Here is a 124,576-nt window from a genome sequence, read left to right as displayed (position 1 = left end):
ACGAGAACAATGAACAATAATTGGCATCGATCTCTAGGACTCAAACTAAAACCAAATTCTTGGAAAGTCTTACCAAGCTCCAATATGTCATCAATAATAGTGATGCCAATATGAGAAAAGAGGTTTTGAATGTTCTTTTGAAGCATTGCTGACTGTTACAGCTAGCTTGAGGATCACTTTCAATGTGCACCTTTTGCAAGTGTTTTCAATGTGTTTGTTTGATAATTAAAAAAAATTGAGTTAATTTTGGTTAAGAATGATTCTAATTTTTATATTTTATTGTTATTTTTAATGAAATAATAATAAAAATAATATTTTTGTAATTTTTAATTAACAGAAGTTACAAGAAAAACATTTTAAATGCTTTAGAGAAAAATTGAAAAAAAAAACCTTGAAAAAAAAATTGGAAGAATTGGATAGTCCGCTTAGTGTGTATCCTTGCTAAGCAGGAAAGCTTAGGCTTAACGCAAAGAAGACCCACGAGGAAACTCAAAGGTGCGCTCAATGCGAAAATCAGCGCTCAGTCCATGAAGTCAGCGTGAAAAGTAAGCTATCTTAGGTCTATAAAAGGAGTAAGAAACAAATGAAAAAGACACCACTCCGAATACTCAGAGCTCTCTGATGAATACATCCTAAGTCTGAGTATCTATAATAGGGGAAACTCTCTTTCTATGTTCATTATTTCTTTTTCCTCCTTTATTCATCCATCTTCTTCTATCCACATCAACCCCTAAAATATAAAATCTCTCATGACAATAAAAGGTTAAATCTCATTAGTTAAGGTCTAACAAACCAAAAAAGCCAAAAGATGTATTGTATGTTTCATCTCTATCAATGCAAACAAGTGTTTTCATTCCTATCATCCTTTCTTATTTTAACTTCATGTATCATTCATCCTTGCATCATCTTTAGGGGCTAATTGCTCGACAGAGGGTAATCCTTAGTAGAAATACAAGGAAGGTCTTATATGCATCAGTTTTAGGGATTAGTCGCTCGAGAGAGGGTAATTTCTAATAGAACTCAAAGGAAGGGGTATCTTAATAAAATTATTGTTAGACATAGAGTGATTGCATCATGCTCATGCATCAAAGCAAACATCTAGAATTAGAATTTCATGCATTTTATCTATTGAATCTTTGCAAAAACATTTGGAAAATAGATAGGTAGGATATGTTTGTCATCGTGAGATATTAGAAACAAGTACTTTAATAAATGCGGGTAGAAAAAATTAACCTAATTGATAGAAAAAATCTAAAATGATACATCTTAGACAAATAAGACATGCTAGATCCCAACATTATCACATTCTGAATTTATCTTTTTATCATCGTCTTTATCTTTTATTTTTCTTATCTTTTACAATAAAATTTATCATCTATTTTATTTTTTACTTTTTTATCTTTATCATTTTTTAATTTAAATCTTTATCTTTTATTTTAAATTCCTTATTTATTGCTTGTAGATTGGATTTGTATCAATCTAAGTACAAATAAAGTCCATGTGAATTGGACACTTGAACTTCCAAATACTTTACTAGTCGAAATAATTTGGTGTACTTGCCAATAAGTTAACACTGTTATAATACTTCCAAAAACATTATTAATTATTTCCCCCAAGTTACAAGAAATTAAAGACACCCAATTCCTACTTTGCCATTCGATGATAAAGCTGTGTCCACTGTCCACACATTCAACTTTACTAAAAATTATTAAGTGTTTTGGGTCTTTCAAGACTATCATCCATACTAATCTCTATATAATATATAAGTAATAGTTATTAGTTCTTTCATGTTAATTGAAAAATATATGAAAAATGGTTGAGACTATAGAAAAATGGTGTTCTAAAGAGACTATTAGATGATAGTAGTTAATAATTCTATTCTTTCATCTTTTAAAACAGATTTAACTGTGAAAACTTTTTGTTTCAAAATTTACGAGCTAAATCCACTTTAAATTTTATTATACTTGTCTAAGTCCAATATCGAAGAGATTTTCATTAATAATAAGTCACAAATATATCACACAAATGAGTATGACATTATATTTTAATCCAAAATTTTAAAGCATTAAATTTATAGATCTTCTTTACTTATATGTTATTCAAGTTATTTATTTTTATTTAATGTGAGATTTTTCACTCTGAAATTCAACCGTTTATATACCCAAAAAATAAAGCAAATATAACAGTGAAAGCTCCCTTTGCTTCAAATCTCCAACCCCAGCAATCTTTTACCTTTCCAAAGGAGCAAGGTAATTAATTAAACTGCAAATGATGGAGTGAAGGCTTTTTACGATATGTATTTTCAAGATTCTGACCCCACCAAAATTTGGACATAAGTTGATTCATCCCATATCCGAAAGATTTGGAAAGTCTAAAACACCCCATCATGTAAGTTGGAGTAGCAAGGGACACTGCATTTAATTAACAAGAATTCCTCCCCTTCCTTGGATAATAATTTTCTCTCCATCCTTGCAGCTTTTTCCATATATATACTCTCTTTTGATTTAGATGTTGGAATGGATTATTTTTGTTTCTACCCACCGTTTGTTGGTAGACCCAAATGCTCCTTGTATTAATTGTATGGCCTAATTTCTCTCTGCTTCTTGTAACATCACACTCAATCCCTAATTTCTCTCTGCTTCTTGTATACTCAAACTTTGTAATAAGAAAATTAAAGATCAAACTTTTTAATTTTTAATCAAGATTTGTTTCCTTATCTCTCAAATAAAAAAGATAACTTCACGGTCAAATAACTCTTGCAAGAAAAAAAAAACAGGTGTACGTTTTTTCAGCTTCAGTTTTCAATTTTTATTTATTTATTTAATCAGCAGATACAAGGAAATTATATTAATTTATAGGCATGCAGACCCATAAAATACCAGTACTGCTTCAACTTATAGCTGTAACACTAAATGCATATTCCTAGAAAGAAAATTGATGAACCTGCTAGCTGGGAACCACGACGTGCATGATAACAAGTTGTACACTTCCAGTCTATGGAGAGCCAACTTTGTCAAAGTTATCTACAAAGAAAGAGGAATTTAATGGAAATTTATGTAACCTGGCATTGACTTGAAGATATTCATAAAGCTTGCACATCTTATTCACATGGAAAGAGAAATATGGTTTAATTTATTAATTATGTGAGGTAATGACAATACATTTGGCCATTCTCTGCCATCGTTGAACATACTTGGTTTTTCTATACGATTATTTACTACTCCACGAGGAGAAGAAAGTCCAAAGAAAGCCACACAGAAATTCATATCAAATCAAGTGGCACATCCAGATTCCAGAACCATTAAGTCATTGACCAAAATTAAACTGAGACTATTTTATATTTTAATGTATAAATGTGATCCTCGTCGAGCAGCAGGCATACGGTGGTTTTTGCCTCTATTTACAAGATCTGCATCTATTAAACAAAACATCTGTCATATTGAACGGAAAAAAAAAACATTAAAGATTTTGACGTGTCATTATATAATTTGAGAAGTTGATGACAATAATATGAAATACTTTATATAAATTTCATGTAAATTTTATTTAGCTTATCATAAAAGGAAAATCATACTATCCTAATTTTAGATGAGTGAGTTTTACACTGCCTTCTTCTTTTATGTTAAAATATACACTCATCTTTCTTGACAAATTTGAGTTACAAGTTTTCATTTGTTTAATCGATCGATCATCATCAAAATATTCTTACATCTATTATCATTGTTCCTTCAGATGATGTAAGTATTGCATTCTTCTTTTTCTTATGTTAAAAATGTTTATTTCCTTTCCTCGATAGATCGATGCAAGTATATTATATTTATTCTATTTTAAAATTTTCCATTTAAAAAATTATAATTAAAATATCCTTTACACTCTTTTATATTAAAATATACAGTTTTCTCCTTTAATAAATGAAAATACAGTATTGCAAAAGTGAAACTCTAAATGTAATTAAAAAAAAATACTTTAAAACTACAAGTAAAAATGCGTCCTTTAAATTGAGAAAGGAATACAAGACTGTCCTAAAAAAACGAGGAAGGAATGCAAGGTTGGGTCTTCAATAAACCTCGATTGAGATGGACGGTTGATCCCAATGACGTCGTCGTTGCTTTCAAAGTCAGTGGGATTAGGTTTTCCAATCCTGTGGGCCCCACTCATTCCAACTACCGTCCAATAGTGAGAGCCGTGCCGTCAACTGGGTTGACCTTATGGGACTACCCCACGTGGATGGATTGCCCGACCGATCCCTAACCCCGTTATTCTTAACGCCGTTCCCAAATCCCCATAAAAATCTATGTTAACTTTTCAGCGTTTTCTTTCCTATTTTTCGTCCGTTCTTAATTATAATATATTTTTTAAATTAATTCATATTCATTAAAAACAATTAATTTATTAAATATTTTTCCTTTCCATTTGGTAATAATAACAGGATCGATTTTTGACTGATAAAAGTAAAATAGTTTTAACAATATTGTTTTCAACTACCGTGTTCAGTTATAAATAGCTAATAGTAATTGTTAGTAGTATAGCAAATACTCTATATTAATATATAAAAAAAACTCTCTATTCATTAAATATAATTTAATTTTATCAATTTTTTCGTGCTTCAAGTTAATAATTGGCATCTCTTAAAAAATTGACCCCTTAATATAACCCAAAAAAAATCTCCTTCAATCAATTTTTTTATATTATATATTTTTTTAAGTCAATTTCCTAACGAACTGAACATAAAATTAATTCAACTTTTAGCAAATCACATAAACACAGTATGCTTTTACATAACTACTTTTGAACATGTTTTTACTCTGTTTATATATGCAAGGCTTAATGGTGACGTCAATTATGGCGAAAAAACGGCTGGTCCCACCTGAGTTAATCTGAATCCCAGCTCGCTCTCAGCATAAGAAGGTTAGTTTTTGTCCATTTAAAATTTATTGTGGGACCCCTAGCTCAAGGTCCAAGGAGGGAGAGGGGTGCAAATGCAATAGCACATTTAAACCCATTGCGTTGAATGCCAACGCTAACTATACCAATTTATTTCTTCTTCCTCTTCTCTCTCTGCATCTCCATCTCACCAAATACATACATGGACAACCGACACCACCACCGTGAATTCACCTTCTTAAGCTCCGCCCACTTCCTCGATCACATAGATCCTCCTTCTATCAAAGAAATGGATTTCTTCTCAACTTCATCGCCTCGTGATCATAAAAATAACACTAGTAGCCGTGATACCAATGATGATCATTATCAGAATCGTGATGATCAACATGACACTCATGATCGCCATGGATCACCAACACGCGTCATTGATCACCGTGTAAACGTGAGGTTTCAGATATGGATTTGCCAAATTCTGCATCACTGTGTACTTAATGCAACTGATTTTTTTTTTTAAAAAATATTTTGATGTTTGTAGACTGGACTCAATTTAACTTGTGCAAGCGCTGGAGTGACAAAAGCTGAAAATGGTGAAAATCCTGAAACTGAGGTTTGTATGATACCGTAGGAGTTGTTAGGACTGGATACCCGTAAATCAAGGTCTGTAATTATATGTATGCTATTTATTTATTTATTCATTTTTAATTTTTGTTTTGTTCTCAGTTGAGTTCTCTTGAAAGTGAATTGCTGAGACTACAAGAAGAGAATAACAAGTTAAGAAATGTGCTGGACCATATTACCAAAAGCTATACCCAACTACAGGCTCAGTTGTTCATCGCCTTGCAAAACCTTCCTCAGGTGACTTTGTATAAATTAATTTCCAACTTTTAGTTATATGCCTTGAAATGATCAATCTTTTCATCCTCACGATAAGAACCTATGTTAAGCATATTTTCAATGTGTTGATTAAAAATTCGTTTTTGTTTTTCAAGTATTATGAAATGATTTGTTTGTTGTGTGTGCTATTTTCTTTTCTTTTTTTTATATGTATTCTAGTTCGGTGAAGAATCAAGGGTAGCGTGCTTCACTTAAATTAGTAAGCGTGCAATTTCGTTTTTTCAAAACTTATTCTACTTGTCATGTATAAAAAATATATATTCTTTCAAATAAATTATGATATAAGTTGTGTTTTTTTCCAAACAGTACAAAGTGCCGTGTCTAATATATTTAATTAAATATTCTAAAATATATTAAATATTTAACTTTTTTTATTTCTAATATTTTCTACTTTTTTAGTGTATTTAATTAATGTCATGAAAATAACCCTTAACAAATCTCATTATTTTTTTTCTTCTTTAAAAGCACCTTAATTGTTCAGACCCCATCAAATACCCACTTCAACTAAGCGACAATTAATAGTAACAAGTACTTGCAGATAAAATGATGCTATACCTCAATTCGATTAATTCTTAGCAAATTAATAATATTTTTAATTTGAGAGTCCTTCTAGTTATATACGAAATTCTTGATTAATAATAAGATAAAAAAAAACTATTAAATTTAGTTGGAGGAGTTCATAGATTTAGGAAATTAATTACTATACTAGTCATAAATTGTAAAAAAATCAAAATATAAATAATATAATATAAATATAAAAAAACAAACATAAATTTTATGATTATTCACGGTATTTAAAATAAAAAATGAAAATAGACAAATCAAAAAGGAAAGGAAATGTTTGAATAAAAATAATTTTCCTTCAAATTTTTATTTTTTTTAGAGAACAAGATAATATGAATATTTTATTATGTTCTATGATACATTAAAAAGATTCTATGATATATGTGGTGTGAAAGTAAGTTAACATTTCTATCGGCTTGGCCCTGGCATGTGGAAAAAAAGAAAAATTCTTACACTCCGGACGGATATAACTGCAAAAAACTCATTTTGCAAAATTCATGTGCACACACACTTACTTGTACCGACAGTTAAAATCCAAAGTACTTTAACTGTCAAAATTCATGCACACACGTACTTGTAGCAACAGTTAAAATCTATTTCCATAGTACTGAACTGATACTTGTGGAACAGAATATGGAAACAAAAATTGTGGACCCAGGAACAAGCAGAAAGTTAGACGTGGTCAATGATGCATCGGTTTCGGATGAAAAGACTGATCAAGATGTATCGGTTTCTCGTTCAAACAACGCGGAGGTAATGTCAAAGACACATGATCATGATGACCCTCAATTGACTAAACTATTGAATCTTGGAAAGCAGGCTTGTCCTGATGCTGCAGAAGATGTTCTTGACCGGTCCTCTTCACAGAGCTGGGGCTCATCCAAGTTAGAAGAACAACCCAAAACTACTGCAGAACAACTTCCTGCAGATCAGATTCCTCTCAGAAAAGCCAGGGTTTCCGTACGTGCTAGATCAGAAGCTCCCATGGTAATTAGTATTCATCTCATTTTATATACACTGTACCACTTAATTTTGCATACTCAATTTGAGCTAGTTAATTAATTAACAAAGATCCAGCAATTCTAAATTCTAATTACATTTTACTTTGAGAGTGCAAACAATTAATAAACATATATTGGTTAAGCGAATTATTATAAAAAAATTTATATTTTTTTTATTCCCACAAATTAAAAGCATGCACACTCTTACCAACCGATCAGCACAAATTATCATTAATATAACATTGTTGGGATTAAATAACAACTTTTACAATTTCAATATATATATTATTTATTTCGATATTGAACTTTTATTTATTAAAAAACTGTAAATATCTTTTATTAATTTTAAGATATTAAATATTTTTTATTAACAAATATTAATCGTTAATCATTAATTTTTTTAATGAGGGAAGATTTGAAAAATTTATAATCATTCATTTTTTTATCATCAAATCAATCTTATAAACATATATATATTTATTTAATTTTTTTTTAAAACAATCCAAAATAACTATTATTTTGGAAGGGGTGAATACAATAGTTTAAAAAAACATTATAATAGTATTAATATGTCTCAAAATGAAAGTATAACATGCAGTTTTCTTAATTCAACTAGTTTAATGCCCGGGTAGCAAATGGATGCATACATGTAGAAATTAATTGAATGAACAATTAACGTTTTGTGCTGTGGCCCTTTCAGATTAGCGATGGATGTCAGTGGAGGAAATATGGACAAAAAATGGCCAAGGGTAACCCTTGCCCTCGTGCTTACTATCGCTGCACTATGGCTGTAGGATGCCCAGTCCGCAAACAGGTAAGTAACTGAACTTTATTCTAACCATAAAAAACTATATATACTTTATTCTAATTACATGCCTTTAATATATCATTATTCAAACCAAATGTAAAATAAAAATATTTCTCAAATCCAATATCATAATTTTTAAGAAATCAAAAGAAGCCACATGTTATATTCCTTTGTGTGTACATTGGTAAAAATATATAGTCCTATGCATGTATTCAACACAGGTTCAAAGAAGTGCAGATGACAAAACAGTGTTGATAACAAGCTACGAAGGCAATCACAACCACCCTCTGCCGCCAGCCGCCACCGCCATGGCAAATACTACATCAGCAGCTGCAGCCATGCTGCTATCAGGTTCAGCAGCAAGCAAGGAATCGCTAACAAACTCTGCAGGATATTACTCTTCTACAATTCCCTATGCTTCAATGGCAACCCTATCAGCTTCAGCTCCATTCCCAACCATCACTCTCGACTTGACCCAAAACCCCAACAACGCCGCCATGCAGCTGCACCGAGTACCACCAGGCCATGGCGGCGCCACGTTCCCTCTGCCACTGCATGCGGCAGCATCTGGTGGTCCCCACCTTCTAGGGCACCCCTTGTTCTTCCAACAGAAGCTGCTTCCACCGCAAGCATTAATGCCCCTTCTTCAACGACAACCTTCGTCGATGGTCGAAACGGTGAGTGCAGCCATTGCTTCTGATCCGAACTTCACTGCAGCTTTGGCAGCAGCAATCTCATCAATCATTGGAGTACCAAGAGGAGGCAATGACGGTAACAACAACAACAGTGGAAGTGGTGCTATTCCAGGTTCACCGCAGCTTCCTCAATCATGCACTACTTTCTCCACCAACTAGCTGAATTTTGAGAAACTATATACTTAATTTCTCTATGTATATACACAAATTAAAAGAGAAGATTAGGCATGCTCGCGCTTAATTTACTGTTTTTTTATTTTCTTATATGTAAAACAGATTAAGAGTCACCTCTGATTCTGAATGCATGACTCTATAAACAAATCGTTTGAACCTTACCTTCGACCTGCAGGAGCATGCATGTAAGTAAGTTGATCCTTTTGGTACAAACTTTTGAAAGTTTGTAGAAATAATAGTCTGAATATAACTTATGTTATATACGTCACAGATTTGTAATTTAATTCCCACCATGTGATTTTTTTAAATTTATTATTTATAGATAGATAAAAAATTTAAAAAGTTATTATTTGGTTCTCAATTTCTTAAAAATTATTTCTTTAAATTAATTTATTTCTTAACACGCACATATAATTAACACCGTCTGTCGACAGTATTATATGATATAGTAAAGTGTAAGGATTACTAATATTATATTTACTTTTTGTATCTGTGACAGATAAATATTTTTAATTCAATCTATCAACTCTTATAATTAATAGTATCATGGAATTCTCCTAGTTTAGCATCGCCAACGAAAGAGAAAGAGGATCTTCAAAACCATTGCACGCATAACATTAAACTAATTAATATTTTAATATAAATATTAATTAATTTGAGGATAAGAATGCACTTTAATTTATGAAAATATAATTTTATTTTCTAATTTAAAGTCAGCAAATATGACATTTGACTAATTTAACTGAAGCGAAATATAATTATTGGAAACCATAACATTCTCTCTCTAAATTTTTCAATGTATTATTCCTAAATAATACTCATCGACCTTTAAATGAATACTGTGAATTTTTTTTATATTTTTTAAACAACAATACATTTTTATGGCAAATGCTAACCAATAGTTAAGAAATTTAAAATAATCTTTTATTGGAAAATATAAAATTACACTGCACAGAATTTTTTTGTATTTTTTTATAATTTACATAATAAATATTTTATATTTAATTTTTTTTTAAAATATCGTAAGGTTAAAACACTAATTAGTCGGACCCTTTAATTTTTATTCTATGCCTTTGAAAACCATAGGAAACATGCACTTTCATTCAGTCAAAGATTTGTGCAAATTTTGAAGATCCCGAAAGCATATCCTGCATTCATGCGTGGGTCTGATAACATGATAAAACTGTGACAATAGTGAATCAGGAAGCCGAATGGAAACAACTAACAGTACTAGAAGTACATTATTAAAATTAGGAGTAGAAATCCGAGATATTGGATCTGGAGACCGCAATTAGACCCTAGCCCTTTCCCACAGTATTCCTGTATGCATTATTATTTCATTGTGACTATTGACTAAGCAAAATAAATAAGCGGTGGAGGTTAGCAATATCCTACTGTACTAGTAAACTAGTATTTCCATATAATTTTTATTTTATAATTATTATTTTAAAAACTATATTTAAGGTATGATTTATAATCATGTGATTATGTAAAAAAAAAAAATACACTGTCAAAATTAAACTCAATATATTAACTCGTCAATCTGAATATAGATTAATCAAGTTGCTGGATGTTGGGCTTGTATTTTGTTCTCAGGGTACCTCTGGTAATATATATAATTTGCCTTTGCTGATTTTAAAAAAAAAAAAATCTGAATAACTTGCAAGTTGTGGTGGGATCTCGGTTGGACTGATTCTTTAATTAACTTCAAATCTCCCAATAAAAATCTCAATATAAACTTGCAAGTTGTGGTCCTACTGCTATTTTGTTGATTTTCAATGACGGTGAACTTTGAGATTCATAGGTGCATATATCTCGGAATAGTTGTCCGAAGCCGATATTAATTTGAAGTAATTAAACAATGTCAGCTTTACAAGTGCAAAATGAATATTTATGAAACGATAACTCTGAATTTCGAATCTAAAGGTGGAGGAGGATGTAGCGGCAACACAGAGGTGCGAGAGAAGGGATTAGTGACAACGGCGAGAAGGTGCGATGAGGTGGAGAGGAAGATGGGGAGAGGAAGAGAGTGAGAGAGGGGAGAAGACTAAGACGGGGATAGTAAAAGTTTTCGAAGTGCACCAAGCAAAAACGATGTGCATAAAGCAATTACCCACATGAATATTTCAAGGTGAGTGTTGGAAAGGGTCCAGGCCCGTAGAGATTATTGTGCTATTTTTATAAGCAATAAAAAGGGTAAAGAAGTAGAATAATCAATAAGCAGTGAAGGAGTGAAGGACCTGCAGCTGCATTCACTTTGTTGAAGGATTCAGCCAGCCTGAACCAAAAAGATCATTAAAAGAAGGATTAGGTCAGCATTAGACCATTTTTTTTTAGCCGGAATGTACCCCACGAGTAGCACATAAAATAATTGAGAGATTATGTTATTAAAAAATTATTCAAAGATATCAATTAGATGTGTTGGGTTTAAAAAAATCAAATAATTTGACAACAGAGGAATAATGTATTAATACTGTCTTGTTTTATTAAAAATTAATATATTTAAAAAATACGATGAGAGAATATATTAATTTGTTGGTAAGTTAATCGATTTTTCATAAGTAGTAAAATTAAAATAACCTTAAATCAAGATATGATGTTGTGGTTAAGGTTAATATTAATGTCAACAGTTAATAAATAGAAAAAGTTATATCACCAAAAACAAACTTGTCGGTTAACCATAGTACATGACATATTTTTAAAGCATTTTTGTTTTCTCTTTCATTACCTGATTTTCTGTCCTTAACAAACCAGTATTTGGAATGTAAACTATCAATTAATTGGTGGAATAATTGTGTTGGGAAAAAGAACTATCCAACATACATGTTCTTTCTTGTAATCATTTTCGTCCTGTTTTTGCTCACCAATCACCAGTAGTAAAGTCTCTTAAGACTAACTGAGAAAAAATTGTGTTCCAACTACCTAACAGTCATTACTTGAATTTGAATCTTTTCCAAAGGACAACTCATCATCGAAAGAGGGAATGCAAATGCTATACTATTTACATGGTCTGAGGTTTTAAAAAACGGTCTATGACTGAGATTTTTGGCTACAACATCAAGGCTTTTGGAGTGTCTACTATCACAATTGTAGCCACGATTTATTTGTAATTTTTCACAATATCATGAAATTTAACGAAACTGCAACCATGTCTGCAACTACAAGGTGCCATGTAAATTAAAAAGGATCAGAAAAGGTGCAATGTAAAAAAAAAAGGAATAGAAACAGAGCTTGAGAGAGGGAGCTTCATGACGAGTTTGCAGTCTGTATTAGATTAGACTGCATCAATATTGGAGTATTATTATTATTTTGGGTAAAAGGAATTCTTCAGCCCGGGATCACTGTTTTTGAAGGATTTCAAGCCCAAAAAGGACACTTTTTCTTAATGAACCAAGTGGTATTCCTTATATGGCAATAAATTTATAAAAACAAAATTCTATTTCTATGTATACTGTTAATCCTAATCGGTGTATTTAAACATCTATTTCTAATATGATCGGAAAGATCACTCCCTTTAATAATATCTTGCAAAATTAGTAGTCTTTTAACTCTCAATCAAAAATAGTTCAACACAAAAGCAAAACAAAAACAAAAACTTGAGTCTAACCATGTCAATTTTTTTACTATTCTTATTAAGGCAATCATGATATTAATTTCCTTAGCATTTCAATCACTGGCTATAACTTGTGAGTTTTGAGCTTTGTGCCCCTACCATAGGCTGATAGCCGATAGGCATAGGTTTCATCTAATTATTATCATGTTTTTTCTTCATTTTCGAGAGGAAACATTTCTCTTTCTCGATTACATCTGCACCTTGATGTTCTATTATTCTTTTCAGGTATAATCCTGAGATTATTAGCCCTCTACTAGTATGTACCAGCCTAAAAGAGAAATGAAAACAACCCAGCAAAATAGTAACTCTATTCATGTAGTGAGCGTAAAAGAAGAGGCATGTATGTAATTGAGTGAATTCCACCTATCTAGGAAGTTTATTTATTGGATTCCTTATTCAATGAAAAGGGGTGTAAAGCCAACAAGCACCTGCCTCGTACTACTGCAAAATCTCCTGTGTCCGATAACATTTTTGGCAAGAGGGAATTATGTCAGTGTAGCCATATCTCACCTCTATCAACAGCCAAACTCACTCTTTCCCTTAGAATCAACAGAAACACAACTTTGCAATTTTCCTTTCCAAAGCCATATTTAGCTAGAAAAAGCAAGACATGAAATCATCCAACTTCCTATTTCTGATAAATCACTCAATTATTTTGTTACTGCACACAAGTTACAAAAAGCAATCATTTCTCGGTCTCTTTCTGCAGATGGGGCAACTCCACTCAACCTCTTATGTCACCTGAAGTTTGTCCTGCTGAAAAAATGCACCAATCAAATTTCAACTATAAAGTGAGCTTTGGTAGCATAATAATGCTATTTAAACTCCACAATTTACCAAGACATAAACCAAGCACCTCTATTTTGACTATTGGAACTCTGAATTTGATTTGTCAAATAGTAACAATCTGAACAATGACCAGGGAATATTCTCTCCTTGAGAGGCTCACAAGCTTCTGGTTGGACCAAGTCAGAATATCCTTTAACGTAGGAGCAGTTCCATGGATAGTTTGAGGTCACATTAAGGATGATGTTTGATAGGCAAATGTTGACAAAATTGTCACCTTCTATACCCTCTATAAGACCTGCAGTTTTGATATTTTCTCCTACCACATCCTTGATTGTAATCTTTTCTATTACAGGTAGAGCATTTGGGTTATAAGCATCATCTGGATGCTCCCCATATAAACCAGTGAACGTAATAGCAATATCTACATTAGCCAAGGTCACGTTAGAGACATAGATGTTTCTAACGTAACCACCCCTGCCAGGAGAAGTCTTTATTCTGATTGCATTATATGAATCATAGAATTGAATATCTTCTGCATGAACTTCAGATACACCACCAGACATCTCACTTCCAATAGCAATCCCACTTGTTTGAGTTCTACCAACTAGCCTGTGGATGATAATGTTTGTGCTTGGGCGACCATATGCAATGCCATACTCATCCCACCCGCTCTTGATGGCAATCAGATCATCACCAGTGCTTATATAACAATCTTCAATGCATACATTGTCAGAAGAATCTGGACACATTGTAAAAGAATTTGTGAGAGACTCTAATAAATCTTAATTATGAGGATGTTAACACTGTTTAAGAGGTACATTGCTCTAAAGCTAGGAAATTACCTTTGCCATGATGCACGATTGTATAAATTTAGATATTCTGTCTTCATTTAGCCCAAATGATTTTTTTTCTTTAAAACACTTTATGAAAAAAAGGCTTGATACCGCACCAAAAGTCCAAAACAACACAAAACAGTGTTTTTTATTTTTATTTTGTGTTAAAGTAAAATATTTGGTAATTGTCAATTACACAATACTAGTATGGTATGACATTATGACATAAAGGGAGAAAGTTCACCTGGATCAATCCCATCTGTGTTTGGCGAATCATGAGGAGCAAGGATCCTGACATTCTGAACTGTAACTTGGCTGTTCATCCATAAAAACAGTCTCAAATCTCCCCCTACTCATGAAAGCTCCTCTATTGCACAGTTTTAAAAAGGCAATGGAAGTACTTGAACTACGGAAAACAAGGAATAATATATAAACTCAATCTTTCAGTGGGGGACAAACCTGCAATATACAGGATGGATTGTCCAAAATGGAGAATTCAAGAAGGTTAAATTTGAAATGAGAACCCCTGTTGAATTCATCAATTCTACCAAATGGGGACGTGTATAATCCAGACTTCTGTTCCAAAACCTGTTCCACCAGATACTCCCTTGACCATCGATAGTTCCATTATTACCTTCATTGAAACATTAATAGCTTCAATATACCAATATGTATTGAGAAAATGATAATTTTGTTGAATGTTACTGACCTGTTATGATAACATCAGTCAAATTATGTCCATAAATGAGGCTCTTATGCCTTCCACCTGGCAACTCTCTTCCTCTCCCATACGACGGTAGAGGATCAACAACTGGCCAATCTTCAGGGTTCTGTAACAAGTAGTATATGCATATCATAATTGAAACTGCAATGTCTGAGCTCATTAGACTATCAAAAAAATTGTAGGACTTAATCCCAGTGCATAAAATTCAAACCCAAGTTAACCAAATTTAGAAGTTAAAATACAATCCTTGCATTTTATGGCAATTGATTAACTAAAATAGACCACTGCCTAGTAAGAATAAGAAAACTGTGCTAAGAGTAATCTTCTACTTTGGAAAAACTGCAGAAAAGCCAGCTAACAACTATATTAAACTTCCACTCTTGTCCTACAATATTTACAAAGAGTGGCATACCGTTGATCCCAGAATTACTGCATCCTTGTCCAACGACAAAGTTAGATGGCTGATGAGATCAAAACTACCAGTTAACCACCGGCCTGCCGGAACAAAAAGCTTTGCTCCACCTTTGTCTGCAAAGGAATTCAGGTAGAAGATGGCATTCTGAAATGCTTTTGTGTTGAGAGTGACCCCATCGCCAACTGCACCAAATTCGGTGATGCTGACACTGTGAGGTCGAACTTCCTCGTTCGTCTGTTGGCAAAGAGTGGTGCTGCTCCACACTGTCCATGGGCTACAACAGAACAATGCAAGTACCAGAAGCACTTCCACGAGCTGCAAGAGAAAATTTCAGCATCAGTTACCATGTGCTGCCAGCGAGAATGTGATCAATTTTTTCCCAAATTATCAATTTTATCAAGCCATGAACAACAGCAGTTCACATGCTTCTTCAAAGAAGAGCAAAAAAATAGCGAAATTCAGGTAGGATCTAGAAAGAGCAGCACACGATTCAACATTGAGGAATTGAAAATCTCCGCAGATCATCCATCAGCTACATTTTCTCCACACAGTTAACAGTGCAAGAAGAGGCTTAAATGAAACACAAAAAGAACAAGCAAAAGTGAAAAACCAATCACCACACCTAGTGTCACTTGTTTAAGAGTTAGTGACCCAAATTACAAAACAAGGTGAACAGTGTATGATCCAACAAGTGCTATTCTTCATCTAATTTTGCTTGTAGATCTTACTGCATCATCCACTACTAAGCTTGAGAATGGGAGTACTCCAAGGGAGAATGCAGAAAATGAGAGAGAAAGCAGTAATGATTCATGAAAGAGAACTCACAGTTGAAGGTATCCTCATATGACTGAGATCCAAGTTTCCCTTTTTGAGGCAATTCGAATTCCAAGTTCAAGTTTTGCTAGTGATGAAAAAGACCCTGAGAGAAAAGAAAGGGTAAAGAAGAAGAAGAAGAGGAGGAGGAGGAGGAGGAGGAGGAGGTATGGTTCATTGATTAAAATCCCCACCCCAGCAGCAGCAGCAGCAGCAGCAATAAGCAAGTGTGATATTGATTGGGTGGGTCATTCTCATTCACCGCCCAACCCAAGTAAAAATCATTGACAGGGACTGTTACTGCCCTCCAAACAATAAGCAGTGTAGGCCCCCCCCTCCCTCCCATATGCTTCTTTCTTCAAAATCAAAACAGAAAGAAAGAGAAACTCAAATGATTTTGAAGATGGGACTGGTGATGAACTCGTTAAGGCTTAAGCACAGGACTGGTTTCTATTGCTAAAGCGGAGACAGTGACTTGCAATACACAGACAACTTCAGACAACGCCAACTGCTAAGGTAACGGTAGCTTTCCTCATAATTTAGTTTAGCTTTGCATGTAGCTTCTAGCTAGCTAGCTACCTACACTTTACTGTTTAATTTCACTCACTGACAAGTCACAATTCTTACTACTTACTACTTAGTTTACTTGGATCCCAACCCCCTAATTTCGTAAACTCCATCAAGTCAAGAAGATTCTTAATCAATCAATCATACTATGTTGTTTTAACTTTTAACTTTAGCCGCTTCATACTACTAATCATTGTTCCATTCTATGTTAATGTTTTTCTTATACCACCAGTCAACATAATAGTAATAATAATAATAAGTTTTAAAAGTCGTTAATTTTTTCCTATGTCTGAGATTATGGATATCTCATGATTTCGTGAATTTGAGATTTATTTCTGCTCTTTATGTGTGATTATTATTGATCAAAAAAATTAAATATGCAAGAAAAATCAAACACATAAATTCACTAGTTAAATAAATCTTTCTTCCTCCACGTTAAACACAGTCATAACCAAAGAATTAAAAACAAAAGAAGTCGTTAATTTAATTGTATGTGTGTGATTATGTGACAAAGAACAGAATAGAAATGAATGGTGATTGAGAGGGGACAAAAATTAGCCATGAAAAGCAAAACGGGTGAGTATGGGGAAGTGATGGTCTTGTCAATGTGAGGGAACCACAAGCTTGTAACATAATAATACAAATTAGTCTCACCAAACTAATAACAATAATGGTAATAAGTTCACATTCGCAAGGCTGGCTGATTTGCTGAATCCTCGTCGTACAGCTGGGATTTCCTAGGTATCTCCACTCATTCAAGAGTGACTGTAGTAATTTTAATTTAGGATAACCACCATGCTTCTGTTTCTCTGTCACTTTCTAATTCATCATTTTATAATGCCTATAATCAATAAAAAAAATCTTATTTTTTTACTGCAATAAAAATTTGTATTTATTTTTACGTTGTATAATATGTTTAGAGTTTTTTTAACACAAAATATTTCTCAATTAAAAATCAGAAACTAATCTCTTGAAGCCAATAGGAGATCCAGAAATTGTAAGTTGTGGAGACAATATTTATTTACTATTTTATAAATTAGTATTTTAATTTTGCATTGAAAATAATATTTTATGTAATTAAAATTTAAATATAAATAAATAATTTTTAATTGTAAATTAATTACAATTTAAATTTATAATAAATAAATAAACTTAAATGTAAAAATAAAATTTGGAAGTATGATGAACAATTTAATTTGCAATGTGAAATTGTTTTTAGTTATTTATCGTTTCTTTTGAAAATTATTGAAATTTAATTTATAAATAAAGATATAAGGGAGTAAATTTGAGGATAGACAATTAAGAAGTTCAAGTATATAGATATGAAAAAAAAAAGTAGTTTGCAATAGTTGGGAGAATTTTTTTTTGCTTAATTGTTGAGATAATGTGTAAAATGCACATTAAACAAATATTAAAAATGTTTAATATTGATGATAAAAGTGAACCTAAGAGTAGATTTGTGGGGACAATATCAATGTTATAAATTATCTTCTATTATATTTAAAATTAAGAGAACATTTTTTTCACCCTTCAATCAATAGTTAAAGACTGTTTTTTTCTCAAATTTTAAAGGTTAGCCAAGTGAATTTTGTTACTTTTCTTGATAGATGTTCTTTGATATTGTATTAAATGTAAATTAAAAATTATTATAAAATTTAAAAAACTTATCATATATAATAATATTGGATTGAATGACTTAAACCATTGATATACTATAATTAAATTCATATTTTTATCTCTCTTTCCTTTTAGTTTTTATTTTCTATTACATAACATTATTTATGGCATTTTAGTTTTTTCTCTTCTTTTTTGATCATTCACTCATTATACACAAGCATATAAATATGTATTTTTTTTAATTTATGTTAACATAGTAAAAAAAGTATAAAAAAAAATATTTTTGAATAAAAAAAATTAGTAATAAAATTCGGCTTTGTGGCGTGATTGGACCGAAATGAAGCTCGTCGTTTATTGGCCAACAGGAAAAAGAAAAAATCAAATAAAATGAGTTTCGTCATTTTTCCATCCCGAACAAACAAATCCAAACCCATGCATCGCATCTAGTCCTTTAAAAAAAAAAAAAAAATTGTGTTACAGTTTTGAGCTTCACACAAGGAAACAACTAACCCCGCCCCTCTTCAACCACCAAATAAACTATCTTAATAGGAAAAAAATACATATTTTACAGTGAACTATTTCTTCAACGAATGATAGATTTTGATCAATTTATTAAAAAATATATGTGTCTAGAAAAAGGGGGACAGGGTCCTAGAACAGACAATATCAGAGACACAAAGGTCTAAGTTTCACCCTCTGGCATGTGAAAAGTTAAGGTTTCCAAAGTCAGGTATCCTATGCCCGATAACCCAAACCGTAACTAAATTGATATGATTTTATTCCACACAGCAAAGCATTATGCATAAATATGGATGAAATTGAAAGAATAGACAAATATATAATATTCCATGTAAAAGTATAAAACTGAAAATATAGTTTTCACTAACTAGAGCTCGAGTCCTGAAAGGAACACCTCGAACTCCAGGGCAATAAAGTATTGTTTTAGTCTTTTGGATCTTATTTTCAGTGAATTAAATACACTTCTCATTATATATATATATATATACTACTTTAAAAGTATTTTCTTCGTAGTTGACTAAAATAGTTTCTTATTCACGTTAGAGGGCAATAATTCCAGAGCAATTATTATAATGCCAACTTGTGCATTAGGTTTTTGTTGTTGTTGATTCTAGCTTTATAATTGGTAGTTATGCTTAAACAATATAATTAATAAAACGTAGATAGCATTTCAAAGCTAGAGTCTCATTAATTTATAAAATGTATGCATATTTGACAAAACCAAAAATAATATCTATTCCAATTCTATTGGAGGATAACGCACCAAATCCCGATCCCCTCCCTTCATGTGGAAAAGAATCTTTTAAGTAATTGTTTGTAATAATTAACTTCTTTAAATAATGTAAATTACGGATACATTGTGTGATTTGTTTATGGTATATATAAATTACTAGTATGATGGATTTAGGAATATTTGGAGAGTGAATTCTCTAATTTGCTGGCTAAAGTTTGAACTCAGTCAATGAATGTAAAGTTAAAAGCAGCCCCTTAACCACAACATCATATCTTGATTTAAGGTTATTTTTTACTCGTTTAATTATGTAAAAGTTACGCTATTAATCTGATAGCAAGACATAATTAATAAAAGGAGCTATAAAGCACGGTCACATAATTTGGTATATTTTATATCCTTTACATGAACCTTTCCGTACAAAGCTTGCTGTGGTTATATATGTATTATGCAAAGAAAAGTAATACTGAACATGCTTTATGCAGCACCATTAACCTTAGTATAGTGTTTATGCTTTGTGTAATTTGTGACTTAAGATTTTAATGAGGTACACATTTCATGTGTTGTTTGCCTAATTAATGACAGAATAAACCAGCACCCGACACATTCCGAACATGCCTGAAATTAAATGCGTGGGTTTTCGCGCAACATAGATGATTAGATATCTTGAAATCATTAGAGAACGTGAATTAGCCTTAGGATTATAATAATTAAGGGTGATGATAAATCATCGACCTCTCTTCAAATTTGAGTTCTTAAATAGAAAGACAGCAGAAATATTTATATAATTATATAGTATCTCACAAATTGTTTGATACTGTACAAATTAAAACTTCAGTAACCTATCACGTCCTATAGAAAAGCAAATGAATGATGACAACCTGAGAGTTTTGTTTTTCTAAGAAACACACACATTTGGCTTCAAAACATGAGAGTTGGCTTCAACATGAATGCTCCCATGTGGTCCCTTAGAACTCCACCACAAGCTGAGGTTTGGTGATAAGTATGAAGTGAACCATTTGAGTTTAATTTTATCCATTTAGGGGGGGTTAACCATTGATTAGCATGCCTGTTGACGAATTAATTATGTATACTGATGTAAATTTTGAGGTTGGTGAGCACAAATTTCGACGATTCGGCTTTCTTAAGCATGAATTCAAAACTAGTAAGCTTCATAGATCGTGGGACCCTTTTGCTCAAACACGCTTGTTTCTTTGGTTCCATATATAATCTAGCATGGCTCCAAAAAAAAGTGCTCCAGGACTGGATTCTGTTAATATTGGCATAAAGCCAATGATATTTCATCCATTGGAAAAAGAGAGAGGGTTCAGTAAACTGAAGTGCATGCATACAAACCCAACCTTGTTTTGCTAAGCTGCTATCTCTGATTCTCTCTAGGCACATGTATGCTACTCTCCACTAGAATATGGCACAAAGTGTGTAAGTGTTGTCTTGGGTTGTATGTCTTTTGGCTTTAAACAAATTAGGAAGAATATCTTTGGCTATTGAAGTCTTTAGGCAGGCACTAGGGACCTTGTCATTTTCAAATGGCATGAAAAAAAGAGAGCTATTTGATAAGGAATGTGTCTCAAAATGGCCATCATTAGAATGAGTCCAAGCTAGCTAGAAAACCATCACCGATCCAATGAGTTTGATGGAGGGAGAATTGCTCTTATCCTATTTGTTTAGCATGTCAAGTTGCTCTTTGGGAATAATTTCAGTCGCTATGTTTAGCAGGGGCCTAGCAGGGGCCATATACTGAGAATTCAAGTGTCCTTCCAGAACTTTATGTTATTTCCTTTCCCAACCTGCAGCCAAATAAGGTTGTCCAAATGATTCTAAACTTTACATGTCAATCCAAAAGTTTGAGGCATTTTTCCTTTGCTTGATAATTCTTATTATTTGAGTCACATTTGTACTTGGACCTAACCATGGAGACTCATAAATCAGAGAGGGCCTAATTGTCAACTTCCAAGCATCCTTCATAAGCATGGCAACAAGCATGCCATCCATATTTTTAATCTAAAAAAATTGAGCATGGCACTAGATTTAGTAGTAGAATTTGTTTTTATTTTTTTACTGTTAGTAGTTGAATTATTAACTGCGAGGATGGAAATTAGAAAATGGTTAAATGTTGAGATACAATGATTTGGCAAAAATGGAAGCCTACTTCTGTTGGACCCATACCTTTAATTTCAGCATGTTTTACTGACACACCTATCGGGTGAGGATGAGCTCAATGCAAATTCAGGTGCGAAAATAAATATCCACACTCACAAAAAAAAGATAAATATACTCAACCATATCATGAAGCACGACAGAACATTGAAATTACAGTCCTTGTTTTTCTTTAATGTAAAGACCAAAAGACAATAACAACCAACAGATAAAATTCAGACATAAATACGTAGTGAAGCAAGTATGCCCTTCTCTCCCCTTACTAAAAAAACCAACTATGTATACTTTTTAATATTCCTAACTAAGGCAATGATCTCAATGCCCAACAAACACGATGGAAACCTAGCAAATTTTCTGAACCTATATTTGCTCTTATATCTTCTAAGTGTAACAAATAATGTGTTGGAGAATCTCTTAGAGTAAAAGTGTGAGGTAAAGTCTCGCATAGGATCGAAATGGAAAAATTGAAAGCATCATATAAGTGATAATAAAATTCATAAACTTGAATCTTAAGGTTTTTGGTTAAAGTGTGGCATCAGATTCACTAATATAATTTGTTCGACAATTCATTGATGTAAACCTTCTCAATGTTTACCTCCTCCAATTCACAACAATTGGTATCAGAGTCCATAGTTCAGTCCATTAGTATAAGTCTCCTTAGGGTTTATCCCCTCGGATTCACAACAATATCCGATGGTTTGACTTTGTGACTTGCTCGGACAAATAAGATTGATTGACAGTTGATCCAAAAACCTGAAGATCTCTCATTTTGAAAGTCTTCCTAATTGTGAGTGAAACGGCGGTGTAAATATCTAGAACATATGAACTATAATGATAACAGTAAAATACTAATAAAAATTACTTCCGCTTAAGAAAAAAACTAATGTGAAAGATACTCACACTAAAGACGGGATTATTGAAATAAAAGTACGAGGTCCCACATTAAATAAAAAAGTTAAGTAAAATGATAATAAGATTCATAAATCTATGACTTAAAATTATAGATTAAAATATGATATTATCACTTATGTGATTTACGCGTGATCCATAAATACAAGTATAAGATGAAATTCTACATCAAATAAAAATAAAAAAAGTTAAACAAAATGAGAATAAGATTCATAAACTTATGACTTAAAATTATAAATTAAAATATGATATTATCACTTATGTGTTTTAGTAGTTTTAGTAGTGATCTATTCATATAAATATCGCTCATATTTACCCTCGGATGCACAACATAATGCAATCAATGCCTCTTCATGATAATGCCCTATCGTGCATCAGCATATATGAATGCTCTCTCGCGCATAAGACTTGACAATTTGATGGACCACCTATACAATTCCTCACATTCTTCCAGCTTATGTAAAAGAAATCTTGTACTAATGTATACATATTTTATTCAGAAAACATTATATTAAACCATTAAAAAATTTAAGGAACAACTGTACATTTTGCTGCACCCGTGGAATTAACCACCATTCAAAATTGAAAAGGAGAAACACCACAACACATGCTGCAATTTCTTTTTGTTTTTGTTGAATACTGCAAATACCAGTACTTATAATTTTTATGGCAGCCTAGCTTATAACTTATTTCTTTCTTACATTGGTTAAATTACATTAATTTTTCCTCAGTGACCAAGGACCTGGTTAGGAACACATCAAAATGAGCGCATTTATTTCGCATATAATGCAACCAACTATGTACCGCTCTGATAACAGAAGTAATAAATGCTTTCTTCTGGTATTTTATTCAGTCCTGAAGAGACACTAGCTATATCCTACGTTATGCAGGCTGTACTTGCAGCTTCTGACTGTAACCCCAGATGGCTGACAAAACATCTGCTAAGTTTGGATTTATAAATGATAAGTATTAATTGGTATTTTAAAACATTAGTTAAAAAATTAAAAATATATTTTTTTATTAGAATATATAGAATTATACTGCTCATGAATTTTTTAATTTTTTATGTTTATTTTTATAATTTCTATAATAAATAATTTATTTTTTTAATTTCTTAATCCATCAATCTTCTAAAAATACTATTAGCAGCACCCTTTATAAATTGATAAACGATAGAAATAATAAAGAGGGTTCATCGAAATTAGATGAACTTGTTCTTCTTGCGTTGAAATTACTAGATTCATTAGTTTTGTTCAGTAGAGTAAGGTATATAGGTTGGGATTTGTGCTGTTTAATCTGCATTCTGTGCAAACATGAACACAGTAAGAATTAGCTCATATAAATGTGGGTCCATAAGGCTTAACCTATTTATTCACCCGAATTTAACTGGTTTCATTTGCAGGATTGTCAACCCACTCGTTTAACCCGTTTATGTTTTTTCAAAAATAAACTTATTAAATGTTGAGAAAAGGAGTTATATACTGATAATATAAAAAGTTTTATATAATTGTGCAATTATAATTTATCATATATGATAAATTTATTAACTTTTAAAATATTTATCTTAAGATAGTTTAAACCATAATTTATAATTGAAATCAATTCATAGACATTAAATTGTTTATATGCACCAAAAATATTTTCTACCAGAATCTAATTCCTTTCAAGACATAAACATATCGAAATACACTTTGTATCTGTTAATAAAATCTTTTTCATTCGCATAACTAAAAATAGAACCCCTAATAACATACATCCTTAAAGAACTTATGTTGCGAAATCAAATTGTAATCTCATGGCATGGGCCTGTTACCCTTTGTGAAATCAAATCACGGGTCTTACTTTAAACAAACTTCTATAGATACAACTATAATACAGTACTATGTCGGAGCTTCTTTTGTCTTGATGGGAGTCTTCTTCACGCATCAAAGTAGAGGAAGACATACCTACAAAGACTGTAACGCTTAAAAGTCGGAAGTTGGTTGAGTAAAAATATTAATGTATGAATGTGTCTGGCAAGGGTTGTCATGGAGTATATATAGGTGACACGGATATAATGTTAAGTGGTTCCTTCATCATAGAGAAGGGCAGGTACCCTTCATACTTATGACTTATAGAATTTGTGTGATTGATGGTGATAGCTAAGTAAATGACATTGATTTATGGTCAAGTAATCATTATTCTTTAAGATTAGTTGAACACATATGAGCAAATTGGCCTTACTAAATTTTTAGAACAGGTCCCTATATTTATTTCTTTCAAATAATATTTGGTTCATCAAAGTGGTGTTTGATGTTAGACTTTTCACAAGTATCCTACTTTTCTTTGTAATTTGTTTCATTCTCCCTGCCATTGGGTCAGCTACGCGATCAGCAGGTAGTCTTTTTGCATCTGATTGATACCATTGGCAACGAAGATGTGAGATAAGGTAAGACTCCGTGTAGGCAAGTATATCCGAAACATTCACACACAACCGCTACTTTAGAATTAGTTAATTTTAATGGACCAAAAAAATTAGTTAAATTTAATGTTGGCAAAGCAGGTTTGACTTGCATCATCATCACCCACCCAAAAAAAAACCAATAGGGATGATAGGCTCGTTTTTTTCAAAATTGGGTTAAAAAGACATGCCTAGTCTATTTTGTGACTGATAGGCTGGTCAACCTCCTAAATAATGTTGAGTTGTTGACAAAGAAAATATAAACTGAAATAAGATAAAAGATTCGTTTGTTAAAAAATATTTTTTTAAATAAATATTTTTTTACTTTTTTGTTTAAAGAAACAAACCCCATCTACTAGAAAAAAAAAACACTTTATTGAAAAACATTTTTTAGAAACATTTTTTTTAATTTTAAACAAACGAGATGTAATAAAAAAAAAGTAAATATTGAAAAATAATATAAAGCAATAAAAAATGAGTTAAGGTTGGAAACTTGAGATTGAAAATTTGGAAGAAAAAATCCAATGGAGAAAATTTCTATTCTCATGAGGGGGTGAATATCAAATTCCTTTGAAAATGAAAGTTATTGTGATATATTCCTACCATATTCTACATTTCTTTTTTAACTTTTACTTTTGAATTTTAATTAATTTTTATTTTTTCTAAAATTACTAAATACCACATATCTATAGAAATAATATTTTTAGATATAATATTCTCGAAAATTTGATTACCAAGAATGTAAAATTATAACACTAAACAAACTTCCCCTGTGGCTCAATTCATTCTATCCTCATACAGGTTGGTAAGATAATAATATAACCCACAACATATAAATAAAATAAATCGAGTTTAAATGACTCGGATCAAATCCATTATGTTAACTCTTCAACCAATTATTAAGAATAAAACGTGCTTAGACCAACAATGAACTGACATTCGTTGGAAGTTTGTACATTTTCTATGGAAGTTTGCTGTCATTGATACTACTTGACTACAATATTAAATGGAAAAAAATAGTGGAGCATATCCACATTGTGATGAATCCAACCCAAAACCTAGCAATCTCACACGGTACAAAATCAAACGCACGAAAATATACGAACCTAAAATATAAATCTGCATTTGGTAACTTTTTAAAAGCATTCATTTTAAGAATTGAGCATAAAAAAACAAATTTCCAGCTCAGCACTTTATAAAACCTAATAATCCAATTAGATGAATCACAACAAAGTTCTAATCATTCTGTAAGGCATTCTAGGAAGATATAATAATGATTCTTAAGACACTACTGGATAGTAAGGAATTAATACACATTCACATGCATGTATTGTAAATATTGTTTTTTAGTATAGAAGTGTTGATAAAATTCATTTAAAAGCTCAACATTCGCTAGACTTTCTTCCTGCTTAAGTCCGTATTATATTATATTGATTGTACAATCAATTTTCCCTTCCATTTCGTAATCCCCGATCCATCTAAGCCTGCAGTAAATGATGTCGTGTTCAATTGAGTGTAATTTTATGCTAAATATTTGGATCACAACCAAGAGTCCAATACGCTCCCAACAATAATTGGACAACAAATGTATGATACTCATCTTTTAATTTAATCCAAAATAAATATTGCACCATATAAAAATCAAAGTAAAACTATCAGTTGAAAAAGATTCCCAAGAAAAGAAAACTAATGTTTGTGTGATCCACAAATTCGTACAAGGCATCATTAAATACCAAATTAAATCCAGAAAATACCACAATCAACAGCCAGTAGTCTAGTAACTTCTGCCCCAGTATGTCCACTTTGTTGCGGGCTTTCCTGATGCAAAGCACTTGGTGCCTGTAAACCAACCACAACCAATAAGCAACACCAATATTAATTATGTTATTCGTTAAAGGGGGAAAACATTAGTAGATAGCAAGAAGCAAAGGCTGCATATAGATTTTAAAGCTCTGTTGCATAATAAAATAATATCACCTAAATATGCAAAAGGATTATACCTTCTGGGAGTTCTGGCTGATCAAAGGGGCTGCAAAGAGTCTTAGCTGCTCCCATCTCACCCTTTGTCCTGGCTTTGACATCAGCCTCCACCTCCTAAAGCATTATAGACCAAAAACTATTACACGTAATACAGCTATGTAATGTCCCATGATAAAAAAATATACATTACACGATGGAGTTTCTAAAATATCAAATCAACACCTTGTTTTCAAGAGGAAATAATTGATAACAAAACCAATTCAGTTCTATTTGGATTTTATGGCATTTCTTAATGAAGTGCAAGCTAGAAGGAAATTATAAAATGTAGACACATTAAGGCTTGGCCCAGTCAAATGCATTGTATTTTATTAACCTGGCAATGACAAATTACAAAAGACCTTCTATACAAGGAGCCAACAGACTGAAGTTTTGAAATAGAAAGTATTAGAGTACCAACATATAACAAATAGTTTTGATATATTCTTACGTACAGCTATGTGACATAAAAAATGCATCCAGCTAAATAAATAACAATTGATCTCATTCAAAGAGTGACAATAGTATAATACTCAAACAAGTGCCTTAAAAATCAAAACATATCAAGACATCAGGAACATTATATTTGAACAAAAATACCTCCTCGTCACACCAAGGAGCAAAGATCATTTTTCTTTGGTTCAAAGCTTGCACAAATTCATCCCAAGTGTGTATGATCTGAATGCATTCATCTCGTTTTTGTTTTGCAACATCAAACAGGTTCTGTTGAATAGTATCAAGCAACTTTTTTATTTCCACAACCAAATCAGCACTAGCAATGTCTATCTTTGCTCCATTATCACGTCGAACAGCACGAACCTATGCAAAATCCAAAGAGATTTATTTGATGTTCACTGAAAAACTAACAGTGTGGAAGCAAAATGACAAATACGAGAATTGATGCAACACTAGGACAAAGTTAATGACCTGCTTATTTGCTAAATCCTTTGGCCCAATTTCAATTCTTAGAGGAACACCTTTCATTTCCCAATTAGAATACTTCCATCCAGGAGAATAATTATCTCTAGAATCTGACTCAGCGCGAATACCTGCTTCATTCAATGTATTCACAGTTGCAGAACAGGCATCAAAGATTCCTTGAGTATCGGCATCTTTGTAAGGCACAGGAATCACAATGACTTGTACTGATGCTACTTTAGGAGGTAGTACCAATCCCTTGTCATCACCATGAACCATCACCATGACACCGATCTGTTAAAAAAAACAGAAATATAAATGCAATATGATGTAGAGGAATCCTCCAATGAATGTATATTCAAGAAATCAAAGCTTACAGTTCGAGTACTATAGGCCCATGAATTCTGCCAGACCATTGCTCTCTCTCCCTTTTCATTTTCAAAGTTTATCTCAAACATTTTAGCAAAATTTTGGCCCAAACAATGAGAAGTTGCACCTTGTATACCACGACCAGTGTTTGGAATAAATGCCTAGCAAAATTGAACATCAAAATTTTATAAGCAGCTTACACCATTAAAATAGCATAACAGTGTTTATGCAATAATTTCAAACATATACCTCAACACTAGTAGTGTAGAGTCCACCAGCAAACTTCTCAAGCTCACTTTTCTTACCCTTTATGACAGGAACTGCCAAATACTCTTCGTATATACGCCTATATAATTCCAGAATCTCAAGAACCTGAAGCAGTAATAGTTTAGAATATTTTTAAAACAAATTTCCAAAAGATGGGACATCAGTCTGCTTGGGTGGAAGGAAAATACAAAGTAACATGCAGATAGTGTGTGCTTGAAGCGAAAGGGAAGATCATAACTAACTTAAGTACTACAGAACCCCAAGAAGAAAGGGAAGACAGTAACACATTTTATATTTTTCCTTTAAAAATAAGAATTGTTCATAAAGCACAAAATGAGAGAAGGGCCTTAACAATTCTTTATTAAGCATGCAAAGACAGAAGATGATGAAATCAAGGAAGCTTATACAACTGAACTGAGACAAAAAGACAAATTCCTAAAATAACTATTTGATGTAATACCTCTGCATCTGCTTCCTCCTTTGAAGCAAAAGCAGTGTGCCCTTCTTGCCAAAGAAACTCACGACTCCTGCAATCAAACTTCTATAAGCACCACACAATGGACTAGGACAAAGTTCCAGAATATAAACTATTTTACATGAAAGCAACAGTATCCAAAACCATATTAATAATTAGATATTTAAGGGAAACCTAGTGCATAAGGCTCCCACCTGGTATAGTCACAGGGGGCAGGGGTAGATATAGATAGCCTTACCCCTGCAAGCAGAGAGGCTGTTACTGAGACATGATGAATGCATGACCTCTCCGTCACAAGGCCAAGGCTCACCCTCTTTATATTAACAATAAGATGTTTAAAATGTAACAATTATTATTTCTTGAAAATTTAAGGTTAAAAAAAAAATACAAGCCAGCTTCTCTATGACCTATTGCCAAAATCATCACTGGAGGAACATCCAATCATAAATAAAACATACAGAATTTTAAGGCATAATGCAAGAGATATACATACAAAGGCTGAATATTCCATAATTCGAAGCCTCTTATGTAAGTTTGAAATTGTTCATTGTATAAACACTAGCCAACTAATCATTATATAACATGGCCAAAGGAAAACATGGTGAAAAAAAAAACTACTCACTACCTGATGAATGGAGTGGGGTTGCTGAACTCCCATCTGACAACATTGCACCACTGATTAAGTTTCAAAGGCAAGTCACGATGTCCCCTTATCCACTTAGAGTAGTAGGGATACATGACAGTTTCACTAGTAGGACGAATAGCAATAGGAATTTCTAATTCAGATTCCCCAGACTTTGTCACCCAAGCAACCTGATGGAAAAGTAGGACAATCAGACAAGTACTAATGTTAAAATATCCTTCTGGAAAGAAACTGCAAATCATAAAAAATAACCATTCCATCACATAAAACTGCCATTGGCTAAATGAAACAAACGTTGCTAAACTATTTTTTTCGTACATTACAATCCAGCATAGCATGTCCCTGATCAAGAAAGCCCTAGACCATTGAATAAATAATTGATTTGAGCATGCAATAATCTCCAAATCTTTACAACCATACCAGTCTATACATGATATTCCGGGAGAATATTCCTAAGTTAAAAAAAAAAAAAAACTTAAACTAACTTATTGAACAGTCAACATTACATGGCCTGACAGATTCACAAACTCTCACCTCAGGAGCAAAACCCTCAACGTGGTCCTTCTCCTTTTGCAGAACTCCAGGAGACACAAACAATGGGAAGTAGCAGTTCTTGATTTTCATTTTCTTTATTTCTGGATCGAAAAACTCCTGCACGTTGTTTTTGAAATTAAAGCAACTCTGACCTATGAAATTATTTAAAAGAAATAAATCTGCAATTCTGTATTAATGTTCTTGCAATCTAACACCCATACATTGAGTAAAACTTGAGTGTAAAACAAGTACACTATACACAAACGCATCCACTCATTCATTTATCTAAAGCAAAACACAAATTAAGAAACTCACTTGCATGATCTCCCATATTGCCATTGACCAAGGCCTCAGAATATAGCAACCGGAAATATCATAGTATTCAATCATTTCGGCATTAACAACAACCTGCCAGATTAATCCAAACCCAAAGTCAACCAAAACACACACCGTACTCAAAATTGTCACACAGTGAAACAAGATCAGATCAGGACGAACGAGCAACTTTGACCGAACACAGATCAGGTAAAAAAGGCAAGCATAAACCACTAAACGGCTCATAATACCTCGGAATACCACTCTCCGAAGTTCTCCGCCTTCCGATGCGTGAGACCTAAGCCAGTCTCCTTCTTCACCTCCTTCTTCTTCCCACCTGCAAGGCTTCGTTCGGTCGCCGTTAGAAGAACGAACATGCACAAACACGAAACGCAAACGAACATGCACGAAAACGAGTAATGCGAATTACCGGATTGCTTAGCGGCAGGTTTTTTGGATTCAGTTTTTTTTGCTTCAGTTCCCGCCATCGTGAAGGACGAGCACCTGATCCTGCCATGGCCAAAAGTGAATTTTTACCGATTAGGAATTGAGGCAGAGAAGCATGTAGGTAGGGATTGAAATGCAAGGGGTGTGTGTGTGTGTGTGTGTGTGTTACCCGTTGCAAAGAAGTCGAAGGCGATTGAAACGCGCAAGAGCGATTGTGGCGTCACGGTTGACCCTAGGGTTTTCGCTTTCAGATAAAGTGCGCCGTTCGCCCTTTCTAATTTCTTACACAGTTTTTTTTTACTCCACTGTGCAGCTTCCTTCGTTTTCTTTTTTGAGAAGAGCTTCCTTGGGTTACTCACTCAAATGTAAGTGTAACTTACTCTATTACTTTTTATTGAACGAGTGAGGTGGAGTAAATTTTTGCCTTCTATAATTTCTTCATTTTATTTTATTTTATTTTTGTTATTAAATAATTATATTACTTATTTCTCATTAAAAAAATCTCAACATCACACTGTTGAAATATATATATATATAGCAGAATGAGGGGGGAAATCAATGCCAAAAATGATTTTAAACTTAATAGTTGAATGTTTCATATCTTAAAAATTATGTTTGGATTAACTTAGAATAACCCCCAAAAAAAAAAAATTGCTGGCTGTTTGATATAAAATAATAACAAAGCCACTTTCCAATTGCATAATATATGAAATCAATGCAAGAAATTATTCAAAGTATCTATGGTAACAACTATGAATGTATAAATGCAGAAAATTATCCGATATTATTTCAATTTTATATTCTTAGAATTTAGATTTAATCATAGAAAAAATACCTATCAGTGGGATCTGATTGTATTTTACCTTACCTTTGATAATATTTTGCGTTATAATAATAATAATAATAATAATAATAATAATAATAATAATAATAATAATAGTAATGAAAAAAAAATCTCTAAAGATAATGTTTTTATGACTAGTTTCTTGTCATTCTTGAACACATTGGTCATTGGTGGCAGTTTTGTAAGGATGGTTTTTTGAAACCCGTTTTGTAAGGAATTAATAATTAGGCTCATTTTTTAGGGGAATAATAAGGCTCATTAAATAAGAATGAAACTTACATAATTTTGTAATTTTAAATAATTTTTGGTTAATAATAAAAATGTGTGAATATGTCAAAATTGTGTTGTTGGCATTTCTTTTAAACTAATACATGGGATTTCAGCGAGTCAATTCCTAGAAAATGTGTAATTAAACCATTTGTATTTACTTCTTTCAGGTCTTCAACAAAAGAAGAAAAGGCATCTTCAATAGATTTTTATTTTATCTTGATCCTAAGACTAAAAAAATATGAACCAATTGAACCATTGTATAAAAATTTCCTGATTTGATTTTCCGATTCTAAAGGAATATAATTAATTATAGCTTTTAAGTTTCAAACTCTGACCCAGAGCCATGTCTATAATTTTTTAGGCTTAAGCAAATTTTGTATTTAAAAAAATATTCATTAAAATTTAATAATTAAACAATTTATTTAAAAAATTATTCATTAAAATTTAATAATTAAACAATTTAAACATCTCGTTCAATAAGAATTCATTTAACCAATATCTTTGCAATATAATTTATCTCAAGTTAATTTTAAAAAAATTATTTTCTTTCAAAAATGACAACAATTACTAATATTATGTAAACATTACATAAGTGTAAAATAAATTAATTTTTAAAATATTTAATATTTCTAATAAAACATTAACTGATTTCTTTTGTTAATATTTCTTTGATTATACTTGTTTGACGAAAAAAATTTAAGACCACTAATATCAAATTAATGTTTATTAAAACTTTCAAGATTGATACAATATTTATTTTAATTTTTTTAAAAATTCTTAATCAATTATTATAAACTAAGAGCTTGGAGGAAGTAATAAGGCAATTCCCTCGCTCCAACCGCAAAATTTGATCCTCTTGCCTAAAGGTTCTTGTGAAAGTCATGGAACCGATTTAATGAGAAAAATGTCAGGACAAGGACCAATTATGTCGGACTCATGAAGATTTTAAAAAATCTATGAGGTCAAAGTAGTAAGTAGGTAGCACTCAAAGGAATTCGTTGTTTGTAGTGTTGAGGCACTCATTATATGGACACAAAGGCTAATACAGAACCAATCAATGGAGAGCAACTTTAAAAGGGTTGAAGGGGCAACAGAAATCTAAGAAGAGAAAAAATAGTACTCGAAGTGAATTGGCAAAGACAGCAGACTTGCGAAAAGGTAAAGGAAGATTAGAAAGAAAGAAAATTAAAACGTCGCTTTTAGTTTTGAAAAACAAGTTTCCAAAATATCAATACAGGACAATATATTGCTTTTGTTTTGAAAATAAAAATATATGTTTTTATAATAATTTTCAAATTAAAACCATCTATAAGCAATATTCTTAAAACACTCATTAGCAAAACTCTTCTTAATTAATGAGAGGAAGACATGAAAAAACATTTAAAGAAACTGATAAGAAGGATGTTATAGTTAATAATAATTGATCTTCAATTGAATCACTGAATCACAGGTGTCCATGGTCCATCCTTGATGTCACCTAATGAAATAAAACTTTTGTTTTTTATTGTATCACCTGCCTATCATTACACAACAAACAACCTCATACTTATTTTATAAATTTTCAATCAAAAAGTTATTTATAAACCAAATCAATTTTCTGAACAACATCTAAGGGACTAATTACATGTTTGATTTCATGATTCGGATGTAATTTTCCATATCCGATGTGATTTTCATAAACTAATGATTATGTAGGTGTTTGGATTGGATACCAGAAAATTAATTTTCCAGGAGAATGTTATTTAGATACTTTGAATTAAAATTGATTTTAAGTATGTAATTACTAAAATAGGTTTCACTTATTTGTATATTTCTTGTGTATTCTTATTTATTATTATATTGATATCTTAATTATTAATTTTAAATAAATACGTAGGTTTATAACAAGTTTTTATAATAAAATTAATAATTAAAATAGTAGCTTGTAGAATAAAATACATCTCTTAAAGATTATTATTGATATTGATATATAGATTATTATTATTATTTAAAAACTAGATTTTTAAAAATTACAATGAAATTAATAATGTTGGATTGTGAAAACTACTTTCCATAAGATTAGATTATGAAAATGAATTTGTGATATATTAAAATAAACTAAAACTAATTCCTATAAAAGTATTTTTACTACAAAAAAAAGTAAGATGATATAGACCAAAACAGTAGTTTAGGTGAACATTTATCCTTACGAGTTTTCCTCCCACAACTTTTTGAGTTTTATTCTAAGATCAAGTTCTTCGCAAGACTCCTCAAGTCCTCCGCAATGGGTCGTTCATACTCTTTCTATTATATGTATGAGTGCATTTTTACTCTACTCTTCCTTTGCATGAGACGCACGCAGTTTTGAATGGATAGGTAAAACAGGAAAAAAAAAATTGAAAACCAGTAAAGAAATTCCCTTAAAATTGATTTTGTCGGATCCATAAGCTATTTGGATTAACACCAAAAAATATACTCATATCTTAAGCAAAATCACGTAAATTGAATTACCTAAATATCTCGTTCAACAACATAACCCATATTTGACTGAGATGAACACATGTTCAATGGATAAAAATGGAAAACCAAACATGCACTATAACTTTCACGTCCCAAACGTCATTCTTTCATTTACAATGAATTTCCCAACATGCTACAAGTACCCATCTTATCAGTTTCCAAAATCAGTTCTCCACAAGCAGACTCACATTTCAATATAAAACTTGTAATTAAAACTAATTCTAACACGCATCTCAATCATGTTCAATAGTTAAAAGGCATCTCACTCATGTTCGATAGTTAAAATTAAAATCAAGTGCACAAAATGGAAAACAATCAGGCACTAGGAATGAGACTATGAGAGACTAAAGAAAGAGATTGAATAAAAACACTTGGCAACCAACAAGTGGTATAAATATAAATAACGAGAAATCCTTTTATTGCTCTACGGTAACATCTTAACCGTAAATTGTGAAAATTTTCTTTGTCACAGTCATTCCTTACCCCCCGCCGCCCCCCAAAAAAAATATAAAAAAAAAAACTCTTTTTTGCACCTAAAAATCTTTTGGAAGTGAACAAAATGAATGGGAGGAGGCTATGAGGCAAAAGTCTATCTCATTGTGTTCCCCAAATCATGCAAGCAAACTTGACTTCACCAACTTAACAAAGAATAACGAACGAGTTGGAACATGCAGCGCCTAAGACCCTTTAGATGGTCTCCATCATCAACTTGGTTGTGGTGGCACCACTTTCAAACTTCGCATCCATTCACAGAAACTAGGATCATCGAAGTGAACAAAACTGGCTTTCAGCTTTGTTCGTTGTTCTGATGTCAACGACCTCAGTTGTGGAAATCTTGCCTCCTGCAAAAATTGCATCATTCAAATGAGACTATCCCTTCTGAGGTGAAGAAATCATTACCAAAGTAGAGATATAGCCTGTCCAAACAACATGTGAGTCTCACAATTAAGAATAAAGTGCTACTAGGGCTGTTTACCTGCTCATAAGGAGGATCCTTGTGAGCTGGAATGAGACGAGAGACAAAGTATCGAGCCTGGGAGCTACCCTCCTGTTTCAAATGTAAACTGTCTGTTATATTTTATCTTATAAGCAGAAGATGAAACTTGATGTGACGTTAATAGTAAAGAAAATTAACCTTAAATGCAAGGATTCGAGGTGCTGGAAATCGGTACTCAGTCAGCTCTTCAGCCAATGTCCTACATGCAGCTAGAGCAGCAGCACTTCTTCCTTCATCAGCTGCAAGTTCAGCACCCTAGGTTCCACCCATCAATATTAGAAAAGCTCAGAAACACATCTCAGGAGAATGCAAAATAACAAGAAAATGACATTCTAAACAGGGAAAGAATCCGGAGACATGACAAAAAAAAAGGGTCTGCTCTAGTGCTGCTTTATTTATAGTCCTCAAATGCAAGTGAGCAAGTTCAGTACCCTAGGATCCACCCATCTCTAATTCTCCATGTCAGTAAAGACAGCAAAAAAGGGTCTCTCATCATCAAATTTGACACCACATAAGCAAAAATGTTTTGCCATGCCAACAAATGTATATCAACAAAATTTGTAGAAGGCTTAATTACAAATATATGAAAACTATGTGGTTGGCATTTGTTACCATTGAAATTGGGGAGACCAAAATTAAATTTTGGTAAAACTAAAGACCAAATGTGTAATTTAGACAAAATTTTAAATAAACATTTGTAAACAGACCTTAAATATAAAAGGTGTTTTCAACAACAACCCATCCTGGAATCCAATAATGAAAAATTACAGACCCCAGCCCTCAATTACCTCCATGGCTACAAGAAAGCTCCCCCACTATTTCAGTACAAATAACTCAAACCTTAAATATGAGGGAGCAATGCCCCTGAGCACAAAAAACTGTTATGCCCCATCTAAGTCAAGAGACTAAAAATAAAAAACACAGTTTATTTTTCCTTAGTATGGGTTTGCTAATTGTCACACCCCTTGGCTAGCCATCTGACCACCAGCCACAGCTGCTTTTAGCACCGGCAGCAGCCACTGGCCTGGTAGCAGAAAAGGCTGGAGACAAACAAGACAGAAAAGGAGAAAGGAAGACAAAAAAATTAGGAAAAACAAGGGACAAAACATCGATGTGCTACTGCCCAGGGCTCATAGCAATTACACCACCCACTATTGCACATCATTAACAACTATGACCAGACTCAATTTGGTTTCTAAATTTCACAACACAATCCATTATCAAGAAATTTATCCTTTTGTTTTCATTGATTATACAAAGCAGGAAACTAATTGAAAACAACATGAACAAACTTTTGGCAGGAGAGCAAGTGCAGTAAAAATAAATTAATTGAGGTAAGTACCATCCCACCCCCACTACAAACATAAAAAAGATAGATTAGAGATTATAAGTAAATGGTCCACATCTCCAACTAAGCATATGTCATGCTAGAACAGGTAATAGGAGACATACCAACCAAATGAAGACATCAGTGCCATGGTCGAGTACAACAGCAGCATCAGACTGCATAGCAAGATCATACGCCGGTAGCTCCTCAAAAGTTCCCCCCTCCCTGTGCATTAGACAACGAGGAGCTACCATTCTGAGTGATAGATCAAAGGATGCATTCAGAAACAAGTTCCTCAGCACAGACCTCTCATCTTCATGGCCAATAATACTTCCCAATAGTGGTCCTCTCCTGAGATGGAAAAGGAGCTCTGGTAGGAGAGAAAGCTCCTTTGGGAAGCTATGAAGTTTTGATTTAGGTAATTGGGAGCCAAATTTTAGAGCAATGTCCTTGATTCTTTCGTCTACTGTTGCTCGCATATCAATTGCATCAGAATGGTTTTTTGCTCGTAACAGGGTTCTTTTAGCAATGAGTACAGCGGCCACTTCATCCTGAACACTCTCAAGATACGCAGAAATACTATCTACCGTTGCCAGTCTAACAGTAATGACCCTCGACACATCAGCTTGATACACATTTGAATACTGAATTGCAAATTGGAAAAAGACAAAATCACTTTTGATATCTCCTTCGGTTTCCATGGAGAGAGAGAAACTTTGTGTTTCCTCAACACTTAGCATTTGAATATAAAGAGCAGTGTCATTTTTAAATGTTTCATGGGTATCTACACGTGAACCTTCCCCAGGACCAACAACTTGAGTAATGAGAATATCATCTGACGTGCGCAATTCTAACAAACCATGAGAGCCTGCTGACCTGGCAGATGCCCTTTGCAAATTAACACCAAAGGCTTCCCCAAAATCATCATGCAGAACCAAAACTCCACCTGATGTTTTTGCAAGAGGATGTAAGATAGGAACTCTTACAGGGCATGTTCCAGCACATAAAATATCAATTATAGTATTGTGTCGATGAGCCTCATGACCAAGATTCTCCATCCATTTAATTCCTGTCTTTTCCATGTAAGGATAATTAGGGTGACTAAAAGAATGAGGAACAGATCCAGGCCCATAAGTGTTCGGTCCGCCAGCACAGACAATAATTCTACTATTTCCCCCTGACCTTTTGACCAACCCCCGGGACAGATCAGCAGATGGGCCCTGAATTATAGCAAGAGCAACCTCAACAGCAGTTCCTAGGCACCGATCACGAGAAGCTTCTGGTACATTCAACTTATATGCCCTCAATGATGAAAATATGGAATGTGCAACAGCCAGCGAAGCATGCATTGGTGACAAGTATATACCAGTACCATAAATCAATGCTTTCAAAGATTCTTGACTTGGTGATTTGTCCCCAGGAAGCACGTCAGCAGATGCCATAGCCTCTTCAGAAAGATCATACACTGATACAGTACGACCATATAGTATAATTCCTAATCTCGTTGTCGGCGGGAGAGAATCAACAAAAGCATGCAAAGAACTCTGTAGATGGTGTAGGTGTGGTTCATCTAAACATTCATCTATAACAAGAACAATTGGGGCAGACATTCTAGAATCAGAAACTGGAACAAAACCAGGTCTCTTGTTCCCAGTTTGAACATAGTCAAACATAGGTGAAGATAATTCCGGAAATCTGTGAAGATCTTCCTTGCTATGCGCAATGTACTCCCCCTCACTTCCATTCAGTTTCCGACATATAACACACTGCCACTGGCCTGATCCAAGCAATATGTTGCAATATATATTTGCATAAGCACCACAGCTTTGGCAGCGATGAGGATCACGCTGTATTACCTGAGGGCCCACTGAAACCTCCCTCCCAGGAGAGACCAATGCCCCAAAACCCAAACTGGGTACATTAGCTTGTTTCTTCTGTTTCAATACCTACTTAGCAAATAGAAGGGAAAAGTCAATATATTTTTTTAAAAAAATTAAGCATAATGAATGGTAATTCAATGTAAAATTCCATGCCTTGATTATGAATGAAAGAAACCAGAATATACATATTATACCTTATGAGCTGAAAAAAGAACAAAGGATGACTCTCCCAAGGGAACATGGTCCTCTATACTATCAGAAACTTGGTGCTGTGACTCAAATGTTCCATTTGAAAATTGCAGCGGCGATGATGATGTTGGCAAAGAAGAGCCTGGAGAAAATGCAAGTGGCTGAGGCAATGCAGGTGATGTGCGAAAAGGAACAGCAGCTGGACGGACCGGCGAAGTAAAAACAGGTGGTCCAGGAGGGGTGCTCAAGTGAGGAACAGGACTGCCAGTGGTAACCCCATTGGCTGGTGATAAAACGTTTGGGGTTTTAACGGAACGGGAAGAGGCTTGATCTTGCTGTAAATGCAATTTTGGTGGAGGAAAACCGGGTGATGAGGCTACAAAACTTGGAGGGGGCGGAATTGGACTCTTCTCAGGGTTTGAAATCTCTCTCTCAGGGGTGAACCCAACATTAGGTTGTGTTGGGTTAGCCATTGAAAAACAAGGAGGCCACTAACAAGAAAACACTTAAGTCACAAACCCAATATCAAGAAGCAAACTTCACAAAATGTAATGTACTAAAGCCACAATTCAAGTGAAAAAAAATCAAGACTTCCAAGAAAACAAACAGACCCTAATCAAGATTCTTATTCCACTCACAGCAAAATTATAATTCCCCAACTAAATTCTTCCTAACCTGCTCGGATACTCAATCAAAGGGTATCACGAATGAACAAATTCAGGTGAATACCCAGCCACCATCCATCATCAGTTGGTCATAGATCCCCTCTGAAGAGAGACAATTAGATCCCAAATTCAAGAAACGAGTTAGGGTTTGGAATGGAGATCAAGATTTGGTATGAAGAAAGAAAGTGTGGAGATTTTGCGTACCTGATAGAGAGACGAGAAAAGGTTGGGGGAATGAATGAAGAAGAAGTAATGATGATGAACGGGGCAAGAATCGAAATTGTTGACTTTTGGGCACTCTAGTTGTTAATTCCGAGTCCCGCGAGTGGGATTAGGGAAAAATGCTGTTCTTGTTGTGTTATAGTGTCATGTCCCCTTCTTCGTAATTGGATTTTGGATTGGAGAGGTGGGGTTTGAGATTTTCACACGCGAGAAACAAGAAGAAAAAGAAAAAAAAAAAAAAAAAACAACGGCGCGCCACGCAGTGAAAGTGAAACCTCGGTTTTTCATCTTACGTGTTCTTTTCCTTGCTGGCACGTTGCTACTCGCTACCTGCGACACAATGACTTACTCACGTGGCCTCCAATGTCCGCACACTTTAACTAAGTTGCTACCTCACCGCTACGAATCACGGAAACACGTGCGAAAAGAATTAAGGGTATGTTTGATTTAGAAAATATATCTAGAAGATTTTTTTAATTAAAATATAATATAAAAGATGTAAATTTAAAAAAATATATAAAATATCTCATCAATATTATTTTTTCTTTTCTCTGCCAAATACATCATAAAAATTACTATCACAATAAAATTAAGATATATTACTACTAATTAACAAGATATAAGAAAATCTTTAACTTATACTCACTTTTTTCTATTATCTCTTTTTTATCTCATTCTTTTCCCATCTCTTTCTTTCATTTAAAATATTTTACGTCAAACACAATTTAAAATCTCATGTTTTAATGACATAAAATAGAATATAAGAATATCTATTAATAAAAAAATATGATCATGTTATGATATTCGTCCTAACTAGGTTAATATTTATCTCAAATACATGAATAAACAATTTGTTTGTTTGAGTGCATCCTATTAAAGGATGAGTCCATGAAGACTGATACCTTATTAATAATTAATAATAAGCTTAAGGATGAGTCCATGAAAATTAAGAATGCTTAAAGTTTACCTAAGAATATTCAAATGTTCTATCCTTCTACAAGGAAGATAAAAATAGAAGATTGTACCAGCAATATTCAAATGTTTTATATATCCTTTTAAATGATGTTGAAGTGTCTACATGTAATTATTCATAACTATTTTATTTATCCAATTTATTTCTTTTTTCATATTACTTTTATACTCAATATAGTTTATATTTTTTATTTATAAATATATATATATATATATATATATATATATATATATATATATATATATAAATATAAAATTTACTACCTTTGATTATTTTCATAAGAAACAAATGATAGTGTAAAATGCCCCATGCATCAATGAAAGAAGATTAAAGGCATAAGCTAGACCATCCAATCAAGCATACAAAGTCTTTGTGCTTAATCAAAATTTAGTACCAAACAACAAAGGTGGAAAGGAAGGTGATGATGCTTTGGAGAAAGTCCTTGAGTCATTTCAAGAATGTAGCATAAGGACAAATAAGGCCCAAAGAAAGGCTCAAATACGAAGAACATTAAGCCAAAGCCTAAAGGTTTAATCAAAGCACAGTAATAATGTGTGCTTAAGTTATGCTCCTTGGGGACCTTTCTTCTAGTTTGAGTCTTAGTGACCTCAACATCGGGGGAGTATCAAATAAAATAAGGAATTAATAACATTAGTTAATAGTTTAGTAATTGATGTATATGTGTCATTCTCTCATAACTTGGTCTACTAATAGTAGCACCACCTAAGATTAAAGGGTGGAAAACTTTGTACCAGAAACTCATTCAAAAAGCCTACACATATGTCCTCTTAGATAACCAAGCATCTAGAGGAGAAAACGTATAAAGTTCCAACAAGAAAAAAAAAAGTTTGTTGATTTTCTTTCTTTCTTTGTTTTCCATTACTTTGACTTTTATTGTTTTTTTTTTTTTTTGCTTTGCTTCTCATGTATCTACTGCATTATTATACTTGTTATCCATAGCCTTTCTTCAAATTATCATCTAACAATCTGTTGAGTTTTCTTGACCTTATAAACCTATCAAGTAAAGCAGCCCGCCCAAGGAATTGATTTGAGTCCAATATTATTTATTGAATCAAAGTAGGGCTATGATCGTTAACACAAGGCTCTCAACCTTTCATCGATAAAAAAAAGTTATAATGTTTCACATTAGGAGATTGAAATTACACATTTCTTCTTTCAACATGATTTTTTTGTACATTTCTTACAATTTGATTAATGACATTAATGAAAATTGCCAAAATTAGCATTAAGTAAATAGAAAAATAAACATGATTACAACAACGACAACAAACTCATACTTTGGTTCACAATTTTTAGGCTAAATGCATTCTTATGGCATATGCTTTTGGCTATTCTCCATAGGATGTCAAATTTTCATTTTTTGAGAAAAGATACCATCAATCATAAACCTTAGTTCCTTAGCTAAGACTCAACAATGAGATTGGTTTTTCTTTGCCCTGCCTTGAGAAACAATCGATTCATCTTTCTTAGAAACCTCATCAGGTGGAAGAGCCCATTGTGGAGCACAATCTAGATCATACCAATAATCATAGAAAATCTCTTCACCTGCTTCAATGTTTTCCTTGGAAAATATGCCAACTCGATGTTCTCCTCCAACAAGCATCACCTATACAATCGATGCAATAGTCTAATAATTTTGACAAATCCATGATGAAATTCAGCACATCAAAGGGTAAGATTTGGACTGACCTTTGCATAGCAGTTGGGTTTTGATGAATGGTTTGCAAATTTTAACTTGTCTCCCAAGCGACAAGAATCAATAACCCACTATGAAAAAACCATATAGTAGGGTGATGAGAGATGTGCGTGAAAAGAACTTAAAATCCTTAATTTCAACTAATAATATAACATACTTGCCAAGAAAAAAAAATATAAGGGGAAATGTAAATTGATTTAGGCTAACAAAAATATAACAAAATAATTAATAATTTTGCAAATTGAGAGATGGCAAAATTAGAAACTAGTTGAATTGACATATATTCCATATATCTCAGAGGGTATTTTTACATAGTACACATGCTTATTCTAGGAAAGTCAACTTTACAATCAAACAAACAATTGATACTTTGATTCCAATTCAATAATTCCTAACAAAATCATAAAACATAAATAAACCAAATTAGGAACAGTAGCATCTACAAGTTGTGCGCATTAACTCTCCCCTTCAAGGTGGTGCACATACATCAAACATGCCCAACTTGGGCAATACTTAATAAAATGGACCACTAGGGATAACATGATCATCTCATTTTAATATCTTTATTTATTTATTAGAGTTTAGTCTAAATAAACACTCACGCCATGATTTATCTTAATGGGAACATCCATAAGTTAACAAGTATAGTTGTATGTTTCAATCGAGAAATCTAATGTATACTTTAGTAAAGAAATGATAAGTTTGTGCTTTAATTATGGTACTTCAACACTAAGGAGTACGTTAGTCATCATCAATAAAATAATAAGAAGGGTAATATTAGTATCAATCCTTATATAAAACATGGTGTGACCTACCATGACTTGCTTAAACTCACACTTCTTCATAGAATGGGTAAATCTCCCAAATCATTCTCTCAGCGACTAATTCAATCCATATAAAGTTGTATTCAATTTACATACTTTACCTCTTTTTGGTGCAAATCTTAGAGGATGATCTATATACACATCTCCCAACAAATCACAATGCATGAAGACATTTTTCACACCAACCCAAACTCACTATAAGAGATAATATGACTTTAATAGTATTCATTTTGGTCACAAGAATAAAGGCATCTCAGTAATCAATTCCATTCATTTAAGTATATCTCTTATCAAACAATATAGTCCTGTACCTTTTAATTGTTCAATCTAACTTGTACTTAATTGAAAAAAAAACCATTTATATCCTATTTTATCGTTAGGTATCTTGACAATAGCATATTTCCACTTAGAATCCTCAAAGGCTTCCTAAAAATGACTAGGAATAGGCACAAATGATAACTGAGGACAAACAGACTCAACTCAAATAAAATTTTTGCTAATCTTACTAATGGAAATAGGGTTATTAGAAGTTAGATGCTTAAGTCCATGTGAGAAGCATTAAAATAAGGGTTAAAAAAAGATGTAATTGATTTGAGACACTTACCCGATCATTAAGGTTGAAAAGGAATGAAGTGTTTATGCGATCATATAATTTTCCACGTTTTTCTGCTTCTTTAGGAGTGATCAGTTCACCCGTGTATTCTCCTAGGCACACATTCTTGTTAATCGGGTTCTGAAATGTATTATCATTTCGTTAGGAGAATACACAATCACATTATCTAAAATAAATAGTTACAAGCATATCAACCTTTGCGAAAGTTCCCCATCCTATAACATCTGACTTTGCCAAAAGAATCTGACAAGTATAAGGAAAACAACGTAAGATACTCATTTGTTCACGAATGAAATACACATAATTTAAAGAGCAAAATAATAAGGGTGTGTTTGATTTCTATTTTCAAAAATTATTTTTACTTTTTAAAATAATGAAACTAAACAAGATTAATCAAACAATTGGTGGGAGGTGGTGCAATTAAAATAATTATTTTGAAATCATTTTTCAGAATTTAATAGATTTTAGGTGAGAAATTTATGTTGAATGATGTGGAATTGTTTTAGAAAAAAATATAAATGAAAAATGAAAAAAAAGAATCAAATGAGTTTTTACTGACCCTCTCTTTTAGCCCTAGAAGAAGATTCATATTTCCACATTTTCCATCTCCACATCGAGGTGGCTCCCCTAATGAACCATCGCCACAACTGTATACAAAAAGTCATATTTAAAATATTGAAAAATATTTGTTAGTTTCATTCACGTAAAGCTGCAATGGTTAATATAAATATAGTGTTTTTAGCATATACTTCCTCGTCTTATATATTGGTCACTTCCAACCAAATCATCAAGATCAAGGAAGGAAAGTTAAGCCATTAAATATGTCTGAAAATAAAACAAGTTCCAATTATACCCTAACATAATTACACATCCAACTAATTTCATAATAACTAATTAAATGTTTAGTCTAAATTATCATCTCACATTCTCTCTCTTCCATGCCATTATTAATATTCACTCATTACTCTACTATCTCCATCAATGGATATGGACTAATAGTAACCTTCAATCTCAATATTTCTCTTCCCTAATAATAAAGTGTTGAGAATAGTATAAAGGACAGAATTCAAAAATCATTATTAATAAGTTAGTTGGTGACTTATAAATAAGACCAAGTATTCTTTCTAGAATGTGACCAATATATAGGACCGGACGGAGTATTATTTAAACAAGTGAATATCTTCTTAAACCAATACATTGATCTAAATTGACAATTATAAAGGGTAAGATATACAAATATGGATGAGCATATGCTACTAAATTATTAGGACCAAAACATTTACCTCAAGTATAACTTTTTTTACACAGTGAAGTAAAATTTAGAAAATGTATTATAAGAAAAAAAATAGGCTACATAAAATCAATTTCAACTATACAAAAAAATAAATACAGATAATGACATTACCTAACCCAACAATTTCGACAAACATCTGGGTCACATTCGCGGTTGGCTGCAAAACATGGGCATTGTCGGCTTCTGCATTGACTCTTAGCACAACGACATCCTCTAAATCGGTTGTTGCAAAGCTTTGAACACCTGGAGTTACAAATAAAAATAAAAAAACTAATTTGTCACAGTTTATGTTGATAATACATTTTTTTGTCTCCCAACATGGATTTGGCAATATTTAGGAAAACTATAATTGACAATATATCCATATCACCCTCATTATACTTGAATCTTTAAGTTAGATACCCCACAAAAATTGTTAACAAAGTAATACAAATAGATAAACAAATGGCCATAAGAAATATAAAATATCCCATAAATTATTGTCTATCTCATTATAATAAAGACTTAGAGGCACATAATTAAATGAGAATTCACATACCCACAATATTTTTCACAGCAAGTTCCATGAAGAAGACAAGGACATTCCTTTCCACACATTCCCTGACACCCACAAGGAGTATATTGCTTATTATATTGATTTTGCCCATAAGCAATTTTTCTCCATCTAGGTGGAAGGCCAGCAGATTTTCGAGAATAATTAAACTTTCTTGGTTTGCCCTTTTTTCGTTGCGACCGTGATCTTGAAGCCATTTCTTGGTCCTATAGCAAAATATTGTCTCACTTTCAAAATCAACGTAGTTTGAAGCTTTCTAAATAGCAAACAATCAGAAAGCTATATTCAAGTGCCAAAAATTGAATGTTCAAAAATTATATTTTTCCTTTAATTGATTTAAAAGTTCATTAAGATAATTACTATACATGAATCCTTAACTAATAAAAGTCCAATTATGCATAGATCATACACATGCACATTAGCTCAAAAGTGAAACACAATGCATGTTTGACAAAAAACAAAAAAAAAAACTTCCATACTGGGAAACTCAAAATGTAAAATTTAAAAAGGCTCTAATCAATAATAATAAGAATTTAAATTTTATCAACTATTGAAATTGATATTTATCCTACTATTGAGCAAAAAAAATTATAAAATATTAATATTCTCTATTTAAATTTATTTTTTCAGTAAATTGCATCATAATTTATGTTGTATAGTATGTGTGGAAGAAAACTTTTCATCATTATCAAACCACTCCTCTTACCTTTCTAAACAAAATGATCAAGACAATGAAAGAAAACATAAACAAGATAAGAAAATAAATGTTTGTAATTCTCACTGTGAACTCTGCATTGATCTTTTCCTTTTTGTCCACGGTTGAACTTGGTATGGATCCATGGGTTATTGTCTCGTCACAAGCAGACATGTATTTAGTTACTTCTATGCAAGTCTTCAAACCATGAAGTAAGTTAAAGGCTATAAGGCAACTGCAAAGCGTGAGTAACACCACATGAGATTTTTTTTTTTTTTTAAAAATCACAATTGAAAGTTTAGCAAGTTTCAATTACAAGAATTTTAAAAGTTTAACAAGAATATATTTGATTTTTTAACCTCTATATCTTACATCCTTTCTTTCTATTTTTTAATTACAATTTAATGGTTTTAAAGAAAATATTAGTGATTAAAAACAGCATTGTATCAAAATATAATTTATTTATCATAAATAAAAATTTAATTTAGTAAGTTTGAAATCTTCAATTCTCATTATTTACTTCTCTCTTTATAATCACTATTTTTTTTTATCAAAACACTAAAATGTTTGTAATATAAATAATAACAACCTAATTACTTAACATAATCCAAGTGTTTTTAAGTGGTAGAAGCTCCTTACCTATTTTTTCCAAACATTTCTACCCCCTTCAAATACAAATCTCTCTCTAGAGGTCTCCAATTTGACTCATTTGTCATCTCATAAGCTTGCACTTCCCTTGAAATGGACAATTGGTTAAATTCTATCTCATTTGTGAGATCTTTTTCTCCATCCATAACTCCTTTGCCTTGCTCATCGTGGCTATAGTTATAAAAAACTGTTGATTTCCCTGAAGAATGTTCGTTAAGACTTTTCAAAGATGCACCATATGTTGTGTGGTTTTCTTCATCATTAGCATCCAAATTGAGTTCCATGTAACGAAGGTCAATTTCAGTGATTATATCATTTGGGGTTCTCAACCTTTTAGAAGAATCTTGAGGCTCGTCATGAGGTAATGTAGGGTCCTCTTCCATTGGTGTAATTATTTTATCTCGAAAATACCTTTGAGATGTATTTTTTGACAAAATATTAACATCTTTTAACTGCAAGAAAATGAAATGGAGACCAATTCAACAATATAATAAACATAGATGAAGTGTAGCTTTTGTATATGTGTCCAATAATATAGTCATCTTAAATAAGATGAAAAACATTTATTATTGAATAATTTATGGCAACACAAGTTAACAAAACATTAATGACGAAGGTACTATCATTTTTCATAACATACTAAACCCTATAGGACAATACAAATGTTTCAAATAAAATACCAATAGAAAAAAAATGAGAACAAGTAAAAATTCTATTTCTTCCCTGGCTTAACATGAAAATACATAAAATGCTTAAAATTTTAGATAAATTTAAGAAAAGAAGAATACCATAATGTAACACTGCTTGCTGCATGGTTTCTTGTCACCTTCAAGTTCAGACCAAATTGATTGTTTTTCACTCTGTGAAGTAAATCATCAATTTGACTTATTGAGGAGTTGAGAACATAGCTTAAATTGAAAAGAACACAGATAACTATTACTTACATGATATATTAAAGGTTGATAAATGCCATGCACAGAACAATCAAAGATCTGTTTGAGGAAAATATAAAAACATAAATAGACATAAAATATTAAATATGATATTCAACATCAAGGCAATAGCAAGAATGCTAAAAGGATAATGTTTTAGTATGTACCAAACATCGGCGACAAAAAAAATTATCAAAAGGTTCTAAAATAACATTCAAGTTTTCTTCCAAACATATCCCAAGATGATTTTGACATCCTCTACAATGACAATCTTCAAAATTCTGACTTGGACTCCTCATATTTTTTTTGTTGAGTATTTCATACCTCTCCTGCATATTTTGATGGAAAAACATATCTCATACATAAAAATAGTTGTTCAAGAATATAATAATTTCCATAAATTATTTTAAATTACCTGAATTTGTGAATCAGTTGTCTTAACAATCTCTTTAACAATACTAAATATCTCCTCAGTAGATCCATATTCCGCAAGTGTGGTCCTAGTATTTTTGAGAGTTAAGATAATAATTTTAGAATAAATAAGCTTCAAACATTTGAATAATATAGAAAAATTATACCCAATTTGTTTAAAATTGATATTAAATTTAAATATCATTTGCGATGATGATAAATATCTTATTTCCTATTTCCTAAGAAGGGAAAACCATAAAAAGATCATTAAGACTTCTATCTTGCAAAACTTGCAAATAGGATCTCTAGCTTTTATTGTAATTTCATTTTTCTTCCTAAACAAATAAACATACTACATGCAAGTATAACATATCCATTTTAATTTACCATAGAATTTGGTCTTCAGCCTCGGTGAAGTCGTGTTTAACATCCTTGGGATTTACCATCTCTTCTTCACTATCACTACATATCATCATTTCACCTCTATTTTTATCATAATACATTTGGTATTTTCCAAGAACTGTTTGATCTTTGGCCATTCTTTCATTTCTGTTCAAAGTGAAAAAAATTGAAAAAATCATAAAACATGTAAACACAATATGCACATGGATTTACCAATAGTATTTAACATGAGAGTTTCTATTTAAAAAGAAAATACAATTCAAGAAACAAGTAATTTTCCTTAATGACAAAAAAAACATTACATATATGAGACATTTATCTGGACAAAAAAATAGTTTTTGAAACTTGAAAATAAGCATACCTGACCACATATACCCAAGATGTATATGGTGGTATTTTTTCCTTTTTTGGAATCCTAATGGTTTTTGTCAATGATAAGTCCGCATTGTTGATGCGGTCCTTCTCTATCATATCTTTAGGAAAACCATTAAACTTAGATAAAGGCTTGCCAATTCTTGAAGAAAGCATATTGACTTTTTCCTTAGTCTGCAAAGACTCCCTCCTTGATATTTCTAACTCGACCATTGAAAACAAAGACTTGAGATTATTCCAATGTCTTTCAACTTTTTCCTGTGAAAACACTATTGAAATTAATTGCAAGCTAACTAACAATGTGTACAAAAAAAAGTCTTTCACAATAAAGAATGAATTTTGTTTCCTCCCCCCTCAGGCTTTATATGTGAATGTATGTGGTCAATACAATATGTGTGCTTATAACTGGTTGATCTAATTAACTTGGACAATGATATTTTTTTTTACTGAATCAAATAGATTGAGTGACTTGTATTCCATATTAGTCGTTTTATGTGTTTCTTATATGCTATTAACAAGGGTTAGTGAGAATTAATAATGGCATTTTTTACAATAAATGTAACTTTCATGCACTAAACATATTATATATGTCATGGTGGGTGTCATTATTATATAATTTGAGGACTTTTAATTATCATTATCATTATAATATAATTTTAGTTTTATATGTAAAAAAGTAAATATTTTTTTAAAAATCATTATTTATTAAAATTTAGATATTTAAATATTATAAATGGGATAAAATTACCCCACTTTGATATGGTTTTAGATTTGTCAATTTTCTCAACCTCACATTGGGCTGTAAGCAAAATGCAACATGTTTTATTTTTCACTATTTGTTTTCAATTTTGGGCATTGACTAATTTCCCATAGAAAAATTAAGAAGAACCAATGCCATAATTTCACAAAATCAATTTAACAATGCAAATGATAAAAAAAACAAAGAATCAGTTTCAAGAATTAAGCCACCAAATTGTAAACGGAAGACATGTTTATTCTCTTTTTACTTTTTTAAAATTGTTTTGTGAAACAAATTCACACTCCTCAATAACCAAATTAAGTCTTTTAAATTTAAAAATATTTTTTTAAAATAAGTGTTTTAAAAATGAAAAACATTTGAGAAGTGTTTTTATCATATTTTTCGTATTTGTTGAGAGTGTATTATTTAGGTGTTCCAAAGACAAACTTTTAGAAAATATAAATGTTCTCGAGAGATAAATACTTTTAAGTATGCTCACAAATAAATTTTTAAAAAATATATTTTTGAAAATATCAAAGAAACAAGGCCTTACTTTAACCGATTTTCCTCTCTTGACATTGACTTGATCTGTCAACTGTTTAATCTTGATCTTCAAGGTTCTTCCAACAGTATCTTTTTCTGCTTCTCCATGTTGTTTCTGTCAATATTATATCATACAATAAAACCTTATGCATATTGTTCCAAAAATCCATATATTTTTACATAAAAATAAAATAAGATAACATCTTTCTCTGTGATATCATGTCTGGTTGCGCTAAAAATAGGTAACAAATGCAAAGTTTAATCCTTGCTTGAAGCAGAGTAACTATGTATTGTTTATTATGAAATTATCAACAACCAAACACAACAAAATTTCTGAACTCAAATGTCATTTGTATTATTAGCGCACACACATATGAACAAAGTTGTTTAGTTTTAGAATTTAGTATCCAATTAAATACAAGATGATACAATATCATTTAAGTTTAATTTTGAACTATCATCGTGATACGGTTCCAAAGAAATGAAACGAGAAAATTTTAAAAAAAAGAAGCATAGAACAAAATAAAACATCTAAAAGAAAGAAAATGAAGATAGCAAGAGACTAAAGGAGTAAATAAAAAGATACAAACTTGGTGTTTGGAGGTAGAGTTACTAGTTTTGTTCACCATGGATGTACCCAACGATTGTTCAAAGGAGAACAAGACGAGAAGATTAAATGGTAGAAATGATAAAGAAAAAGAACACGACTAAGAAAACAAGAATACTGTTCTTTAGAACTAAGTTGTCATATGACCAACAATGCGTAATATTTAGTGTCGTTTGATGCATGATTAAGTATTATTTTTTGTTCCACGCATTGTGTGGGGACCATCACAATCAACTCCAATGTTTTTTTTTTCTTCAAAATAATATTTAAAATTAGTGTTTATGTATGGTAAGTGTAAAAATAATACATTATTAGTCAACGAAATTGTTAATTTTGGATCTGTAATGCATCTTTTTCAAACATGTTGATTTTATTTTATTTTTAATTGACACTTTAATAGGAATTTTGTTGAATAAAAATTAATAAATTTAATATATTAAAATATAAAAGGTATTCATTATTTTCCTTATTAAAATTTTTATTTGAAGGGATTTTTTTCACAATTGAATAAGTATTAAAAGAAAGAATATTACTTTTTTTCCCTATGTTTAGCATCTACATTTTGAATTACCCTCAAAAGAGATTCAAAATTTAATACTCACATCATAATTTTTAATTTGAAATTAGTGTTTATGCATGGTAAGTATACAAATTTCACATTATCAGTCAAACAAAAAATATTGTTAAAATATTTTTTAAGACAATTATTATAATATGAACAATAGTATTTAAATGTAAGTATTTTTCAAATATATAATAAATTTGGAGTATTTTAAGATATGTTTTTATGAAAATAAAAGTATTTTTTTAAATATGTATTATTGTATATAGGTACTAAATTATTTAATAAACACTTTTCGTACAATAATATATTATATTACTACACGTATTAAATTTAATAAATTCATTATATTTCATAAATATAATGTTTAATATTATTAATAAATTTAACTATATACTATTTGAAATGAATATATTAAATTATGTATTAAATACCTTTCAATTAATAATATATTATATTTATTACATGCTTTAAGTTTAATAAACATATTATATTTCACATATATAATATTTAATAGTATTATTATATTTAAATATATATTATGTGCAATGAATATATTAAATTATGTAATAAATGCTTTTCATTTAATAATATATTATACTTATTACATGTATAAAATTTATTGAATATATTATATGTCATAAATATAATATTTAATTATATTACAAAAATTAATTATATAGTATGTGCAATGAATACATTAAATTATGTAATAAATTCCTTTCATTTAATAATGTATTATACTTATTACATGCATTAAATTTAATAAATACTCCCTTCCTTCCATTTTATATGATATTAGTATTTTAAAAGAAAGAAAATTTTCAAATTATTCGTCGTTTTATAAAATCAATAAAACATATTTTTTTTTATCATGGAGTATCCTAGAGAGTGTTTTTTTTTCATAATTTTTTTTATATTCCCAATAATTCTATTTCAAGAATATAAAATAAGAATACCATTTTTGGATATTTTAAAAGAATTATGTTTGATTATATTTTAATACTTTTAGAAATAATTTAAATGAATATAAACAAAAAAGGAAGTTTCATGTTTATCATACAATACATTTCAGATTCGATGAAAATATCATTTTTTCACCTCTCTTCGTGTAAATAGAAATGTTGACAAATATATATTTTTTTTCTTTCAAAACTTATAACAAACGTTTCCTTAGTGGAATAGTTTTTATTCTTTCGTATTATTATAATTATCGTATTATTTTATATAAATAAAAAAATAATAAATAGATGAAATAAATAATAATTTTATAAAAATAATATTATGATTATTAATTTATTTTTAGTTTTTATAACTTATAGTTAAAAAAAGCTTCTTCACCATCCTTGTTCTGCTACTTTCTCTTTTCGGAATTGAAGTTTCGCAAAACTTGAAGCCATGGATGAAGATTCGGATCGTCCTATCAGGATTATGAACTTCGTCTCCGAAGACCAAGTAAACTAACTAACTCTCTCAGTCTCAAACTCGCACTTCATTCTCGAATCCACCCAATTGTGCATAATAAATTAGGGTTTCGTTACCATTTCATTGTTTTTTTTTTCTTTGCGTGATTGTTTTATTTATTGTTGGAGTAGTTGGTAGAAGCTAAAAAAACAAGAGGTGAACGTGTTGAAGACGGCACTGCCCAGAGGGATAGACCTCTCTACGAGGTTTGTTTTCTCATTTTCTTGTATCGCAAAATTTGCATTGTAATCCTCACGAATTGATTTTAAGGGAATTACTTACTGAAGAAGCTTTCGAGTGCAGATTCTAAAGGAGAATAAGGACAAAAAAGATGCGGAATTTAATGAAAGATTCAAGCACAGTGAGTATTCAACCATCATTTTGCCTTCACCTTAGTACTTAGGAGTACAGTGAAACTTCTTGTTTTTTAGTTTTTTTGTTTTACAGTAATTGAATGTGATAGTGTTTGGCAATGGCAACTGCCAAGGCAGCTTGTAAGGTTTAACCTGTTAATTCTTTCATGTTTACTTGGTGTTTGCCCTTTTGAGATAGGCATAGTTTGTGCTAGTTGTTTGACTGACGTTCAGACAGCTATTTTCCTCACACTTTTCTACATGGTTGTCTTTTGTTGTTATTCTGCATTGAATTTTGACCCCTCTAATTATCACATTCACAGGACCACCTAAAGCTTTAGATGAAGATGAGACCGAGTTTCTTGATAATTATGAAACAGTGAGTTCTGGTTCTCTTTTGACAACATCTTGTTTCATGAAATTTTCATAGATGGATCCTGAAAGTGTAAAGCATAGGATTTTAGATGTGTCCTTTGCTTCAATGGTTGTACGGACTACTGGCAAGACAGCTATTTTAGATCATTTGGAAACAATTAGTTGACATTTAACATTATAGAGAACAAAATAAATGCTTGAACAAATTGTTGATGCGAAGTTTATTCAAGTGCTTGCTCTTCTTTCTAGTATTATTTTTATCCACCTTTCAGACAAGAAGGGAATATGAACGACAAGTGGCAGATGAGGAAGCCCTACAAATCCAAAGCTTTCAAGTTAAGTCATAACAGTTACTGTATGAGAAAATTGTTTTATTTAAATAAAAAATGCAAGTTCCTTGTACTTTTTAATTGATTTTCACTTGGAGTATGTTGGACTCGCCACTGCTGAAGTGTATTTATCATTATGTGTCCATTATTTGGTCAACGAATTTTCTAACTATATTGATCTTGTATGTTGATTTCAGGCAGCGGTGGAAGCACAGTCCAATGTCGTGCATGAAGTTAAGGAAAACCCCCCTTTACCTGTCGTCCAGGTTGGTTGGTGACTTTTATGTGTTGCTACCATTTTTTCAAGGGTTTGACTTAATAATGTTTACATTTCCACACAATAATGTTGCAGCTGATTTCTTGATTCCTACAATAAGATCTTTACATGATAGGCCAATGGGTCTATTTATGATGAATCAGATCTTTGAATGGTAGGCTACTCAGAAGGGGATGGCCTCTGTCATCTATTTGACATTCATACCAACATGTGTCTATATTTATTGTCCTTCCTGTAGTTCTGTTTTCTGAAATTTAAAGTTTATATGAGCTATTATTTTTGGTGGTTTTCAAATCTCATGCCTGGAGGCTGTTTTTTGATATTAACAGTGTAACTAGATTAGAACCTCTTATCCTCCCTAGACTGCTCAATGATATTATTTATTTGTTTAATTTCACTTGTGGTCCCTCTAATTTAGACTTTGTACAATTTAGGTTTCTTAAGTTTTTATTTGTGTGAGCAAATCAAGCCCCTCTATTTTTAAAATTAAATAAATTTAATTCTCCTCAACTTTCTTATAATGGATAATATGAAATAATCTTAATAGTTAGAAATTTATTGGAAATTTGATAAAATTAAAAAAAAAATTAGTAAAATGTGTGATTGGGGTTTGAAGAGGAGGTAAGTTTAGGATCTTTTATTTTTCCAACTGAATTTTGGTTGATGAGTTTTGAGCGAAAGTTTAATTTAATTAATTCAACTTCTGAAACATTTGTGTAAAAAAACTAATGAGTGTTTTAAAAAGAAAGAAAATGATATTGATGGAGGGACTTAATTGTAACAATTAAAAAAATATGATCGGTTGTATTTGCTCAAAAAGTTGTCAGTGGACTAAAACTACACAATTATAGTAGGACTTTGTTTATTTTTTGAGTAAATTATACTCGCATTTCCCGTGTTTTTTTCAAATTGCATTCGACATCCTTCTTTTTTTACCCTACAGAAAATCCCTTAATTCTTTAGTTCACATTATATCCACATCCCCTCTTTCCTAAACATCATTTAATAATTTAACAAAAATAAGTACATGCTAGTCACATGATTTTTAATGAAAATTTATATCTAAAATAATTCATCTTCTTCCTCTTAACTTTATAAAGGCATGACATCATTTTCAACTTGAAAATATTTTAACATTCTTCGTTATTTTTCTTTTTTCTTTAATTGGATGTTAACCCAACTTTTTGTTGGACGTGAATCCACCTTATTGGTACGCATGTATTAATACCCTTCCTGTTTTTTTTTTAGTTCAACTTTTTGTTGGACGTGAATCCAACGTTTGTTTGTTGTGTTTTTGTTGAACATGTTCCCAACAATGCTTATTGATTGAATATGCTCATTTGCTTCAAATTTTAGTGTTTTGCTTCTGCATTTGTGTTTTTAAGTGCTTTCTTTGAAATATTTATTTTTGATGACTATGTGTTTGATATAATGTCTCAATGACTCAATCAAAAATTGCATCTTCTTACGTTTTAACAAAAATGAAGTATGAGTCAAATATCAAAGTAAAAACTGTTATTGTCTTTCTTAATTTGTTATTGAGTGTTTAACAAAGATGTTAGGATAATTTTCTCTGCTCGCATATTTCAATTGACGTTAAAAGAATGGGGTAAAAGTAATGTAAAAAAAAGAAGAGTGTCGAATACAAGTTGAGAAAAACAGGTATAACTATAATTTACTCTTATTTTTTTACTTTTACTGTTTTTGATCATCTGAAATCTTCAGAAGCCATAATATGTAATCCTTCATTTGGCAATCTTTGAAGGGGTGTTAACAATGCATGTAGTTTTAAATAAGACATCATGGGTGTTGCAGCTATTGCTAATTCATGCTTTTTTCACCACCCTGTTTTTCTCGTGCAGGAACAAAAGTCTGCTGGAAAGAAGAATCCAGCCTCTCGCCCATTAGGCTTGATTATAAAAGTCAAGCCTCAAGCTAAAAAAACCAAGGTGAATCAAGGAAATGCTGAGGAAATTTCAAAAGCAGGAAACACTCCTGTGAATGATAGGAGTAAGTCTTTGGAGCCAGTACAGGCATTGAATGGCGAAGCTGATAAGTCCCAAGTTGCCCTAACTGGCCTTGTTTCGTACAGTGACGAAAGTGACGATGACTTGTAATTTTATATATATATATATATATATATATATATATATATATATATATATATATATATATATATATATATAAGAGGTTTCGTGATTTTTTTTAATTTTTTGCATGTGGCCTTTATTTTCCTTTTTATATCCCTCATGCATATATTCAGGACGGCGGTAACCACCACGTCTAGGTAGCACCAAAAGCCATAAGGTATTGTAATCACCTCTGAATTACTTATCTGCTGCGTTCCTTTTTTCGTGGCATGGAAAATTGAACAATCATTAGAATATAGTATAAATTATATCTTTTGAAATAAAAAATTATAGCCTTATACATTCATAAAAGCTTAAAACCCGTGGACTTTTCTTAGAAAATTAAACATTCTAATAGAATGAATCTCCACACATGTGAGATTCGTCTAAAGAGTTTGCAAATGAGAGAAGAGAAGAAATAATGGTTTATCCTGATTCATAATGAGTTAAATTTAGGAAAAAACTTAGGATGATTGTGTCTCTTGTCTATTGCAGTATTGTCTAACATTCAATATTAGTAACTTATAAGAGTGTGTTTGATATACACATTAAGCCATTAAGGTATAATACAAGTGAAATGCGAAAGTTACCATACAATAGATAATACAAATAAAACAATTTGAAATTTATTATAATAGTATTTTTAATATTAATTATCTTAAATAAAAAATGAAATGAATTTTTTTTATCGAGTATTTTAATAATAAAGAAGAAAAGAGGGGGGGGGGGGGGGGGGGTAGGATGTTTCTAAACCTATGGAATAAAATAGAAAGTGCCTTCATATCTTAGCGAAGCAAAGGCATTCATCTGGGTAGCAAATATGTCGAAAGAAACAATTTCAAAAGGATTTTATTTGTGATTGCAGAAAGGACGCGGTAAAATGTAGATAGATCCAAAACTTAATGAAACGATGATATTTAACTGCAGCAGATATACGAAATTGTTTTTTTTTAGGGTAATATACAAAATTATAGTTGAAGGCAAAGAACAAAAGAAAAACAACGTTATGCCTTACCGTAAAAAATAAAAATAAATTATGCCTAATGTAGAAGTAGAACCTAACAAGTTCTTATATAAAGAAGATTAAATTAGTCATTTAGTTCCTATAATTTCATGATTTTTATCTTTTAGTTCCTATAGTTTGAAAGTGCTCTTTTTAGTCTCTATAATTTACATTTTTTTTTAATCCATATAGTTTAAAAGTGTTTTTTAGTCCCTATAATTAAAATATAAACTATAAGATTAAAAAGATCACTTTCAAACTATAAGACTAAAAAAATAAAAGTCATGAAATTATAGAAATCAAATAAATAATTTAACCTAAGTAAAAATATACTCGAAACTATTTTTAGTCATGAAATTCAAGAGATCAGACTTCTCCGTCCGGATTGACATATCTAAAATCTCCCATCCTAGGATTGGGAATGCCCCATAAGGTTGCCGATGGTAAACCCCATTATAGGCTAACTCACTCACGGGTCAAATAGTTTTGAGTTAAGCTAAATTAAGATACGAACATAACTGCCCGAATTTATTTAACTGTCATGTAGGCTATAAACTAACCAAGTAACCAAAGTAGGTTATAAATTATAAACATGTGAAATAAGCTTGTTTGCCACACAAGCTTATATAATAAATTTCACCTGTCAAGCATACTCGTGATACGTACTTAAAAATGATTCATACAGTCCAAACTTGATTTTGGAAGAAGCTTCAGAATCTAAAACGAAGAAAGCTTTTAAAAACCAGTTACTTGTCATTAGGCTAATCTTGTTATTTTCAGTTTCTATTCTCTCTCTCTTTAATTTTTTTCCTGGTGAAACAGTTTCTATTCCAGGACTGTGTCTAGAATTTTTCAGACCTTAGACAAATTTTGTATTTGAAAAATAGTTAATTAAAATTTAATAATCAAGCAATTTAAACACATTTGGTAGGCCAGTTACCACATTGATAATACACTTCTTTTTCATACATTACCTCCCACAAGATGTTATGTTTATGTACAATTTTGTCGTTTTCACTCCTTGGTCATCTATTGATTCTTGCTCATTTACACAACTAAGAAAGAAAGAGGAATGATTTTCTTCTATGAAAATGGGAGCAAGGATGAAGTATTTCCCTTTTATTGAACTTCACAAGAGTAGAGTGGAAAACTTTTCCTGGAAAAAAAAGAAAAGAAATACACTGAGATACTATAATGCTGTTGTATTTTTTTTTTTCTTTTTGAGAATTATCATGCTGTTGTAGCACTTGTATGAAGTTGGACCAATGAAGCATAAAATCCATCCTTGATGTTAATGAGTGTCTCATGCCTCCCTTTCTCGACTATTACTCCATTTTTTACCACTGCAATCACATCTGCATTTTTTATTGTAGATAAACGATGAGCCACAACCACAGTGGTCCTGCTCACCATCACTTTGTCTAAGGCATCTTGAACAACTCTCTCTGACTCAGCATCTAGTGCACTTGTGGCCTCATCCAGTAGCAATATCTTTGGACTTTTAATTATTGCACGTGCAATGGCCACCCTTTGTTTCTGCCCACCAGATAGTTGGATTCCCCTTTCTCCCACTACTGTATCATAACCCTATAATAGGAAAAAGACAAAACTTGTTAAATGTTATTCACATGTGTCTATGTGAACAGTTCACTGAAGAAGACAGTACTTGAAATGAAACTATCGCAAATACATAATGCGGCTGAAAAAATGCATAGCAGTGGTTGACTGGTATTAGTTTTTACCTGTTGTAAACCACTAATAAACCCATGTGCATTGGCTAGTTTTGCTGCAGTTATGATTTCTGCTTCAGTTTCATTACCTTTCTTTCCATATGCAATATTGGCACGAATGGTGGCATTGAACAAGACTGGCTCTTGGCTTACAAGTCCCATCTGCTGCCTCAACCACTTGAGTTTTAAATTCTGAATTTCTATCCCATCAAGTGTAATTTGACCAGAATCAGGATCATAAAATCTCTGTAACAAGGCAATCACTGTGGATTTCCCACTCCCACTTTCACCAACAAGGGCCACCGTCTGGAACATCAAAATATGATTGGAAGTTGGAACCATTAACTGCAGTATGCATCTTCAAATGCTTGGTGAGGCAAAATTGAGTTTAAAATGACAACAAATAAATAAAACCTTTTAGCTTTACCTTGCCTGAATGGATAGTCAAGCTTAAGTCTCGAAAAATTTGTATATCTGGTCTAGATGGATACTTAAAACTTACATGTCGAATCTGTATTTCTCCTTTTACACTATCCACCGTGTCACCAAACTCATCACTTGGATCTATCTTCGATTTCCCATCAATTATACTGAATATGGAAGCAGTGGCTATCTTGGCTTTGTTAGAATCAGGAGCAAGGGAGCTTGATTGGGAAATTCCAATAGATGCCATAGTTAAAGCAAAGAAAACCTGCAAAACATTTTAGAAGAAAATGTAATGCTTCCTCACTTTAAACACAAGTTGAGAACTAATGTTGGACTAGTATGAAAGAGTTATTAGTACCCTAAAAACATCTGTGAATGATGCCTTGCCAGCTTCCACAAATCTGGCTCCAGCATAGAAATTGGTTGCATAGACACTGAAGAGCAAGAAAAATGAAACTCCAAATCCTGTTCCACTTATCAAGCCTTGTCGTATCCCCGCTTGCATGGGACCTTCGCATTTCTTCCTGTATAGTTCCATAACTTTCTCCTCAGCACAGAAAGAAGCTACTGTTCTTATGCTTCCAACTGCATCATTAGCAACTTGGCTTGCTTCCTCATACATCATCTGCATCAATTTATATCACAATACTCAGAATCTGTTGCAAAATCTAAATAATGCAGTTACCTAAGTAGCATTGTATAGCTATGAAGAAAAAGCTCACCTTTGCATCTGCATTGGATCCCTTCATGAATTTCATTTGAATGTAACCATTTATTCCAATGAGGGGAACCAAGACAAGAAGAATAAATGCCAATTGCCAGCTCGCAACGAAAGCAATAATCAAACCTGCCAATGCTGTTGCTATGTTTTGAACCAATAGACCTAAAGCATCACCAACAAGGGCACGCACGGATGCAGCATCTGCTGAGAGCCTTGCACCAATTGCACCACTCGAGTGTTCAGGCTCATCGAACCAACCAACCTCCATGTTGATCACCTTCTCAAAACAAATGAGCCTGATACGTCGGATTAACTTACTGCCAGCCATAGCGAAAAAGTAACTTCGGGCTGGAATTGCCAGTAAAGATCCAAATCCAAGGGTCACAAACATGAGTGCCCAAAACTTGGAATCCTTTTTCATCTCAGGAAATGGTTTAAAAAATGTTTTGATAACACTGGAGAGCAGCACGCCAAATATTGGAAATATGGTACCATTTGCTATGGCAGCTACACATCCAATCAGAAGCACTGGAATCTCTGGCTTGTTGAGGGAAGCAAGGCGCCGGAGTGGAACTTCTGGTGATTTTTCTTGAGGCTGTGAGTATTCAAGTTCAGGATCAGGGATGTTAACTCCTATAGGTAAACCAAATGAAACTGAAAAAGAGTGGCGGCTACTGTTCCCCATAGATGATCCTGATCTTCGAAGTGACCGCCTTTGACTCAACTTTGTAAAGGATTCTGAGGAAAGTTCCCTCTTGTTTTGATTGTCTCTTGTTTCTTCTGATTCCTTGTTTCCCTCTTGCAGATGTATAAGTTGAGAGTAAGCACCCTCAGGATCCTTGGTTAATTCTACGTGTGTTCCTGATTAATAAACACAAGTTATAGTGAGATATATAGAAACAAAAAGTGTGATAACTTTGAATTCCAGTCTCTATCTGCAGCCTGGTTATGTTCTAGGATCCGTCTTGATAACAAAGGATGCCTTATTTTTCTTATATAATTATAGTTAAGCTTCCCTCAAGTAGTTACTAAATTGTTTCATGGTGATAATAAAATATATTAAAAAATAGAGTTTCAGAAAGACAGAAAGTTGGGGTCAATGATTTTAGCATGAGAAAGTGTAAAATACACATATTATGATCAACGGTTGACATCTCAATGAAAGAACCCAAGACTTGGCTATACGTGTTTCGTACCTTTCTCAACCATTTTCCCTCTATGAATTACCGCGATCATATCGGCATTTCTCACTGTGCTCAGACGATGTGCAACAATAACAGTAGTTCTGTTGACCATGATCCTGTCTAGAGCTTCTTGTACTATTCTTTCTGACTCTGCATCAAGTGCACTTGTTGCTTCATCTAGAAGTAGAATTCTTGGATCTTTCAGGATTGCTCTTGCAATGGCAATGCGCTGCTTCTGTCCACCTGATAGTTGAGTTCCATGCTCACCAACCATTGTGTCCAATCCCTGAATGCAGAAGGTTAAAAGGTTGAGGTTACTTATCAAGTTGCAAGATCACAGATAAAAAATAACTTTGAAATAGTAGAAAATGACTAGACACCAGAACCTGTGGCAGTTTGTCAATGAATTTAGCAGCATTTGCAAGTTCTGCTGCAGCTCTTATCTCTTCAACCATCGCTCCCTCTTTTCCATAAGCAATATTATCCTTAATGCTAGATGCAAACAACACTGGCTCCTGGCTGACAAGGCCAATTTTTCCTCTGATCCATCTTAGCTGAAACTCTTTTACATTAGTTCCATCAATAAGAACTTCACCTGCCTGTGGATCATAGAATCTTTCAATTAAACTGATAACTGTTGACTTCCCACTTCCACTTTGTCCTACTAAAGCTGCAGTAGTGCCACTAGGTATATGAAGAGAGAATCCATTGAATATCAACTCCTCAGGTCTGGCTGGATAACTGAAATAAACATCCCTTAAATGAATTTCACCGTGAATATCCTCTAATATTTTTCCGTTTGGGTCATAAGCATCTATCTCTGGCTTTCTCTCAATTGTCTGAAACATTTTATAAGCTGCTGCTTGACCTGCAGCAAAAGCACTAATGGAAGGAGATGCCTGGCCAAGAGACCTAATACAGATATAGCCGTATGAGTTGAAGTATTATTCATTTATTATATCTCTTTCTGTGTGTGGTTGTGTTTTGTTTTTAATCTATTTCATTAGCTGATATAATATATAAACTTGAATCTACTTACATGGAAGCATTTAACACAGCAACAAACACATTGACCACTGCACCCGCACTATATCCTTTTTCCATTATCATCTTTGCACCAAACCATACAGACAAAGCATATCCACAGAACATAACTAACATAACTACGCCAAGACCCATTCCACCAACGAAACCTTCATGAACTCCTGATTGATAAGCATCTGCAAGAAATTTCTTGTAACTAGACACTGCTTGCTTTTCTCCCGTAAAGGATGCAACCTGGAAAAATACACAATGAAAGAAAATATCATAGCACTGCCAGGGAGAAGCATCATGACATACATACTGACAAGTTACAGAATTTCATAGAAAAACTTGAGACTTAACTACGTACAGTTCTTATTGAACCTATTGTCTCTTCAACTACATGTGAAGCTTTTGCATATGCGCTTTGACCTCGAGTTGCCATCATTCCTATGATAAAGGCCATAGTAGCCCCTGCAGCAGCAACAAGTGGAACAACGGATAACATGACAACAGTTAGAAGCCATCCTTTGATAAATGCTATCACAAAGCCCCCAAAGAATGTTGCTACTAGCTGCAGAAATCTCCCAACCTATTTAAGCAAGAAAGAGTTGAGTAAATGGACACTGTAACAACAAAATTTGTAATAAAATATTTAGTGCAATTGTGGCCACATATAGTAGTAGTACTAGTACCTTCTCACCCATGGCATCTTGTATGAGAAGAGTGTCACCTGACATCCTCCCTATCACTTCTCCGGTGTTAGTTTCCTTATCAAAGAAAGCAATATCCTGTCTTAGTATAGTTTTCAAATACAAGCCCCTTATTCTTGCAGCCTGTCTTTCTCCTGTGACCGTCCAGCAAGTCACTTCTGAAAAGTGAAAATTGTTTTTCCAGATCAATGTCTATTTCGTGTGTCAAAAAAATTCTTGCAAGATATTTATGTAACGAAAAGCTGAAATTATCTTAATTGCAGAATATACTTACGGAGGAAAGCAGCTAAACCGGTGCCTATTCCTAAGTATACAAATTTCAGACAGACCTGCAATTTTGACAAGTAACCACCAAGTCATGACATCTGAACAATAAAGTTATTTCATATGTATGTCTTTAAATTGCAATAATTGATGTTATTTCGGGACTCTTTTACTTCTCATAAATTTCATGAAACAAAGCCAAGTTTATTTACCTTTACTAAGCTCATTTAAAATAGTAAGAAGTGTTGTACAATGTACATCACACTACTTAATTCTCTGATTATTATTATTATACCTTGGAAACTTGTTTGACAACGTCGGAGCCAAATTGGTTATTGCCAAAGCTATCAATCAGTTCCCCGAACAGCAATGTCATGAGAGGCATCCCAAGACCATTTCCAATGGCCCCAATGGTGCCAACAACCACCAAAATGATGTCAGTGGAGTCAGCAAATAAGAACAGCTTATGATAAGGAACTGTTTCAACCTTTTCTTTTTGTTGTCTCTTTTCTCTCTTTTCCACCTTTGTGCTGCTCTCTTGTTCTGTCCTCTCATCATGTTTAAGCTCTTCATCTTGCAGGCCATTCTCATGCCTCATCATATCAGACATCATCAGTGTCTTCTATACTCTTCACCTATGGAACAAAGTTGTGATACACTTACACGAGATTAACAACAATTCAGAAAGTTTAGCCACCCCAAAAGGGTCCTATATTAGACCTCCAAGGGCAACAATAAACTCAGAAATTAGTAATAAAAAGATGCAGAAACACAGTGAGGTTTGAGACTTCGAGCTAAAGCTCAGTGAAAAGATTTTCCTTGATCAAATTCTCTTGCGGTATAAGTCCTTTTAAAGTTTGACAAATCAAGCTCCGGGACCCATCACCAAGTTGATATTTAATAATAGAATTAGCGAACTTTTATTTAATGTGAAACTATAAACACTTAGAAACGTAGAGCAACTAAAAGCAAATAGAAAAATTGCAACGAGTGTTTTCCGAAAGTGCCCTGAAGCTATAGATGATTCGTTCACGACCATCACTGTGAAAAATTGCAATGGGCTTATCCCATAGAATATTAAAACACGTCAATTTTTTTAAAGAAAAAAACGTGGTGTGTTCATAATATCATATTAAACTCTAGTCAACTACATTACTCGTTGAAGGTACGTACTGATTTTTCGTAGAAACAGGAACATGCGCTAGATTGAATAATCCAGGCAAAGAAAAGAATATCATTTTCTGACCAACCACCACATGCAATAAAGAAAACAAAGGAATACAAAAGAAAAAGAAACGACTTATCAGTTATCACCGGATAAAACTCAGGTTAAGCATTGTTTAATGATAGTTAGTTGAGCCATTCTCTTCATTTCATATCAAACCTCAGTAATAAATATCATTCTTAAAATAATAACAAGGAGAATAATTTAAATAGAATACACTCACTGTATATTTTTTTTATACCATTATCTAATATTAATAAACTGTTATATATGTATAATAATTGGTTATTGAAATAATTACCAAAAAATTATATGTAAGATTATTTTTAATTAATTGATGATATAGAATATCAGTATATATGAAAATTAAACTGTAATTAATCTTAATTCCGAAGGAAGAAAATGATACCCTGAAAGGTTAGAGACTTGAAAAAAGATAATCTGTTAGTGACAGAATTTAAATACCAGCAACATTGCATGTCATGACATCAACACGATTGTTAACATGAGCAACAACAAACCTGTGTGTACTAGAAGCCAGAAAAAAGTGGTTGAGAGATATTTATTCATTCAGTCAACCTAGGAGAATGCAAAATGGAAACAATAGACAAATATAAAAAAGATAATTGTCTTTTCTCATTGAAAAAGATTGAAAATGGTACCCCTAATATGAAATGCTGAAAGTAAATAACTATGCTATTGTTCCTGCAGTTCTGTATTATACCGTGGGTATATACTGATTAGAAGCTAGCCCATATAAAATACATGCACACAAGAAATTATATTGATACAAAAATATGCACAAAGTATATGAATATGATATCACTGTGCTCATAGTCATGGCTTGTTGTGCAAGCATCTACTTTCCATGGACGCTGCTAATTTTCAGGATAGTTTGTTTGTCTTTTTATATACTTTTGTTCGATTTTAGAAAAATATTGAGAAAGTTATTAAATTAATTTGTATTATTCTTTTCTATTCAGTTGCGTACATACTCAAATGTCATGAAATTTTCTTTTCAAATTAGAGAAAATCAGTTCAGTTTCAAAATGACCTAACTCTCTATAACCTTTTTACATTTTTCTTCTTCAAAATATTGTTTTGTTAGAAGTGAAGTCTAAGACGGTGAGGGAATAGTTAACATTAAAAAGTTAATAATAACAAATAATTAACGTCGTCACTTGAGTTGGCGGTCTTGATAAAAATAAAGTTTTCATTCGTGGATATATATCTCTTCCTGATGAAATTAATTGCTATGCTATTCTAGTATCAATTCATTTGTGCTGCCGAAGAAAAAAAGAATAAAACATTTAATCCAATCCGTGAATTTTATGATCTTTAACTTCAAGTTTGACCAATCATAATTTCTCCTTCATCAAGAAATAAAAGATATCGTGACATTTAAAATTGTTGTCTTTTACCAAATACTACTACTAATAATAAATGTTTCATGTTTTTTTCTATATCAATATAATATTTCTTCTTTTTTTATGATAAACAAATTTTATATGAAGAGTATTTGTTAAGAAAATTTACATACAAATGGGTTCTGAAAAAACATTAATAATTATTAAATATATGAAAATTAGTTATTATATAATAGTGTAAAAAAATTATACTACCAGTATTGGTTAGATGTAAAGTTAAAAAGAAGAAGAAAGTATATATGGCGAAATTCAAGGTAAATGCAATACTTATTTTGAATAAACCTCAAATTTTGTTCTTGAATTATTGTTCTCTCTCGTAAGTGTTGTCTAAAATAAAAATTATTTAAGTAATTTATAAAATATTAAATATTAATTCAGCACTTTACCCCAAAATTGATGTATTTGGTAAAATTTAAGGACTAATTTAAAGGTTTTCTTTTTTATATTTAAGAAGTGGAAATATGTGGGAGAAAATGTGGAAATGCACAAGATAACTTCTAAAAACATAAAACTAAAGTAGGAATTTTTTTTTTTGTTTCTATAAAGAGATTTATATTTATGCATTAATGATATAAAATAATTTTATATCATCATTCAATCACAAATCATCATTTGAATTAATTTAAGATAATTATTTTAAAAATCAACGAATTTATCATATACCATAAGTTATGATTGAATGGCGGTATAAAATTTATTACATTTTTAATGCATAGTCTTTAATCTCTTCTAAAAATGAATTAAAGATTTAAAAATCATTTCAATATATATATTTTTCAAACAAATTTTGTTTCCAAATTTAAGTTTGAAAACCAAAGATTAAAAGCTTACGATCATTCCAAGTGGATCCTATAAAAGATTGAACAATATAAAAGAGAAAAATTACGGATAACAATCTTCTTTTTGTTTAATTGAAGAGAAATTTAAAAGAGAGAAAAGATCAATTGACTTTTAGAAATAACAATTTAAAACATTATGTTCTTTCATTTTTTTTTTCAATTTAAATTTCATTCTCAACAATGGTATTCAATAATTTGAAACCACGTGAATCAGTTTACCCTCCAAAAAGCACGTAAATCATGTGTACATACTCATAAATTCATTCTTTCAATGTGTGAAGATTGGAGAGACCATTACTTTTCATTGGAAGTAATTTTGTTGGAAGAGGACATACTAACAAAAAGACGTGGATCGTAAAATTCACATTCGTTTGCGCCTCCCCAGCTGGGTTCTACTCCAATTATTGCCAAGGTTAGATGAAAAAATGATAGAGAGATAACGAAAATAGCACAGTGCCTATTGTTTCACTTTCATGATTGACTCAAAATACAATAACTATTATGTAGATTATAAGATTATCTATTTTTTTTAAGATATTCAATTATTTTCAATCACATTTAAATCATGGACTTCATATTCAATCACATTCAAGTTACCAACTTGGATAATTATATAAAGTTGACTAAATAACAATGACCATAAACACATTAAACTGGAAATAAACATTAAACATTACCCACGTAAAACATGTAAAATAACATTTTTATTTTTAATCTCCTTCAATTCGATGTTACAGAAAAGCGACATCTCATTCACTTGATTATTTCGCTTTTTTCTTTTTCTGAAAGACACTTGATTATTTCGTTATTGCTCTTTCTTTTGAGCCAAAAAAGGAGCTTTTTGATGAACTATGCATATCACAAAAGGTTTGTCCCCGAATATTGGAATATTATGTTCCACTGTGCAATTACTTTATGATAAATTTATTAAAAAAATTACTACTATTTAATAAATATAAATTACGTGAACTTTTTGTCCCACTTTTTAAATATATATTTTATTGTGTAAATATGAGTCTTATTATATCATTATATTCATCATTTATTCAATAAAACAAAAAAATATAATTAAAGTTAATTGATAATTTATTCCTTACATAATTTATTGTTTTATTCCTTGTACAAAAAAAAATCTTATATTTTGATTTCTACAAGAGAATGAAATGTTTATAAATCAGTTTTTATCATTTGTCAAAATTATAATAGTATAAATATATAATTTACTGACTAAAAATAATAGTATTAAATTTTATTCAGTTGGTGAGGTTAAATTAAAAAATTTAATGTCAAGGGATCAGTTCAATTTGATTGAACAGGAGTGTTCGAATTATTATAAAGTTCTTAAGACTGTTTTTGATTCCTATATATTAAAAAAAAAAATCCCTACACTTAATATATTTTAATTTTTGTTTTAGGCTATTCATACACGGAAAAAAAAAATGTACTTCGTTCGGGTTTCAATATAAGGAAAAATCTACCTTTCGGCCCCCAACATGAAATTCAATTGAGTAAAGCTTAGCTAACGCTAGTATATCCTAAATGCATTTGAAAAATAATATAAAGATATAATCTAATTAGTTTTCTACTAAAGTGACTTGGTGATTCCTATATGATATGAAATCTAATTAGTTTTCTACTAAAGTGACTTGGTGATTCCTATATGATATGATTGATTCCTATAATTTGTTGAACATCAAATGAGACAATAAACATTCAAAACAAAATTTAATATATTATAGATTTAATATAATAATTTTTTATTATTAAAAAGCCAAAATAAAAATTAATCATTTACCAAAAAAAAATCTGAAATAATTTAAGCCTATAATCTTTAATATCACAGTGTATTTTACTAACACTTCCCATTCCCATAAGCTAAATGTGAAAGCAAATGCAATGCATAGATAGAATTTCCAAATTCCAGCAAACTTGGCAGAATTTAGAATTTATTTCAAATGATAAGATGACAGATTAAAAGCAACAGGAAACAGCAATTTGAGGTTGTTCATAAAAGAGGGCAAAGTAGAATCTTTCATTCTTCCGCTTATTACATGATCAGTTCCTGGTTGTGATGAAGGAAAGGAAGGCGATGTGCCTCCTCCACGCGCCACGTCATCAAACGAAGCCCTTTATTCGGAAGGCCACTGGTATGATGCTGGATCATATCCTGTTTTTCAAATGCTTGCTTCTTGTATGAGCTTCACCACGCCAACAATTGTTGCATTTCTAAGTGACTCACACGAAGCTGTGATTGTCACTGGTGTAACATCCAAATTTTTCGTAAATAAATTTAAAAAGTTTTTTAGTAAAAAATAAATAAATAAATATAGAGTAAATAATAGGCTGAGTACCCTAGGTATAAATAGTTATGTTAAGTCAGCTGTCTTTTTTTGGCCTCATTTTCGTTTTTCCTATTCTCCTCTCAAAACGCTTTCTTTTTTCGCAGCCCACCAAACCAGTTTTAGAAAAATGACGATCTCGAACCTGTTCACCGTTGGATCGTCGTGAAATTTGAGTATCATTTTCGCAACACAACTCCGAGCATTCTCACCGTTGGGAATTTTGATATCATGTCTGAACTGAGAGAAACACCCTTCGCATTGTAACCTTTTTCTTTCCCGCAGAAACCCAGAGCTGTCTTGGTAAAACTACGATCCCGGTTTCGTTAACCGTTGGATTATTGTGAAATTTGGATATGTTGTTCGAAATTCAATTCCGCACGCTTCTACCGTTGGGATTTGCGAGATAGTATTCGTGGAGGGAGAAAAAGGAATCGTATGAAGACAATACAAGTGGAGGTTTCAATCTCTTCTCCGTCTCTCTGACGTTTGGGAATTCTATCGGAGCAGTCAGATGAATAATTGAAAGAATTTCTGGGAACCGCTAGAGATGTTGCTATCGCTGGCTGAAGGCACGTGAGCCCGCTTAGAGGTAAGGGATGGGTTATTCACAATTGGGGATTAGTGAAAACATGTGTAGGGATCCTTAGAGGATTAAATTGGGGTTTTATTTTGGGATGTTTGTTAAATTACAATTTTTCCTTTATGATTATAACTAAAATATTGATGTCCTAATGAAGATTTCTTGATAAATTGTGCTCTTGATATTTGTATGTTTCGACCTATGATTTTGATATAATTGTGTAATATTATTTGAGGGGTTTTAGTCCTCATGTTGTGATGGTCTTTTATATAAATTGTGATATTGAGGATATGAAATGATGATTCAAATTGTGAGTATGTGATGAATTGTAGAATAACATGTTGCTTTGAGATTATAATATTGTTATTGAGATTGAGTATAAGTGTAAAGTTGAACATGTGCTAATTTGGGAGATACGTGTAAACATGTGATGGTGGATTGTCACACTATGAGAAGTGAAATTGTGAATGAGTTTTAGTTGTGGATAAGTGTGTAGTTAACACTTGATGTGAAATTACTTGTGTTGTAAGCTATGAATTGTACAATAACCCGACCAGTGTTATCTTGAGAAAAGCGTTGATGCGCAGTGTTAAAGAGAAAATGTAGGTTTCCTATTTAGGAACCAGTGTTAAATCGTAGCGCAATTGTGTTGAACGTGTTTAAGACACGAGTGTAAGGTCGTGAGTATTGTATAATTCATGAGCAGTGTCTGCATGCAAAAAAAAAAATTTATTTTAGGGGTTGGACCTGAATCAGGAGGGAGAAGCCCTGACAGACTCTTCGGAGTGTAGGCCTTGGGGGTCACCGGGTTTGAGTGCTCCTTTAAGCCTATGCTGATCTCATATGGTTGGAGCATTCTCGCAAAACATCGTGACCCTGACTGGTCTCCCTATGATCTTACTTAGTGAGAGTGACCTCACAAATCCATTGTGTGGTGTGTCTTGTTATGTACTCTTAAGCGCCCCAGGGTGGTTTTTCACTGACATGGTACCACATTGCATATAGGCTTGAGTCTTAGCATAACTGTCACATACGCTTGCTAATTGTTTATTATGAAATTGATGTGTTATTATGTCTTGATTGGAGTGTGTGATTCCTGTGTATAATGATTGATGATTGAAAGGTGTGATTGATGAATGACAAAGTGATAAAATAATGTGAGATATGCTAAGTAAATTGTATTTGGCTACTATATGTTGTGTTGTTTCTCTCTAGTAGTTAGCAATGTGATAACTCACTCCCGGTTTGCTGTTTGTGTTTGGATCCTGTGATGATCTTGAACTTTGTGTTCGGGGAAGCAGATGAATAGGTGGATGACTATGAAGAACCTCATGCTAGAGGACACGGGAACACCACGCTCTGATAGGATGTGACATTAGGATATAGGTTCTATATTAATTGTATGAGACTTATATGATTTTCTTTGAGTCGAGATGACTTTATTATTTATTTGGACAAGTTTGAATATGATGTAGAAGGAAGTGAATGTGAGCCTTTTATCCATTTGAAAAGCTTGTATTTAAAAATGTTTTAAAAATACTTTTAATTAATATTTGAATTTTTATTCCTTTATTAATATATATGTGAGGGGTAGAGGGTGTCACAACTGGGAAGAAACAATTCGGCAGAGGAGGGTTCAAGAGATCACGACTTGCAAAGAAAACTAACTTCAATTCAGTATTGGGCTCGAATTGATCAATGGCCTTTGTTCGGCTTGTCCAACATGTTGCGGCTAGAATCTCAAAGGCTGAGCAAATGAATCCAATGTTGCTTATTCAAATTCTTGCTTCACACGGTTGATTTGATCCATGGGCATGTCTATTTTAGCACGCTCTAGTTTATAGTTTGGCATTTGAGGTGACAATAATGCAGTTTCTTGGGGTGTGATTGTTTGAGGAGATGGAAACAAGTCTCTGTGTCACACTGGCTCAATGCTAGGTTTCTTAAGGTAGAGTTTCAAATAAAAAGATAAGATATATTTAATATATAATAAAAATTGAATTTTTATCATTAAGGTTAAATAAAAAGTAAAAGATTATATTTTATTAAATAAAATTTATTTGAATGAATATTATTTTTGTTTCAACTTTCAAGAAAAGTTATTTATTATTGTTGATGATAATTTTTATTGTAAATAAAGAAGATAATTAGTGAAAAAGACACATATAAAGAGAGAGTATGAGAAAAGAAAAATTGTAAAACAAAGGTATTTTATTCGAAAAAAATATCTTTATAAAAATGTTATCATTTTTTGTAATTATTGAGTAAGGTATTCTTGTTATAATTTTATAATTATTTTGATGATGATGAAATACTTTTTTAGATGATTTTTTAGACATAGACAAGATGTATCAAGTCACTGGGTTAGTTGTTATTTTTTTTATGTAATCTTTATTCTATTCTCATAGTCTTTTATGTCTTTTATGGATATAAATAATTTTGTTTCAAAGAGTGCTGATTACCCAAGACTCTCAGACCCCTTGATTGTTCCCCCATTGGATTTAGAAACTCTGCGGCACCAAGACCATCGCAGATGCAGTGGCAGAATATGAGGCCTATCACAGAACCCCCGCAACCAAATTCTGTCACCTGAGAGGAAAATCAATATTCCATATTTAATTGACTCACATGTACACTCGATGATAACAATACTAATTGCATTAACAATTCTCTTAACAACTTCTCTCATGCTCCTTCTTGGTCTCCCTTATTCCCTATTAGTTAGAGGAGGATTAGAAACTATATGATCTACTCTTTTCATTGTGTTTATTGGTTTTCTTTCAATGTAATTATTTTTTTCTCAATCAGGGTTTACATCAATGTTTCTTCATATTCAATTATTTTATATTTTATCATTTTTTCTAATGGGGCTACAATATATAGTACTAAATTACTAATGAAAAAAATGTATTAAAATAGTTAAGTATGATTATTTTTAAACATTTGATTGGTCGGTTATGCTTGTAAGCACTATGTTTATGGAATGGAAAATTTTTAAACTTCAGCTATTTATGTTCATGAAATTTGTAACATGATACCTGAATTTGCACGAGGGGGTGGATGCATTGGCTCTCGGGAATAGCATCAGGAAGAAGATGATCATATGGAATAGAGTGAACATCATCAAAGAAATTGACAGAGCGAAGGGTGCAATCAGAAGATGCCTCAACTGGTTTGGATTCTTTGAGTCTTCCGGCAAGAGGGTAATATGGAACCAGTGCTTTGGACAAGGCCTCTCTTATGACCCTTGTTGCTTCAGGGCCGTGTTTGAATACGTGCAAGGTTCTCGCATTGCATCTTAAAACGGGTAATCTATCGATGGCTGATAGGTCTAGTACTGTGGTCAAGGGAATCTCCTCTGCTGGCTTAACTAGGCCTCGTTTTGTTCTTATCACTGACATTGCCATAATGACACTGAATCACAAGAAAAAGGGCTTGGTATAAGAAATTATGAATCTGTATATCTCATGCATATATATGATGATGGATTGTGAATAGGATTTATTTATAAATGATTCTTTTCATATTTTATCTTTTGATCTCCTTGGCGCCTGGCTTTAAGTTTAAACTTTGTTTGGTGTAGAAAAAAATGTTCCGCTAACTGTCATAATTTATCGTTTTATATTTTGAAGAGTGGCAATATTTATGTATTGAAATCTTCGGGTTGCTTTTATTTTTTAATTATGTATCTCTCTCGAAAGGCACGCAGCGGAAGAAAAAAATAACGAGAGAGAAGGAAGAATTTGACACATTCACGCAGACACTTGGAGGAAGGACTTGAACCTCAATTGCTTAATTTCATTCACTTAAATTCACACAGCAAACTGTTACGGTCGTGGCCTTTTATAAACAATACAAAACAATGAAAATATAGCAAAGTAATACAATTAAATATTATAACTTAATATGTAAGAATAAAATTACGTTGCTTTCATCCGGCGGTGCAGCCATGCAACTCTCCCGAGGTAGTGAAATGATTTTTGCTAGTTACCATTTAATCAATAGTTGTAAGTTGTAACTTTTTTTTTTTAAACAAATGTAATTAATTTGTAACTTTAAAAGGTGTAATGTTTGAATATTCAGTGTCCGCAATGACCCGTTGCAAACTCCTTCCCTTGTTTAGGCGGTGAAAAATGCTTAAGGATGAAAACAAAAATAATAGCTTGATTTAATTAATTTAACCGAAAAATAATAATATAACAAAACTTTTGGTATGGCAAGACACACGTTTCATTTATAAAGAGAATCTGGGTTTAATTCTTTACGAAAAAAATATCATTAATAATGGATGAAAGAAATTTAAATATGTCAAATAAATCTCAAACTAAATATTAATTTTATAATTAATTAAAAGAATTAAAACACTCAGAGATACTTCAAGATCTCAGCATAGAGTTAAATATTCTAAATATTACCAGCAACGTAAAAGTTTGATCAGATATCCAAAAAATTCCTTTAAAAATCGATTCATAAGAGATTATCTATCAAATTATACAAACACTTATCATGTTCGTTAACTATCACAATCATTTTAATGTTAAACCTTAGTATGGTGATTGTAAAAAAAATCAGGAGATTGAAAAATCCTAACTGATCATTATTTTGGATATATGAGAAATTTTAATCTTATAAGTGCGTTGAAAAAGAAAAAAAATGAAAAGAAGTAAAAATGTAATAAGTTGATAGATGGAGTTTTTTAATTTTTTTTATTTACTCTTTTTTCTATCTTTCCCTTGAGTTTGGTTTTTGGTGGATCTTACGAGGAAAATATTCATTTGATATATACCACTCATTTTTATACTTCTTTATACTCTCGATCTGGTGTGGAAAAACTTGTTGAATTAACACATTTTTAGTTATAAAAAATATTAATTACAAATGTATTTGTTGTTACCTTTTTATTTTTGCGGTGAATTAACACATTTTTAGTTACTTTTTTCTTATGCCGGAGCAGCTGGACAAATTTTTTAAAGGAAAACATTCGACGAAAAAACTTGGCCCAGAAACCAAAATCAAAGAAGGCCGAATGACAAAAATATAAAGACAATCCCAGTTGAAACTGGTTCTTTTCGTCTTTTTTCCGGGGCTTTATGATATTGCTGATTGGGCCATATTATGGCTTCATTTAAAAAAAGAAGAAGAGTATTTTGTAGTTCTTCAATCTTTGTACCCCTCATAAATAAATAAAAAAAACGATAAATAAAAAATGCAGGGGTAAAATAAAACATGTCCCTTCTAAATCCATATAAGCCATGGTCATGCACTCACAGGCAGCAGAGTTTGATTCTTAATTACATATCTAAAATATCACCGCTCCAACTTCCACCCCTTAGATCAAATAAAAAAAACAATAAAAGGAGCATTATCCCTAAATTAAGGATAATTTTTTTAACTAAAACTTACGTTGAAAATGCATTAAAAATTACTGTAAGAATATATTAATGATACTCTTAAATGAAAATTTCTCATTTTTTTCCTTTTTAATCAAGTATTTTTAGGATACTGAATAGCACTAGTCTTATATTAAAACATGTGTTTCTTTTTGGTTGGAAGGTGCAAGTATACTTTGGTTGGAAAGTGCAAGTATTAATTTGTAGGTATTTATACGAGTCAATATGATCCATTTAGTCTGATCTACAATAATAATATACATAGAATAGATCGAACTAGATTAACTTGTCAAATTAAGGGTGTTGTTATACCATGCAAATTGCTGTACATCCAACATAATTATAACAAAGATGCATGAATTATTCAAATATTTAAATTCTAAGAGCTACAAGGATAACTAACATTTTTCAAACAAGATTATGTGAATTAAATCTCTTCAATTAACAAAACTAATAACCAATATTTATCAATAAAAAAATTATTTCTTAATTTCAATAAAAAGTTTTCATTTATTGATAAAAAAACTAACAATAAATAATTTGTGAGTTGACTTACAAACTCATAAAATCCGATTAACTTACAAGTTAAATCAATCAACCGAAGTATCTAATCTTATTTAAGTTCAATTAGATATTTTATTTTTAAAATAAGTTGAATTAGATTTTCACCATCAGATTCATTTATCAAATTAGTTTTTAGAGATAATCTACCCTAGTAAACTCAATTGTCACATAGACACACACTTAACCCCCTTAGATAAAATACAATAATCAACGTTTATTTGAAAAAAAAAAGCCTTAAAAATGAAAATAGTACTAAAGTTTGGAAATGGAATACAGTAATAAATTAATTTAGTTGTTAACTTTTATAGAATGAGTAAATGACTTGTTAGTATTAATCCCGAAAGGAATATAAAAAAGGACAGTCTGGTCTCATGCTTGAAATAAGCCAACCACCAGGCGACGTGGCATGGGCCCCCGTCCAAGTGATGACTGTGTTTGGTGGCTGAACGATACAATTATGAAAACTCATCCCTTCTTCTTTATGTTGTCTTAACTTCTTTTGTTTTCTGCTATGGAAGACGAGCCATTTCTTCTCACTACTACCACTTCCCAACCCATCACCGATTTTCTTCTTCCTTCTTCCAAGTCCTTCAACGACGTCACCACCACCACACGCGCGCGTGACGCCGCCGCCCAGGAGATTCAATCCGAACAACAACAACCTCCCAAGAAGAAAAAACTGAGTCGCTGCAAGACAGCACCTGCGATGGTGACCATGCGAGACCTCAAACCTAAGACACCCCAACTCCCCAAACCTCAAACCAGTTCCATTATACGACAAGGCATTTGGTTACTCGCCATGTACCTCTCCATAGGAGTCGCCATATACTCCTTCAACAGGGACCGTTTTTCCGGCATCGAAACACACCCCGTCGTCGACGCCCTTTACTTTTGCATAGTCACCATGTGCACCATAGGTTACGGAGACATAGCGCCGTTAACCCCATTCACCAAAATCTTTGCTTGCGCTTTTGTCTTGGTGGGGTTTGGGTTCATAGACATACTCCTCAGCGGGCTTGTTAACTTCGTTCTGGATTTGCAAGAGAACATGATCCTCACGGGGCTACAAATGGGTGCGAGTGATCAAAGGGAAGGTTTTTCTGCTAGGAATTACATCGTTGACGTGGCGAAGGGGAGGATGAGGATCAGGTTGAAGGTTGGTTTGGCGCTTGGGGTTGTGGTGCTGTGTATTGGGATTGGGGGTTTGGTTTTGTACTTTGTTGAAGGGTTGGATTGGGTTGATTCTATTTACTTGTCGGTTATGTCTGTCACAACGGTTGGGTATGGGGACCGAGCTTTTAAGACTCTTCCTGGTCGGTTATTTGCAGCTATTTGGTTGCTATTTTCTACTCTCATGGTGGCTCGGGCTTTTCTCTATTTGGCTGAGGCTAGAATCGATAGAAGGCATCGGAGAATGGCTAAGAAGGTTTTGCATAGGGAAATTACAGTTGAGGATTTGCTTGCTGCTGATATCAACAACACTGGTTTCATCAGGTATCAATAGCATCATCACTTTAGCTCCAATGTTTTATTGCTTTTGTTATGTTTTAAATTGCGGTTGTGGTTGAGATTGCAGTTTCATCACCATCTTTAACATTGTAAGAAATTACATATAAATGCGGCCAACAATTGGAGTTACTATGCACTTACAAAAAAGTCTAAAAACTTTGATATTGCAACTGAAATTGCCATTATGGATCAATTTTTAAAACCTTGTTACCAATTTTAAAAAAAAGAAGCAGCAGTCAGCAACCAAAATTGCGGCCACAATATCAAGATTTTTTTACTCACTGTCGCCGCTTCACAACCACAATTGTGTGTCTGCATCTGGGGCCTGATTGTTGAGTATTAGGCGAAGTAACCAATTGGGGCCTGATTGCAATTCTGGGTATCTAATCAGTAGGAAAATAGCTCCTAATACCTTGGATTCCATAATTAGGATATTCTAATAAAATACCATGCCCCTCAATTACAATAGCTTACATCATGTGTTGGTTATGGAGTGCATATGTTATGATTCCTGAAATCTGGAGGTGCATTAAAATATTGTTAATTAAAAAATAGTGGTAATGTGCGGACACAATTATAAGTTGTTTGATTCAGCATTATAGATTGGAGGGGATTTATTTATTTTTTCTATACTTGTTTACTTTGGTGGACTGTCATCTCTTGTGGAAAATGTCACTTTCTACATAAAGATAATATTAACCGTGTCTGGATGTTTCATGCACCATGCGGAGTGTACAGGTAGGGGCAGAGAGTGCGAGTCATCAATGAATTATTTGATTATTTTAAAGGATAATTTTGTTAGATACTGTTCTTACTAGCAATTTCCATCTGCCATTACTCTTCATCCCTACTTGCTTTTGTTTTCAGCAAGTCAGAGTATGTAATCTTCAAGCTGAAAGAGATGGGTAAAATACAGGAAAAAGATGTTTTGCAAATTTGTGATCAATTCAGGAAGCTAGACCCCTCTAACTGTGGGAAGATAACACTACCTAATCTATTGGGGGGGAGTTTATGACAGAGTAGGATACATAATTGTTTCAGTACAGAAGCTTGCAAGTGGCAAAGCATTTTTTTTTTTTTTGCAAAAGGAAGAACCAGGGAAGATAATCCTCCCCTGCAAAAATTGTTGATAAATACTATTTTTTTTTCTTAGGGGTGATAGTAATTGAATTATTTGGAGCAATATTTTGTACAGAAATTACATCGATTATAGAGGAGGATAGAGGCATTATTTCATTTTGTCTCGCCGTTCAACTGGTTACATACATGGGAAAAATTCGGTATTGTGCTGCAGTAATTAAAACATTTTAACCTACTATTTGTTTATGTATTGATTTATAGTTAAAAGAATTTGGCTCACAATAACTTGGAATTTTTAATTATATAAAACATAATATATTGAAATAGTCTCTTATAATGTGGTTGGTTGGTTGATTCCAGTATAAGTTTTTTTTTTTTTGAGAGGAACCGTATAAGTTATTAAGTTTAATCTTTACAATTGAAGTTTATATAAATTTAAAATAAATGATAAACACTTTAAAATTAATCAGTTTGAATTATATGAAATTTAAAAGGAGAAATTCACGTGGATCATAGTGGAAAACGTGAAATTCTAGAATTATTTGTTTCTAAGTTGACGTGTAAATTAAACATCATGAACTCTACAAGTTAGTATGCCCGGGGACACAAGAAAAAGATCGTCATGAGAAAACAGCTGAGACGAAGCTTGCTTTGGTGCTGGCCACCCATTTTATCACCACGTGAATAGTCATGTTACGTGTATTTATGTGCAGTCTCTTTCGACTTAACCTTGAGGAACTTTTAACCTCTATAATGAGCTCAAATATATCTCTTTTTTATTTTTTAATTGATTTTGGCATAATGATAATTACTATCAGATTTCTTTTTGTGTTAAAATTTAAATTCTTATTTGCGTTTCGTCATCATTGGCTCCCGTTAATCGGAACTCATGTTTCTATTCAAACATAATTGGTCAATTAGTTATACCGAAAGATGAGTAGTAAATAGAATCAAGCTATTGGTTTTTCATCCACTAGAGTTGACTTGCACAAAAAATTTAGGTTCAATTTTTATTGTCTCGTAGTTATACACTAAAAGAAAAGAGGAAATTTTCAAAAAAAATTATGCGTTTCACATTTTTATGTACTATTTTAATTTAAATATTTTTTAATAATTTTTTTTTAATTTTATTTTTCATAATCAAACTCAACTTAAAAAATATATATATAAATATAATAAAATTTATGATATTATAAAAATAGTAATAAAAAAAATAAAATTGGTGAGATGATTAAAATGTATCACTGCACCCTGCTCCTGAGGTACTAGCTTGCATAGCCCAAGGTTGAAGAGTGAAGGCCCACTCTAATCAGTTGTACACATTGGGAATTTGTAAATTCACCAAACGACAAACTGGTTTTGGCTTTTTGTTGTGTCAGTGAATAAAAGTGAACGTGCATGCACGTGAAAAACAACAACTAAATAGGTCAAATGATTTATTTTCTTATTTGACATTTGTGCAATTGTGTGTTTTGCAGTGCTCGTTCAATTTTTTGGTGCTAATGCCTCTGCAGTACTTTGCAAAGACAAAATGTTTGGTATAATTTATATATTTTAGGTTTGCTGGACCCAAAATCAGTTCAATGTTTTATCTAAAACATACTGGCCTGGGGATGATAAAATTTGATCTAAATCCAGTTTTTACGTAAAACTTCATCTATATTTATTAGGATATTTCAGGAAATTAGAAAGCAGTTGAATTTTTTTTAGGAACACAATAAGAATTGAAGTCTGTATTTATTATGTAATTAGTTGTAACTATGCAAACAAGCTTAAATTAAGTAGTTGTAATGATGCTTTAATCTTACGTGTGTGTGTGTATATATATATATATATCTTTGTCTCCTGGAAAATTAACAGACACACAAGGTTTTCCAATCTTAAATAACTGTTTTTAATGACCTATTTAATTTGACCGTCGTTCTATCATTTTCATGGCTGAAAAACAGGAAAGACAATACTAGTACTAGTTATTCTGAGTGGTGGAGATGTGGTCGTCCTCGTGGAACAAGACGAGGAACTGAACATGGCAATATATTAAGCAATCAAAGCAAATGCAGCATGCACAAGCCTTGACATCGGAAGCAGTAGCAGCGATTAGCGAATGTCGTGGTTTCAAATGTTGACTAAGTGGGCTCAATGGTGAGTAGTTGACAAACGCTGCCAAGTCTCTTGAATAATACCAAGAAAAGTATTCTTTCATACAATATTTGAAGTGCTTAAATTACAATTTGATTTTAGTGTCACAACTGATTAATGAATCTAACCAAAAATTGTCATATAAAGGATGGATACTGCAGCAACTATGAAAACTAATGGTGAGACATCCATCATATAGATCGTAGAATTGGTCCAAATTTTATTTTAGTCTTTTATATATCATTTAACTTCTAGGGTGATGATGAAGCTGATTAAATGGGAGAAATAAAAAGAGCAATATTATATTCATGTTTAATGACTTTTATATATTTCTAAAAGAATAATAAATAAATAAAAGAGTGAATAAATAAATTTATAATTTAATTATTCCACCGTACTTCATCATGTCCCTCAATTCATTTATACCGCTCCATATTCCTTTCTCAACTTGGATCTTTGAAAGAATTGAGTAAGAAACAGGACGATTGCTCTCCAGTTTGGGGATCCTCTCTGCAGCATACTCTCCAATTTCTAAATTTGAATGCAGGTCACAAGCTGCAAGCAACGCACCCCACAACACCACGCAGGCTCAAATGGCATATTCCTGATTGATTTTAAAGCTTCATCAAATCGCCCTGCTCTTCCATAGAGGTCCACCATGCAAGTATAGTGCTCCATCTCTGCTTGGATTCCATACTTGGTCAACATAGAAGTAAAGTGCTTTTCACCTTCTTCAACAAGACCAGCATGCACACACGCTGACAACACATTTACAAAAGTAACTTCATCTGGTATAACACCTGCTTTTTTCATCCTATCAAACTCCTCCAGCACTCGGGTAGCTAGCCCGTGCCTTGCACAGCCACCAAATATTGAATTCCATGACACCAAATTCTTATTCGGAATGGACTCAAAAACACAAAATGCTGCATCCATATCCCCACATTTTGCATACATATCCACAAGCGAGGTTAATGAGATGACATCCTCTGGTATGCCAGACTTGATAAAATACAGGTGCACCTGCATTCCCATCAAAAGAGAGGAATAACCAGCACATGCATCTAACACACTTGAAAATGTGAAATGATTGGGACGAGTTCCCGAATTAAACATCAGAAGAAAAAGCTTCAGCGCATCCGTAAATCTCTTATTTTGCACATACCCACTAATCATTGCCGTCCAAGACACCACATTCCTCTCACTCATTTTGTTAAAAACAGACCTTGCTTTGTTTATCCTCTTGTTCCTGATATAACCATTCACCAAAGTAGTCCAGGAAATTATGTTTCTCTCAGGCATCATATCAAAGGTTGTTTGAGCATCATCCATACTTCCCACTTCCATATAACCAGAAACCAAAGCATTCCAAGACGTGACATCTTTCGCCAATATATCATCAAACGCTCGCTTAAAAGCCTCCTCGTCTCTTAAGCTGGCATAAGCTCTGATCAACGAAGACCCAACAAACACACTCAAGTTAAGTGCCAAATGCAGCGCTCGAGTGTGAAGCTGGGGGGGACCAAAACATCCAACTCAGTGCTTATAACCGCTCTGAGTACCGTGGAGACGGTATAGTCATCGGGGGCCACACCAGCTCTTCCATCTGCAAGAAACAATGATACAACCCATCAGAGTTTGTGATTCTGTGAAAACCAGAGAGCATGATATTCCAGGAAACCGTGTCTTTGAAGGACATTTGATCGAACAGGTGCTGGGCATATTCAATTTGATGGTGTTTAACGTAACCGGTCATCATCATGTTCCAGGATACGAGGTTGCGGGACGAGGGGTTTTCGTCAAACAGTTTGCGAGCATTGTTTATGTTGTTGTCTTGTATGCAAGCGTTGATCATGAAATTAAGCTTTGCTGATGTAACCGTACACATGTTGCGGGGGCGGGAACATGGCGTCCGCAACAACAATCTATTCACGCAACGCATCTCTTGTTTTATTGACAATGAAAATGAATGAATTCCCGTTGCTTTATATGTGTTTGGATAGAGAATTTCAGAATGCCAAAAGAGTTTGTTTTATGGTATCTAGAGCTTGGACTCTGATCTGGGCTTTTTTCTTTTTCAGTTTTTGGCTCTAAGAATTGAAGGCAGACTGAACTGGTTTTCATGGATTCGCAAGCTGGAGGAAACAAATCAAATATGCAGTTTGGTGTTGAGAAACTTGTAGGATCGAACTACAACTGCTGGTGGTTGTGCATGGAAGCTTTTCTCCCGGGGCAAGATTTATGGGATCTCATGGTGGGAAATGATACTGAAATGCCACCAGATACACCGAATAGGACGGAGGCTCAACGAAAGTGGAAGGTAAAATGCGGGAAAGCGTTGTTTGCTCTGAGAACGACTGTTAGCAAGGAATTAATTGATCACATAGAGATCTTGACACACCAAAGGTATGGGAGACGCTTGAAAAACTCTTCTCCAAGAGAAAAACAAGCTATTATTTCTCTTTCAAGCACGAAAGTAGAATACGTGGCAACCACTCTTGCAGCACAGGAAATCATTTGGATAAAGAGCTTAGTTTTACACAAAGTGGATTACACAATGGAGCTCTTTTGTGATAATGAAAAAATGCTATTAAATTATCATCAAATCCAGTATTTCACAGATGCACCAAACATATAGAAGTGCATCACCACTTTGTTAGAGAAAAGGTGTTGAATAAGGAGATTGATTTGAAGAAGATTCATACAAAGAAGCATCTGGCTGATATTTTTACAAAGGCATTGGTGAAACCATTGTTTGAGAAGTTCTAAGAACAACTTGAAATTATGAAAAAGGAGCATGCATTAAAGGGGGTGTGACAAATAATGCATGCCACAATAGCGAAGGTTAAGCATTTGATATGTCTATGGTTCAATCTTTAATTTTGTTAGTATCCCTTGATTTATGCAATTCAAATTGTTGTTGCAAACATACTAGGAGAATCATTTGTCATTTAAATTTAGCCAAAGTCTAGGAGTTTGCTTCCTTATTTTTAGCACTACCAGTCATGTATAAAACCATGTTTCTTCTGTATTTCTTAGTTCAATTCACCATAAAATCACATATTGGGTTCTAGTAGCCTATTTTCCATATTTCAAATATTCATTCATTTGTTTTAAGGTTCGCTGGTAATCTTCTCTCTTTGTCAGTGATTTGGTTCAACTCTTTCTACTAGTGATTTGGATTCCATGGAGGAGAGTGTGCAAATGATTGTCGACTGGTTTGGGCTGCAACAGAGATGATTGTTAGTGGGTTGGGATTTCGATGAGTAAGGTTCACCGGAGTAAAACAACAACGAATGAGGGATTGGAAGGGATAGAAAATAAAATACACAGATAGGAAAAAAGTATCAATGAGTTCCAGACACACTCTTCTGTTCACAAATGAGAAATTTTAGAAATTTCATGTCTTTTAAAGCGTGTTTGGATGCAGGAATTTAAAATTTTAAGAATTTCAAATACTTTAATTGAAATTTTTTTATTTTCAAAATTTTGTGTTTGGATAAAAAAAAATTAAAATTGTAAGGGTGAAAAAAAATAAATGTAAAGAGAAGACAAAATATGATTAATGTGCTTCCAAAGAGAAGAATATTGATGCGGCATGAGAACTCATAGGAAAACTGAGACATGAAGGGTGTACACCACTATACCTGACCACAACATTTAGTCAATGACGCAAGGCATGGTCCAGGTCCTCCGTGCCGACAAGCACTTTCACCGTGTGATAGAAAGCGACGGATGCTCCCCGCGGGTGCAGTTCTACGTGTCCCCCTACATCCACATTCGATCGACGCTCCACAAGCTCAGACGGTATTTTTTGAAGAAGAGGATCATCGGCATAAGGGAAGAGTTACGAGTGAACGAGATTTTCGGAACTTTTCAGGTGAAAAAGAGGATGCAGGTTATATATAAAAAATACACAAATTTTTTGAAAGGTTCTTCTGTCAAGAAGAGAATTTTAATTTCTCACATTTTAGAAAAGGAAATTAAAATTCCATGTCTTTAGATGTTTAAAATTTTGTTTTAAAATTTCAAAATTTTAAATTCTTTATATAAAAGACATCTAAACAATGAATTTTAGATTAAACGCAGTGTGAAATTTCAAATTCCCAATTTTAACAAAGATTAAAATTCTAAAGAATTCTTAAATTGTTACTTTAAGTATCCAAACGGAACATTTCGTTGAACAATAATTGAGATACCCTGTATAATTACTTTACCCGCTTGAAACGCCATATCTTCAAAATGCCAAAGAATTTGAAATGCAAGTAATTATACTGGTACTGTTCTAAGAAAATACACTTGACAGTTGGGTACTACGGACTATACAATTCTGCATCAGCCACACAGTACATAATAGAACGAACGACCATAACAATGGCCTAAGACAACATAATTCAGAGTTTGGGAACGGGGACAACTGATATTATTATCCATAGAACCTTAAATTTTATGCTTAACTCTGTTCAAATTTCGGTATGCTTCATCTGTTTCAACCTGTTAGAATGTCACCCATTTGTGAGGACTTGAAATATATATTAAGGAAAAAGATATTTGAACACACAAGAGGTGTCTATAGCTTGAGATAGATAGAAAAATAACATACAAATACTAGTTTGATGAGCATACAATGCAAGAAAATTAAAATCAGGAAAATTATTCTTTGTCTTTGAAATATTTCATGTATGAGAATAATGATTTTTAGTCCCTTTATGTTAAAAATTTTGATTTGATCATTTATCTTTTCAATTTGATCCTTCAAAACAATGATCATTTTTAATTTTGGGATACCATTTTAAATCTTTTTTTTATTGTTTCATGTGTAAAACTTGTCACATTGAATTTATTTACATAAAAATTATAAAACCCAAATTTTTTGGACATGATACAAACTCTTGTGAAAAATGAGTTTGATTGATGAACAATTAAATAAGAATTTAATAGTATTTTTTTTATTGCTCATGGATTCAATTTCAAGGCACTTTCACCATACTTATGCTCCTTTTTTGTTTGTTGGGTTCTAAATTTTACCTCTTAAATCAATCCAAAAACGATTTAAAATTAAAAACATTCATTGTTTTGGAATGACTAAATTAAATCAAATTTAAAAGATAAATGATCAAATTATTTTTTTTTAAAAAATAAAGGATTAAATTGAATTTAAATGAAAATATAAAGTATTAAAAGTGTTTTTTAAACTAAAAAAAAAATTTATAAAGACTAATACTAAAAAAGCAATATATTACGTGAACAAATACAAATTTAAATCTGAATAATTTGTAAATATCTCATTGGTTAGTCCCTTCTCTATGAACTGAAACATGCATGTTGAGGTTCACTGGTTCCACTCCTCACGGCCCGCGAAGGACTCCCTGTTAAGCAATCCTTGAGCACATCAGAATCCTTTTGGATTGTGTCGAGATGCAAAATTTCAGAAGTTGGAAGGACCCACCATGTGTTTCTCACCTTACTCATGTGAATGTAATCCTCAACACTACATGGGATCTGGCATGATCCTTTGTTGGTTTGCTCGCAATGAGGCAAATAGACCATACTCGCTCCATTTTAGCTTGGCATATATACCAGCTTCTCTTTTTGTATGTATGGTTATATATCACTATCCAAAGTTAATGATATTTTCTATGAATAAGGTAATGATATTGATTATGACCATAACCATGAAAATTGAATTAGGAGTTCTTTTCGTGGGACATGTACATTATTACATGGATAAATAGCAATTACCTGTTCTCTCCTTATATTATCCTGACTAGGAATATTTCTATAGTTGCGGCTCCTTCACGTCACGGGCAATCACACCAAAAACTCGAGCAAGACGGATCATGTTCGGTAGTTTAATTTCTTTGGTGAAATTGCAGTAAAATTTGGATTTTGATGGTGCTAGTTGCACTTCTTCTGAAAGAATAACCGTTGCTTTCAGCGTCACATGATTATTAGATCAATTGTCATTATATTCATTCATCCATTTGACTTTTTGCGCCTCAAATTTTACCTTAACCTGTTTTCCATCACAACCAAATTAGGTTTTCATCTATTTCCATAAACACAAAAGATTTTCATACATATATTTTTAAGAGAAAACAGTATATGTAATGATAATGCCACTGTCACTATCATGTATGATAATCACTTTTATAATAGTTACTTAAAAAAGTTATATCTATTGTGATTTTTGATTAATTAATATTGTAAAAAAAATTACATTGCAATACATATAAAAGTTAAATTATTAGTTTTTTTAATTTGAATTTCAGCGCCTCCTACGAGAAGAAAAGCATAGTGGAAGAGTGGAGACATCTTGTATCTTTCAGTACCACTTGGTGAAAGGTACTAGGACACATACCCAGAAGGTTCTTTTTCACTTAGCAATGGTATTAGTATTAGTGTACTACCAATAATATGAAGTAGTACAGAGGAGCGTTGAACTGAAATTTGTTAGTACATGCTTGTACTACAAACCATTCATTCCTCCTTGTGGTACAATTATTATTATTATATATAGAGAGGGACTGAATGAAACCTATGCTCAAGAGTGATCTGAAAGCCCAGTTTTGAGAGGGTAATATTTGAGAATTGAGGGAACCTTGTTAGAACTTAGAAGGGACATTTTCTGGGCAAAGGTGGTTAATAATGTTGATAAGGATTGAGGTAAGTTAATCCATCCAAAGGGTGAGGGAGTTAACAGGAAGAGACAGGACAAAGGCTGGGAACAGGCAGGGCACGAATGGAGCTATCAACAGAAAATGGTAAAGTGAGAATGAAAGGAGAGAGAGAGAGAGAGATCTGTTGTGGCTACGCTCATGCACTGCCTCTTCCCTGGCTCTGTCTCTTTCCTATTCCAACTCCATTTCCCTCTCTATTTATTTATTTATTTGTTATTTATGGAATGTGCTTCTCTAATCTGTTATCCAAATGTGTTAAAGGGTTCAAATGAACATTTTATCTGCTACGCAATTAGATTTGCTCTAGGTGTTGCTGCTCTATTTGACGCAATGTTTTTTTAAATCTTACAACAGCCCTATTAGATTGGCTCTGATTGCTTCAGCTCTGCTTGACCATGCACAATTGTCTCCGCAGTTGTGTCACTGATTATTTTATGTCTGTTTAATTTAAGGTTAATAATTGCTTCTGTCATGTGAAACTCATTCCACAAGCACGATTCTAGTCACAATATAACTTTTATGATGGACAGGATACAGATTTTGCCACACTTCAATATGCGGTTCAGAAGCCTTCTGACAACGGTGTGTGAAGCAAGAATTATCAACCAAGGTTCCTGCAAGCTATGTGACATTTTAGATTCCAATGCACATAAAATTTATGTATATAAAGATGGACACTGAAATCAAATCAGGCATTTCATTTAGTCCTTTGTACTGTATACTAGTAGTATGTTGCTGGCCATCATTTGTTGAAAACTTAAAATGTTAGAAATAGTAAAAGGGTGACAAATTGTAATAATGTATTTATCAAACATTTAATCAGCTCGTTTGAATTCACGATTTGATGTGGTATGAGATGAACTAATTAATTTTTTTTTCTAATTTTGTCTCAATTTAAAGCTGGCCTGGTGACTCCTTCTAACGATTGCCTTATCCTTGTTGTTTGAATTCCTAATCATCACCGAGTGGCCATGTGATTGCAACTTAAAATGGATATGATTCTCTAGCAGAACCTTTGTGTTTTGGCATAATTCAAGCATCAAAAGACAGTAGCTAACAGCAAGGGACTTTAATCAATTGAATCCAACAATGAAATGGAAAAAAAAAAAAAAAAGAAAATCACCAAGAATCAACCTGGTTGCCCCATAAAAATAATGAAGAACCAAAACAACAGCTACAAAACGAAACCTGCCCCCACAGTCCACAGAAAGCCCAAGGTGTTGGTGTGAAACTTCTCAACCAAACAGAAAAAAGAACAAGAGAGGGAAAAAAGAGAAGCATATAAATGAATTACCATGAGCCAAGTTGCTCCAATTGAATGACCAAGCTGGAATGAACATAATACAGCAAACAGCTTGATTAACAGAAACATGAGACCAAGCAAGTTCATAATAGATATCTCTTGCTTCCATTCTAAAAATATTATGTTCCACCAAATAAAAGAAAGTTACATGCTTGTATCATTGTCGGACAAGCATATGGAATCTTTACACTCAACAAGGACAAAAGGCACAACTTCTCCAAGTGTATGGTCCAATTTTCCAGATTCTATAACGAGTAAATCCTCCAGAAGGATCACATAATGTTCTTGAACATCTCCAGCACTTTTTTCTCCTCCAACCATGGCTGCAACCACTTCCCATCGTTCAGGGTGTTGCTCATCCACCACTGCCAAAGCTAGCTCAAACAATTTGTTCTCCTCCCAACTCCATCCACTCAAACTCTTAGCAAAATCTTCCATGGATCCCTTCAGGGTACTTTGAGGAAATTGAGGATTTCCTGGTAATTCATTCACATTAGGTGATTTCATGGTATATGTACTCTAGACAAAATCTAACACCCCCTTATGATGTTTATGGAGAGTTAGATGTTTGCAATGTTGTGCCAAATAGTTATCATTCGTGTATTTAAAAGGGCCTTTCTGTACCCAAACAAAAATGTCTTTGCATTATACAAATATTGTCGATCTACGTTTTCGGCAGATTTATGATGTATACTTGTGATAATGAAAAGTGGATCCTATGGCACCGAAACAGGAAACATATGATAAACAATGGATTAAATAAAGTAACTCGTTATCCATTTCTTGCCCAAGTTGGGATCTCTATTTTTTTATAGGGTCCCAAATCTAGCAATTAATTGTACCAAAATATCTACCCAATCGATGTCATGTGGAGCTAGAGCATGTCATTTTGAAACGTACATGCATTTTATTTTTATATTTTATGGGTGCAACATGGAAGATGAACGGCAGGGAATAATCGCAAGCTATCTATCAATCATTTATTAATTTATTTTTTTCATGCAAATTTCAATAGTCTACCTTGCAAGAAAAGGAATTACGATTGAATAATGCTTTGTCTTTATGAAAGATTCGACGCGATTGGATGCCTAGCCAAATATAATTGGGTCACTTTCAAGTGTTGTTGTGAGTAGAAGGACTGAGATCTGGAAGGCAAAAATTTAGAATCAAATTTGTTGTATTCAATTTTCAATAATAAAGTTATATTGAAGTTTAGTGATTGTAACTATTAGATGAAAAAGCTTAACTAAGAAATATTTAGAAAAAAAAAAATTTAACTAAGAAATAACCCTCCAAACATAATTTTACTAGTATTGATATAATCCTTCTAAATAATAAATTTTCTTTTTATCCTAAAGCTAATTCTACTTTTCTTTTTATTTAATGGTTAAAAGGGATATTTTCTTTTGAATACTATTATTTACAGTGCTGAACCCTACTATAGGTCCTGTGGCCTATTCCATTATTATATTTTTAGAGATATGTGTAAATTTAATCTAACCATTTATTTTAATTTTTTGCTTTTTTTCAGATTTTTTTAGGTTATATATGTGCTCACAGTTTAATTACTTATTTAGTCATTATAATTTTTAAATTTATCTATTTTAGTCTCTATAATTAATAAATAATTTTTTAGTCCCTAAAATTTATATTTTAATTTCTAACAGATTCCTATAAAGACTAAAAGAAATAAATTTAAAAATTATATAAACTAAATGAGTAATTAAATCTATTATTATCAACATCTTGTAGACTGAAATCCGGAAATGTATTTGAAATTTCCCTATTGCAGTGGTGACAATTAATTAATTCTAATCATAATAAACCAAACCGTTTTAACGTCTTCTATTAGTCCAAATTTTAGCCTTTGAAGTAACTTTTTTAAGGAGGGAAATTGATTTCTCATTTACTGCTGCAGGAAGTTTAACTGTTGAAGTTTGAGTAATGTACGCAGACACATTAATATCAAACCAACGTTATTGATACAATAAGTTAAAGACTTCTTTTATCGATTTATGTGCAAGTAATATCAAGGACAGGCTTTTGCCATAATATTGAAATACAAGTAAACATGCTAATCATAACTTAATCATACACACATCACTCGGTGATATGTTATCTCGACTTCTTCCTCTGCCTTGCACCAGAAGCAAAATATGAAACTTTTAATCTTTTCAGAAGTAAATTACACCAATAAGACATTATTAATAATCAGGAAAAGCTGAATTGAATCCACTGGTTTTACTGAGACGAACTAAAAGTTGCCATTGCATCCATTTCTTCTTGCAATAGAAGAGCATCAATGAAGACATCAAGATTTTCACCTTGCATCACATCATCTACCGAGTGATAAGTGATACCAACTCTATGATCAGTTACACGGCCCTGAGGAAAATTGTATGTTCTGATGCGTTCAGATCTATCCCCACTACCAATCTGTACAGTTTGACAAATACCAAGTCAATGCAGAAAGAAAAAAGGTATGGCAATTCAAAGGAGTTTACTAAGAAATCTCTTCTACCTGCTCTAATCGAAGCTTTGATCGGCTACTCCGAAGTCTGAGCCTTTCCATTTCATATAGTTTTGCACACAGTACCTTGAGAGCTTTGGCCTTGTTCTAAGCAGAAATGAGAAGGCAGAGATAGAATGTAAAAAGAAAAATGTAGAACAGAGGAAATAAAACAGTGAATTTATCGCAGATCATAATCAACCAAGCCTCCCTCATCAAATACCTAAGAGTGGCCCTTACAATAAATATATTAATCACTGAAACAAAAAACGTTTAAAGGAAAGAAACCTAATATGGGGGGGAAGAACTTTCATAATGATTTCTTCTGCTTCTTCTACAAGTTCACAAATCCACGTACTCAGACAGAAAGTTTTCAGACCAAAATGCGACTCTACCACAGGCATGCTTTTCTAAATGAACACATTAACAACAAACACAAAGCGTACTCCAAATTTAAGCTGCCTGCCTCAACTGAGAAAACAAATGTAGCATGCAATTCAATTAATTGGAAATATGCTGATGGCTTCATCCATCTCAGATGAAAAGCACAACTACGACAAGAAATTACCAAGTTTTTACACACCAAAACATATTGCCTCAAAAATTAATTTCTTAAGTATAGGTAATAAAATTTATTCAGGAACAGTTAAATTACACGTCAATAAGAGGAATTGTAGCACAATTATTAACTTCAGCTCACAGAGAGCATTTTCGAGTTAATTGAATCACTTTATAAATACAAAAAAAAGGAGAGTGTGTACTAAATAAAACAAAAATGCACATTTCCAAAAAAAATATATTAAATGTGAATCATGCCAAAATTTTGGATCACTAACCATATGTTGAGAACGCTCATCTTGTATAGTAATCATAATCCCTGTTGGAATGTGGGTTACTCTAACAGCACTGTTGGTTGTATTTGCATGCTGACCACCTGAACCACCAGATCTATAGGTATCGATTCTTAAGTCTTCATTCTTCAATTGAACATCCACCTGCATATGGGCACATGCATAATATTTATGAGACACCAGCAAGAGAAAAAGTAGGAACACATCTGTCTGTTAGACTTCCTTTATAATTATTTTAGAGTAACCAACAGTTGAACACACTTTTTTATATTCTTAAAAACAACAAGCATTCAAGATTCTGATCACAGGCCATTGATTCATAAGGGGTGATTGCTAATTACCTCATCAGCCTGAGGAAGGATTGCAACAGAAACAGCACTGGTATGAATCCGTCCTGACTTTTCTGTCACAGGAACTCGCTGTTAAAAAAGAATGTTAGTGATTACCAAAAGTAGATTTAGTTGTAGACATATATATCTGAGAGGTGGTGACTAAAACCTGGACCCTATGAATTCCACTCTCAAATTTTAGTTTCCTGAAAACACCGTCTCCTGCAATTGCAGCACTAGCCTCCTGAGAAAGAATAGTCCAAAGTACATCAGTTGCAAGATGAAATTCAATTCTTGCTAACAGAAGGTTCCAATGCATGGTGGACTGCAATCAATATTTCAAAACACTTAAAGTGGTAAAGCACTGAAAATCAGGTCATATTTAGTGCGCATTAATATATGAAATATGTACCTTGTATCCTTTATGATCAGATTGAGCTATATCTACTACTTCAAACTTCCAGCCTTTCTCGAGAGCATACTTCTCATACCTACATCATGTCAGACAAGATCCCTTTTAGAAAACTAACAAGAGTTCCTGACTCTGATCAAATTACAGTGACATAAATGTAACCTTACATTCTAAAGATATCCATTGCAAACAAGGAAGCCTCCTCCCCACCAGTGCCTGGTCAAAAATGGTATAACAAAATGAAAATGGGGATGAAAGAAAAGCGTAGAGACAAAAGCAAGCAGGTATAATAGTAAAGTGATGGACAAGACCTAAGACAATTTAGCAAACATTCATTGAAGCATTTTGTTTGATGAACATTAGTAATAGATATCCATTATCATCAGTAACATTTTACCTGCTCGCACCTCTAAAATGCAATCCCTTTCATCAGCATCATCCTTAGGAAGTAATGACTTCAGCAGCAAATTTTGCAGTTTTCTTTCTTCTTCCACTGCCTGACCCATTTCCTCAGTAGCCATATTAAGCATGTCTTTATCCTCAGAACATTCAGCCATTAGTGACTTCAAGCCATCAATTTCCTGCAGATAGTAAAAAGGTAACATTAGATAATATAATCCCACACACACCCCCCCCCCCCCCCCCCCCCCAAAAAAAAAAAAAAATACTAACTTATCCTCCCCCTTTTCCTTATTTCTTTAAACCAGAAAAGCATGGTAAATAAAACACTCAAGTAATGCAAATAGATAGATAGTATGCTGCCTAAAGGCTATGTGGTAAAATATTATCACAGAAGGAACAACGAAACAAAAGCCTGTAACACCACTTGCAATTTTAGGAAAGTTGTTTTCTAAGGTAAACTTGCACCAACTCATTACCTTCTGTTTGGCCCTCAATTCCTTAATAAGGTCCACAGAGCCACTTAGCTTCCGCAGCTCCTTGTTAGCTCTTGCATACTCTGATGGTGATGCTTCTGGCTGTCTTCAATCAGCAACAGAAATTAATCATAAGATAATCAACTCAATCACAATTAAATTATAAGATTAAGCTTAGGTTTATTTTGGTCCTATTAAGGCTAATGCATGATTATGATCCCTAAACAAATTTCTGCTCAGATTTAATCCTTTAATTGTTATATAATCAAATCCTTCTAATGGTTTTTCTCTACCTTAAAACCATCAATCAAACCATCAAAAAAATTTCTTCCTCTTCAAAAGACTAGATTGTAGTAAAAAAAATAAAAAATAAAGGAGACTAATTTTAAGAAAAATATTATTGGATGACTACAATTGCAGTTGCACATTAACCATAATATAGGACCAAAATGCAATGAATTCTCAAACAAATAAGAAGTTCCATTAAAACCAATGAACAAAACATTTAAGAGAATGAGAGAGAAATTTTGAAGAAAAAAAAAAATAGAAACTACATTACCTGATTTAGAAAATTGTTAAGACAAGAAGTCCTGTACTCAATAGCGGAGAGTCTTTGCTCCATTATGTTTAAGAGCTCCGGAGACAGTTGAGCTGGCACTTCTGTTAACAACAATAGTTACACTACTTAAAGTGGCATTCAGAGCAAAACAACGTCGTATCAAACCAATAATAACGTTTGCGCTGAACAATCCATATTAATCAACGAATATAACGTTGAAATTAAAATAATTAAATGAATGATGAAATATGAATATACAAACAGATTGAACGAAGAATTACCGGCAGAGTAAGAACGGAGGAAGAATGGAGCTCGATGCCGGAAATTCGGGAGTGGGAATTCGAAGTTTGAATTGAATTGATTTCGCAACCGAGAAAGATAACGGCAAATAATAAAGTTACCGTGAAATCTCATCGTTAATGCTTTTTCTATCTGTCTCGCTGAGATGAAGTGAAGAGTTCCGCAGCTCCTCTTCTCTGTTTTGCTTTCACGTTTCAGCAGAGACAGTGAGGTCGTGAAACTGAAAACTGTGGTGATTCGTGATCGTCAGTAGTCGACCCGCTACAAAAGCCCATTGGGCCCAGCTTCCTGCTCTTCCTTCCACCGGGCATGGCCTTTGGGCCCCTTTGAAGGGTTATGCCTTAGTTCTTGTTTACTAATGGATAAAATTGTCTAATTTCATCATTTTATTTCATTCACAATAAAAAAAGACGGGGCAATTATTATTTCATTCATCATATTTTCCTTTTTTTATTCCAGGAGGTATAATTTATCAAAAAATAAAATAAAAAACCAGGAGGTATAAGAGGATTCGAAATTTAAGTAATATTACTATGTAGTAAATATAAATAAAAAGTATAGGAAAGTCTTATTAAGAGTGTACCATTTTTTTAGTAAATTATAATGACTACTCCTATGGTTTATTTGTATTATACTGGGGGCACTTTCCGCTTTTTTTGACCCTACAAAAAATCTCATAAGAAAATGTATTGTATTTTGATTTTAAAAGATTATCATGTATAAAAAATTCTTGTGAATTTTGAAAGACAATATAATGAATTTTGAGATTCTTTTAAAAAAATTATTATTATGATTTTATAGTTTTTATTTTAATGGATTTATAAGATTTGAAATGATATAATAAATTTTTAAATTTTTAAATATTTTAATGTAATTTTTCCTTATAAAAATTATTCATTATTATAATTATAATTAGAGTTTGATTTTAATTTTAAACTATTATATATTGAATCAAACTCAATATGTATTTCTTTTTTAAAATATACTGAATATCAATATTACAGTGATATTTATTATCAATCTTAATTAAAATTATAAACTCAACAGCAACAAAGTTTTACAATTACTTAAAACCAACCTGTTTTATTTGCATTAAAAATTTATTATTTAAAATAAAATATTATAGTTTTTTACACCACTAAAATATATTATTTTTAAATTAAAATTATATTTTCTATATTCGAATTACAATCTTGTATATATTTCAACTCTATTCAAATTAACAAAAATTAGGAAGAAGATTATAGAAAAAAAAAACTAATATTAAATTTAATTTTATTGTACTTGATATTCTAATTTTTATTTATTAGTTGTAAAATTTTTATTTGTTGTTATTAAGAATGATATGTTAGATTTGAGCTTACCTAAGAGTTTCTCCCAGATAATTACTTTCTATTTCAATATTTTAAATAATTAAATCAATATTAGTTACACTTTTAATTCGATGAAAATGAACTAATATATTATCGTTTGAAGAATTATTTATTTAGGAATAACCAATTAATTAAGTAGTGTTGAGAAGCAATTATGATTAGCATTAAAGTCAAGTCTATAATAATAATAATAATAAATTTTCTTGGGCAGGCACCAAAATTGTGTGATGATAGGAAATGAAAGAATATGTTAGTTAATCGAAATAAATTATCTAATTTTTATTAAAAATATTATCCGGAGACCTCCAAAGATAAATGCAAAGAATAACAAATTGTCACACGGACTATGACCCTCAACATGACAAACGCTAACACTCAATTAATAATGTGAGCATTGATAGATATTTGGTTTAATTTCAAGCTTTCATGAAGTTAAGTGCATGAGGAACATGGAGAGCCTTCAACCAGTCAGTTCCACCGTTGGAACCAGCCTGGAGGAATTGGGCAGGGGTGAACTGAGCAGCTTCTTGCTGGCTAATGAGACCGCGGTAACCCTTCCACTTGATCCTTCCGTTAACGTTGGCACCAGGTCCATCGTTGTTGTATTCAGCATAGTACAGGGTGTCTTCGAAGTGTTCACCGGCCCATGGGCACCATCCTTCCGGGTGAAGGAAGTCACCCACGGTGGATTCCATCACAATTGTCCTTGAGAATTGCTTCCATGGCCTTCCAAGGTATGACTTCACCTGGAATCTTGTAGGGAAGAGTTCGGCTTCTGGGATGATGTTGCAACCCTGGATCACGATTCCTGTATCCATGTTCTTCATGGATGTTCCGTCGGCGGTGATCGTGTTGAACTGGTTGTCCAAGGGCTTCCTCACGATGATCACTGAGTGCTGGATCACGGTGGGGGAGGTGCCAAAGATGAAGTCCACTGTGCCAGAGATCACGCAGTTGCGGTAGAATTGCCTGTTGGTCTGGACGTACAAGGTGTCTTGGTACCCCAAAATGTGGCAACCAACCAGAGCTGATCTGTCTCCTTGGTTCCTGAATGCAACGGCTTGGTGGCCCTCAGCACCGGCTGTGTTCTGGAATGTCATTGCCTTGGCAATGAAGCCTTCGGCAGTGTTGGCTGCAGCATGCATGCAAAATAAATCAATTCATTCATTCATATATATGAGATAAGGGTACGTGGAATGAATTAAATAAATTACCGAAAGTGGCAGTTTGCATGGTCTTGACACCTTCGACGTAGTTCTTGCGACCGGTGATGATGGTCTTAGCAGGGCCATCACCGTACATGAGAATGTTGACTGCAGTCTTGGGAACGGTGATGTACTCGTCATAGACACCGGCCTTAACGTAGATAATGTACCTACCCTGGTTATTCTTAGGGTATGAAGCAATAGCCTGAGCAACGGTATTGAACTGACCAGAGCCATCCTTGGCAACCACAACATTGGGCTTGATACGTGCTCTCCATCCACGAGCCAAGAGCTTGCGATCACCAGCAGAGAACCAAGTGGGGAACCCATCCTCGCTGAGAAGACGACGAGATGCGGGTTTAAGATTAAACTTTAAGCCGAACTGCTCGAGGATGTGGGACAAAGAACTCACAATGTCAAGGGTGATGCCAGTGAGTTTCTGAACATTGTCCAAGGTCTGGGTCTGCAACTGCTCCTTGATCTTCTTCTCACCGTCTTTGGCATCGTCAAAACCCTCCGTGCAGGCCTGTTGGTAAGAGATGACAGCGCTGAGCCAGTTCTTGAAATCAGCCTGTTGGTTATGCACGGCCTGGACGTTGTTGTTGTGAACCATGTCAGTGCTGAGCTGGAGGCTCTCGATGGCTGATTGCAAGAGGTCCTTGCAGTCGTCAAGGGCCATCTTGGTTCCGTTATCGCTGCCACCGTACTCTGTGGTGAGCCTGTCGCTCATGTTGAAGGCCCTGGTCACGCTGTCCATGGTGGCTTTCACAGCGGTGGCGATGTAGGCCTTGGGGTCAGCGCTGTCCATGCCCTTCACGGAGCTCAGGGTGTCATGGCAGAGCTTTTTCTCATCGGTGTTTTGGCATATGACCCCTACGTATTTTTGGTGGGATTCAACTGCAGGATCCTCGCCCTTCTTGTTCACGGCGACCACCACGCCGATTGCCACACCCACCACCAGGATGAGAGAAACAGCCGAGATAATGATCTTTCCTGACATATTTGCTATTTTTTTTTTTTTTTTGGCCTTAGAAGTTAGGCTTATTATTATTCCTCCCCTTTGGGTGCTTGTAGCTTGGGGGGGATGCTTTGGAGATGCCGGTGAAGTGTCCATGGCCTCAGCTGGCTTTATATAGTGCTTCTTCGAGGTTTCTCCACCAATCAATTCATCAAAGTCTTTATTTTTGCCAATTCTTAGGTGTCTTTGCCTTCTCAACTTTAGTAATGCGTTGGAACGGTATTTCTATTTTAATCACTGCTTCTGTGGTGCCTATGAAAATACTAGTTGAAGGAGAACATTTCTTCGATCATCCTCAACTCTCGTGCTATATATTTTCTAGGTAAACCATTCAGAGGATTCTGGCGTGGCTTCGTAACCGTTGGATCACTTAATTAGCTTGTGGTTACTGGATCATAATCGATAATATCTTATTTGTATTATTATGTTATGCTATATATGCAATACAATGTTGGATTATTATGGATACTTCTCTTCATGTTTGCTCTTGCTATATCTGCCTTTTATTCTGAGAACGGTTTACCTTGATACTATATTTGCTAGCAAAATAATTTATACGTGCATGTGTTCTTTTTTCTTTTTTTTTATCATTTATACATGTGTTTAATTTACACTTTGTGCCATTCGGTTTTTATTTTTTTTTTGTAAGCACAGTTACAGTTTGATATACTATATATACACGAGAAAATTTAAACACAATTGTATCATATTTTAGTTGTTTAGGAGGGTTTTATCATTTTTTTTACAGCATGGTTTTAATGTTAAATTGAGGGCGAGCCTTGGTACAACGGTAAAGTTGTGCCTTGGTGACTTGTTGGTCATGGGTTCGAATCCGGAAACAACCTCTTTGCATATGCAAGGGTAAGGCTGTCTACCCGATACCTTCGAATAACGAAGAGCCTCCGAGCAATGAGGTACGAAGTTTTTTTATGGTTTTAATGTTAAATTATGACTAGTAATGCAAAATGAAAAAAAAAAGTGTAATCATTATGACCAGTAACACTTGTGGGAATGGTAAATTTTGTGAGGTTTCAATGTTTCATATATCATCGGAATACTGATGTAGTAAATATGAGAAAGTAACCTAACAAATTGAATGAGAAAATTGTATTCAAGCTTCCTTATCACAGATTTGACCATTCTAATTTAAGTGGGAAGATGTTTTAAGAGATAATTATGTATGTATTGAAATATCTTGTAGTAAAATTAACTTAATTTAATTTCTTGCTTATTTATTCTGAAGGTATTTTAGATAGAGTAGTAATATTTAGACACCTCAATTTTAAAATTCTTATTGACACTCGTAATTTATTTTCTCACCCTTCTTGTTAAATCAATTTTCTATTACATTTATCACTTTTCTCTATTATATATATTTTCTTTCTATCAGTGTATATTAGCATATGGATGTAGAAGAAACATTTTCCTTTACAATAACAAGTTGGTTAGAATTTTTTTTAGTCTGGGTACTGTGACAGCCTCTACCCCATAAATATATGTACTACTAATAAAAGAAATAAGAAATCAAACTTAATTAAAAAAAATTTAAAACACATTTAAATACAAGTCTTTCAAGAGGATAGAAGGTTCACATTCACCTTTCTAACATCATAATAAAACTTGTTCAAATAATTAATAAATTATTTCGGCTCAAAACAAGGTTATCCAAGACTTCATACAATTAATATAGCAACTTATACCCTAATGTCACATATTGTGTCTCGACGTCCTTCAGCACAAGGTTCCTTAAGATAACTCACCTAGTCATCTGCTCCCCCGAACACAAAGTTCAAGATCATCACAGGATCTAAACACAAACAACAGAGAGAGTGAGTTATCACATTCCTAACTAATAGAGAAAAAATAAGACAACATATAGGTATAAATATTATATAACAAAATACAATTCACTTGAGCATAATTCACGTTATTTTATCACACGTCTCATTCATTTTTACAACATTTGCATACTCAATAGTCAAAACACAATATCAAATCAATCAATATAGAACAATACACAAGCGTTATGCAGCAGATACACTAAGACTCAATGCTATATGCAATGTGGTACCATGTCAGTGAAAAATCTCGTCGGGCGCCTAGAAGTACATGACAAGACAAACCACACACTAGCAAGTCAAGTCACTCTCACTAGGTAATATCATAGGGAGACCAGTCAGGGTCACAGTATTTTGCGAGAATGCTTCAACCATATGGGATCAACATAGGCTTAAAGGAGCACTCAAATCGGGTGACCCCCAAGGCCTACACTCCGAAGAGTCTGTCAGGGTCTCTCCCTCCTGATTCAGGTTCAATCCAGAAAACATTTTAGCACACAAACTCTATCTATAAACTGTACAAAACACACGACTCCTCAATTATTCTCAAATATTTTTAACTCGTCGCCCTTTAAGGATCTTAGCATTAACTCATCGCCCTTAAAGAATATTAGCATTAATTTGTCGCCCTTAAAGAGTCTTATAGTCGTGTGATTGTGCAATTCACAGTTTACAACTCAATGCACACAACATCTCAATCACGTGCATACTCAGTTTATCACATACATTCAATCTCAATTACAATGATATAATCTCAAAATAGCATGTTATCACACCTCATGAATCATATTGACTTTACCTATGAACTATGCAATACACACAACTACTCAATTATTTTCAAAATCATTTTAACTCGTCGCGCTTGTGATTAAACTCGTCGGGTTCCCACAATGGATCCCATCACAATACTCGTTGCGTAAAATTTATCGCCCTTAAAGGGTCTTACAGTTGTGTGATTGTATCATTCATAGCTCACAACACAATACACATCTCAATATACATGTATTTCACCATTCATCACATGTTCAATTCACCACATACTCACAATTTGAATCATCATTTCATATCCTCAATATAACAATTTATACAAAAAAATTATCACAACCTGAGGACTAAAACTCCTCAATTAATATTACACAAGTATTTCAAAATCATAGGTCAAAATATACAAATATCAAGAGCATAATTTATCAAGCAATTCTCATCAGAACATTAATATTTTATTTATAATCATAAAGGAAAAATTTTAATTTAATAAATATCCCAAAATAAAACCTCAATTTAATCCTCTAAAGATCCCTACACATGTTCTCACTAACCCCCAATTGTGAATAACTCATACCTTACCTCTAAGCAGACTCACGTGTCTTCCGAAAGTGATAGAGACATCTCTAACAAGTTCCTGAGATTCCTCTGGTTGCTCTGATAGGGTTCCCAAACGTTAGAGAGAATGAGAAGGGATTGAAGCCTCCATTTGCACTATCTTCATGCGATTCCTTTGTATCCCTCCACGAATATTATCTCACAAATCCCATGGTGAAAGTCTGCGCAATTGAATTTCAAACAACATATCCAAATTTTACTACAATTCAATGGTTAAAGAATCTGAAATCGTAGTTTTATCGAGACAGTTTTGGGTTTCTGTGAAAAAATAAAAGGCTACAATGCGAAGGGTATTCCTCTAATCTCAGACATGATTTTGAAATTCCCAACGGTTAGAATGCTCAAAATTGGGTTGCGAACCTGGTGCTTAAATTTTACGGCGATCTAACGGTGAATGAGTCTGAGATCATCATTTTTCTGAGGTCTGCAAAAAAAGATAGGTTGAGAAGGGAAAAAGAAATTGAGAATTGGAAGAGGTGGCTGAGGAGTCACGACCTAACATTTTTCTATTTATAGTTAGGGGTATTCACGACCTATTATTTACTCTATTTATTTATTTTTATTATTTTATAAAAAAAAAGAAACTATTTTATTCTTTGTCCCATGAATAATAAAATATCCTTTTTATTTTCTCTCAAACCATTATTTTAATTAATAAATTTATTTTCCCCTATTTATTTAATTATAAAACCTCATCATTTTTTTTCTAAAACTCTATTTATTTACAAATAACAATCTTTTTAAAATTAGTTTAGGAAAATTGAGATGCTACGAATACCATCTTTATTAATATACTTTAATATAATTTTTTAATATTGTTGTCCAATAATATAAAATAATAAAGTAAAATTAGTTGCATATTAATTATCTTATGAATTTTTATCAATAAGGTCAAATTAATAATACATTATTCAATTAATAACTCGAAATTTGTCACAGAGAAAAGGATAAGAACAATGATCAACATGTTACTAAAATTATTTGAGAACCAAGCTGTACATATATACATGCCAATATTGATATTGCATCAAAATAAAAGACCAAAAAGGTAATGAAATATGTGTTTTTTTCCTAACCACGAGATATCTATAGCTTTTTATTTACCATTCAACTAATCTCCTTTACATCAAATCAGTTCATTTTAAAGTAAAATAGAATTTCCGAATAAGACTCAGCTTTTGAATTGGGAATAAACTCCAAATCTTGATTAAGGAACTTAATTATAGAATGCCAACAACTCTCTGGATAATAAAATATGTACTTATGACCCTTTAATAATTGCTATATAATGTTCTGATCTTTTCATCTCCTCATGCAGTATAGGGTAAAAGGAAAAAAAAGGAAATATAAGGTAACGGATTCAGGAACTTGACTTTCACAGATTCTTGAATTTTCACGCAGAATGACTTTTGTGTTGTACTGAAAGGAACATACAATGAGACTAGAGCACGCCTTAGTATACTGTAACCATTTTGCACTAACATATGCTTAATTAAACATGATTGTTCAAAGTTTTTTTTAACAAGATTCAAAGTTAATTTATACTACGTACTTTGTCACTAAATTTACTGTAGACTGAATTTACATGTTAATTTCTTTTTAGAACAACAATGTCAAATAACTACATAACTTTTTTATTTTATCGATGTTGCACAAATTCAATTCATATCTCTCGCACACAAAATTGTTACAAATAGGGTCCTGTTAATTGATGCCTTAACAATATTAGTTAAAAAATTAAAAAAAAAAATAAAAAATCATAAGAAATTAAAAAAAAATATGAACAATATAATTTTATATATTTTATACATTTTAAAAAAATATTTCTACTTTTATCTTTTAAAACACTGGTTAACATTTATAAAAAAATTAAAAAATTTATAAAAAAAATAATTATTTTTCATTCAATCCGTTAAATTATTATTGTATTACTCGGAAAAGTTTTTGGGTAGCGGGAACAAAACGATTATTACGAGATGTGCTCGAAGTTACTCTGATTGCCTCTGCACTCTGCAATCAAATTCAAAACTTGAGGCTAAATGTTGCTCTGTCACTCCCAACTCTTCACAAATGGATGCCGATGAAGCCAAAATCTTGCTCGGTTTCCCTCCCAATTCTCGTCCAACTCCATCCCAGGTCTTTTCATTTTCTCATTCCTAATGTCTAGGGTTTTTAATTCTTTCTATCGCGATTGCCAAATCAAAATTCACTCCCTTAACAAACTCAATTTCAGTTTTTGAGCCTCACCCATTTTTTATTATTACCACTTAGCTTTATTTCCTCAATTCCTACTGGGTTTTCTTTAAGTTGATTACTTAACATTAATAATATTAAAAAAAAAAGTTTTTATTCTAAAGTACTGAACTTAGACGATGAACTGGTACTTTGTGTTGGAATACACACTGTTCCTCACTCAATTGTAAGAGATGCAATTCACTCTCTCTTAGATTCACTCGTGTATCTGTTAGGAAGAAGATGCTCTGCCATGTAAACTTGCCATAGGGGTAGTTGTTATTCTAGAAGTAGTTGCCGTAGGGGTAGTTGTTATTCTAGAGGTAGTTATTGTGGTGGTTATTGTAGCGATTATCGTAGTGGGAGTGCGGTTATTATAGTGAGATTACGGTTATTGTAGAACATTCAGGCTTAAGTTACCGCTAACAATATCACTCACTGTTTTAAGCACAGAATTGCACACCTATAGAATGAAAATAATTCACTTTATTAAGATGTATGTATGTCCTTTTATACAAGCAAAACAAAGCAACAACCCTTTACACTTAGGCTAGACACTTATAAAACAGAATTAAACTCTCACACTTTGTCGTTTTCTGCTTGTGCCTATTCTGATTTTTACTTTTTGTTTAGGTAAAATCAGCTTACAAAAAGAAGGTGTGGGAATCTCACCCTGATCTATTTCCTTCTCATGAAAAGCCTCTCGCTGAGTCTAAGTTTAAACTGGTGAGCTGTTCATTTAATTTTTTTTTATTTCCTCGACTGTATCATCACAAGAATTCGGATGATAGGAGCAATTTTACAACTCTAGTCTAGTTGTGAATGGTGATGATATTGGTAGTTGACTAGACATCACATGGTGTTAGACTATTACAGTAAAACTGTGTCGTGAATGAAGATGATGGCCATTTAATCTGTTTTAGATTGCCATATTATATGATTTTTGGTGGAGAAAAAATGTTATATTGACTTTTCCTCTGGTCACCCATTCTTTTCCTTACTCAGGGCACTGGGAAGGAACCCCAATGTCTAGCCTAGGTTTTATTTTGTGCTAAGTTGAACCAAGGAGATATAAGGTTGGCTTGTGATTGGAAAAAGGTGAAGGGAAAAGGAAGGAGAGAGAGGTAGCGGGTTCGAATCTCCTAAATTGATATTTTTTACAAAACTAACAAACTAACATGTGCTCATAAAAAAAAATAGAGTTGGTTTTCTTGAAGAGGGGATGACACTTTCTTTGGCCATTGTCATATTCATCCTTGTTAAATAACTGAACTCTTATGTTTTGCTGCAGATTTCAGAAGCTTACACATGCCTGGAATCTGGTAATTGTCCAAACCCTATCTTGAAAGGACCTTGAGATTCTCTTACTGCTTGCAGGGGTTTAACAAAAACAAGAACTGCATTTATTTATATTTGTCTTGCCACCCCCTTGTACTCAATAAATTTCGTTTTACACAGGTGGGAGAGGAGGAGCTTCAAGTTCAGGTAAATTTGTATTCCGTATCTTCCTTGTGTCATTTAAAACCAACCCTTCTGTTTTCCTTTTCCTTAACTAAACTTGGCATAATTCTTGTTCAGTTGATCAATATTCACACGTTGTGAGAACTGGATTCCCAAGGGCTCATGGAGGAAGAAAAAATCATGCTATGATTAAAGTCCCATTCCTTCTAATCATTCTGGGAACACTTGCGCTTGGAGGATTTAATGCTTCTAGGTGGCTAACAGTCAATCTTGTGGCTGATTCTTTTCATTTTTCGTATATTACGAATAAATAAGTATTTGTTCGTTCACATAATGAGTTAACGACATCCTTTCTACTACTGTCTCGCAGGGCTTACAAAAAGCAAAAGGATGAATACCCTTCACACAATCCATTTCTTCCTTGATTTATCCTCGAGCTATCCAGTAAATTGATATTTGTTTCCTTAAAGTGATATCTTTGTTGTAATTTGTGAAGAATGTTATACCATATATAGAAAGATAAGTGATATGGTGAAGAATGTTATGTCATGCATAGAAAGGTAAGTGAAATGGAACCAATAAAAGTCATGTGATTATCATAGACTGTAAACTTATTCCATCTCGATTTCAATACAAGCTAATTCTTTGAAGGGATGCCATGCAGCTTGCAGCTTGAATAGATAGATAGATACTTTTATACCATATATCTAGTTTGTTTCTTTTCTCCTATCGTTGAATAGATAGATAGATACTTTTATACCATATATCTAGTCGCACTTTTTTTTTTTTGTTCACAGAATCTAATAACACTTAATAAACATTTTTTTCCTTTGTTTTCAAACATTTACAATATCACAATTTTAATACTTTCTCAGTTCCATATTATATTATGACATTTGAGGTTTTCACACATGTATTAAAAAATATATTAATATCTTGAATTTTTTTAAAAATATTATGTAATTTTTAATACATTTTAAATCTCTTTAATTAATTACCTAGTAATAACTACTCCCACATTAAGGGTATTTCATGAAAAAAAATATTTAATGTTTTATCGATTTTGTAAAATTATAACTAATTTGGAATAATTTTTTTGCTAAAATATCATACGAAGGAAAGAGAGAGTGCTGAGTTAAATTTATAGAATTGGTGTCTTCTTTTCGCATAAATAAATTCAAAATTTGCCTTATTTCATTTAATTATTTTGCTTGTTCTTTTATATTAGGTTATGTTCTGAGCGATGAAATTGGCGTTGTGGACTTTGGGAACACGACAGTTGTCAATGTACCTCCACACCGAAATCTTGGCCGCCGGGTAAGTTGCGGTTGCATGACCACCCATCACCTCACCATTGCCTTTATTTTCTTGGAGAACCACGCAAACTGACTACCAGTTTACGATTACTGTCATCTCACCTCCTCCTTATAGAATCCAATCGGGTTACAACTTACGGGTTTTTTTAAATGTAAATATTCTTTATTTAAATTTGTATAAAATTAATACATGTGTATATATCGCTATAGAAATTTTCTAATTTTAAAAAATAAAAAATAACTAATAATTTCGTCAATGCTGAGAAATATTCTAAAGAAAATTACTCTAATTTAATGTAAAAAACTAAATATATGTATATGAGAATTTACTTTTTATTTTTAAAAAAACATCCGTTAGTTTTAATTTTTTAAGATATTTGTTACAAAATTACGTGATTAGATGAAAATACATATGTTATTTATTATACATCTAATACATAGATAAATCTTAAATGATAAATATTTATAGTTGCACACCTTAAAATTGGAATATATTTTTTCCATTAAAGCATTGGTATAAAATATCTATAAGCTTTGTTGATGAATAATATTTGTCACAAAATCTTTAATAATTTTTTTTCTCTTAATCATATATTTTTTAATTTATAAAACTTGAACTCAAGAGAATCAAATTCAATATCACTGACCAATGAGTGTTAGTCCAAAATCATGGTATTAGTATGAGAAATTGAATCTTCTTGAACCATTAATTAAATTTTTTCCCAAAAAAATTATAAGAATATTAACTTGGAGTTAATTTTATAGAAGAATGCATTTAATGACTTTCAAATAGTCAATGAGAGCATTAATTAAATTATTTAAGATGATTTGAATAATTAATCTCTCTTTAAGAATTAGTTGGATTATATTATTTTGATTGGTTAGGTAAAAAAATTGCAAAAAGTATGTTCATTTAGTAAAATAATTCAAAACAAAAGAGAACCTCACCCATGAACGCATGAGTCATTGTAACCCTACGAGTAACCTTATGAAAATCAAGATTTGCATATTGGAAGGCACACATCCAAATAGAATCCTCAACATCAGGGTTTGCATGTTGATGTCCCAAAACTACATTGCCTCTCTTATGAAAAAACTAAATATAATAGTTATAATGACATGCAAAAAAGTATTAATAGAAATCATATATCACCAAGTAACAAAAAACCAACATGAACATGCCTAAATCGAGAATCATAATGAAAATTGTTGAAGAAATAAGAAGATGAAAGAAAAAATGACAAGGTTTTGAAGTTTTACCTCTATCAAAGCTTGAAGTGAAAATGATACGATTTTTGTTATGGAGCTTAAAGTTTGAAGTTACCCACAAAAATAATATAAGTATATATATATATATATATAGGCCGACCTATCAGATTTATAAGGCTTCTTAATAAGATTAAATCTGATCTATTTAATTTAATAGGTTTTTAAAAAAAATCCGAGCCTAATCTTCTTATTAAATAGGTCAGTTCAGACCAGACGACTTTATATAGGTCAAGTCGTAGACCCCTGTAGACTGGCCTAACCTATTCCCACCCCTATTCACAAGTACATTTCTATCGAGATCAATTTGTATACACAAATTTTCAAACAAAGCAATATAAGTAATATTTTTCAAAAACCAAATTATATACTTATTTTAAAAGTGAGCATCTTCATACTACAAAACAAAAGAAATGAAATATTAACATAACACTGTATATCTGATTCAACTCCTATTTGGAAGAGATTTAAAACTCCGATTGAGAGAAGTGAAAATTTGGGGAGTGGGTAAAGTTGCTTTTCCTCCAAATAACTTTTTTCACACCATATATTTTGCCACCACCTTGCATCAACACGTATTTTCCTACTCCCAAAAGCATGCTTGATTGAAATTGAAAAACATGTAATTTTTGCAGGTTAAAATTTTATACCAAGTTCAACCACAAACTTGTTTTTGAAATATTTTTTAAAAATATAAATCACTTCTCTTCAAACTCAATTTTAAACAATATCAAGCTTGCAAAGGTTCACCCAAACACACAATCATCCAAACAATATAAATTTTTCTATGTAAAGTATAATGTCCCAAAAGGAAATCAATTTTTTCATTCTCAATTCTTTCAAAATCAATTCTACACAAATCTAAGACAAACTCTATGTCTGTCTACCCCAACAAAAAAAAAGTATAATTCGACCCAACTGGTTGCATACTTACAATCAGTACAAGTTTAAAAGCTGTCTGTGTCTTTGGGTTTTTCCCAAAAAGCACCTCATTTTGATCTTACTTGCCAAAAGAGAGGCTGCTACTTTCCCACCACTGACCAAATGCAAGCACCTCATTTATCAGATTCATGAAAAGCATAAGACAACAGACTCCGCAAAACCGTGAGCAACAGAGATTGCAGAGAGAATACAGCTTGACACCGTTCATGATTTAGCTATGTCAACTGAGCTACTAAATATACTCTCCTTAAGCCTAATGGTAATTGGCTGCCACCCACTATGATGATGTATAATCCATTTCTTGACTGTGATCATCATCTCTAGAATTTTAAGCACATCCCCTAATACAACCTCTCGAAGACATGATTTCTTTAGAGTCACAGATGCTTCAAATCTAGTTAAAAAGAAAAGGTCAATACATCAGTAATAAGGCTTCAAGAAGTCGGGGCGTTTAGTTTGAGAAAACACTTTTATTTAATTACAAAATCTTTTCAATCCGTGAAAGCAACAATTCTTTTGTTTTCTCTGTTTCCGTCCACAAATCTTCAAAAACAGTAAACAGATCGAAAACATACAACATTTTCTCAAATTAAACAAACTAACCCTTAAGAACCACCAAACTAACAAAGACATATGTATACCTGCAACGAGATGTCAACATCAACGATCTCCCAGATGATGAAGTGAGGAACTGCTTGACTCTATCCCATGTTTCTTGCGGAAAATCACAAGGATGACCACCCATATGGTTGACACAGTTCCAGAGCGTGTCATTTCTAGCAAGATACAAATGCATGGGCCCACAGACTCGTTTGGCTAGCCTACCTTGCTGTATGGCAGCATCCAAGACCATCCTGACATCAATTGTCTGATACTTGGGGTCCCCATAACGAATGCAATCAGTTATATTTGCTTCAGAGGGCAGAATCATTTCAACCTTGAGCAAGTTTAGGGTTCTCATAATAACATCAATTAGATTCTCCACATTGTACTCAGAATTATCTTGATGAGTAGTAGCATTCATAACACGAGGAATTTCATTTAGCTTTTTTTGGTGTGAATCACGACGAGGAATTAAAATTTGATTAATCTCCTTAGAACTAGTCGGGGTTGGGATTAGGTTTACGGGTTCGTTACATTTACTAGTAAAGAATTCATGAGGTGCTCCGATAAAGAACTTTCTTAGCGGTTGTGGTGGTGGCGGTAGTGGTTCTGCATCATTGTTCTTGGTCTCGATTGGGGTTATTGTGGTAATTTTTCTAATGTATTTAGGTTTGGGTTTGAATTGAAAAGGTTGAAGGAGAGGGGCGGGAGTGGGGGGTTTACAGGAGTTGGAGGTGGAGTCGGAGAGGGGCGGGCCGCCGGCGGAGAGGGTTGTCCAGAGCCAGACGACTTTGGCGGCGGCGGCGAGGGAGGGAGAAACGTGCGGCGGGTGGGCGAGGAGAATGTTGTACTTTCGCAAACTGAGTTGGTGAAGGGCGTTGGAGAAGTTGGTGTCGCCGGATATGAGCAAGTAGTTAGCGGGGGCGGGATTGTCTACGGCCCATAGCAGCATGTCCACAAGAATCTTCATGTCGCTAGCATCATTCGCACCTGAAAGAAACAGAAAAAGAAATGAATAGTGGTATTTTGGAGAGAGAGTGTGAAAATGTGTATGTTACCGGTGGGGATGTGGTTGAGGGAAACGCCGGTGCTGGAGAGGGCGTGTTGGACGGGGGGAGGGATGCGGTTGGTGTCACCATAGGCGGAGATGGAGAGGGGGCCGGCGTAGTTGATGCCGACGAGGGCGGAGGTTATGTTCTGAGCGATGGAATTGGCGTTGTGGCCTTTGGGAACACGACAGTTGTCAATGTCCCACCACACCGAAATCTTGGCCGCCGAGTAAGTTGTGGCTGCATGGCCACCCATCACCTCACCATTGCCTTTATTTTCTTGGAGAACCAAGCAGACTCACTACCACTTTACGAACCTCTTCCTTATGGAATCCAATCGGTTACAACTTACAGTATATGTCCATATAGAAATTTTCTAATTTTAAAAAATAAAAAATAACTAATAATTTCGTCAATGCTGAGAAATATTCTAAAGAAAATTACTCTAATTTAATGTAAAAAACTATATGTATATGAGAATTTACTTTTTATTTTTTTTTAAAAATACATCCGTTAGTTTTCATTTTTTAAAATATTTGTTACAAAATTACGTGATTAGATGAAAATACATATGTTATTTATTATACATCTAATACATAGATAAATCTTAAATGATAAATATTTATAGTTGCACACCTTAAAATTGGAATATATTTTTTTTATTAAAGCATTGGTATAAAATATCTATAAACTTTGTTGATGAATAATATTTGTCACAAAATCTTTAATAATTTTTTTTCTTTTAATCTTATATTTTTTAATTTATAAAACTTGAATGCAAGAGACTCAAACTCAATATCACTGACCAATGAGTGTTAGTCCAAAATCATGGTATTAGTATGAGAAATTGAATCTTCTTGAACCATTAGTTAAATTTTTTCCCAAAAAAATAATAAGAATATTAACTTGGAGTTAATTTTATAGAAGAATGCATTTAATGACTTTCAAATAGTCAACGAGAGCATTAATTAAATTATTTAAGATGATTTGAATAATTAATCTCTCTTTAAGAATTAGCTGGATTATATTATTTTGATTGGTTAGGTAAAAAAATTGCAAAAAGCATGTTCATTTAGTAATTTTAAGAATCACAATTTTTCTTTTCTTTTCTTTTTTTTAATGAGTTTTTATAAAGCATTAGTTAGCACTCGACATTTGGATCCTTGCTTAGTTTTTCCTTTCTTTTTTTCTTTCTTTTATTAATTAATTCAAACTTATAGCAGCTTGCAAGACAAACTCATGCTTGTGCTAGTTGAGAATGTCCAGGATAAAAATACATCAGCATTTCCTAAAAGTTCTTTTAAAAATAAATATTGCATTAATGATTTTAAATTGAGATCGAGCAAACATAACAATAAAAAGTCAAACGCTGTTTGACTGTTTGATCAGTAAGGGTCTCTTCCCAAGAATAAAAGAAAACAAAAACCACATGGATTTTAATCTTTGGGGTGTGCCATGCTTTTCTGATTTTGGCGTCTTTTTCCTATTTTTCTTTTTAAACTTTCCTTACTACAAATTGGTTAAATGAAAGAATACGTCAAGAAATTATTTCCTCCTATATGAATTACAAGGAATAATCATTCTCCCAATTTAATGACCACATTAATTTTAAGAATAACCAATCTCCCTAAAATTGGATGAAATGGAAAAAAGTTTTCATTTTAACATGCAGGCAGGGCACGGGGAAAATGAGGAGGCACAGCAGCAGTTGTTGAACCATATCATTTTCAAATTGTAACTAAACTTCAATTAACAGTAGTCAATCTGCGTTTCCATTTTGGCTACACTACACTAGTAAATGGCAACTAAAAAATGAATCGATTTACTACTGGATATACTTTAAACATGAAACTAATCAACTCTACCAAAAGAATATGCATGTTTCCTCCGCTCTGTTTTTTTTTTCTCCTAGCTTTATCCCTCTTCTTTTGGAAGGAGGCGTTTGTGTGTTCCTTTTGGGAAGAAAGGTCAAGACAGATACTTTGATTTGGTTCCTGCAAGCTCTTTGTCTCTAAAAGCTAGGCTGCTGCTAAGCTGGCTTTCTTCCAATATGAGATGTTCTTTATAGACTCTAAGCTAGATTGCCACTAAGCTGGCTTTCTTCCAACTCCAAAATGAGATATCCGCGAAGAGATTAAAGGTGCTTCTTCATCTAAATGAGTTTCAGAAACTGAATCATTCCATGAAGTCTCCTCTTTGTTGTCCATGGCATCATCTGCTTTTTTCTCCGTCTGCAGCTCCTATATTTATTGAAAAAGGCAAAAGAACAAAAGTTGAACCAATCAATATGCCTCCTTAAAACTAATGCGTAATGAAATCAAACTTGATCTGAATTATATAAATCCCTTCATGATAAAAAGTACGAAGCAACTTTTTCTCACGCAAAATGTCTGTTATCAACTTTTGTAAAGCTTAATAGCAAATTGATGTTAAAAAAGAACAAATACTGCTTTATTTTTTAGGAAAAAATTAACACGTGTACAATGTTTGGATAAAATACTGCAAATACTTTTTTATGATACTTCGAATGATAATCGAGTTTCACAATGTTTTTTTATGTTCTATAAGTATAAACTCTTTTACATATTTACATAATTACTATTCAATAAAATTTTACATGAGATAAGTATTCAAAATTATTTATAGGACACGAAGGATAGGTTGGAGATAAAATTAAAATGTAGAAATTAAATAAAATGGATAATAGTTATCGTTCTATAAAAAAAATGAAGGTATATTAAATAAAATAAATAAATATCATTTCATGGAGCATGGAATCACCAATTCCACTTCCCTGGGAAGAAATGGTCATGGAATGGAATCACCATTCTACGCTTTTTGCTGCTAACAAAGATGGGAATGCTTATTCGTGAAATAAAGTATAAAATGGAATCACAATTCAACGAATCTAACTCTAGAATAGGCCAACGACAAACAATGCAAGAATACTGATCAAACTACAAAACAGCAAAAATTACTTAAAAGGCTGACCTTTGCGGATTCATCTCGGATACTTTGAAGCTGAGATGTGCAAACATCCCTGACCTTAAGGTAGTTGTAAATAACAACACCGCCTAAAGCTGCCCATTCAAAAATATTCAAATTAAGAGACATTTAGAATAAGTCCATGAGAATGGAATTGAAATGCTATAATGTCTTTTCAACGAAGAAACATATACCAATAGCATAGCCAATAATATTAAGCCCTGTAATCTTTGATTCAGGAAATATGATGGTTGAAAGAGTGATAAGTAACCAGTCTTTCAAAACTCCAGCCACGCGAATAGTTACTGCCCCAGTTCTGCCAATCACTAGGAATGTGGAAAGATTCAATGCGAAAGCACAAAGAGCATTCGAGAAAAATACCCAGAAGTTAAACTGCATATGTGGATCTTCCATCTCAGGCTTCTCAAGGATATACCATGGGATAAAAAGAAATGCAAAGCTGCATACAGTAGTGTGTAAATGGTCAATATTAAAGCAGATAAAACAAAAATGTAAACTTGAACTTTAATGAACTGCGACTTTTTCAATACACAGATATCCCAAAAATGTGCCACCCACAGCCCCATTCCCCTACTTGAGTCGAAGTGAGGGCAGTATACACCAAAAAGACCCAAGCAGAAAGCAGCAGAGCAATCATTTACAGGTGAATCACAATGCTAAACACAGGCCTTCCATTGATTCATAAGATTAAGCACCAAATTAATCAAAGAGAGCCAAAAAAAAGTATTCTGTACCATGTGTATTCTGTTACAGGTGCAGCTAAAACATTTTATCCACGATCCTTTGTCTCGCCTATTATACCATGTGTATTCTGTTACCCAGGGCCTAACATGCATGATGAAAAATATGCAGACATAGTAAAATCTTTTAGAAGGGCATGCCTGATGTATACATGTGACATTTTGACTATAAGCTTTTCTGAACACAAAATAAGCTAATTCAAACAATAGCAAAAAGTCAATCATATACGGTGAGGGATGCAAAACCCACAGTACTCAGTGGCATTATAAACATACAGGTCAAAATCAACATCAGCATCCCAGAGAGATGAACAAAGGTTTCAAGTGCTTTTTACCCTCCCACCAGTATAATCAGAACTATATGGGTTTTCAAATACTAAAGAACAGATCTACCTGCAGGGTGCTATGTAATACAAGCTAGTAATAGGGTTTAGTGTCAGGCCCTTCTTTTGAAGAAGAACTTGAGTTAAAACCAGTCTCAAAGCTTCAGCAACTATTCCTGTGACCTGATAAACTGTACCGAGCACATTAAAATGAATTTCCCCATAGGAGGAAATGACAACTCCAACACTGACCAGCACCATGTTCCAGAATACATCACACCTTAATTTCTCAGTTCCACAAGTAACAGCCACAAGAAATGTTGCCACTGGCACTGTAAATTAAAGGAAAGGGACAACCATTCATTAAGGAAGTCCTTTTGCAAAAAAAAATGTCAGATGGAAAGATGATACACAAAAGTTAACTTACTCAGGGCTTTAAGCATCTGGATGAAGGCCACAGAAATGTACAAATAAGCAGTATTCCCAAACCTAAATAGACAATAGAGTAATTTAACGAATATATACAATACAGTCATGTAATGAGACTGAGAAGCAGTTTGATAGTTTTTAAAGTAACAAATAGAACTTTTATTTAAAGGCTATGTAATAGAGTAATCTTTATTAATACAACTTTACCTCAATATTTGATTTTATATAAATCAACTATGATACCAATATGAAAGACATCCATTGCATTAAAACCAAATCTAAATGATATATAGAATCAATGCTTTTAAAACAATTTGTTAAGCTCAGAAAATGTTGTGAAATCATGAGTTGTGTCAGCTAATCTCCTACTAAATGCATGATATTGTCAGGTTGTCTACATAATGAATAACATATATATCATAGCATCATACATCTCTCATAAAAGGATAGTTAAATCTTCAGTGGCATTATAAACATACAGGTCAAAATCAACATCAGCATCCCATAGAGTTGAAAAAAGGCTTCCAGTAAGGGTAGGAGGAAATATATGATCACCCAAACCCTGATCAGGCAATTGAGAGAGACGGGGACAGAGACAGAAACAGTCAATCATCAACTGTGCTAAAATGACAGGGAAATTTAGAACTGACACCAGTTTAATTTTACAATCATAGAAATTGAATATGGGTGAGTATTTAAGGCATAGTCACATGCATTACAATTTAGTGAACTAACTAATGGCTTTGCTCAAATTACAACTTTACATCAATGAACTCAGTTGCTTACCACAGACTAGCTGCAAAGAAGGCACTTATAGGGACCACACAAGTTGCATATCTGCAAATAAGACACTTTGTGTGAAGCCAGAAATATTGAATGAAATGCGAAACAGGATGTCTATGTAGAATTCTTACATATGGAGGGTCATTTTAATCGGCGACACAACCTGCATCAATTGAAAATGGGGAAAAGATATCATCTGATTAATTAAGTGATATTTTCAAGAAAAATCTAATGTATATTATTAAAGAGAATAGCAGTAAGAAGTGAACAGAATAATAAATTGATTAGAGAAGGCAAAGAAAAAAATAAAGAAAAAGCTAGTCTAAAACTAATGACATTAGGAACTCCAACAAACTCGTACCTTCAAAACACGGATAAGGAAAAAGGCCACCCCACCAGAAAAAGCCATATGGATCATAGTGAGTGTTATCGGAAATGGAAAATTAAAATACAATGTGGAGAGGACCCACTGCAATAAACCAAAGCCAATAAAAGGAAAGAGATTGAGCAAAATATATTACAGTTTAAGGCTAATCACAAAACAGATACTATAGAATTTGTTGGCATATCTGTGCCTTGCCTTGTTGTACAGAATAACCCCTGATGAAAGTGAAATGTAAACTAGAAGGTAGATGTAGGTCAGCAGATGCTGCCTGGTCATTAGTGCCATAGTGACTGCCATATCTAACCTGCAAAACTCAATGCAATCCAGCATACGAAAGATTTTTAGACATAAGCATAATATAGCTAGTTATCTCTGTTCATTATTATTGTTGAGCAATTAACTTCATTGGCACAGTCATTGCTCTTCAAAGACCCAGATTAGTATAACAGGAAATGAAATAAAAGTAATGGATTGAAATGAGAAAGAAAGGACACTATAAAGAAAAATTCTCTCATTGTCATGCACACTTGAAACGATTAACAAGTATTCCCAAGAATAATCAACTCAGATCTCAATTAGAGCTTTCCCTTTCAAATTAAATATGAAAATTACTTATAGGCAGCTCACTATCAATAAACACAATTTCTTAGTTAAAAATGAAATTGATTAAGAAAGAACAAAACAAGCACTAAAGTGCTTTACTAAAATCAGAAAAAACACACTCCGCATAGATTCTTAATATTAATATATATTTGGAGCTAACGTGTGCTTGAGAGCAAAGCATCCAAGTGGTTGTTGCACCGACCAACATTCACACGACCTATATACACATTGTAGAAATAGAACGAGAGTACTGTTGGATTCGTTGTGTGCGTGGAAAGTTAAGAATCTTCCGACGCAGTTTTGATTCAACGGTGTAATACTGAATTCACACGACACAGAGTCATTGTTAAAAAATTTAAGAATAACTCGGAGAATACTAAATTCCCTGAGATTCATAGTTGGGAATGTCAAGAAGAAATCGAAAAAAAATCGTAAAACGAAACATTAATGAGAGAGAGAGGGAGAGAGAGATTTTACCGGCTAGGCTATGCTGATCTGAAAATAAGAATGGCGTATGCAAGCCAGAGAGACATTGGAACACATAAAATCAGAATCAGAGCAAAGCGACCGAAATTGCAACACAGGGAGCTAGAAGCGATAAATCCGAGATTTTGTCCTTCACTTTAAAAGGAAAGACTTCCATAAAAAATGTTTCAAGGTTTAAATACTTGTTTAATAATTTTATTTTAATTCCTACAATTATTTATGTATTTTTAATTTAAAATCACTATAAAATTTGAGTTATGTCTTTGTAAAATGTTTTTTTTTTCATCCCTCTCAAATATTAAATTATTTTTTTTCTATCGTTTATTTTACCGTATTCTTCTCTTTTATGTTAAAATTTATACTTTGCTTTCCTGACAAATTAGAGTGCATGACACTTTACTATATTTTTGAATCTTTCATTAACATTTTGTTAACTTTTCATTAATAAAATTATTATTAAAATATCCTTTACACTCTCTAGTTTAATATTCTTTATTTCCTCGTGTTAAAATGTACACTCTTTCCCGGTGCATATTACATTTAACTTTATGTATAAATATATAAATTAACAGATTTTTTATATAGTATTAATTATCATATTAATAAAATATTTTTTATACATTATTAAATATAATATAATTATTGAAATTGATAAACTTGAGGATAATATATGTATATATATATATATATATATATATATAATTTTTTCAATAAATCGATATATATATATATATATATATATATATATATATATATATATATATATATATATATTAAAAATATATCATTAAAAAAGTAAAATTTACATAATTTATTATATATTTTAATTAAAAAATGTATTCTTGAAGTTTATAAAGAATACTTATTGATGAAAGTAAATTAAATAGAGTAAATTAGACATTTTAATATAAGAAGGAGAGTATCAATGTTATACTCGTATCTCTTAAAAAAAGTATAATTTATTTTATGTGAGAACATAAGAGAGGTCAGTGTAAGACACATCCATTAGGGGAGGGGAAAATAATTTAGTTTAACATGATTTTTTTTTTGCAACAATAAAATTGTTAAAGTAAATAAATCAAACTGTATATTTTTAACCAAAGAGGGTAGAACAATGTGATATTTGTTTCTCTCAGAAAATTCCTTTAAGATAAATAGTATTTATTTATATCAAATATTTACAAGAATATTTTCATATTATTAAGATTTATAATAAAGAAATATTTTGGGCTATAGATTAAAAAAGAACTAATTTAAAGTGTAATATAAAATTATTTTTTAATTATTTAAATTTATTTAAAAAATATTAGAATTTTAATTTGAAATAAAAATAAAAGGAAAAGGATTAAAAGGGTGCTAGTTTGTGATAATTGATAATTAAGATAGAAATTTTGACCAATTTTGAAATAGCGTGCAGAATGCATTTTTAAAAAAGATAAAACAAATGAATTTCACTCTTTAGAACATGTATTCTAATTTATAGTATAAAAGTAAATATATTAATGTTAATCAATAAATATACTAATTTTAAAAAACAAAAATTAAAACAAAATTTCAAATTTTTGGAAATGAATTTTCCTACAATCCACTAAAGAACTTCGTGAGGACTGACTTAAATACTTATCATTCTCACTCTTTTTTCTCACACCTTTATTAAAAAGGTATTATGTGAATAAGGAGGCTTCCACTTGCTCCAATTTTTGCAATGACAACATATCACAGATGTGCATATTTACACACGAGGTTTTGCTATATAAGACTATGTGAGGTGTCCCAATTCATGCACGCTTAATGCATAATACTGATATATGTATTTTATTTATTTATTATATTCGACATGGTTTTTGTCTCTTGGCCATCCTATACCTCGTTTTAAAATTTCAATAATTACTATTCCTCTATTTATTTCTGATCGTGAATGGTCTTTCGGCTTTTATTGTTTTATGTGGACTACTTGACTGCTTGTAGTATCCTTAGGAGTTGCTAGTCTCATCCATCAATTGCTATTTTCACCCCCACGTGCTGAATTTTTTATTTCTGATAATACCTTTTTTATGGAATCTGAAAAGGTAGGGGTGTGAATAGAATTTTTGGGGTGAGAAAAGCAAATCCCCTGTATCATTTTCATTGATGAAACAGGTGTTACTGGATTGGCAAGGAAAAAGTGAGAGGGCCTTACTTGTAGTATCTCACATTATTAGTCAAAATAACAATTTATAATCATGAATGGAACTTGTTAAAAGAGGAGTGAGACAACAAAATTTCATGATTTTCAATAACATTCCAACTAAAAATAATGAGTGTATTTATAAGAGTAATATTTTTTTGGGGGGCAAAGGCTAGTTACTAATTGTTAGGTTTTTTTTTTTTGCTTGTGGAAAATTCAAATCCACAATCTCTCTTTTCCTTCATTCTTTCTTTATCATTAAATCAACCTTATAATCCTTATTTACAAGAGTAGTATGTTCCTAACATTTTCTCATTCTTTTTTTTGCCGTTTTCCCCAAAAAAATCACGTAAGATAACAACAATCTCAGCAGAAGGAACATAGAAAGAAGGAAAATAATAAAGCATACAAATAACGAAAGAAAAATAAAAGCAAGAAAATCTCAACTTATGGATTATGAACAAAATGAATGCAATGTAAACAATGGGATATATATGTTGGAATTCAATTGATCACTTGAACGTGAGATCTTGAGAGAGGAAAGAAAGCGAATAACAATAGATTTTGTGAATTTGACAGTTATGCTTTTTAGAGAGAGTGAATGCAAAACAGGGAAAGAATTTCGCACGTATTTGCACATATATGAATTGACTTATTAGAATGTGTATTTATAACACTTAATCAAAACTAAACTATGGTAAAGCGTGAAAAATACCATTGCCTAATTACAGTTAAATGAATTTTAACCGTTCACAAAACTGATACACAAAGTCTTCTTAATTGCTAATAGGTCCTACACAAGTTTGTAATTACACAACAATAATATAAACATGTTCAAGCAATTTTCCATCCGCTTCTGAAGCAGTCACTTTCTTATATCTCGGGTGCAGACTTAGACTTATGCACATACTCGTTGATACATATAGACAGAGATTAGTTTGGAGTTTCACCAGCAGGCCCGTGTCTTGCGTTCAACAAAGGTTGAAGAGCTTTAACTACGATGCTCATGTTTGGTCTGAAATCAGCTTCGTATTGCACGCACAGGGCAGCAACAGCGGCCATCTGTAATAAATAAGAAATATCTTGCTGTTATACATTAATATTGTTCTTAGTTAAGTAATTAATCAATTTTTCCAAGGGCAGTTATCCTGGGACTAAAAAGTGAATACTACTACTATATTTAAGTATTTTTCTGCTCTCATGTTATGATATCTGTTAATGGCTCTCAAGTTCAAAAACTGAGAGCAAAACTACAGAGAAAGCCATTGCCTTCCAATTGTCCAACTAATTAAATTACTCAATAAAATTTCTCCCAAAGGAAATGATATAACAAAGTTTTAGATTCAAGTTTTGATCTCATGCATAGCATTTACTAACTACACAAGATATAAGAATTCTGCAGGTATCTAATGTAAGGTAATTTTGATTAGTTTGTTAATTCATAGGCCCTGTTTCAAACGAGTCCACACAAAACACCTCGGCAAGGCAAATGGCTTAATAACAAAAAAATAAAGTTAGAAAAATATACCAAAACATAGTGAATACCTTAGCAACAGCTTTGGGCAGGTACTCTCCTCCTAGTCTTGCATCTACACACTGTCTGACTTTATCCTCACTGAGTCTTGGTGTAGCCTATAACACATCAGTTACCGGGATAAGCTAGCTGGCCTACATTTTAAATTTTCTCCTTTTTTACAACAACAAATTATTTTGCAATAATGAGGCTTGTATTTACCCAAGTAACCAGGCTCTGCTGCCCACGTGGTAGTGTATGATCAACAGGCTTCCTTCCAGTCAAAAGTTCTAGAAGGACAACACCAAAGCTGTATACATCACTCTTAGCATTCAATTGGCCAGTCATTGCATATCTGCATCCACGAGATTAGACAGGTCATTGGATATTAGTCAAATTTGTAGTTTATCTTTGACATTTAAGGGGCTTTTTGGTTGTTTGTATCTTTGACATCCATGTGCTGTTTAGAAGGTTTGTAACAAAGTCTGTAACATATCTTTACTGTTTACAGAAGTTGTACATCTTGTACTTGTTCTGCCTTCTTTATCTCAATAAATCTTTACTTATATAAAAAAGGTATTTGCCAGGACACTAACTAAATATACAAGAATAGTTTTATTTTTCCAAATTGATCATTAGTTAAAACTAATAAAGAAACACACGCAAAAAAGAATGTATGGGAATTGGTAATGCCTTCTAGTCAACTAGGGAAGAAGGAAAACTTCCTATTACTTTTTCAATAAATCTTCACCTATTATGCTCAAAATCAAGAAGTCTATGATAAGTTAACCAATATGGCTAAAATAGGGCATGTCATACAATATCTCTTGAGAATCTGATATCCACATCTTACTCTGGTGCATGATAACCAAAGGTTCCAAGGACACGGGTGGAATGGAGACGTGCTGCCATGTCAGGAGCCTGATTTGACAAATCAAAATCTGCAATTTTAGCAACATCGTCATCAAAGATTAGTACATTGCTTGACTTGATGTCCCGGTGGATAATGTGGGGATCAGCCCTCTCGTGCAGGTACTCAAGCCCTTTGGCAGCCCCTACAGCAATTTTAACTCTCTGAGTCCATGTTAGAACAGGACCAGGCTGTGCTCCTTTAACACCTTTTCTGCCTGCATGTAAATGACAATGATAAAATCATAACAATATATAATAAAAAAAATGAATAAAAGAAATATATCCGTCAAGTGGTACTATTGCTAGTCACAGCATCAAAAAATAAAACTAACATCAAAATCCAAAATATTCTCAATTCCTCTAACATAGGAAAAGAATTCAACAAATGTTCATAGGTGTGAATAGTTTCGTGAAGCAAAACCACACATACCATGTAAAATATCATGAAGAGACCCATTAGATGCAAACTCATAAGCAAGAACTCGGGAGTTTCCATCAATGCAATAACCAAGCAATTGAACAAAATTGTCATGCTTCAGCCGTGAAACCATTGAAACCTGAAAGTTCATAAACCAAGTGATTTATTGTCTATTGGATCTGAACAACCTCCATGACTAGACAGTATGCATAGGTTGACACATACCTGGGCTAAAAATTCATCATCAGGCTGTTTACTGGCATCTAATTTCTTGATTGCCGCAGCCTGCCTACTTTTCAGAACACCATAATATACTCTTCCATAGGATCCCTCTCCAATCAAAGAACTTTCTCCAAAGCCATCCGTAATTTCTTTGAGTTCATCCACTGGTAATTCAGGAACTTCAATGGGCTGAATTTTCACAGCTTGAGTGCCCTGCTTTGCAGTTTCGGATGCACGACCATTTCCATGATTTCCTGCATGATACAATTTATCACGTTAATTAAATCAAATTTGATTTCAGGTAATATAACATACAAATTAACAAAATGAAGTATCATAACAGAGCATCTAGACAACTAAATCCCATACTAATGATTCAATCAACTCAGATGGTAATGTCACTAAAAGATGCATGATTGATCTGGTGTTGTCTTGTTAGTTATGAGTTATGACTACTGTATATTATCCCTGGGGAATTCCTCAAGCTAATATAAACCCAATTACCTGTTGAGTTTTTTACTACATGCTGTCCTCCACTTTCAGAAGCCTTCTGGTAGTCATCTTCTTCACAACAGCTGAAACAACTCATGATTCTTTCCTCTGATAATGATTCACCACTCCATCAGTTCATACTAGTTAATAGCTAACATACTAAACTCAAATATAAAGTCTAAATTTAAAATTAAAAAAGAAAAAAAAATCTACCTTCATGTAGATTTTCGTTGCTAAAAAGAAGATACATCATGGCAGCATGCAATCGCAAAATTGAACAATTCAAAAGAAATAAAGAATGAAGGAAATAGTGTATTTGTGAAATTTTTGTCCAATTACATTGATTCATATTATTAATTCACCATAATTTGATCTTGAACCAGTAATTGAACCTCCTCCATTTCATTTCTACGATTAGTGCATGAAAATTTTACAACACAGCATCAACTTTCCCTCACACACAGAATTTAATTGGCAAATCAATCGGAACGAATGAATTTCCGTCAATCAAAGTAAAATTGCTACTGATGTCGAAGCCAACAGTTACGGATCAGTCTAAAACAAAACAAACTATTACATGTCCATATCACGTTTTGCAAAAAAAAAAAAAAAATGTTCATACACTAAAAAAGACCTCAAAATTAGAAAATAATAGTGAAATTAAGAATATAAAAAAAAAAAAGGTAAGAGACATTGAAGAGTACCTGGAATTGAATAGGAATGTTGTGCAGTTGAGGAAGCGAGAATGCGGGAGAGGTAGTTGAAGATCTCGGCGAGAAAACGGCGAAATATGCGCAGGATAAGTAGGGAGGAGGGCGTAGTATAAAGCGGTCCAAGTTTTTGACTAGATTGGAATTGAAATGATTAAAATTAGGTAAGAGTAAGAATGTAATGCTATTATTACATACACAAAGATGTTATTCCAACTAAACCTTGTTTACACACTGACACACAAGCACCGTAATGGCATAATGTGATAATGTAGCAGCAAACTCCAATTTTAACTACCTATTTTTTCTACTGCTACTGTTATCTACAATTACTATCGAGATATCATGTTCAATGTTCAAATAACGTCCAATTAATTGAGTCGAATATATATATATATATATATATATATATATATATATATATATATATACCAAAAATAAATATAATTATATGTTTAGAATTTTAAATTTTTTTATATTTTGAATAAGAAAATTTTTTATGGCATAACTCATTGACATTTTCAGTTTTAAAAAAACTTATTAACATACATTGTTTATGCATTTTTAAATATAAGTAGGCTTTATTTTTAAAATTTTTATATAAAAAGTCAACATTAAAAAATATATGTATATATAATTATTTGCTAATATGCATCTACTTATTTTGAGAAAGAGTGAGTGAACAAATTACACTCAAATGTATTTTAAGGTCAATCATAGTTATATTTGGTTAACATATTCTATCTAAGAAATAAGTGAATGTACGTTAGGCTTAACAGCTTCCACAATCATTTGTTTTGTTAATGTGTATTTATTTATTTTAGAAATAATATGCTAGCAAAATCATCTCCGTGTAATTTTAGGAGTAC

At 32.6% G+C, this 124,576-nt stretch overlaps 16 protein-coding genes, 1 long non-coding RNA gene, 1 other non-coding gene and 1 pseudogene across 29 annotated transcripts; 6 read left to right on the top strand and 13 right to left on the bottom strand.

The window, feature by feature from the left end:
* The first annotated feature begins 4,941 nt into the window (after positions 1-4,941).
* On the top strand, positions 4,942-9,279 carry LOC100817839 (probable WRKY transcription factor 47). 2 transcript variants are annotated; one of them, XM_006577122.4, is made up of 7 exons: positions 4,942-5,326; positions 5,420-5,491; positions 5,605-5,739; positions 6,973-7,095; positions 7,162-7,329; positions 8,044-8,157; positions 8,373-9,279. In XM_006577122.4, exons 1-7 carry the CDS (start codon positions 5,012-5,014, stop codon positions 9,003-9,005), a joined length of 1,560 nt encoding a protein of 519 aa, XP_006577185.1. In that variant the 5' UTR covers positions 4,942-5,011; the 3' UTR covers positions 9,006-9,279. The 2 variants fall into 2 exon arrangements, with proteins under 2 accessions (XP_006577185.1, XP_003521621.1); XM_003521573.5 differs by having other exon boundaries at positions 4,944-5,326; positions 6,973-7,329.
* A 3,699-nt stretch (positions 9,280-12,978) lies between these two features.
* On the bottom strand, positions 12,979-16,763 carry LOC100817309 (probable polygalacturonase-like). 4 transcript variants are annotated; one of them, XM_006576200.4, is made up of 7 exons: positions 16,220-16,763; positions 15,392-15,709; positions 14,965-15,085; positions 14,715-14,889; positions 14,500-14,570; positions 13,490-14,161; positions 12,979-13,374 (listed from the first exon to the last, which is right to left on the bottom strand). In XM_006576200.4, exons 1-7 carry the CDS (start codon positions 16,235-16,237, stop codon positions 13,358-13,360), a joined length of 1,392 nt encoding a protein of 463 aa, XP_006576263.1. In that variant the 5' UTR covers positions 16,238-16,763; the 3' UTR covers positions 12,979-13,357.
* Positions 16,764-26,741: 9,978 nt separating this feature from the next.
* Positions 26,742-31,513, bottom strand: LOC100816763 (proline--tRNA ligase, cytoplasmic). Of its 2 annotated transcripts, XM_003521571.5 has the most exons (13): positions 31,321-31,513; positions 31,135-31,214; positions 30,956-31,041; positions 30,705-30,797; positions 30,390-30,506; positions 29,838-30,025; positions 29,198-29,264; positions 28,720-28,842; positions 28,479-28,631; positions 28,111-28,395; positions 27,784-28,002; positions 27,168-27,261; positions 26,742-27,006 (listed from the first exon to the last, which is right to left on the bottom strand). In XM_003521571.5, exons 2-13 carry the CDS (start codon positions 31,190-31,192, stop codon positions 26,942-26,944), a joined length of 1,548 nt encoding a protein of 515 aa, XP_003521619.1. In that variant the 5' UTR covers positions 31,193-31,214; positions 31,321-31,513; the 3' UTR covers positions 26,742-26,941. The 2 variants fall into 2 exon arrangements, with proteins under 2 accessions (XP_003521619.1, XP_040870127.1); XM_041014193.1 differs by having other exon boundaries at positions 30,956-31,214.
* A 3,646-nt stretch (positions 31,514-35,159) lies between these two features.
* On the bottom strand, positions 35,160-40,298 carry LOC100804134 (protein transport protein Sec23A). 2 transcript variants are annotated; one of them, XM_006577121.4, is made up of 7 exons: positions 40,027-40,298; positions 39,796-39,924; positions 39,163-39,648; positions 37,214-39,034; positions 35,900-36,016; positions 35,741-35,812; positions 35,160-35,606 (listed from the first exon to the last, which is right to left on the bottom strand). In XM_006577121.4, exons 3-7 carry the CDS (start codon positions 39,628-39,630, stop codon positions 35,469-35,471), a joined length of 2,616 nt encoding a protein of 871 aa, XP_006577184.1. In that variant the 5' UTR covers positions 39,631-39,648; positions 39,796-39,924; positions 40,027-40,298; the 3' UTR covers positions 35,160-35,468. The 2 variants fall into 2 exon arrangements, with proteins under 2 accessions (XP_006577184.1, XP_003520775.1); XM_003520727.5 differs by having other exon boundaries at positions 39,833-39,924.
* Positions 40,299-42,207: 1,909 nt separating this feature from the next.
* On the bottom strand, positions 42,208-51,448 carry LOC106798111 (histone-lysine N-methyltransferase EZA1-like). The gene is made up of 17 exons (NM_001370705.1): positions 51,350-51,448; positions 50,770-50,874; positions 49,467-49,735; positions 49,091-49,252; positions 48,708-48,792; positions 48,460-48,621; positions 48,305-48,352; positions 48,149-48,220; positions 47,352-47,812; positions 46,800-46,947; positions 46,004-46,224; positions 45,577-45,708; positions 44,731-44,818; positions 44,367-44,414; positions 44,163-44,291; positions 42,728-42,805; positions 42,208-42,644 (listed from the first exon to the last, which is right to left on the bottom strand). The coding sequence occupies exons 1-17, from the start codon at positions 51,386-51,388 to the stop codon at positions 42,447-42,449; spliced, it is 2,445 nt and encodes an 814-aa protein (NP_001357634.1). The 5' UTR covers positions 51,389-51,448; the 3' UTR covers positions 42,208-42,446.
* A 1,796-nt stretch (positions 51,449-53,244) lies between these two features.
* LOC100803069 (PSME3-interacting protein) lies at positions 53,245-57,121 on the top strand. 2 transcript variants are annotated; one of them, XM_041014192.1, is made up of 8 exons: positions 53,245-53,383; positions 53,524-53,598; positions 53,696-53,753; positions 54,069-54,124; positions 54,393-54,455; positions 54,647-54,715; positions 56,589-56,869; positions 56,912-57,121. In XM_041014192.1, the coding sequence occupies exons 1-7, from the start codon at positions 53,327-53,329 to the stop codon at positions 56,841-56,843; spliced, it is 633 nt and encodes a 210-aa protein (XP_040870126.1). In that variant the 5' UTR covers positions 53,245-53,326; the 3' UTR covers positions 56,844-56,869; positions 56,912-57,121. The 2 variants fall into 2 exon arrangements, with proteins under 2 accessions (XP_040870126.1, XP_003520773.1); XM_003520725.5 differs by having other exon boundaries at positions 56,589-57,121.
* Positions 57,122-58,802: 1,681 nt separating this feature from the next.
* Positions 58,803-64,725, bottom strand: LOC100802547 (ABC transporter B family member 11). Its single transcript, XM_003520724.5, has 12 exons — positions 64,215-64,725; positions 63,930-63,984; positions 63,638-63,813; positions 63,313-63,534; positions 62,959-63,197; positions 62,306-62,831; positions 61,932-62,205; positions 60,737-61,596; positions 60,373-60,639; positions 60,016-60,279; positions 59,601-59,894; positions 58,803-59,445 (listed from the first exon to the last, which is right to left on the bottom strand). Exons 1-12 carry the CDS (start codon positions 64,530-64,532, stop codon positions 59,089-59,091), a joined length of 3,852 nt encoding a protein of 1,283 aa, XP_003520772.2. The 5' UTR covers positions 64,533-64,725; the 3' UTR covers positions 58,803-59,088.
* A 4,595-nt stretch (positions 64,726-69,320) lies between these two features.
* LOC100802022 (acyl transferase 4) lies at positions 69,321-73,739 on the bottom strand. The gene is given in 8 exon segments (XM_014774264.3): positions 69,321-69,551; positions 69,553-69,667; positions 71,676-71,691; positions 71,940-71,970; positions 72,049-72,095; positions 72,098-72,274; positions 72,802-72,921; positions 73,371-73,739. Coding segments are annotated over 8 exon segments (969 nt in total). The 3' UTR covers positions 69,321-69,457.
* Positions 73,740-76,628: 2,889 nt separating this feature from the next.
* LOC100801488 (two-pore potassium channel 5) lies at positions 76,629-81,017 on the top strand. 2 transcript variants are annotated; one of them, XM_014773970.3, is made up of 2 exons: positions 76,629-77,780; positions 80,825-81,017. In XM_014773970.3, the coding sequence occupies exons 1-2, from the start codon at positions 76,798-76,800 to the stop codon at positions 80,949-80,951; spliced, it is 1,110 nt and encodes a 369-aa protein (XP_014629456.1). In that variant the 5' UTR covers positions 76,629-76,797; the 3' UTR covers positions 80,952-81,017. The 2 variants fall into 2 exon arrangements, with proteins under 2 accessions (XP_014629456.1, XP_003520770.1); XM_003520722.5 differs by lacking the exon at positions 80,825-81,017 and adding an exon at positions 78,663-79,049 and having other exon boundaries at positions 76,638-77,780.
* A 361-nt stretch (positions 81,018-81,378) lies between these two features.
* Positions 81,379-83,495, bottom strand: LOC102664792 (pentatricopeptide repeat-containing protein At4g16835, mitochondrial-like; annotated as a pseudogene).
* Positions 83,496-87,556: 4,061 nt separating this feature from the next.
* Positions 87,557-88,575, top strand: LOC100500404 (uncharacterized). Of its 2 annotated transcripts, NR_157218.1 has the most exons (2): positions 87,561-87,680; positions 88,225-88,573. It is a non-coding gene; the product is annotated as an uncharacterized lncRNA (long non-coding RNA). The 2 variants fall into 2 exon arrangements; NR_157217.1 differs by having other exon boundaries at positions 87,557-88,575.
* On the top strand, positions 87,728-87,859 carry MIR408B (microRNA MIR408b). The gene has a single exon (NR_048864.1). It is a non-coding gene; the product is annotated as a microRNA MIR408b (primary transcript).
* A 401-nt stretch (positions 88,576-88,976) lies between the features above and the next one.
* Positions 88,977-89,699, bottom strand: LOC106798110 (protein RADIALIS-like 3). The gene has a single exon (XM_041014191.1). It carries the CDS (start codon positions 89,502-89,504, stop codon positions 89,142-89,144), a length of 363 nt encoding a protein of 120 aa, XP_040870125.1. The 5' UTR covers positions 89,505-89,699; the 3' UTR covers positions 88,977-89,141.
* A 1,277-nt stretch (positions 89,700-90,976) lies between these two features.
* Positions 90,977-95,066, bottom strand: LOC100800412 (peptide chain release factor 1, mitochondrial). Of its 2 annotated transcripts, none has more exons than XM_003520720.5 (11): positions 94,814-95,066; positions 94,533-94,633; positions 93,977-94,075; positions 93,496-93,679; positions 93,266-93,314; positions 93,099-93,177; positions 92,856-92,930; positions 92,699-92,776; positions 92,343-92,501; positions 91,519-91,614; positions 90,977-91,433 (listed from the first exon to the last, which is right to left on the bottom strand). In XM_003520720.5, exons 1-11 carry the CDS (start codon positions 94,944-94,946, stop codon positions 91,239-91,241), a joined length of 1,248 nt encoding a protein of 415 aa, XP_003520768.1. In that variant the 5' UTR covers positions 94,947-95,066; the 3' UTR covers positions 90,977-91,238. The 2 variants fall into 2 exon arrangements, with proteins under 2 accessions (XP_003520768.1, XP_014629454.1); XM_014773968.3 differs by having other exon boundaries at positions 92,856-93,011; positions 94,814-95,058.
* A 1,399-nt stretch (positions 95,067-96,465) lies between these two features.
* LOC100815015 (pectinesterase) lies at positions 96,466-99,575 on the bottom strand. The gene is made up of 2 exons (XM_003521568.4): positions 97,420-99,575; positions 96,466-97,337 (listed from the first exon to the last, which is right to left on the bottom strand). The coding sequence occupies exons 1-2, from the start codon at positions 98,522-98,524 to the stop codon at positions 96,622-96,624; spliced, it is 1,821 nt and encodes a 606-aa protein (XP_003521616.2). The 5' UTR covers positions 98,525-99,575; the 3' UTR covers positions 96,466-96,621.
* A 4,020-nt stretch (positions 99,576-103,595) lies between these two features.
* LOC100527460 (uncharacterized) lies at positions 103,596-106,000 on the top strand. The gene is made up of 6 exons (NM_001249444.2): positions 103,596-103,785; positions 104,515-104,607; positions 105,173-105,203; positions 105,340-105,366; positions 105,460-105,595; positions 105,713-106,000. The coding sequence occupies exons 1-6, from the start codon at positions 103,720-103,722 to the stop codon at positions 105,765-105,767; spliced, it is 408 nt and encodes a 135-aa protein (NP_001236373.1). The 5' UTR covers positions 103,596-103,719; the 3' UTR covers positions 105,768-106,000.
* Positions 106,001-108,735: 2,735 nt separating this feature from the next.
* On the bottom strand, positions 108,736-110,857 carry LOC100819329 (uncharacterized). The gene is made up of 3 exons (XM_003557037.5): positions 110,528-110,857; positions 109,508-110,459; positions 108,736-109,260 (listed from the first exon to the last, which is right to left on the bottom strand). Exons 1-3 carry the CDS (start codon positions 110,772-110,774, stop codon positions 109,071-109,073), a joined length of 1,389 nt encoding a protein of 462 aa, XP_003557085.1. The 5' UTR covers positions 110,775-110,857; the 3' UTR covers positions 108,736-109,070.
* Positions 110,858-112,226: 1,369 nt separating this feature from the next.
* On the bottom strand, positions 112,227-117,424 carry LOC100814481 (probable sugar phosphate/phosphate translocator At3g17430). Of its 2 annotated transcripts, XM_003521567.5 has the most exons (10): positions 117,265-117,424; positions 116,380-116,488; positions 116,161-116,268; positions 115,931-115,962; positions 115,803-115,853; positions 115,015-115,076; positions 114,658-114,919; positions 113,698-113,963; positions 113,510-113,598; positions 112,227-112,758 (listed from the first exon to the last, which is right to left on the bottom strand). In XM_003521567.5, exons 2-10 carry the CDS (start codon positions 116,479-116,481, stop codon positions 112,606-112,608), a joined length of 1,125 nt encoding a protein of 374 aa, XP_003521615.1. In that variant the 5' UTR covers positions 116,482-116,488; positions 117,265-117,424; the 3' UTR covers positions 112,227-112,605. The 2 variants fall into 2 exon arrangements, with proteins under 2 accessions (XP_003521615.1, XP_040870124.1); XM_041014190.1 differs by lacking the exons at positions 115,803-115,853; positions 115,931-115,962; positions 116,161-116,268; positions 116,380-116,488; positions 117,265-117,424 and adding an exon at positions 115,496-115,786.
* Positions 117,425-120,092: 2,668 nt separating this feature from the next.
* LOC100813950 (pto-interacting protein 1) lies at positions 120,093-123,901 on the bottom strand. The gene is made up of 8 exons (XM_003521566.5): positions 123,702-123,901; positions 123,010-123,105; positions 122,509-122,759; positions 122,296-122,422; positions 121,807-122,080; positions 121,176-121,308; positions 120,986-121,072; positions 120,093-120,502 (listed from the first exon to the last, which is right to left on the bottom strand). The coding sequence occupies exons 2-8, from the start codon at positions 123,092-123,094 to the stop codon at positions 120,374-120,376; spliced, it is 1,086 nt and encodes a 361-aa protein (XP_003521614.1). The 5' UTR covers positions 123,095-123,105; positions 123,702-123,901; the 3' UTR covers positions 120,093-120,373.
* Between the last annotated feature and the right edge of the window lie 675 nt (positions 123,902-124,576).

Source organism: Glycine max, chromosome 3 (assembly GCF_000004515.6).
Source record: "Glycine max cultivar Williams 82 chromosome 3, Glycine_max_v4.0, whole genome shotgun sequence".
NCBI classification, from domain to species: Eukaryota; Viridiplantae; Streptophyta; class Magnoliopsida; order Fabales; family Fabaceae; genus Glycine; species Glycine max.
The sequence above is the reverse complement of the archived record's forward strand: the minus strand, read 5'-3'. Positions and strand labels throughout refer to the sequence as shown.

What these genes read in the sequence shown, in the direction of transcription:
- LOC100819329 (XM_003557037.5), bottom strand. Translation starts at nt 110,774, where the DNA reads ATGGGTGGCCATGCAGCCACAACTTACTCGGCGGCCAAGATTTCGGTG. An exon ending in CCTCAACCACATCCCCACCG is followed by an intron (nt 110,460 to 110,527) that starts GTAACATACACA and finishes TGTTTCTTTCAG; the next exon opens with GTGCGAATGATGCTAGCGAC. An exon ending in ATGTTGACATCTCGTTGCAG is followed by an intron (nt 109,261 to 109,507) that starts GTATACATATGT and finishes CTTTTTAACTAG; the next exon opens with ATTTGAAGCATCTGTGACTC.
- LOC100815015 (XM_003521568.4), bottom strand. Translation starts at nt 98,524, where the DNA reads ATGGACACTTCACCGGCATCTCCAAAGCATCCCCCCCAAGCTACAAGC. An exon ending in CATGCAAACTGCCACTTTCG is followed by an intron (nt 97,338 to 97,419) that starts GTAATTTATTTA and finishes TGCATGCTGCAG; the next exon opens with CCAACACTGCCGAAGGCTTC.
- LOC100814481 (XM_003521567.5), bottom strand. Translation starts at nt 116,481, where the DNA reads ATGGCAGTCACTATGGCACTAATGACCAGGCAGCATCTGCTGACCTAC. An exon ending in TCCTTATCCGTGTTTTGAAG is followed by an intron (nt 115,963 to 116,160) that starts GTACGAGTTTGT and finishes CAATTGATGCAG; the next exon opens with GTTGTGTCGCCGATTAAAAT. An exon ending in CCAGATGCTTAAAGCCCTGA is followed by an intron (nt 114,920 to 115,014) that starts GTAAGTTAACTT and finishes TTTAATTTACAG; the next exon opens with TGCCAGTGGCAACATTTCTT.
- LOC106798111 (NM_001370705.1), bottom strand. Translation starts at nt 51,388, where the DNA reads ATGGTGAACAAAACTAGTAACTCTACCTCCAAACACCAA. An exon ending in GATGGGGAACTTTCGCAAAG is followed by an intron (nt 44,292 to 44,366) that starts GTTGATATGCTT and finishes AATACATTTCAG; the next exon opens with AACCCGATTAACAAGAATGT. An exon ending in TTTTCAACCTTAATGATCGG is followed by an intron (nt 42,806 to 44,162) that starts GTAAGTGTCTCA and finishes GTTTTTTCATAG; the next exon opens with TGGGTTATTGATTCTTGTCG.
- LOC100802547 (XM_003520724.5), bottom strand. Translation starts at nt 64,532, where the DNA reads ATGATGTCTGATATGATGAGGCATGAGAATGGCCTGCAAGATGAAGAG. An exon ending in GATCCAATGCAGATGCAAAG is followed by an intron (nt 60,640 to 60,736) that starts GTGAGCTTTTTC and finishes AAATTGATGCAG; the next exon opens with ATGATGTATGAGGAAGCAAG. An exon ending in TGACTATCCATTCAGGCAAG is followed by an intron (nt 59,895 to 60,015) that starts GTAAAGCTAAAA and finishes TTGATGTTCCAG; the next exon opens with ACGGTGGCCCTTGTTGGTGA.
- LOC100816763 (XM_041014193.1), bottom strand. Translation starts at nt 31,192, where the DNA reads ATGGCGGGAACTGAAGCAAAAAAAACTGAATCCAAAAAACCTGCCGCT. An exon ending in CAATATGGGAGATCATGCAA is followed by an intron (nt 30,507 to 30,704) that starts GTGAGTTTCTTA and finishes AACAACGTGCAG; the next exon opens with GAGTTTTTCGATCCAGAAAT. An exon ending in TCTACACTACTAGTGTTGAG is followed by an intron (nt 28,632 to 28,719) that starts GTATATGTTTGA and finishes CAATTTTGCTAG; the next exon opens with GCATTTATTCCAAACACTGG.
- LOC100804134 (XM_006577121.4), bottom strand. Translation starts at nt 39,630, where the DNA reads ATGGCTAACCCAACACAACCTAATGTTGGGTTCACCCCTGAGAGAGAG. An exon ending in TTCTTTTTTCAGCTCATAAG is followed by an intron (nt 39,035 to 39,162) that starts GTATAATATGTA and finishes TTTGCTAAGTAG; the next exon opens with GTATTGAAACAGAAGAAACA. An exon ending in CTGATGTCTTCATTTGGTTG is followed by an intron (nt 36,017 to 37,213) that starts GTATGTCTCCTA and finishes GGTGGAACCTAG; the next exon opens with GGTGCTGAACTTGCAGCTGA.
- LOC100801488 (XM_003520722.5), top strand. Translation starts at nt 76,798, where the DNA reads ATGGAAGACGAGCCATTTCTTCTCACTACTACCACTTCCCAACCCATC. An exon ending in AACAACACTGGTTTCATCAG is followed by an intron (nt 77,781 to 78,662) that starts GTATCAATAGCA and finishes TTTTGTTTTCAG; the next exon opens with CAAGTCAGAGTATGTAATCT.
- LOC100817839 (XM_003521573.5), top strand. Translation starts at nt 5,012, where the DNA reads ATGCCAACGCTAACTATACCAATTTATTTCTTCTTCCTCTTCTCTCTC. An exon ending in TCATTGATCACCGTGTAAAC is followed by an intron (nt 5,327 to 5,419) that starts GTGAGGTTTCAG and finishes TGATGTTTGTAG; the next exon opens with ACTGGACTCAATTTAACTTG. An exon ending in GATGCCCAGTCCGCAAACAG is followed by an intron (nt 8,158 to 8,372) that starts GTAAGTAACTGA and finishes TATTCAACACAG; the next exon opens with GTTCAAAGAAGTGCAGATGA.
- LOC100817309 (XM_006576199.4), bottom strand. An exon ending in CAGTAATTCTGGGATCAACG is followed by an intron (nt 15,086 to 15,391) that starts GTATGCCACTCT and finishes TACTTGTTACAG; the next exon opens with AACCCTGAAGATTGGCCAGT. An exon ending in CACAGATGGGATTGATCCAG is followed by an intron (nt 14,162 to 14,499) that starts GTGAACTTTCTC and finishes CAATGTGTCCAG; the next exon opens with ATTCTTCTGACAATGTATGC.
- LOC106798110 (XM_041014191.1), bottom strand. Translation starts at nt 89,504, where the DNA reads ATGAAATCACCTAATGTGAATGAATTACCAGGAAATCCTCAATTTCCT.
- LOC100800412 (XM_014773968.3), bottom strand. Translation starts at nt 94,946, where the DNA reads ATGAGATTTCACGGTAACTTTATTATTTGCCGTTATCTTTCTCGGTTG. An exon ending in TTAACAATTTTCTAAATCAG is followed by an intron (nt 94,076 to 94,532) that starts GTAATGTAGTTT and finishes GATTGAAGACAG; the next exon opens with CCAGAAGCATCACCATCAGA. An exon ending in AATTGAGGGCCAAACAGAAG is followed by an intron (nt 93,680 to 93,976) that starts GTAATGAGTTGG and finishes TACTATCTGCAG; the next exon opens with GAAATTGATGGCTTGAAGTC.
- LOC100527460 (NM_001249444.2), top strand. Translation starts at nt 103,720, where the DNA reads ATGGATGCCGATGAAGCCAAAATCTTGCTCGGTTTCCCTCCCAATTCT. An exon ending in CTGAGTCTAAGTTTAAACTG is followed by an intron (nt 104,608 to 105,172) that starts GTGAGCTGTTCA and finishes GTTTTGCTGCAG; the next exon opens with ATTTCAGAAGCTTACACATG. An exon ending in GGAGGATTTAATGCTTCTAG is followed by an intron (nt 105,596 to 105,712) that starts GTGGCTAACAGT and finishes ACTGTCTCGCAG; the next exon opens with GGCTTACAAAAAGCAAAAGG.
- LOC100803069 (XM_041014192.1), top strand. Translation starts at nt 53,327, where the DNA reads ATGGATGAAGATTCGGATCGTCCTATCAGGATTATGAACTTCGTCTCC. An exon ending in TTCTTGATAATTATGAAACA is followed by an intron (nt 54,125 to 54,392) that starts GTGAGTTCTGGT and finishes TCCACCTTTCAG; the next exon opens with ACAAGAAGGGAATATGAACG. An exon ending in TACAAATCCAAAGCTTTCAA is followed by an intron (nt 54,456 to 54,646) that starts GTTAAGTCATAA and finishes TGTTGATTTCAG; the next exon opens with GCAGCGGTGGAAGCACAGTC.
- LOC100813950 (XM_003521566.5), bottom strand. Translation starts at nt 123,094, where the DNA reads ATGAGTTGTTTCAGCTGTTGTGAAGAAGATGACTACCAGAAGGCTTCT. An exon ending in ATGATGAATTTTTAGCCCAG is followed by an intron (nt 122,423 to 122,508) that starts GTATGTGTCAAC and finishes ATGAACTTTCAG; the next exon opens with GTTTCAATGGTTTCACGGCT. An exon ending in TCTTCATGATATTTTACATG is followed by an intron (nt 122,081 to 122,295) that starts GTATGTGTGGTT and finishes ATTTACATGCAG; the next exon opens with GCAGAAAAGGTGTTAAAGGA.